The 144,179-nt window shown below is 37.1% G+C and overlaps 6 protein-coding genes, 2 long non-coding RNA genes and 1 pseudogene across 10 annotated transcripts; 6 read left to right on the top strand and 3 right to left on the bottom strand.

Moving 5' to 3' along the window:
- Nucleotides 1-4,234: 4,234 nt before the first annotated feature.
- On the bottom strand, nt 4,235-7,671 carry LOC115952721 (annotated as a pseudogene).
- A 24,100-nt stretch (nt 7,672-31,771) lies between these two features.
- LOC115951679 lies at nt 31,772-32,287 on the top strand. The gene is made up of 2 exons (XM_031068840.1): nt 31,772-31,994; nt 32,151-32,287. Exons 1-2 carry the CDS (start codon nt 31,772-31,774, stop codon nt 32,285-32,287), a joined length of 360 nt encoding a protein of 119 aa, XP_030924700.1.
- Nucleotides 32,288-54,449: 22,162 nt separating this feature from the next.
- On the top strand, nt 54,450-56,215 carry LOC115951678. The gene is made up of 3 exons (XM_031068839.1): nt 54,450-54,840; nt 54,955-55,166; nt 55,979-56,215. The coding sequence occupies exons 1-3, from the start codon at nt 54,450-54,452 to the stop codon at nt 56,213-56,215; spliced, it is 840 nt and encodes a 279-aa protein (XP_030924699.1).
- Nucleotides 56,216-65,152: 8,937 nt separating this feature from the next.
- Nucleotides 65,153-66,791, bottom strand: LOC115953500. The gene is made up of 2 exons (XR_004083741.1): nt 66,465-66,791; nt 65,153-66,356 (listed from the first exon to the last, which is right to left on the bottom strand). It is a non-coding gene; the product is annotated as an uncharacterized LOC115953500 (long non-coding RNA).
- Nucleotides 66,792-76,761: 9,970 nt separating this feature from the next.
- On the top strand, nt 76,762-78,226 carry LOC115951677. Its single transcript, XM_031068838.1, has 2 exons — nt 76,762-77,432; nt 77,563-78,226. The coding sequence occupies exons 1-2, from the start codon at nt 76,762-76,764 to the stop codon at nt 78,224-78,226; spliced, it is 1,335 nt and encodes a 444-aa protein (XP_030924698.1).
- A 7,462-nt stretch (nt 78,227-85,688) lies between these two features.
- On the top strand, nt 85,689-91,188 carry LOC115952865 (zinc finger protein VAR3, chloroplastic). The gene is made up of 5 exons (XM_031070197.1): nt 85,689-86,256; nt 86,335-86,440; nt 88,711-88,994; nt 89,168-89,266; nt 89,354-91,188. Exons 1-5 carry the CDS (start codon nt 85,853-85,855, stop codon nt 91,050-91,052), a joined length of 2,592 nt encoding a protein of 863 aa, XP_030926057.1. The 5' UTR covers nt 85,689-85,852; the 3' UTR covers nt 91,053-91,188.
- A 1,479-nt stretch (nt 91,189-92,667) lies between these two features.
- LOC115953604 (probable lysophospholipase BODYGUARD 4) lies at nt 92,668-95,715 on the top strand. Of its 2 annotated transcripts, none has more exons than XM_031071340.1 (4): nt 92,668-93,296; nt 94,251-94,615; nt 94,928-95,121; nt 95,242-95,715. In XM_031071340.1, the coding sequence occupies exons 1-4, from the start codon at nt 92,780-92,782 to the stop codon at nt 95,546-95,548; spliced, it is 1,383 nt and encodes a 460-aa protein (XP_030927200.1). In that variant the 5' UTR covers nt 92,668-92,779; the 3' UTR covers nt 95,549-95,715. The 2 variants fall into 2 exon arrangements, with proteins under 2 accessions (XP_030927200.1, XP_030927201.1); XM_031071341.1 differs by having other exon boundaries at nt 92,672-93,296; nt 94,266-94,615.
- Nucleotides 95,716-110,849: 15,134 nt separating this feature from the next.
- On the top strand, nt 110,850-119,458 carry LOC115953449 (NADH--cytochrome b5 reductase 1). The gene is made up of 9 exons (XM_031071093.1): nt 110,850-111,238; nt 114,376-114,517; nt 114,676-114,766; nt 114,884-114,961; nt 115,089-115,169; nt 115,288-115,377; nt 118,102-118,167; nt 118,833-118,919; nt 119,065-119,458. The coding sequence occupies exons 1-9, from the start codon at nt 111,130-111,132 to the stop codon at nt 119,155-119,157; spliced, it is 837 nt and encodes a 278-aa protein (XP_030926953.1). The 5' UTR covers nt 110,850-111,129; the 3' UTR covers nt 119,158-119,458.
- A 6,115-nt stretch (nt 119,459-125,573) lies between these two features.
- Nucleotides 125,574-130,706, bottom strand: LOC115951344. Of its 2 annotated transcripts, XR_004083269.1 has the most exons (5): nt 130,275-130,706; nt 128,536-128,629; nt 126,852-126,953; nt 126,187-126,365; nt 125,574-125,884 (listed from the first exon to the last, which is right to left on the bottom strand). It is a non-coding gene; the product is annotated as an uncharacterized LOC115951344 (long non-coding RNA). The 2 variants fall into 2 exon arrangements; XR_004083268.1 differs by lacking the exon at nt 126,187-126,365.
- Between the last annotated feature and the right edge of the window lie 13,473 nt (nt 130,707-144,179).

Here is a 144,179-nt window from a genome sequence, read left to right as displayed (position 1 = left end):
CAATGTCGTGGCATACACTTTGCCTTTCGATTTCAAATAATTCGGACATTCTTTCTTAAAGTGTCCATGCCCATTGCATTCAAAACAAGTGACACCTTGTGTAGATTGGGATTCTTTTCCATCTTTCTTTTTGAATTCCCTTTTCTCCCTTCCTAAACTTTGGAATTTCCCTTTATCACCAAATTTTCCATTATTCTTGAATTTTAAGAATTTTCGGAAATTTTTTACAAGGTATGCAACATCATTGTCAACCACATCTTCATCTGATGAGTCATGGACTTCCACCTTCTCATTAATGGTCTTAAAAGCAAGAGATTTGCTCTTCCGTTGATTGGGCAACGACATTTCATAAGTTTGAAGAGAACTAACCAGCTCTTGGACTTTGATGTCATCAAGGTCCTTACTCTCTTCAATCGTTGTCACTTTGGCACGAAAACTTTCTAGCAATGATCGAAAGATCTTCCTTACAATTTTAGAATCCTCTGTGTTCTCTCCTAAATTGAACTTGCTTACAACCACCTCATTCAGCTTGCTATAGAAAGAGTCAAAGGACTCATCCTCACTCATTTTTAGCTCCTCAAACCGAGTGGTCAGCATCTACAACTTGGTATCTTTCACTTTCTTCGTTCCTTCGTAGGTGATCTCCAATATCTCCCATGCTTCTTTGGCAACGGTAATGTGAGAAATCCTATGAAACTCATCTGGAGACACACCACAGAAAATTGCATTAAGTGCTTTACTGTTAGCATTAGATGCAGCGAGTGCTGCCTTATCCCATGTGGATTTGGCTTCCTCAGGCCTGGTCCAACCTATATCAACAGCATCTCAAACAGATTCATCAATAGAGCATAGAAATGCTCTCATGCAAACCTTCCAAAAAGCATAATTACTACCATCAAAGTATGGAGGTGCATTTAGGGATTGAGACCGATCCATCTCAATAGGGAGTCAAGGATCACATTATGGTAATGAAACCACTAAAAGTGTACCCGCTTTGATACCAATTGAAAGTTCAAATAGTGTATAAAACACCCTTGAACGTTTAGACCCCCATTTACAAAACAACCAATTCAAGTTTTATGACAAACAACTAGTGTGCGGAAAATGAACAAAAGCTATGAACAAAATTGGTAAACAATCAAAGTCAATTAAAATCACAACCACAACAAATAATAAAAGGCAAAGATAAAAGGGAAGGAAGATGCAAACACAAGGACAACACATGATATGTTATCAAAGAGGAAACCGAAACCCTCGGCGTAAAACCTCTCCGCCGCCCTCCAAGCGGTAAGTAATCCACTAGAAAATGTAGTTGGGATACATGAACAGTAATAGACCCTCCAAGCCTAATCTACCCAATGTACCTAAGCCCTCTAAGCTTCTTACTCCAACGAGGTTGAGCCGAACCTATTTCTTTTCTAGCCTCCCGGATTCTGCTACTTGACCATAGCATCAACCAATGTAGATTGGTTCCTTCCTAACTGCTTCCCAAAACACCAAACAGCCCCCTCACAGTAATGGATATGGTGAGAAAAGGTTTTGGTAAAAAGACCTCTCAAAGGTTTTAAGGAATTTGAAAAGTTTCTTATGTAAGATTGTGGATGAATCAATCTTGTTTTACTCTAGGGTTTTTCTCTCAAAATTATTTTTAGAAGCTCTCTTTCTTTTGTGGGTATAAAGGGTATTTATACTAGGGTGAGAATGGAATGTGAAGAGTTAGGTTTTTCAAAATAGGGCTAGCTCGCGGCTTGTCCTTGCGGCTTGACTGAGTCGCGAGATCCAGCCGCAAGATAACAGAATGGCCAGTTGTCCTATTTTGTCCTGTAGTGCTCCAGCTAGCATGACACTTCGACTTCTGGCATGCTTGGCACGTGTGCTGCTTCTGGCGGTTTGAAGTCGCGAGTCACCCGTGAGATCCAGTCGCGAGTCTCTGTTTTCTTGCACACTCTTGAGCATTTCAACACTCTATCTCACTTACTATCCTTACAACAATCCCACCTAAATACAGGGTTACTAAATGTTGAAATACAAGCAAATTTGGCATGGAATAAAGACAACAAGATGGTTGATTAAATTCAACCTTACAGCTTGCAATGGAATCCCCTACTAGTCTTGACCTATTTCTAGTTCAAAGGATAGCAATTCCTTTACTTAGTCATCAAAGAATACAATTACATATCAAACATCAAACTTTCCAATTATCAGCTCAGTCCTTTTACCATAGCTTTGGGAATAAATCCCCAAAGTTAGGTGTATCACTTACTGTTTACTGCCTATTCCAACAACATATATTTCACTTACTAAATTTAAATGAGCTATCAAATTACATCCAAATTTCATGCTAATTTATAGAGTTACTCTTTTAGATGTCTGTCACTTGCCCTAATAGTTTCAAAGCCAAAGATTAAAGCCATGATTTAATAAAAATCATACAATCTATCATACTCAAATCTGCCCTAACAGAAATTCGGTCAACACTGAAATTACACCATTAGTTCTATACTAGTGTGTAACTTTGTGCATATGCACAAGTACAATAAAAAATAATCACAATCACACAATTCAAATTATACATTTTTTTTAAGAAGAGCTTCAAATTATACATAGTATTAGCTTACACATTTTTTAAACTATACATTTCTAAAATATGTAATGATTTCTCATTATATATATTCAATTAAATTCTAAATCATATATATATATATATATGATTTAGAATTTAATTGAATTTAGACTTTTCGATTTTTGCACCTAATAATTCACTTGCTACAAAAATTAAAAAATTAGATGGATACGTGGTGCAAAATTGGACTCCAATTGAAATCCAATTTAGAATCTAATTGGATCTGGAATAAAAATAAAAAAATAAAAAAATTTGGACCGTTCATCAGTATTAGCTTTTGTGCTCTAGCTGGCACAACATCTTCTTTTCAAGAAAACAGACAAAGAGCCTAGGATATTCGATTAAGACTTAGGACATTAACACCAAGAAACCCTAGACAGAAATCTCTCAATCTAACCATAGCAAATAAGTGTGGTCACCACAAGCATTGATTCATGTTCCAAGCCCATGAGTTTTCATGGGTGTAAGCTTGGTTCGTGTTTATAGGGCAACAACTCTTCACTACTTCATGGAAGTATGCCGCATGCATGAACTTGGCATGTCATAAATGGCAATGTCAACTTCTGCAAGAGTAGACCAATGCAAAGATTTTTATTGATCAAGCTCCTTAACCACCCATTAAGTTTGGGAAAAATATCCTAATCGGTGTTTAATGTTTTCTTTAAAACCTCAAGTTTAGATTTCATCAATAAAATAGCACATGCTCCAACAGTTATTAGAGCATTCCTATCTGGGCAACCAAAATGTAAATTGGGTCCCACTATTCAGAAAACTCTATTATTTCATTATAAATAAATTTAATATATAATAAGACCATCCATTAATCTTAAAGAGACAAAGAGAACCTTGAAGTTGAGCTTGATGCAAAAACTATTGTAGATTCAATTGAATCCAAAAAGAGCCCTAACGCATCACTCTTCTTTGTTGGTTGATTGCAGGTCATTGCTGGACAGGATTCCTCTTACCAAGGTGAAGCATGTATATCAAGAAGCAAATAGATGTGCTGATGCACTTGCTAGGAAAGGACGTACTTTGCAAGAAGATTTTGTAATTTTTGATGCCCCCTTTGATGATATAACATCCTTGGTGTGTTCAGATGTTATTTTTGCTATTATTCATGGGCCACATTGCACTTTTTGGTACTATTCATAGGCTTTACTGTACTATTTCAACTAACTTTTACCTTTATCTACAGTGCTTTCAAAAATAAGTTTTCAGTTTCAGCAAGTTGAGCTTGATGCAAAAACTATTGTAGATTCAATTGAATCCAGAAAGAGCCCTAACGCATCACTCTTCTTTGTTGGTTGATTGCAGGTCATTGCTGGACAAGATTCCTCTTACCAAGGTGAAGCATGTATATCGAGAAGCATGTATTCCTCTTACCAATTGAAATAAGTTTTCAATTTTAGCGAAATAAGCGATATCCAAACAGATCCTTAGTTTAATGAAGTTTCCTTTTAACCAAAAAAAAATAAATAAATAAATAAATAAATAACTACATTTCTTTGTATATACGTGGAAATACACAAATAGAAAATGAAGATGCAGCTTTGATATGTAGTATCTTTAGAAGATTAATTTAACTTCTCAAAAGGCCCTAATTGGTTTCTTTTAATTGGTTAGACTGAAAACTATGCAGTTCTTTCGAATTTCCCCGGCTTTTCCAACAAGAACTTCAATGCTCCCCAGCTTTACCATAGCTTTTGCAAAATTGTTCTGAAATCTAATCCCATTTGATGCAAAACCAGAAACAATACTAGCGGTTGAATTATCCAGTGCAAGTTCCTGATCAATCTGTAATATACCTCTCTTCAAAAGTATTTGATTATAGAAGTCATTGTCAAAGGAAAAAGAAGTATTTTGATCCAAAAATACAATAGCAGTCACATTCGGTGCACATGTCTTGTTGAGCTTGGCAACCAAAGTAGGATCCATTGAAGGTCAGGAACTCTAGAGCCCCTAAAGTTAGAAAGCCCATTGCTAAGGAAGAAGCAGTGTGCAAATCCAACAGTTTGTGCACCTAAAAGTGTCACCATTTCATTGAGGTCCATCCCTTTGGCATTGAAAAGTTGCAATGCCTCAGACACACAGATTCTTGGTCCTGGCAAGTTCACATTGGCTAGATTCAAAACTAGTCCATCACGCCTTCCGGTTAGCATTGTATAATTAGGCCCTCCGGCTAGAGCAATTGCGTCACGAGTTGCCAAAGTAATAATATCTGCACATGAAACAGTTGAAGGGCATGTATTCTCTAGGCTTTTCTTGGCCTTATCAATAACCTCATATCCTCTTACAGTTTGGTTTGGGCTAGCAATTTTCTCTGAAGAATGAGTCTATTAGTATAGATGCATCACAACCCTGATGCAAAAGAATTTAATGTTATTGCACATGTGAATGGAACAAAAATTGCAGGACTTAGATGTGTAAAAGTAAAACGCTTGTGTGTGTATATATATATATATATATATATATATGTATATATGTATAACAATGCTTATAGTTTTGAGTAAAAATGTTATGAAAAAAATATTGTTTTATACTCTTTGATATACCAAAGCTCTTCCAAGAGACAAGTTACAATACCTCTGAGAAACGTTGGGCGTCACACATCAAAGCATTAAGGGGGATGAATGTTAAAAATTAGGACAAAATTTAGGTACAAACTTGGTTGTAGCCGATGACTACAACTCTACTCATATTATATGTAAATTTTGAGAAATCGACCATTGGATTGCATTTTCTTCTTATATCTTCTATTCTTGCAAAATTTCTAGAATATCAAAGATCAATAGCTAGCTATGTCAGCAATCAAATGTCTAAATTTCAAGTTTTTGTAGTCTAAAATTTTATATAAAAATACGTTTATGGATTGAATAAAAAATTATATCCGATTGGCATGAAATTTGATTTGTATGTTAAGAACATAAAGAACATATAATCCAATTATCCAACCATAAGATTTTCAAAATATATATCCATGTTAATTTTTTTAGTAGAAATTGTAGCCAAATTTTGTCCTAAAAATTAATGCTCTGTTATTTTGTGTATTAATAATAGCTTAATTTTGCATATTTATATCATTATTAGAAAAGCACTATCATACTTATTTTGAGTTAATTCATGCATTTTATAGTTGATTTTAGAATAATGCTAAATAATAAATTTTGTGCTTAATTGAATTTCAATGCGTGAATTTGTCTTTTGTAGGATAACGAAATTAAATAAGTGGATTTGTGCAAAAAAGAAAGCTAATGGATGTTAATTTTACAAGGGCCATGATGAAGTCAAAGAAGGTCAACCCAATTAAATTCAAGTCCAATTAGAGCAAGGAATCAAAGGAAATTTGCACATAATCGAAATCCAATTCAGATTAGGATTCCAGCTTGCACACCAGTTAGTATTTGGAGCATAACTTTTGGTTCAGATATCCAATCGAGATGATTCAAGTTGGGCTGGAAATCTAACTTAAAGGGCTACAATTTTGTAGTTTACCAAAGTTCGAATTCTGAAGTTACATGGGCCAAAAATGTCGATTAAGTGAGAAGCCCATGACTAGAAGCTGAAGAGTCATGCCAGGCTGTCAGTTTCGCGAGTGTCTCACGGGTAAGGTCTTCCCGCGAGGTACTCGCAAAACATCCTACCTAGAGGGTCTTTAAGTGTGACTTTCTTACCCTTCATCCATACTATATATAAAATCATTACCCACAAATGTAAAGAAGGTCATTAAGAGAGAAAAACCCTAGATAGGTTTTCTACAACACACACACCCATCTTTTAGAGAGAGAGCTACTCATCCTTAGTAAGAAATCATTCTAGCCTCTTCTCCTTCCCTCTCCCATTATCATACCTTGAGAAGAGATTTATACTCAAACACAACCCACATTTTTTCAGGGTGTAGAGAGTATTTTGGAGTTTAGGAAGCTTTAAGGATTTGCCAAAAGAAGCCGGTGAGGCTTGGCGGATGCAATCGGGCGTATTGCGGGATCCGAAAAGATAGACAAGACACAATTCCGAGAAGCCTTGTTGGAGTAGGAGCTTGGAAGGCTTAGGTGCATTGGGTAGATTAGGCCTGGAGGGTCTTTTGCTATTCGTGTATCCCAACTTATTGTCTAGTGGATTGATTTACCACTTGGAGGGCAACAGAAAGATTTTTCGCCAAGTTCTTCAGTTTGTTCTTCGATAACACATCAGCGTGTTATCTTATGTTTGCATTTTTCTTCCCTTACTCCTGTGCTTTACTTTTATTGTTTGTTGTTCTTGTTTATGCACTAGAGTAGTTATTGGTTTATTGCGCCTCATTTACTCTTGTTTCGCACTTAGATAAGTTAGAGTAAAAGTGATTTAGCCATAACTTTTAATTGGGGGTCTAAACAAACTCTTGTGTTTTCACACAAATCTGAGCTTTCACGTAGGAAGGCTGCCGTTATGGATGGATCCCTAGAGAATTCATTTTTCACCACTTGTTGGACAATTTATTCTGCTTGTGGACAAGTAGACTTGTAGATTAGGTGCATTGGGTAGATTAGGCCTGGAGGGTCTTTTGCTATTCGTGTATCCTAACTTATTGTCTAGTGGATTGATTTACCGCTTGAAGGGCAACAGAGAGGTTTTTCGCCAAGTTCTTCGATTTGTTCTTCGATAACACATCGGCATGTTATTTTGTGTTTGCATTTTTCTTCCCTTACTCTTGTGCTTTACTTTTATTATTTGTTGTTCTTGTTTATGCACTAGAGTAGTTATTGGTTTATTGCGCCTCATTTACTCTTGTTCCGCACTTAGATAAGTTAGAGTAAAAGTGATTTAGCCATAACTTTTAATTGGGGGTCTAAACAAACTCTTGTGTTTTCACACAAATCTAAGCTTTCACGTAGGAAGGCTGCCGTTATGGATGGATCCCTAGAGAATTCATTTTTCACCACTTGTTCGACAATTGATTCTGCTTGTGGACAAGTAGACTTGTAGAAATCAACCTGCAGGTCGGCCAATACATGGGGAAGAACAAAGAGAAAGAGAAAGAGTAAGAATGACCCAAATTTGATCATTTGCATTTTTCTTATAGGATTAGTATTCTTTTTCCCATGGGGTTGTGGCAATGGTTTTGAGCTTTCAGAGAATTAATGTACGTATATGTTTATATATATAGATAGAGGGAGAGATCAGAATAATTAATAGCAAACAACACAAATTGGCATGATGTGCAAGATCAAAGTAGCTGATGATACCGAAAATCGTCAGTAAGCTGCACAGTCCTCACGTACTCTAGACAAAACCTACACAATACAAAAATAGAAGAAGACCTTACAGAGAGTACTGGTGTGGTACCGGCCAAATACCCTCTAAATGTTAAGTTAGAGAACTTTTTTTCAACTTTAAAGTGTTAGAGATGGGGTAAATTATGGGTACCTTGTTTTCTGAGAGCTTTGGGTTTTTATAGTAGTGTGGAACCAACTGTCGTTTCTTGCTTAGGAAGATGTTTCTTTATGAGGAAGATCCTCATAAACGTGTGTATTTTGCGGATTCTTCCCATGTTGGGATTCCATGGACTAGGGTTAATCGTGGAGTGCAAGATATTTCCATTTTGGATTCTGTGGGATTTACTTAAGCCATGTGGGTGTCACATGGCCTCGGTATCTATCGGTCTCGGGCCCATGTATCTAGAACCCGTCCATATAGGGGGACTATCCGTCTATTATGGGGGTCTATCCATCATGTGATCTCTCCATCCATCACCTCAATCCGTTATCTTATTTTTGACAACCCATTAATTTAGTACCGTCAAATTCATCAGAACAGATCCTTAAACCTTAATTTTTATCTTTTTCAGTAGTAATCAACATTGAACTATAAGGTCCGTGAAAGAAAGTGATTTATAAATTTGCATGCTTTTGATTTTTGATGGGATTGAATTCGTGAATGTTTTGTTTTTTTGATAATGGGTCCAAAACCTCATTGTTGAGGAGTGCCTACATGCATACTAGGTTTTATTATGTTGACATTCTTCAGTACCCAAATCAAATTATTGAGGATTTTTATATTGTTATAGTGGATACAGAGAATTATTCTTGAGCTTATTATAAGTGCTAAGACGGCATTCAAACTTTCTTCCTCTTCTTTTTTATAGGTAAGTAATTTAATGGCAATAAATCCAGAACCAACATGACAAATAATCACAGTGCTGGCCAACACAACAGCACGCCAATTCTATGTGCTGAACATTTCATTGACCCCACGCAAGCAAAAATGTTTGACAATTGGAAAAATTATAACAATGATTATTGTTATGGTCTATTCTTTGCTTCATTATCATATGACAATGAGGGCACCTTATTCGACATTGGGCCCTTGCTGCCCACTATGAGGCCTATATCACAATACAAGAAAATGGGTAAAAGCTTGTGCAAAGTCCAACCCAATAATATTCCCACTTCATCTCTATAAGGGCATGAATTTTTTGCCCAAATTCTTTACATCCAACGGAATGTGAATGGACTTCACGACCTACATTATTTGACTCATATAACAAATAGGCATTGCGACTCACAAAAAAAAATTACCACTACACAAAATGGGATGGCCCATATTATTTTCACTTACATGGGTTGGGCTCACGGCCGAGCTCTATCTCTCTTCAAGGGGGTCAATGGGTCCCATAATCATGATCTCATATTCATAGAACATGGGCAAAATCCTATTAACTCAAGACAGAAAATTTTAATGGGCTTATCTCTCAAGAGAAGGCTCTAGGCCACATTCTCTATGCTTAATGGGTTAATAAGTTGCAAAGCACTTGGAGCCCACATACCTCATAAAAGCGTAATGAGTCTAGTTGTAGAATTAAATCCTTAAGGCCTACTCTACTTACAAGTAGGGGTGACAAATGGGTGGGTTAGGTCATAAATAGATTGGGTGTGTAATTACCCATTTATTCATGGCCTGTTTATATAGGAATTAATTATCCATTACCCACTCAATCCATTTAATTAATAACTCTTCCATTTAACCCAATATGATTCAAATACCTCTAAACTAGTTGAATATCCTATTGACTTCCAAAATTACCAAAATACTCTTAAATACCCAAAATGACCCAAATATCCCCTACACTTTCAAAATTACCAATATACTCTTGGACATCCAAAATACCCCTAGAATGATAAATCTGAGCTATTAGAAAAACCATTGGATTGATGAAATTGCCCATGCCCAGTAAGACACGTGAACCTATTCCTTTCCTTCCCCTTCCCCACAAATCTAATAAAACTATAATTTATCTTCTTGTTGTTGTAAAATAGACTGAAAGACTGAAAGATTTAAACTATAAGCTACCTTTGTAAGTTTGATTAAGCATTTGACAACCAAATCAAAGAACTTTTGAATGACTTAAAGCAAAGGACTCATTTGACTTGAAGCAAGGAACTTCTGATTAAGCCTTGTTGGCAAAAGATGCTCATCCATGTCACTAATGGGCAGCCAAATGTGATGCATTTAAAGATGTAAGGGACCCATAAATCCAAACCATGTTTTCTGAATACGAGGGAGAGAAAAAAAAATTGGCATTATCAAATGTGGCACATCTCCATCTTCAAATGCATATGCATATAGCATAGTTCAACAAGTTGATAAGAGAACTTGACTTTGCATATATTTGGCATACACACAACACATACTATAAGGAAGGGAAACAATTTCTGAGATAAAATAAAATATAGTTTTAGTACAAACAAGGCAAATGGAAGAGAAACTAATAAGCAAAGAACATAATTATAGTTTTAATACAACAAGGCAGATGAAAACAATTTCTGAGATGGGAAATGTTGTATATATGGTGAGGGATAAAATCAAGCTATTCCCTTGAGTTTCCTTGAAATGCCAGCAAAATACTTTCCCTGGTGGAAAGCTAAGTCTTAGAAGGCTATCTTGATCCAAAGATGAAGTCTTGGAAGGCAGATAGTGATAATTGCAGAGTCATCAACAAAATCAATTTTTGTCCAACAAAAATTATAGAGTCATCAGCAGAAACATCAGACTATCAAGAGAAATTCTCATTTTTGCCAAAGACTTGATATAGCTAAAATATTTGTTCCAATTCAACAAATTTCTAAATATCATTCTTCTATTCAGATTAAAGAAAGAATAAGGATGGTTTCAAAACATATCAGAGCACCAATTTTAAGTACTGAGGCTGCAATTATTACAACTAGGACATGTAAAAAATTGCGGAGTCATCAACAAAAACAATTTTTATAATTGCATTCCCTACTGAACCATCTCAACTTTCATGAACCAACAACTGCCTAAAATAAAACTAGGGCTTCCAAGCAATCAAAAACAAAAGACTAAGGCAAGCAGGGATTGACACCATCCTTTACGTCTCATGCTTTCCGAAGTACTTAAGATTTAGCAAATCTGCAAACCAAGGTGAAAAAATTTAGTCTCACCTAACACACTCAAAAAAATCAAAAAAGACATGCGAGCACAAGACAGAACAACAGACCACCTCTCTCCCACTTAGCTGTTTCCATCTTAGGTTCAATTACTTTAAAATTGTTGGCAAAAATTTGACATGGACTTCTACCATATACAAAATTAAAAAGGATTCAAGCATATATGTTGTCTATGATTGAAGGGGATAAAATTTAAGGTAGACGGATCTGTTCAACTAAACCTAATCATAAGAGACGGTACTAAGGAAAGGGACGGTCTAGCGTACTGACAAATGACTGGTAGAATAGATCATATCCTGGACGGAGGGGTAGGAAGACGAACATACCCTCCATAATGGACGGATTCCAACTAAGCAGATGCAAGAGAGACGGGTAATGAAGCCACGTGGCATCCACATGGCCTAAGTGGTCTCCAAGAAACCTCAAATGGAAATGTCTTGAGCCCTACGACTAACCCTAATCAACAAAGTCTCTATATGAAAAGGATCCCACAAAATACGTGCATTTATAAGAATATTCCCCACAAGGAAATGCCTTTTTCGCCAAGAAACAAAGGTTGGTTCCACACTACTATAAAAAACTCAAAGCCCTCAAAAATCAAGGTATGCATAATCTATCTCAGTTTTGGAACTCTAGACTTGTGAAAGTTCTCTAATTTAACCTTCGGAGGGTATTTGGCATGTATCATACTGGTACCCTCTGTGAGGTCTTCTTATTTGTCGCGCAGGTTTTGTCCAGAGCATGCAAGGACTGTGCAGCTTACTGACGATTTTTGGCATCATCAGTTAGCGTCGTTTGTGGGGAAGAAAACAGTAACAACCATATTACTACTTCCCAAACAAAGAATTGTATGGTACTCACTCACTCGATGGCAACCAATAACCATAACGAAGAGGAACCACGCACTACTGTCCTTGAAAGACAAGTACAGACCCTAGCTACAGTTGTGGAGTGCCTTACTAAGCAAAACCATGACCTGGAGGAATAGCTGCGCTAAAGGGATGCTGGGCCCAACAGTCACGGAGAGGAGCAAGAGGGCACCAGCGTCGGAAGGAGGGACTGAAAAGGACCAGAAGGCAGCAATGCTCCGAGCAGGCAAGAGCAACAAGATACCAGCCGTCTATCCATCGTAGAAACGGCACCACTGCACATGGTTTCGGAGATGCAAATGATGAAGGAGCGGATGGACTTCATGATGAACACTCTTAAAGGACAGGTGTTAAGCAACCTCAACGAGTTAGTCCACCGAACGGACTCGCCTTTTATTGCACCCGTCACTTCGTTCCCCCTTCCACCGAAGTTCCGTATGCCGCAGGTAGAAGCCTACGACGAGTCAAAGGATCCCTTAGATCACCTGAAGTCATTCAAAACACTTATGCACTTGCAAGGCATGGCAGACGAGATCATGTCGAGCCTTCCCAACTATGTTGAAAGGTCCTACAAGGATATGGTTCAATAGGTTGATGCCCAACTCCATCAGTACCTTCAAGGAGCTGAACACACAATTTGCCTTGCACTTTATCGAGGGGCATAGATATAAGAAATCCACTACATGCCTGATGAGCATCAAGCAACGAGAGGAAGAGACACTGACATCTCACATAACCCATTTCAACAAGGAAGCCCTTTCGATAGATGAAGCTGATGACAAGATATTGGTTACCGCATTCACCAATGGATTACGGAAGGGGAAGTTTTTGTTCTCTTTATTCAAAAATGACCCAAAGACCATGTTAGATGTGCCGTATTGAGCCACTAAGTACATAAATGTAGAAGACACATTACTAGCTCGAGAGGAGAAACCCAAGAAGAGGAAAAGGCAAGAAGATGCACAACAAGATAGGGAACGGAAGATGACCAGGACCGAGACCGGGACCGGGGATTGACGAGAGGATAGGCACTCCAAACCCCCTATTGGAAGATCATGTCCTAATGCAGATCAAGGATGATGCAGCCTTGACGTAGCCTAGCAAGTTAAAGGAAGATCCCAGTAAGAGGTCTAGAGATAAGTATTGTCGTTTTCACCGGGACCATGGTCCCGACATGTCTGAATGCTATGACTTAAAGCAACAGATTGAAACCCTTATCAGGCAAGGGAAACTACAACGATTCATTAGCAAAGAAAGGGCAGATCCACCGCAGGAGCAGGCTGCAAGAAGGGATAACAAGTGCCCCAGGCCATCAATAGGGGACATAAGGATTATTGTAGGGGGAACCACGACTTCAAGTTCATCTAAGAAGGCCCGTAAGACTTACCTTAGGATGGTTCAGAAAGTCCGGCTAACAAGTTTTGTCCTAAAGATAGCACAAATCAACAACCCTATAATTGGATTCTCAGAAGAAGACGCTCGACATTTCCACCACCCATGCGACGATGCACTCGTTGTAAGTATCCAAGTAGGGGACTACAACACTCACTGAGTTCTAGTTGATAATGGAAGCTCTGCTGATATCCTCTACTACCTGGCGTTCTAACAAATGAAGATCGAGAGAGAGCGACTCGTACCAACCAATGCACCGCTCATTGGGTTCAAAGGAACGAAAGTATACCCCCTCAGTGCGGTCACATTGCCCGTGACGATCGGTGACTACCCTCAGCAAATCACTAAGGATGTTAAATTCCTTGTTATCGACTACTTATCTGCCTACAATGCCATACTGGGCCGACCTACCCTCAACTCATGGAAGGCCGTGACTCCAACCTATCACCTAATGATCAAATTCCCCCATCGAGTATAAAGTAAAAGAGGTACGTAGGGACCAAATGGCAACACGCAAGTGCTATATAGCAATGTTAGAAATGGATGACCATTTGTAGACCATGAGCATAAAAGAACAGAGGGTGGTCATAGAGCCCGTTGAAGGATTAGAGGAGATACTTCTTGACAACTCTAGGCCCGAGAAAACAACTAGGATCATCACCCTCACCGATCCGCCAGTCCATCAAGCGCTCACGCCATTCCTAAAAGAAAACCAAGATGTCTTTGCTTGAAGTCATGAAGACATGCCCGGGATCGACCCTTCAGTCATGGTGCACAGGTTGAATATGTCACCCTCTTTTCCCCTATCCGTCAAAAGAAGCGAGTGTTCACCCAGGAACGAGACTGGGTTATAGCGGAAGAAGTCGCAGACTGTAAGATGCAAAATTCATCAGGGAGGTGTACTACCCCGATTGGCTGGCCAATGTAGTGATGGTCAAAAAAGCCAATGAGAAATAGAGGATGTGTGTAGACTTCATAGACTTAAACAAGGCGTGTCCTAAGGATAGCTACCCCCTCCTGCAGGTTGACATCCTGGTAGACTCGACAGTAAGACACCAATTATTAAGTTTCATGGATGCATTTTCTGGTTACAAGTAGATCAAATTGGATGAAGCTAATCAGGAGAAAACTTCATTTGTCACCAATCAAGGCCTCTTCTGCTATAAGGTGATGTCGTTCAGTCTCAAGAACATGGGTGCAACGTATCAGAGGCTCATGAACAACATGTTTGCATATCAGATTGGAAGAAATGTCCAAGTTTACGTGGACGATGCAAGTGAAAAGCCAAAGGGAGGACAATCATTTAGACGACCTCAAGGAGACCTTTGACACCCTTCGCTCTTACAACATGAACCTCAATCTAAGCAAATGCGCATTTGGGGTGACGGCTGGAAAATTCTTCGGATTCATGGTGTCTTAGAGAGGTATCGAAGTCAACCCAGACAAGATCTGGGCCATAATAAAGATGGCACCACCAAGGAACACAAAAGAAGTGCAATGCCTCAACAGAAAGGTAGCTGCGCTGAACAAGTTCGTTTTGAGGGCGATGGACAAGTGTCTACCTTTCTTTCACACATTGAAGAAGTCCTTCGAGTGGACGGCCAAATGCCAACAAGCTTTTGATGATCTAAAAGCATACCTCTCTTCCCAACCATTGCTAAGTCCATACCAACCAGGGGAAGAGCTATTTCTCTATCTGGCCATCTCCCCAATTGCCGTTAATGCGGCCTTAGTCAGAGAAGAAGATAGGGTGCAAAAGCCCGTGTACTACACTAATTGAGCACTCTGTAGTGCAGAGGAGAGGTACCCACCGATGGAGAAGCTCACCTTCACTTTAGTTATCGCAGCCCTAAGCTCAAGCCATACTTCCAGGCCCACACTGTGGTTGTTTTGATAGACAAGCCTATACGGCGGGCAATGAGTAACCCTGAAGCGATTGGACAAATGGCGCTGTAGGTAATAGAATTAAGCGAGTTTGACATACAATACTGCCCGCATACTACCATAGAGGGAAATGTGGTCGCTAATTTCATTGCGAAATTCACCAACATGGAAGGCCAGGGGATAGAAGAGCATCCTCAATGGAGTATTCACATTAACAGATCATCTAACAAGCAAGCTAGCGGAGCAGGTATAATGCTTCATTCTCTAGAAGGGGAAGAGATCAAGTGTGTAGTTCATCTCGACTTCCCTATGACCAACAATGAAGCAAAGTACAAGGCTTTAGTGGTAAGACTGGATCTCGCCAAAGCCGCAGGGGCCATGAGTGTGGTTGTGTACTACGACTCTCAGGTGGTCATGAGTCAGGTGAATGGTGACTACAAATGCAAAGGTGAAAGAATGAAAAAATACTCGAAGCAAGTAAGGAAATAAGTGGGCAAGTTTCAAGCCAAGTTTGTTCAAATCCCCAAGGAAGAGAAGGAGCAAGCCTACCGTCTTGCCAAAGCCACATCAGCAGAATACATGCTCATCCCCAATAAGGTACTTTCTTTTGTTCAGCTTTCACCTTTAATAAATGGCGTCGGTGTGCAGGAAATAGACTTGGGAAGCAACTAGACCACACCGATAGTTTCTTATTGGAAAGACGAGACACTACCTAATGATAAGATGGCTGCAAGAAAGCTGAAGGTTCAAGCAGAATGATTCGTCCTGATAAAAGATGTCTTGTACAATGGAGGCTTCTTTCGCCCGTACCTAAGATGCTTAAGCCCCAAGGAAGCAGATTATGTCATAAGAGAAGTCCATAAAGGGATCTATGGGAACCATTTAGGGTCACGGTCTCAAGTGCACAAGCTAATCTAGGTTGGATACTATTGGCTTACCATGCAAAAGGATGCCCAAGCCTATGTCAAAGGTTCAGCAACATCATTAGACAACCAATAGAAGAGCTCACTCCAATGATAGCTCCATGACCTTTTACTCAATGGGGGTTAGACATCATGGGCCCATTCCCAATAGCGATAAGACAACAGTGGTCGGCATAGACTACTTTACCAAATGGGTTGAAGCTGAAGCCCTCACCACCATTACAGAGAAAAAAGTATGAAACTTCGTCTGAAGGAACATCATCTGCAGGTACGGGATCCCTAGAGTCTTGGTCTCAAATAATGGAAAGCAGTTCGACAACGACTCGTTTAGAGATTTTTGCTCACAACTAGGAATCAAGAATCACTACTCCTCAAGCCAACGGACAAGTTGAGGTCACAAACTGATCCTTGCTCAAGATCATCAAGACTCAGCTTGAGGGGACAAAGGGTATATGGCCAGAAGAGTTACCAAGCATACTATGGGCGTACAGGACGACAGCCAGGACACCTATATGAGAGACGCCATTTTGACTAGCGTATGGAAGCAAGGCCCTCATCCCAACTGAGGTCGGACTCACAAGCTATAGAGTAGAGAACCATGATGAGAATCGAAATGACAAAGCCATGCGCCTACAGCTTGACCTAATAGACGAAGTAAGAGTAACGGCTGAACAAAGGTTAACGTGGTACCAGGATTTCATGGCCAAGCATTACAACTCTAGAGTCAAACACAGAGATTTCCAAATCGGAGACCTTGTCTTAAGGAAGGTCACGGGCGCCATGAGAAATCCCTCCTAGGGAAAGCTGGGACCTAATTAGGAAGGACCCTACAAAATCACTTTTTGGCAGAGGAAAGGCACCTACCACCTAGAGATACTAGACGAGTAGAAGTTGCACCACCCATGAAACACGGAGCACCTGAAAAGATATTACCAGTAGATGACTGCACGAACAACAACACTCCTCATTTCCAATTTACTTCCTTTAATTTAATTTTTACTATCTACAATACTTTTTAAGCCCAAAAGGCAGCTTTTTATTCTTTCAAGAAAAATTTTTTACTTGTGCACTCATTTATCACAATAAGAGGAGTTATTCAAATATGACTTGTGTATATATATGTCTCTACGAAACTACATCAGTGATTAAGTCCATAAGTGAATGGATTCACGCCAAAGGGTGCCATTAAATTACAAAGTCCATAAGTGGACAGGTCCATCCCAAGGGATGCCTCCAAATTAACAAGTTCTTAAAGAGGACAGGTTCATTATTCAATCCATAAGTGGACGGGTTTGCCCCAAAGGGTGCCATTAAATTACTAAGTCCATAAGTGGACGGACTCATCCCAAGGGGTGATTTGAAATTATTATGTCTTTTAGTGGATAGATTCATCCCACGGGATGATTTGAAATTATTAAGTCCTTTAATGGACGGATTCATCCCAAGGGATGATTTGAAATTATTAGGTCCTTGAGGGGACGGATTCATCCCAAAGGATGATTTGAAATTATTAAGTCTTTGAGGGGACGGGTAAATCCCAAGGGATGTTTTGAAAATATAAAGTCCACAAGTGGACAAGTTCATCCTAAGGGATGCTTTGAAAATTCCAAGTCCCTAAGAAGACGGGCTCATTACTAAATCCTTAGGAGGACAAGATAGTTCCAAGGATACTTTCAAAGCATCGAGTCCAAAATGGACGAGTACACCCAAGTATCCCAAGAATTCAATTGATCCTCAAGGGGACAAGTGCATCGTAACATAAAAACTGGTCCCAAGGTGGATAGGCAAACATATATCTCAAAGATAAGAAACAACCCATAGCAAAAAAACATTTTAAGATATATAAACAAAAATATAAGCAACAAATATAAAGACAATAGATAAAAAGCCCATGAAGGGCGAACATTTACATCCAAAAGCCCAAAAAACAATGGGCGACGGACAGTAGGAATAAATATTGTTCTCCCAAGAATTTTTTTAAAAAAAAAAAAAAAAAAAAAAAAAAAAAAAAAGAAAAAGATAATAGAAACATTCAAATAAATCTACTACTAATCAACAGCGGTTTCTCTGTCCTTCTCTTTAGCCATCTGACCATCCTCAAGAGGACGGGTCTTATCCTCAACGGATTTGACCTTATCATCATGAGGAGCAGTCTCTCTGTCACCATGAGGATCGAGAGTGGTATCATCCACAAATAACTCATCGATAACTTTGAGGTCAGTAGGACAGGCTGGAGTCTAGGCCTGGGCATCAATAGAAATTTGGGATAGGTCTAGATCCGGGAAGGAGGCTTTGACTTGTCGAAGACAGTCATCGAAGCCGTCGGCAAAGGAACCACCTAGCTCGCATAGAAGGGCGTCGGAGTTACAATATTCCTTTATCGCATCCTCCTTGGCCTGACAAAGCTGCTTCTTTAACTTAGAGATCTTATCCTCCTTGTCCTTCAGTATGTTCCCTAACACCTCAGCTTGCTTCTCTAACTCCTCCAGAGACTTCTTCGTCATATCAAACTTCTAGAGTTAGACCTCCCTCTAGGCATGAAGCTCACGAAGCTCCATCTTTGTGGTCTCCGCCTTTTCCCTCAGACGACCTACCACCGTCTCCTAGGACATGTAACGGTCCATTAGACCCTTCATCATAAGCACTCCCTACAAGAATAAAAAAATAAGGCTAGAGTAAAGGGTAACAACAAGACGGAAGGGAGAGAAGGACTGATTTGCATACCGCGTCAAACTAAAAAGACATGTCTCCCCCATGGCCTCGATTGCATGATTGCCCAAGTTCTCGTAATCATTATCCTTAATGATGGACAAGAGTTGCTTGATTGCATATCGCGAGTCTTCATGGAGGAGGACAGGGCGCTTTTCAGTGACGAGACCTTGACCCGTCATCACACCTTTTCCCTTCCTAGGACAGGGCGGAGGAGGTAGCTTGTTTGAATCAGGGATCTCCTCAACGATTGACCCCGTCAACACCTTGGGCTTCTTAGGAGGATGGTCAATCTTATCTGACGGCTTCCTCTTAGTGAATAGGTTAATTGGACCCGTCCCCTTCGAGGGCATGCCCTTCTCCTTTTGCTTCTTCACCCATACAACAGCCTGCTGATGGATGTAGGCCTTCCTCTTACCATCTACCATTTTTGCATCAAGAGGGATGGAAAGAAGAAGTTAGATAAAATACTAGAAATTGAAGGAAAAAGTGTGAGCGACGGACTTACGTTTGCATGCTTGTTTGTCGTAATGACAGGTGGTAGCAGTAGGCTCGAGACCTTCACAGTACCAATGAATGGTATCCAAAGTAACAAGATTTTGCCACGTCCTTTCCGCCAACTTGATCCTAAAGATCTTCTCCAAAAAGCACCACTACTCAAGAGTAACCTCTAGACAGTCCTGAGCTACAATAAGAGACGGTTAGGCCAACGCATGAAACCAGAAATAAAAAATAGAGTTTAAACTAGACGAACACCTACCAAACAAGGGCATTATACTCCAAGTTTTATTAATGGGCATGTTCTCATGATCATCAAGGTGACACATCCAGTTGTCCCCTTGAATGAAGAAGTACCGGCTCTTCTAGTTCTTGTTGGAATCAGGAGTCTCGCACACTAGCCTAAGTGACGACTTCCTCGATAGGAAGTTGTACATGCCCCTAGACTGGATGATTTCAGAAGGACGGTAGTAGTGGAAGAACTCTTCCACCGTCAACTTACGTTCCCCATTGGTCAAGACCCTATACAACACTTCTGCTCCAAGAAAAACTCTTCAAGCGTTAGAGATCTGGGTGACGGCTAACCCTAAGTACTAAAGTAAACGACGGCGAAGAGTGTTTAAAGAGAGCCTAAGTCCCGCCTTAAACATCTGCTCGTACACTCCAATGTCTTTAACATCTCGGTAGTAACATTTTTCAAATTTGAAGGGTAGACAGATGGGGACGTCGGTGGGAATCTGATACCTCTCCCAAAAGGTCTCAAAGTGTGGTCTCTTGACGGTGGAGTTCAAGTCATTAATCGTCCACATGAGGGGAAGAAGAAATATCCTAAGATCGTCAGGACCTATGACGGATCTAATTGGGGATTCAAAATTTCTTACATTCTCTTCATTATTTGAATCCCCACCTGAAGCACTCTTTGATCCGTCCACGTTTGAGTCCTTATCCTCCTCCACGAAAGGTGAGTTGGCAGACGGAACCCTTTCATCAAAATAGGTGTTGGGGTTGTCTTGACCAAATGAATACACCTCATCGTAGCCGCTCCTTCGTGGACACACGATTGCTCACTCGACGCTTCACTAGACATCTATCACCTACATGTGACGGATAAACTCCTAAGACTCTATAGGTCTACATATGTGATGGGCATACAATATTTAAAGTAAACAACAAAAGAAAAATCTTAGTATAAGATGAAGGATACTTACAGTTGAACAATGCAAAGAGGCGACAGAAGCGGCATAGTAGAGGGTCACATTAAACCAATGGATGACAATTTTTGGTAGGAGATGGTAGCATTCTAACACTGGAAATTTGTTGAAAGTAAAAAAATGAAAGGGAGAACCAACCTATATATAAAGGAAACGGCATGGAAGACAAAGAGATGCTTTGGTCCAAGTGATCAACCACTAAAATTGTGCCACGTGCCCCCTACATTAATGACCCTAAGCTAGCCTGTCAATCAAGATGCAACTCCCTAGAATTAAGTTAGATCATCACTCCACGAGTCCGTTTGTGCAACCAAGCGACGAACCCATAGAGTGAGGGGGCAGCTGAAGGTGTAAAATTTAAGGTAGACAAATTCGTTCAACTAAAGCCAATCAAAAGAGATGGTACTAAGGAAAGGGACGGTCTGGCATACTGACAAACGATTGGTAGAACAGATCGTATCCCGAACGGAGGGGTAGGAAGACAAACGAACCCTCCATAATGGATGGATTCCAACTAAACGGACGCAAGGGAGACGGGTAATGAAGCCATGTGGCATCCACGTGGCCTAAGTGGTCTCCAAGAAACCTCAAATGGAAATGTCTTGAGCCCTATGATTAACCCTAATCAACAAAGTCTCTATATGGAAAGGATCCTACAAAATACGTGCATTTATGAGAATCTTCCCCACAAGGAAATGCCTTTTTCGCCAAGAAACAATGGTCAGTTCCACACTACTATTAAAAACCCAAAGCCCTCAGAAACTAAGGTATGCATAATCTATCTCAGCTTTGGCACTCTAGAGTTGTGAAAATTCTCTAATTTAACCTTCGGAGGGTATTTGGCCGGTACCACACCAATACTCTCTGTGAGGTCTTCTTCTTCTTTGTTGTGCAGGTTTTGTCTAGAGCACATGAGGACTGTGCAGCTTACTGACGATTTTTGGTATCATCAATGTCATTAATCCCACTTATCAACTATCTCACTAGTCACAACCCAAATTGGCTTATCTCATGCACGATACTATATTTCAATAGTTTCATGATTTACAGCAAATCCTAACATTTTCCAACAATTTAACAAGTGTAAAAAATGAATAAGAAATTATATATGCGAGAAAAAATCAAAATCCTGCAATTAAGATATTGAAATATACAATTTGACTTATTGCTTAGGAGTTAGGACCAATAAATCAGCTTTATGCATCCTGTACATATTGTAGAAGTTCATTCCCATTTTTCTTTGAACGAAGCTTAAGAGACTAATACTTGTAACATAAACTTTGCATATATATTAATTTTGCTAGATAATTCAACAAAATAATATTTGATACAAACTAATATTCAATTTAGAACAGTTTCTTCAAAATTGTGACACTAGACTTGTAAAACCACTCACCTACTTAGTAAATGTCAAGAACCACAGGTCCACAGCTATCATGGTTTGATAGCTATAACACAGAACTTACAATTAGGGAACCAAAAATACATCATATCATCAGGCATTTAATTAGAAATATATTAAAAACAACAAATAGTCCAGAAAAAAATACTTGGCATTTAATTAGAACTAACTGAGCTAGAATTATTAAAATTACCTAAACTTCATCATTATATGTAATGTGTCTAGAAATGCATAGGTGTTCAAAATCCTCCACAAGGTGCTCGTCATCATGATCAGCTATAACTAGCAAAGTAAAAAACTAGTAAGTAAATATAAAAAGGGAGAATGCATAATTTAATAAAAATTACAAGTATATGAAAAAGATATTTACCCTGCCCACCAAACAACCAGCTGTGGGAACATAACAAAGCCTCTGCATTTTGTGGCAATAGACAACTGCGGTACTCATCAAGAATTCGACCACCAATGCTAAACGCAAACTTTAAGGCAACAGTAGTGATTTTCTATTCATACTGTCATGAGCCATTAGTGAAAGTTCTGGAAAGTGAAAAAAATTTGATTCCCAATATTGAAGAATATCCAAGTCCATATGAGTGTTATGGTCAAACCGGGTCTCTTCCAAATACACATTTAATTGTGACTTACTATCGATTGAACCAAAAATTTGACTCTCACATGTATCAAAACTAGCAATATCAGCATCTCTTACCTTTTCATTAGCACCACTACTATATGCATTTTCAACCATACTGTGTGCTTCATAATTAGTGGCGCGTAATATCCTTTGAGAAGAGAATATAACTTGTCATGAAGATCCATCACCATTTTTGTCCCATTAGTGCCATAAAGTCACCTATAACTGAACTCCACAAGCTGCAACTGATACCAAGGATCTAAAATTACAGCAAATCATAGCACAATGCTGTAAGAATCCTAGTATTTATCAAATTTTTCTTTCATGCTTTTTGTCATGTCACTAATTACTATATCATCATCTTCCATCTCTTCTAAAATACGCAAATGAATTTCCCATACACCGTGAAAGTATAAGTTGGCAGTAGGGTATTGAGTGCTTGAAAAGAGAGTGGTGATGTCATAAAATGGCTTCAAAAACTCTGCTATCTTCTCGACCTTATCCCATTCATCATTTGAGGGACAAGTGCGAAAGCTTCCATCAACAATACTCAAATTGTGAAATGCATCCCGAAAGGCCAGAGCTATCTCAATCATTAAGTATGTCAAGTTCCATCTTGTTGGCACATCTTGTTGCACTTTCTTACTAGTTAAATTAGGGAGTTCTTGAAGACATTCGGCAAATTTTAACTTCCTCATATCATTGCCTCTCACATATTTAACACTTTCACTTATGTTGTGCACAACATGCTCTATAATTTACAATAAGGTTTAAAATATGAGCACCACAACGAACATGAAAGAACTCACCACTATAAGGCAAAGATGATCTAAAAGAAGGGTTTTTCTTCGAACTATTCACCAAGGTATCATTGTAAGAAGCATTGTCTAAAGTGATTGCAGATACTTTTTTCTCAATGCCCCATTCTTTTAAAATGTTAAACAATCTCTCTGCCAAAATCTTACCACTATGAGGAGGTGGCATATGAGAAAAACATAAAACCCTCATTTGCAACTCCCAATTTGCATCAATGTAATGTGCAGTGAGAACCATGTAGTCATCCGTTGTGGACGATTTCCACAAATCTGATGTTAAGCAAATCTTGCCCTAGACTAACTCTAAAGCACGTTTGAGATTTTCTCTTTCTCTCTTATAGATTTTCAAAACATCTAACTTTTCTGTATTCCTACATATTGGCTTAACATCAGGATTTAGAAAGATATGAATCTTTCTATTAACCTCATGCTCCGCAAATGAAAATGAGTAATTATGCCTAATAATTTCCATTACAATCTTTTCACAATGCATATCTTGATCAAGGGGAGGACGGTAAGGCCCACTATCATTTTCTTGATGACATTTCTTAGCATGATGGCGTAAATTACTAGTCCCATTCTCCTTATTTGCCATTAAAATATTAATAAATTTTCTGCACTTGACTTTTTGATGGCCATCTTCGTATAAAGGTAATATTTCAAAATCATTCCACACTTCAGAAGTCCTACTCCTACTTGTTTTGCTACCACTTGAAACTATTTGTTCAAATTCATCCATCCCCTCAGTTAATGACATGGTTCACCTTAAAAGATAAGACAATCAAAATGACAATTTCTACAAATATATATTTCAAATCAACCAAAATCACAAAAGGCAGAAACATAGGTGACAATTTGAACAGAACCCAAAAGGTAAAAGTGGATAGATGCAAATCATCAAACACCCAAAAAAGAAAAAGAGATTAACTCAGAACTCAAAACCCAATTGAAAGAGGGATCTTATCTTACCTTGAAATTCTTAATGGGTCCAAAGCCACCTTCACCGAGCTTGTGAGTTGTAAAAATCTTTAGCAGGAACTAAGGTCTCAAAGGGAAATAGCTTTTATTCTTGTTGAGCTATCTTCTCCAAGTCTTTTTCATTGCTTCCCTCTAATCAAAAAAAAAAAAAAAATCATGGTTAGCAACAATCACAAAACAATAAACAATGTTAGGACATATGTGGAACATGTTAAGAACATATGTCATTTAGTATTGGCTAATCCTTTGGCAAAATGCACTTTACTTGTTATTGGGTAGATCTAGGATGTGTTTAATACTTCAAGGAACAAGAGTTCAAGTCCAAGTATTGAAGCTATGCGAATCTGTCCAAGAATCAAGTGAAGAAGTGCTGTGTTTTTAAGCCTGACAGATAGCTCAATAGATGTATCTATCGAGATTTAAAATGTGAAGATTGATAGATAGGCTCGATAGCTGAATCTATCGAGAATTACGAAAATCAGTTTTTCAGAACTGTTTTTCACGCATATCCAATCTATGTATTTAGGTTTTCTTCTCTCACAACCCTAAACATATATAAGGATTATTTTAAGGGCCTTCATAAGGTAGTTTCACTTGTTGTTGCAAGCATATTGTGACCAAAGACAATTTGCCCTAGTTCATCTTTTTCTTGAAGAAGCTGTTGCGTTTATACGCTGTAGGGTTTTGTAACCAAGAAACTTCTTGATCTTCATAATGTGGATGAACTGAAGAACTTTGTAGCCAACATCCTTCTTAAGTTGGTGTGTTAGTCATGTACTTAGATCCGTGCATCAATTGGTTAGTTACGTACTAAAAGCCGTTTATTGAAAAGGAGAGACTGTCACTACATTACAAGTCCAATCGTGTATTAGGGTAAGGGTTCAACTGTAAGTTGGTATAAGGTATTGGGATTCCTTTACTTGTAACTGCTTGTTTTGACAATAGTGGATTCTCGGCCTTAAATTCAACCGATGGGGTTTTGCCTTGGTGGTTTTCCCCATTCGTAAACAAATCACCCGTGTCAAATTTAATTTATGCTGCATTTAGTTTATTTGGTTATTTTTTTGTGTTACCATGCTTATTGCATGTAATTGAATTTAATTAATTAACTTGATTAATACATTCTTGGCCTATCAAGTGGTATCAGAGCAAGCACGCTTTAATTAGGGTTAGTCTTTGTTGTGTGATCCATTGACCCCTGTTGTCATGGGTAGAGGACAATATTTAATTATATCTCCTTTATTTGATGGCACTAACTATGCATACTGGAAAGTACGCATGAGAGCTTTTTTATAGTCATTAGATGAAAAAGGGTGGCAAGCTGTGGAGATAGGCTAGACCAAGCCAAAGGAAGTGCCGGGTGATTGGGATGATGCTAAGATCAAAGCGGCAAACTTTAACAGCAGGACATTGAATACTTTTTTCAGTGTAGTCACAAATGAGGAATTCAAGAAGATATCCTCCACTAAAACTGCAAAGGAAGCATGGACCATCCTTCCAACAACCTATGAAGAAACCAAGGCTATCAAGGATTCAAAGCTTCAGAGGATGATGAGTCGTTCGATGAGTTCCATGCCAAGCTCAATGACATGGTAAACTCTGCCTTTAATCTTGGGGAAACTATTCCTGAAACCAAGATTATTAGAAAGGTGCTCAAATCTCTTCCGGAAAGATTCCATGCCAAAATCACCTCCATTGAAGAATCAAAGGACATTGATCAAATTCTTTTGACAGAGCTGTTTGGCAACTTGCAGACCTATGAATTAGGTTTCACTAGAATTAGGAAATCGAGCAAGAGCAAGAGCATGGCACTGAAGGCCAAAAGCAGTGACACCGATGAGTCTTCTGATGATAAAGATTTTAAGATGAAATCCTATATCACAAGGCAGTTCAAAATGTTCATGAAGAATGCCAATGTGAAAGGATTCGACAAAGACCGTAACCAATCCAGTTCTTCATAATTCAAGAGCCAAGATAGAGGGAAGAAGGATGCTAGGGATTGCGGTCAGTATACTGTTCCCTTCGGACCAAAGTACTTCGGATGTCAAGATTTCGGACATATGAAACAAGAATGTCCAACCTATCTCAAGACCATTGGGAAAAGTAAGGCCCTTGTTGCTACCTTGAGTGACACTGAGCCTAAGGATGATTTAGATGATAATGATAACAAGGGAATCTTGAATGCCTTCACTGCTACAATTGATCCTACTGATGGGGGTTCAAAAATAGTAGATGATGAAGAGGACTTGGTGGATTCTAAGTTTGAGAAAATGGATGATCAAGATGATATCCATACAGCCTATGACAAATTGTACAAGGTTTCTGAGAAGCATAAGAAACTATATAGGCTGGCCACCAAAAAGCTAAGTGACGTGGGACTTGATCAAGAAGAACTTTTCACAAAGTTTGATGAAGCTAATCAAACTATTGGAGCACTACGGTTTGAGAACAATTTCTTGGCTGAAAAGACCAAGAAGCTTGAAGTGGAGCTGTTTCAAGTTAGAGCTCAATTAGAGAGAACTTCCAATGCAAAGTTGATGAGATGTTTAGCTTTTAGAAATCTATTTCTAATACAACTGGTCTGGAGTATGATTTCTCTTCCTCTAATATTGCTTCTTCTAGTACTACTGTGTTTGTTTCACCTGCTAATAATGTTGAATCTGAGAATAATGATGTGAAAACTGTTTTAGCTAGTGAGAACATAGACAAGGGTAAATCTCTTTTTATCAAGCTTAGGAGCACCCCCTAAGCTTGATAAGAAAGAGACTAAAAACCCTAGGGCTAAGAAGAGCAATAATCGAAAGTCTAAAAAGAAGAAGTAACATCTCTATCATCACTGTGGAGCTATTGGACGTACTTGACCTAATTGTTATAAGTGGTTAGTCATTTAACAGAGCAACAATATGATCTCATCCAAAAACCAAAATCAGTTTCCATCTTCTTTTGCTCCTTTTGGAGATCTTCTCAAAACCCTCATGTTCCTTTCAAACTTGAACTGTTTCAATTCTTCCCCCTCACTACCGGATCTAGTCACTTTTTCTCTCTCCCTCTAATTTTTGTTTGCATTAATTGTGTGTTTTGCTTTCTTGTTTTTGAGTTAGTCTAGTTTTATGCTTTGCTTTGTTTAACATGTTTTTGTTTGTTTGTATTTTTTTTTTTTTTTCATTTTCTCTTTATTTTTGTTTTTCATAAAATTAAAAAAAAAATTGAAAAATCAGAAAAATACAAAAACAATGTGTTTATGTATATTAGTACTTGTGTACCTTGGATGGCCATTGAAACAAAGTTTTCTAAACTTTGTATCTCTTGTAGCTTAGATGAGCATTTTTATACACAACTAAGCAAGTGAGCATTGTGGCTTGTGTTTGTGATGAGTACGATTAAGTATTCTCTTGTACTTAACACTCATATCATTATTTTTTACAAGGACTAAAAAAATCCTAAGAGAAAGGTATAAATAACCATCTCACCACTGTTGTCCGCCAATCATGAAATGACATCTGTATACTTCGACATAGCAAAAGTGCAATGTCAAATGTTTAACATAATTAGGTATTTCCTTTCTCTCTCTTATATGCTCACGCATGATATGCTCAAAAAAATATGCAAAAAATATAAAAGCAAATGGAATCAAAATGCTTTTAAATATGGTTGCAAGCATGTTTCTAGGAGATGTGAGAGTTATAGGATGTACCTTAAAGGTGATAGTCCCCATCAAGCAATTATGATTGTGTGTGAGTTAAATTGATTTTTTCATATCTCAAATCGTCAAAACATGTAGGCACTTATGCAATCTTGCGATGTTTTCACACACAATATGCAAAATTCTTTACTACTTTTGATCAAGTGTAGGTACAATGTGATTTGTCCATCACAAGAAATACATGTGTTAATGTATGCTCATTAAATTGTCTTAACTTATTTTTGAAATATAAAATTGGTTAGACTTGTTTTGTGTGTGTGTGTTTTGAATCTAAATGCTTGACATTTTTTTTTGTTGAGAGATGTTTTTAAGAGCTTAAAATGTTGTTTGGATCTTTTATTGAGTAGCTTGCTTGATTGCATTCATTTATGTGTTTTTCTCTTCTTTGAAAAACTGTTTTGCACTTCTCGACAACTTCTCGACAGCTCTTGGCAGCTAGCTATCCATCGAGACCTTTGATCTTCCTTTCTTGAAAGAAGTTAACGCAATCTCGATCCATCGAAGCTTTCTTGAATTTGGCTTGATAACTTCTCGACAGATTCTCGATACATCAAGATAGTTTCTGTTTGCTCGATAGATGCTCGATAGCTGTTCAATCCATTGAGGTTCTTTTGGCCATCGACAGCACCTCGATAGATTTATCTGTCGAGAATTAGTGCTGGACAGATTCTCGATAGCTCTCGATCCATCGAGCTTCGTGTTTCTATATATAGATTCAGTGCGAATTTCATTTCATTTCTCTCCGATTTCTCTGAATAGAAAATCTCTTTTCTCTCTCCCAAACACTTCTCACTCAACCCCTTCACCTTCCCCGCTTGATCTTCGGCCCAAAGGTTGTTTTCTTCCTCTAGTATGATCCTCTTTCTCTCATTCATCATGCATTTCATTCTTTTTTACCTAAATTTTTGGGGTTTTTCAAAATTGTTGAGGTTTTTGTAAAATTTTTGGGGTGGGTTTTGTTTAAATGATCCTATTTGCTCATGCATTGCATCACATTTGCAATTTCACAATGTTTCATGCACTTTAGATGTATGTTTTATATGTTGAAATCCTGTGTGCTGATAGGTTTGGATTAGGCTAAGTCCATGATGTTATTTTGTTACATGTCACATGTTCATGCATTTTTCATGCATACATACCTTTCTTTTCTTTCTTTTATTATTTGTTATTGATTGGTACTCTTCTGCGTCTCTCTCTCTCTCTCTCTCTCTCTCTCTCTCTCTCTCTCTCTCTCTCTCTCTCTCTCTCTCTCAGAGAAAGTCTACGCATGGCACCTAAGCACAAAACTACTCCGGCCCAGAACCCTCTTCATTTCGGGGCATCTTCTTCTTCTTCTAATTCTACTCCTCTTCATGACAGGTTTTGTGATGATAAAGCTCGTTAGGACTTTTCGGAGAACTTTTCTTGACGTGACATTCATTCGGAACACTAGGTCATTCTTTCTGATTTTTCCGATACTAATCTACCCACTATCATTCACAATAGGGGTTACGAATCCCTTTGTGATATCCTAGTCAGTTGTCCTTCCATGATCATACAAGAGTTTTACTCTAATATGCATGGATTCGATTCCTCCATACCTCATTTTCTCACTTCCGTTTGAGGTATATGTATAGTAGTCACTCCGGAGCTTATCTCCTTTGTGCTACATGTCTCGAGGGTATCACATCTTGATTACCCCGGCTGTCCTCGTCTGCGAACTGTGTCCAAAGACAAACTCATGTCTCTCTTCTATAAGACACCTTTCTCTTGGGGTGACCTTCAAAACACCCCTTGCTTGGGCTTTGCAAAAGGTCTAAGGTTTCTGAATATGGTGATGACATTTGTTTTACATCCCCTGTCTCACTACAATTCGATTACTGAGCCTCGTGCTCGATTTTTGTTATCCCTTCTTGAGGGGCTTACCATTGACTTTCCCTCTCATTTCATACTCTCCCTTATAGATGTCTATAAGGATACAGAGACTTGTAATAAGCTTATTTTCCCTTCTGCTATCACGAGGATCATTCACCATACGTTTGTCTCCTATCCTGAGTCTGCTCACTTCTCTATCGTGGGTGCCATCAGTGGTGCGTCCGTTAGACGAAGTGAGGCCCAGCTTCGACCGAAGCGGCCACAGACCGAGATGGTGACTCCTCCAGCCTCTTCCACTCCATCTACATCCTCTCTTTCTTCTTTTGTGGGTGGTGTGACCCTCGAGGTGGTCATAGCGCAGCTTCAGTGCATGGATGCTCACCTTGACACTCTCAGTGATGAGTTATGTCAAGTGAACACCCGTGTCGGTTGTATTGCACAACGACAAGCCCGCCTTGATGGATTCGTAGAGTCTCCTTCTCCTTCTCTCGAGGCATCTGAGGACGAGGATGATGATGGTGACTCCGATTATGATGATGACAATAAGGATGAGGATGCTAGCTCTTCCGGTGACGATGAGATGACTGCTTCTCAGTAACTTTTCCTTTGTCATTCGTGACAAAAAGGGGGAGTAGTTTTAGGTATGAGAGTAGTCATGTACTTAGGGAGAGAGTTAGTATAGGAGATTTTTGTTAGGGGGAGATTTTTTTTTTTTTTTTATGAGGGATGTAATGAGGACTTCTTATATCTTTTCTTTTCTTTCTCTTTTATATACATTATTTTTGTACATTGGTCTTCTGACCACTTAGTGATGGCAAACCTTATATTTTTTTTATATATATATTTGAGCATGAATGGAATGTTCTTGCTCTACTCAGCTTTGTATTATATGGGGAAAAGAGGTCACTCTTATACAATAAGGGTGCTCTTCCTTAAAGAGAGACCTTATTTTTTACCTTTCTATCTTATCAACTTTCTACTCTCTTCTCCAAATATCTACTTGGGTTCTTGCCCTAAATTACAACTACATGTTGCTTTCATAATTTGAGGAATATGGTTGAGTACAAGGATAGGTTTCAAGTCATCATTTCCTTATTTTGGACCTTTTCATAGCTGTGATATTATCTGCTGACTAAAAAATAGAGATTGCGCCAACGTGGCACTAGGGCCCGTGGGTAGGTGACTTTGCTACTGTTTGGAAAATAGGCCCTAGACATTGAGAGGGACATCTAGAGTATTTTGAATGATACATGTGTCTCTCAAGTGGTCCAAAGTGCATTCAACCAATAAGGGGTGTCCTCATAGCTACTAACCTTAGAAAGTCACTATCTTCCTTTTTGTGTGTGCTTGAGTATCATGTCAAATGCATATCTTACTTCATTCTCAAGCCAGTCACACCTTTAGCATGGACCAAGAATAGGATCTTCTAACCAATGCTTCCTCTTCCTTTGCTCACAACTATTCCATGTGTGGGGTCTAAATCCGACCACATATGCATTCTCCCATGCCTTAGTTGTGTGATGTACATTAGCCCCGTGACTTCCAATGGCGTTTAATGGAAAAGGCCTTTGACATTCACATTGGTTCAGGCATTAACACTCTAGTAATCATGCCTTGTGACATTTAAGCATGGACACGCGGCTCGTAGGAGTGCTCTTAGCCATTTTGGCGTCTCTTCGTTTCTTGCATTTTGCCAAACAGACATTACTCCTCATAAATTCCATGTCTCTTCACTTAACTGCAGTTGAAGATTTAAATAAGGAATGTTTCTTCTTCATTCTTCATTCCCTCCGTATCTTCAAATTCTCTCAAAAACCTTAACCCCCACGAAAATGTCAAACCTTCCTTCCGCCTATTCTAACTCCCCAAAACACACCCCAACTCTTATGAGAGCACTCCAAGCACTCCAGACAACAACATTCCCTCCCCACCACCAGGTCCTATGCATCCCCCTCTACCTTTCCCCATATTCCCTCTACCTCCCCAAGGCTTCGTCTCTGAAGAGGTTGCTCCCTTCAACTAAAGCGACGAAGAAGAAGAACACTTCAGCTAAGGGTTGAAAAGGACGCCGAAGATGTAGCGCTTGCTACCTTCACGAGGGCCCCTTCTAGGCATAGGAGAAGACGTAGGCCCTCTTAATCAGGCTCAGAGTCTAGCGCTTCAAACATTTCTGACTTAAAGGAGTCAACTCCTCTTATGGCTCTGACTCAGGGAAGGATAAAGGCAAAGAAGAGGAGGAGGAAGAAGATGATGATGAGGATGAGCAAGAGATGAAGTATCTGGCTCTAGACTATTCCCAAGAGGACTTTGGGGATGACTCAGATACCTATGCTTCGTGGTCTCCTTAATCTGCTCGCCATCAAACCAATAGCTTCTTTTCTCTTTTTTTTTTTTTTTTTAATGTTTTGTTTAAAGTTTTTTCTTTTGTTTTTATCATTTAGTGGCTTCCCCCCTTATCCCTCACCCTACTCTTTCATTTTCACTCTAACTGCCCCGGTTTGGGGGATTAATTGATTGGATACCCGAGAACCATAATCTTTCCTAGGAATAGCTTCTACGACGATAGATAGGGGTCAGGTTTGTTTGGCATCTATGCCCCCTGCCCTCCAAACAATATGGGAGCCTTTCAGCTCGTATTGCTCACATTCCTAGATCTTTATGGCACCTCCTCCACCACAGTGTGAGATGGGAGCAGCTCTGAAAAGCTAGGCCTACTTCAAAATTCACTTTCAACAATGTCAACAACACCATGAAAAAAGTAAACTATGGTTGCCCACTGATCTGATCATAGGTGAAATCCAATCCCTTCGTTTCGTGCCAGGCTTGGAAAGCGTAAGTAAGATAGGCTCCCTTCACCTGTGCCTTTACACTTTGTCTGTGAAGGCGATTTCCTTGCTTTGCTGACACGTGTCAAATTTGAAAAGATGTTCCGTTTTTTGAATAAACTTCTTTTTGGAGGGAAAATAGTAACTCCTCAAAGTATAAAAGGAAAAGAAGTATTTCTCTTCCTTATTTCTCTCCTTTTTTCCTTTATCTTCTTCTTCTTTAACCCGAAACCTAGAATTCTTCTTAAATACCAAATCATGGGTGTGAAACGTGGCTTAAGATCCAGTTCTGCAAAATTTTCAGAACCTTCGCCTTCAAAGAGCAACAAACCCCTTCTAGGGGGAGATAAAAATCCTTCCATAGAGGAATAGTGGATTATCCCTCCCTTCTTCGAAGACTCTCTGTTTGATAAAAGTCTTGATTGGGATTCAATCCCTTGTTCTAAAGACCCTCCTTACACAGCATGTGTAGAAGCTGATGATCTTCTGACAATGGATCTAGATTTAAAACACATTCCTAGGCTCGGTACCTGCAGAGGGGACTTTGCTCCCATTTTAGATGTGGTCTTCAAATCCCACACTTTTGTTTCTAGAAGTTGGAGAAGTTGGTGTTGAAGAGTGTTGGCTCATCCTCCTTTCATGGATATTTTACAGAGAGTGAAACTTGTGGACACCATTCTTGTGTTCTCTAGTTTGGAGATCAACAAGGACAGTGAAAGTCTACTCTCCCTTCTGCATCGGTGGAATCCCACTACTTATACCTTCTTCACAGGGTATCAATAAATCTCTCCATCTCTAGAAGACGTCTATGAGATATTGAGACTTCCCCTGTTTGGAGATGGTGAAGTAGTCAACGTCTCTTTGTCTCCTGATAAGTCTAAAGCCGTGAAATTCCTTGAAGATTCAGTGAAGAAAACTCTAAAGAAACCAGTCCTTAAGGCAGCAAGAAAAGGGAAATCCCCCAGCAAAGAAGTACCAAAAGATACTGGTGTTGGCTGAGACAAAGGTTCCAGGGCCAATTTCTAGGGATGGATCAAGTACTTCTGGAGGGAATATGCTAAAGATGTAGATGAGGAAGCTAATAGAGACTCCCTGAAGGAAGGCACCAACTTTGTTGTAGAAGAAGATAACTCTGGCCCTCATGAATTTAAAGCCTTTATTGCTTTCTTTTTATCTCGCCATTTGTTTGAGGGATATCCTCATGAGAAGATTCTAAGCAGACATTTCCCTCTAGCTGTTAAACTAGCCAAAGGACATTCCTTTCTCCTTCCTCCTTATTTTCTAGGAATTTTGTACTATCACCTAGATCAATTCACTCCTGACTTGCAATGCTCATAGGGTAGATTTCAAGTAGAAATCTTTGTACCCGTTGCCTTTTTTCAAATATGGATGTGGGAACACTTTAGGAATTATGCCCCTATCCCTAAGGTGTTAAGCTCTTATAAGACCAGTCTGCCATCACCGCAAGGACTACAATGCTCCTAGCATTGGAACGAGGTGATAGTGTCTTCCAATAGTTTCCTTAACAAAGTATTAGATGACCCCACTGATTGGACAACCAAACCTTATTCTACCTTAGAAGGTGGACTTCACCCACTATTCACTTCTTTAGAAAGTACTCCTGATTCTTGTTATAGAGATACCCTCTAGTCTAAGGAAGAACTTTCCTTTGTTGCTTGTGCTTTTCCCTTTCATCTTTAGGAACAATTTCAAGATGAGTATGAAACTCAAGCTTATAATCCCCATAGGTTTGCCCACCAATTTGTTTTTGACCAAGGCATACTGGGACACTTCTCTAATTTAGTTTTACCTGCTGTAATGGCCTACTTAGCCTTTAAAAGAGAGAATCTCATTAAGATATTGGTAACAAGCCCTAAAATCCCCTTTACATCCCCCACCAGAACTGGAATGCCTTCACCCAAGTTCAAGTCATGGTGGTCCGACATTAGGGAACGTATTAGGAATTTTAGGGAAAGTGGTGCCCAGCGAGTGGATGTCCCACCTATTTTCAAAGGTGATTTGACTTTGAAGCTCCTTTCCAAAGCCAAACCTTTAGGCACTAAGAGAAAGAAGAATGCAAAAACCCCTTCTATCAAGAAGCCTAAGGTACATTTTCTTCTTTGTAATGGCTAAACTCTTGTAATGTCTTCTCTTAATCAATGGAGCAAGTTACTTTTCTTCCTTTCTCCCTTTTTGACCTTTGACAGGTTACAGGATTTGTTTCTCAAGCTCAATCCAAAGCAAAAGTCACTTCTTCAACCCAAGAGGTTTCTGTACAGGAAATGACTTCTGATGAGGAAATAGAATCTAATGCCAAAAGGGAGGATTCAAATCGGGTGTATGCTGAAAATCCTTAAGAAAAAGAAGATTTAGCAGAAGCTACTTCCAAAGATCAAGAGAGTGAAAGCACTCAGACAAAATCTAATCCATTACTCTCATTGATTTCTCCTGATTTGAGAGCAACCTGTTCTCAATTGCTCTCTAAAAATCCCGAAACCATGAAGGATACCAGCAAATGGACTTTGTCACTTAAGGGTTTTCTCTTATAGTAAATTGGGTCTATCATATCCAAACTACAGTCAAAGGGTAAAGAGGATTGCCTAGCTCTTCCCCTTGATGATTTCATTTCCACACTAAGTGAGGCGGAGGGCCTAAGTGTCAATGTCAGCTGGTTAAAGAGCCATGTCACTGCATTGAAGGACTTAAAGAAGGCAGAACCCTCTATTCATACTTCCTTGTCCTCACTTCGTAAGTTAAGAGTTAAAGAAAACATTTATATCGACAAAGAAAAGGAAAAAAAAAAAAATCAACTTTAAAGTACATAGCACTTCAATCACTCATCTCCAGGAATTTATCAACAAACTTTAAGTGAAATTAACATCCCAGCAAGAAGCGAGTTCTGCCCTTCAGACTCAATTAAAAGGTGTCACAACAGAATGTTACTCTTTAAGGAAAGAGATCGAAAAGCTAGAAGGCGAGCTAGAAGCTCTGAGTGATCCAGACTTCTCTCTTGAAAACATTAGTTCTCTCACAAACATTATTTGATTTTCAAGTTGTAATATTTTATTGTCTTGAAGGGCCATGTGGTTGTATTATAAACTTTACTATGTTTTATTCAGTTAGGCTATCTAGACTTTGCATGCATATCATGAACAATAGAATATGACCTAGCTAAATAGAAGACTTTGTTTATAATAGTATAAGTATCGTGGAACATAACATCAATTTGACATTAAGGCAACAAAATATTTTTACAAGATTAAGCATGATATTTCTTAAGGTGAGCTCCGCTAATTGGGCTATACGCCTTTGTACCTGCCTGATCTTTTAGTCAATAGTGTCTTGTTGGATGTGTTTCTTCCACTATATAGGGTCCTTCACATTTTGGAGAAAACTTGTGCTTAATAGCTCTAGCCACTCCTCGTACATAAGGGGTAGTTTTCCAAACAAGTTCCCCCACTTGAAACTTTCTTTCTTAACTTGGCCTTCATGCCTAGCCTTCATATTAACCTGGTAAAGATGATTATGAGAGGCAACATTATCGTGTTTTTCTTCAATAATTTCCAAAGTAGCTTCTCTGGGTATCCCTAAAATCTCTGCTAGCTTCACTGTTGGCCTTACCAAATCTATTGGGATGACAACCTTCGTGCCATAGACTAGAGAAAAGGGTGAAGCTCCTATAACTTGTGATTTGGCTGTTCTATGAGCCCATAGAGCTGTAGGAAGCTCTCTCTCTATCCATTTCCATTCTCCTTAGTCATTTTTCCCAATATTATCATTAATCTTTTATTAGAGGCCTCAACTTGACCATTTCCTTTGGGATAATAAGGTGTCGATGTCGTGTGAGAAATGGAGTACCATTCTGTTAAACAACACACATCCTTGTTCAAGAATGGTGTGCCATTGTCAGAAATAATTTTGCTAGGTACCCCAAAATGATATATTATACAAGAAATTAGCCACTGAGCTACCTATTGCCTTCTTCATAGCCACAGCTTCTACCCACTTGGTAAATAGCTCAGTGGCTACCAATATTCATGTACATCATTCAGAAGGGGGATTTATAGGTCTTATAAAATCCAGGCCCCAACTGTGAAAAGGATATGGAGCCACAATTGGATGAAGACTTTGATGGCTGGTGTGTATTTCATCCCCTTACCTTTGGCATTCTTGACATTTCTTGACAAAGTCTTGAGCATCCCTTTGCATTGTTGGCCAGTAATATCCCTAGTGTAAATCCATTTGCCATGGCTTTCTCCCACTCGGGTGTCCTGCTGGCTCTCCTTCACGCAGGTCTAAGAGAAGGCCATTAACTTCTTTAATGGGAATACATACCATCTACCTTCCTTGAAAGCTTCTCTTAAATAACTTCCCTTCCACTACCTTGAACCTTGTCAAGTATTTTTTTAATTTCTCTCTTTTTCCCGATCGGCAAGTAGTACACCTTGTAAAAGGTATCTCAAGTATGGATCCTTCCAATCTTCTTCCAACAATTCGCCATTATGCACTTTTGCTTGGTCTAGGGGGATGATGGAACAAGTCTTACAACTCCTTTGCTCTTCCTTAGCATCATTGGTCATTTCTGGCCAAAAGACCCCTAGCCTGTGTAGTCTTCTATACAGACCGACATCAAGGTTTACACCACAAATATCATAGTGCAACCTATGTAACAATGTCAGTCTTTCCTGCCTCAAGACACACTTTATCAGCAAACCCTTTGCTCCTCTGAAAAATAAATCCCCATTGATCCTAAGGAAATCTTTCATATTTGCTGATAATTCTAACCCAATGTACTTTCCTTGGGCCATTGCCTTTAACAAGGGTTCTTGCCAATCTTGAGGGAGACACAATTCATTCTAGACCAAACTAGGTTGTTTCTCCACTCGAAGTGTTATCTTTTCCTTCTTCAATACAGACTTGGCGGCTAAGGTAGCTAGCGAGTCAGCAAGATTGTTCTCATTCCTGCTAACCACTTTGTATTTTATGGAAGTAAAGTGTTTCATAATCTTCTGAATTGCAACTCTATAAGTAGCCAGGCTAGGATTCTTTACTCCATAAGTTCCTCTAACTTGCTCTATCACCAGCTCAGAATCACTAAATACCTTTAACCTTTTTATGCCCAACCTCTTGACAGCCTTCAGCCCCACCAATAAGGCTTCATATTCTGCTTCATTATTAAAGCAGGGGAAACGCAGCTTGTACACAAACGTGTGTTCCTCCCCTCGTGACTTTAATACCACTCCTATCCCTTCTCCCTGAAATGTAGATAAGTCATTAAAATACATTGACCATTCCTACTCCTTTGTCACCAAGACTTCCTGTTGGGGAGGTGAGAAATCACTTGTCCTAGGGAAGTTAGCCAGCAGATCAGCTACAACTTGGCCTTTAATGGCAACTAGTCTTATGCATTTGATATCAAGGCACAACATCAGGATGGCCCACTACGCTATTCTCCCCGACAATTGAGGGCGGGTTAAAAAGTATTTCACAGGATTGCTCTTGGTCACCAATTGTACATGATGCCCTAAAAAGTAATGATTGAACTTTGACACAGCAAAGGCTAAAGACAAACATACCTTCTCAGAGGTTGAATATCTTAACTCTGGTCTCTTCATAAGTCTACTGATATAATACACCGGCTTTTCTACCCCTTCTTGATCTTGGGCTAACAACGCTTCCAATGACTGCTCTGTGTTGGCTATGTACAACAAAAGGGGTTTGCCAAGTAAAAGGGCCACCATTGTCTAAGGGTTGGCCAATATCATCTGGATTTTCTTGAATGCCTTTTGGCATTGATCACACCATATAAAAGTCACTCCCTTCTTGGTCTGCTCTATAAGAGGCTTCAGGATCTTAGCTAGACCTGGAACAAACCTTCTTAGATAAGAAACTTTTCCCACAAAGTTTCTCAACTCCTTCAAAGTTATGGGGGACTGAGGTTAGTTATTGTTTTGGCCTTTGTAGAGTCCAAATCAATCCCTCTGTTATGAACAAGAAACCTCAAGAACTTCCTTGAAAACACCCCAAAAGCACACTTAGAAGGGTTCATCCTCAAGTTATGCTCCCTGCATCTTTCAAGGACTTGCCTCAAATGCAATAAGTGCTTAAAGGGATTCTTTAGCTTCACTACAAGATCATCAACATAATCTTCTACCTACTTATGAAGCATATCACCAAAGATCCAAGTCATAGTACTTTGGTAGGTAGCACTTGAATTTTTTAACCTAAAAGGCATCACCTTATAGAAGTAGTTCCCAAAAGGTGTTCTGAAGGCAGTTTTTGGGGCATCTGCTGGCTCCATAAAGATCTAATTATACCCACTGTAGCCATCCATAAAGGAAAAACGTTCTGACCAGCTACTGTATCCACCAAAATATCAACATTGGGAAATGGGAATTCATCCTTAGGACAAGCTTTATTGAGATCCTAGAAATCCACACAAATTCTCATCTGACTGCCATTCTTCTTTACTGGCACTATGTTGGCTAACCAACTTGGACATTCAATCTCTTCAATGAAACCTGCTTTTAAAAGCTTATCCACTTCAGCTTTTATCTTTTCCTCTATACCTAAACAATATTTCCTTGGTGGCTACTTCACAGGCTTAACATTAGGATCCACCTTTAACTTGTGCGTTACCAGGCTCGAATTCAGACTTGGCATTTCTTGGTAACTCCAAGCAAAAACATCCTTGTATTCCCTTAAAAAGGCTATCAACTTCCTTCTTTCTTCTTTAGACAGACTCTTGCTAATTTTCACCAGTCTTTCACCTTCTTCCCCATCGTTTAAATTAATCTCAACAATTTCTTCTTGCACATTCTTAACAACATCATTCATGTACTCCGAAGCTTCTTTCACAAGTTCCTTAGTTACATGACCCTCTTCTGGCTATTGCATCAGATTGGGGTGATCAGGCTCGCTATCCTCCTCATCCCCTTCCCTTAACCGTCAGAATTCATATACCACTTTGCCATTAGGCCTGGTGGTTCTCCTTATCTTGGAGGGCCTTTCTGGTTCTACAACTTCGCCATCATCTTCTTCCTCTCTTTGCAAAGCAATGGAGTTAAAATGAAGAATTATGTTCTCACCCTCAGGCTCATACTCTTGATATAAGGCTACCTCAACAAATAGAGCTCTGCCTTATCAAAAGGCATCTTAGTGGCTTCAATAACCACTTGCCTATTCCTCCAAACGACCTTCACACATTGATGATATATGGAAGCCATAGCCTTATATGCCTTCAACCATGGACGACCTAAAATGATGTGATAAGATGTATTTCCCTCCATTACATGCATGAGAGTGGGTGCTCAAATTCACCCAACCCTAAGATCCAAGACATATACCCTAGGGTTCACTGCCATAGGGACCCTATTCCTGCTACTTGAAGTAACTCTGAGATGATCCTTTCTCTCAGAATGCCTAAGGCATCAAATGTTGGGAGATGCAAGATATTGGTAGATGCATATGTATCTACCAAGGCCCTTTTGATTCGAGATGCTCCCAAACAGGCAATAAGATATAAAGGTTTGTCATCATCAACAACTCGGTTTGCTAGATCTTTACTAGAAAAAGTGACTGAATCCTTTGCTTCTTGATATGCCACATGCATCAAACTCCCCTCAACAGCTTCCACTTTATGATTCCTTTCCATCACCTTGGTCAGAGCTTAGGCTGCTTCTCTCCTAGCCAATGGCCTAAGACCTATTCCTTCAAGAAAGGAATGTATCTTATCTTCTTGCTGAGTTCTCGTTACCATTTCTTCATCTAACAAGGGTGAAGGTGCTGAGCTATTGCTAGCCATGTTCTCCTCTTCTTCCTCCATAGGATCCTCACAACCCATGAAGAAAGTCATTGCTACCTCTGGTCTATGCATTCTTGGGTCAAACCTCTTCCCAGCCTTGATAACCTAATCTCCCTTGGCTACCCTATCATGGAAGATGTTCCTCAAAGCATAACAATCCATGGTATGGTGGTCACATCTCCTGTGGTATCTACTGTAAAGTGGACTTCGTTTTTCTTCCTTTGTGGGTTTACGTTTGCATTTAGGCAACACCACTACACCATCTTTCAGCCAAGCTTCTAGGATGTTGTATAACTCCTCAGTGAAAACAGTAAAAGGAGGGAGAATACCACCTCTCTCCCTCTTCTTATTCTTGGCTACTTTCTTAGGCTCCTCTGCTACAGCAACTTCTACCTTCTTGCCTTCTCTCCTCCAAGGCTGTCTAGGTGTACTCACAGCCTGTGAAGTCAAGCCCATTGAAGGTTTCCTCACAAACATACTTGTTCTTCTCGAAGCCTCTACGAGCCTTGTAAAGCGGGAAATCAGCAGATTCTCTAGATAAAGCCAATATTCATACAGCATACCTGTAATACAAACATCCACCAACTTTTCCTCCTTTACAAGGTCATAGCACAACAAAGAAAGGTCTCTAAACCTGCGAATGTACTTGAACAACCCTTTAGCCATCCTTTGCTTTTCGTGTTGCAGATTTGACAACGTGAGCTTTTCTACCAAAGCAAAGAACTTTTTCATGAACTGTGTTGCCAAGTCATTCCAACTCAAGATCGACCCTAGTGCAAGACTAGTGTACCAAGTAAAAGCATAGCCTTCTAACGACTAAGAGAACTCCCTAAGCCTCAACTCTTAGTCATGGGAGTGAGTTGCCAGTGTATCTACAGACCGACTGATGTGCTCTTTAGCATTCCCTGTCATGCCATCATACTTGGAAAAGATAAGAGGAGTGTAATTAATAAGATAGGGCTTTCCAGCTACCTCCTCAAGATAAGGAGCTCTAATGTCAACATAAACGGTACTATCCATCTTCTTGGCTTCGAACAAAATAACAGAAATATCTTCCTTGGTCAAGTAAAGAGATCCCTGAGGACCTTGACCACCCTAGGGGCTTGCAATATAGTTGTCTCATGAAGTAGAGACTGGAACTCTACCCATATAGCAGCCAGAGAACGCTGAAGGTCTTCAATGGCAGACATGATATTCCTGTTCTCGGGATGATCAGCCTCACCAGAGGAGTTTGTGCCTTTAAAGTGCATAGATATGTGATTTGCACTTGGTTCTGACTGATGGTTTTCACCCACACCAATTAGTACCCCCCGTAGCTTTCTACCTAAAAGGCATGGAGAAAGTAACAGTAAAATAGAGGTATACAACCCAACAAAAACACACTTAAAAGGGAAATAACCAGAGATTCCCCAGCGAAGTCGCCAAAAATGTATGTGCAAGTTAGATTTGAGTTTATATAAAGGAATAAAATAAGTTATCTAATAGTATATCTACATGAAAAAGATGCTAGCTTTGACATGACACATGATAGAGAAGAAGAAAGTGATATCAAGAATGTAATAAGGGACATAAGATGTACGTGAAAAACCTTGAAAAAGGGATGAAAAACCAAGGTTTGAGCAAGAATGGAATGTTCTTGTTCAGCTTAGCTTTGTATTATGTGGCGAAAAGAGGTCACTCTTATACAATAAGGGTGTTCTTCCTTAAAGAGAGACCTTGTTTTCTACCTTCCTATCTTATCAACTTTCTACTATCTTCTCCAAATATCTACTTGGGTTCTTGCCCTAAATTACAACAGCATGTTCCTCTTATAATCTAAGGAATATGGCTGAGTACAAAGACAAGTGTCAAGTCATCATTTCCTTATTTTGGACTTTTTCATGGTTGTGATATAATCTGCTGACTAGAGGATAGAGATTGCGCCAACGAGGCACTAGGGCCCGTGGATAAGTGACTTTGCCACTGCTTAGGAAACAGGCCCTAAACATTGAGAGGGACATCAAGAGTACTGTGAATGATACACATGCCTCTCAAGTGGTCCAACATGCATTCAACCAATAAGGGGTGTCCTCATAGCTGCTGGCCTTAAAAAGTCACTATCTCCCTTTTTATGAGTGCTTGAGTACCATGTCAGGTGTATATCTTACTTCCTTCTCAAGGCTGTCACACCTTTAACACAGACCAAGAATAGGATCTTCTAGCCAATGCTTCCTCTTCCTTTGCTCACAACCATTCCACGTGTAGGGACTAGATCCAACCGCATATGCATTCTCTCATGCCTTAGTGGTGTAATGTACAGTGGTTATCTTGGAGAAATTATTAGCCACAACAGAGGACCACGTGGATGTGCTGATGTGGTCCTCCCAGCCAATAGTGATCTACCACTTGGACAATTAGCTAATGTCAGCTTTAACCACACAATAAATACAAACTTAACTCTAGTTTGGATTAGTCTAACTAGCTTACCTCTTAAAACCAAAACCAAAGTTAAGCCACCAACCACTTTAACCGAAACCACCAAAGCAAACCAAACCCACACATTTCCATTATAATAGAATAGTTTCATTCCCTCCTTTATTTGGGTTTTTTGCCAATAACAATTCTCTCTTTTGAATCCAAGTTATCTTTTCAAAAAGCATGAAAATTTTCTATCTTCTTACAATACAAATCCTTCTCAATGTCAACTTTTTTTAATTTTGATAGTTATGAACTAAGTTTCATAAATCTAATTCATCTTCATCAAATATCATCTCCCTACTTTTGCATTGCCGGATTGTTTGAGGTGGTTGTCCAAACTCCACCATTGTAGCTAATCATGATTGATCAAGGTACTTAACAAAAACTCATTTCACTCTTCAATGTTTATTTTTCTTGCTCTATTTTCATTCTATCTAGTTTATTAATTGGTGCCTTCTATGTGTTTGATAAAAGTCCAATATGAGTATACTAAATATGTGTGTGTGTGTGTGTGTTGTTTTCTTTCTATCAAGTTTATAGATGTAAAGAGGATAATTTTTTGTAAGTTTATGATGTGTCTTGTGTTAAAACGCATTCCCTCTGCCTTGTGTGTGTGCGAGTGTGTGTGTTTATGGTGTTTCCTTTAACTATTTAATAAAATTCAAAAATTTGAATAGTAAAAAATTGAACTATTTCTTATGGGTTAATAGTTTGTACACAAACCACTCTCATCACTCTTGTTTTTTAATATGCTTTTGATTTGAGTTCCCATATAAACATATTTTGTGGTGTTTTATAATCACAGTGGTGTTTATTAATCATAGATATTAGAGTCAATGATAAAGACCTTAAAGATATTGAAAATTTGCTTGGAATGGTGGTACACAATGAGAATGAAGCATATAAATTGTACAATGATTATGCCATACAAATTGGGTTTAGTATTTGAAAAGAAAAACTCAGATATTCAAAAGATGCTATAAGACAACGAGAGTATGTGTGTTCAAAAGAAGGATTCCCCCAAGATAGTGACCATTTGGATTATAAGAAGTTCAAAAAATTACAAACTAAGGCTGGTTATGAAGCAAGTATCTAATTTACAGTGACAGGTGGTGAGTGGAAGGTTACTCACTTTAATTCTAATCATAATCATGAACTTGCAAAACTAGAAGAAAGACCGTTTCTAAGGTCAAATCGAAAAATAACTGATGCTCAGTTAGGTGTAAAAAAAAACTTTCAAGGAAGTGGGTATAAGAACAATAGGTGCATATACCTATTTAGCTGAGGAAATTGGAGGGTTTGAAAATGTTGGATTTATAAAACAAGATTGTTATAATGTGGTGAACAAGCAAAAGTTAATCAATGTTGAGCCTGGAGATGCTCAAAGTTTAGTAAATCATTTTAAATAGAAGCAAGCAAAAGATCCTATGTTTTTTATGCAATTCAAGTTATGATGAAAATAGAATGACAATTTTTTTTTGGAGAGATGGTAGATCAAGGATTGATTATAACTCTTTTGGAGATGTAATATGTTTTGACAATACATATTGAACTAACAAGTATAATATGATATGTGCTCCATTTGTAGGTGTCAACCATCATTAGAAGAACATGCATTTTGGTTGTGCTTTTTTATTGGATGAAACAACTGTTTCCTTTACTTGGTTGTTTGAAATATTCTTGGAATCAATGGGAAATAAAAAATCAAAGACAATTTTACTAAACAATGTCAAGCAATGAAAAATGCCATAAGAACTGTGCTTCCTGATACATGTCATCGCCTATGCTTATGGCAGATCTCAAAAAATGCTAAAGAAAATTTTCCAAGGCATTATGGGATTCCTTAATTTAAGAGTAGATTTAATAAAATTCTTTATAATTGTGAGATAGAAACAAAGTTTGAGTCTTGTTGGGAGGCCTTGCTTAGAGATTACAATTTGGTGGGCAAAAAGTGGCTTAATTCTTTATATGAAAATCATGAAAGATGGTATTCAGTTTTTGGTCATAACATTTTCTCTGCCAGAATAAAAGCTTCATCAAGGAGTGAGAGTTTTAATAATTTCTTTCAACATATGGCATGCAAAACAATGAGCCTAAAAGAATTTGTGCACGAATATGAGAAAACTTCAAAAAATATGTGCATGGAAGAGTTAGAAGAAGATTTTTGTTCTAAACAAGGTACGATTTCACAAATAGTTAAGAATTGTGTAATTTTGCAACATGCATTATCTGTTTATACACGTACAATATTCAAAAGATTTGAGTTAGAATTTACTTCTACCTTAGGGGTCACACACCAAGAAGTTAATTCTAATTGTCGAAGGGTTCATGTTGTCCATTTTAACTCCTCAAATAATGTTGTAAAATGCAACTATAAAATGTTTGAAACATTGAGGTTACTATGTCGACATGCTTTGAGAATACTAAATTGATAGGCCACAAACTGAATGACCCCTTGTGATAGAAATTAATTAATTAATTAGCCAAGTTATTAATTAATCAATTTATCATGCAAACACGTTGTAGCACAAACAAATCACCAATAAACTAAATATGCAGCGGAAAATAAAAGACACGGTGATTTGTTTACGAATGGGGAAAACCTAACGGTAAAAACCCCATCGGGTGATTTTCAGGTCACCACTCCTAAAACTCCACTATTATCACAACAAGCGGTTACAAGTAAAGGAATCCAAGTACCTTACCAACCTACAGTTGAACCCTTACCCCAATACCCAATTGGACTTATTTTGTAGTGACAATTCCCCTTTCAAATGCACGACTCCCAATATGTGACTAACCAATTGCGCGGATCCTAGTACGCGACTTCAATCACCAACTAAGAAGGTTGTTGGTTGCAAAGCTCTTCAGTTCATCCACACAATGAAGATCAAGAAGATGCTTGGTCACAAAACCCTACAGTGCACATACACAGCAACTTCTTCAAGAGAAGGAGATGAACTAGGGCAAGAACTTTGTCTCCGGTCATAATTTGCTTGAATAGAGTTTGCTTAAAACTTGTGCAACTTGTGAACACTTGACGGCCTTTAAACTGATCCTTTTATATGTCTAGGGTTAGGAGAAAAGAAAGCCTAAAGACACATTCACGGATCCCAAGAAAATCATATTTGAAATTCTGAAAATCTTAAACCTCGACAGATAGCAGGTGTCGAGCAACTGTCGAGAAGGTGTCGAGCACACTAAATGTAGAACAGCTTCCTTAAGCTCGATAGATGCAGCTGTCGAGCCAGCTGTCGAGCTTTAATGATTTTGCACTCTGAACTTGTTTTTTTGAACAGACTTGAAGACTTCAATATTTGATCTTGAAAAAAGGTTTCTTGAAGTATTTAAAGACATCCTAAATATACCCAAATATAAGTAAAGTACGTTTTGTCAAAGGATAAGCCAATTACATAAAATCATGACATATGTTCTTAACATGTGAAATACATATGTCCTAACATAAATGTGAAAAGTGTAATAGAGCTACCTGTTCAGTATATTTTAAAATGATGGACAAAAGATGCAAAAAAAGATAGTTTTATATGTGATCATGACAAATCAGTTAATGCAAAAGATGAGTTATCAGTGACTTCACGCTGTAATGAATTGACGTGCATAGTTTATGAAATTTTCACAAAAAGTGCAGCGACAACTCGACATACTGAAATTTGCAAAAGAAAAGTTAGGGAGATGATTGATTTAGTTGAAAAGGATATGGTGGTGGCAAGAGATGGTGATGAGAAAGAAAATAGTTTTGTTGCTAATAATGCCATTGAAGATGCTAAGAATACAAATTGCTCACTCAATAATTTGCCAATATTAGATCCCCCATGTGTGCGACCAAAAGGAATAACAAATATAAGAATGAAAAGCAATATGGAGAAGCATAAAATGAAGGCATTAAAAGATATTACAAGATCAAGTAAATATTCTTCTTTTTAAATTTTAAATAGAAGAAAATGCTAGTGGTATGATCTAAATATTTATTTGTTATGAACTATGCCTATTATTTCTTCTCTTTTTTCTTTTTTTCCTTTTTTAGAACAATTGTCCACAGGAGGACTTTCAGCAATCTTAGGCCATGCACCTACTGGTATTAGTTCTTTTCTAAATGTACTATAACTAGCACAAAATAACAATATTACTCTAGCACTATTTGTATTATCAATTCAATATTAATCCCAAGGATTCTTTTTCAAAACAATTGATAGATAGAAGACATCCACAAAGCTCAAACTAGGCACTACAGAGTACAAGTCATTGTCAACCAATGCAACCATTTAGTGTACCCATGGATGAAAACTATGATAATCAAGTATGATCTATGTCCCTTGCATCTTTTTTTTTTTTCTTTTAAAAAAATTGATCTGACATTTTAATCTCTTATAATTATTTGACAGGAATTCTTTTCTTTGGGCATGCCAATAGCCAATAGTTCAAATCATTCAACTATCTAATCAGGTACAAGTAAAATATATAATTTGATTTGTGTAATTGTATTTTTTTTTTTTTTTTTTATAAAGATATCAACAATTTGAGATTGAGCTAATATGAACACAAAATCCTTTTTCCTATTAGACTGGTGCTTCTCCAAATGTTAGCTTTATAAGCATGCTTCAAAGTAATGATTACTTGAATCATTTAAGTCGGGTAAATATACTTGCTATTTCATTTTTTTATTTTCAATTTTTGTTCCTAACTATGTATGCTTATTTATTTGTATCAATGATTATCACTTTGTCAATAATAATTGAAAATGTCCATCTCTAATTGTGTATAATTCCTTTTTATTGGGAAATTTAGACTCCGGTTGATAGAATTAATAAGTTTTAAACCCAAGTTGTTAATTAGATCTATTATGAATAATATTTGTTCAAACCAATGAAACAAACTAATTTCACTGTAAAAAAACCTAAGGGAAACCTTCCCAAAAAACAATCCATTATAATAAAGAGAAGTTTCAGATCTAGTACAAAACATTTGTCCCTAAACTCTACAATCTCAGTAGATGATCTTACAATAGAAACCTTCTACCACTTCAGAACTTCTAAACTCTTCAATATATGAACACCCCACCCACAATCATAATTGGAACCTCCAACTAACTTCAAGAACCTCTTGAAGGTTTTCCTCACAATAGCAAGTCTGTGGTGGTTGCTATTGTTAGTTTTTAGACTCCTTAAACAATTGATTAAACCTAGGTAATTAGCCAAGTTGTTACTTAGTCTAATTAAACAAGTCTAGGTTATCACAATATAAAAGATCAAATCATGCAAAGCAGCAGAAAATAAAAGACACAAGATATGATCACCCAAGAAACCAAACCAGTAAAAACCTGGGGAGGATTTGACCTAGCTATCCTCAAGGTAAACTTGAATCCACTATCTTGAAAGAATCGAAGTTCATACAATAAGACTTACAAGCCTCCACGCTCGACTTCTTATTGCTACCAACCAGTAGAACTTACTGACACGACCACGTGCAAGCTCCGAATTCACGGACTCCTTCTTTCTTGGATTCACCACCAGCTACAACCACACCCGCTTGTGTTTTCTTTAAGCTTCAATGGCTACAACTGAATTGATCATCAAGGCGTAGATAAATCTTCTCCTTGAAAACCCTAAATTTGTTCAAAGGAAAGCTCCTCTAGATCTCACAAGAGATTTACACAAACCGCAAATATGAGCAACACTAAAACGTGGCTAGGGTTTGCCTTTTATACTTAGGACAAATAAGAAACCCTAAAAATGTTTTAAAACAACTAGGGCTGAGTTGGACGAATCTGCAGAAAAGCATTCTGCCCGAGCTTCGATCGATCGAGCCTGTCTTTCGATCGATCGAGCCAGGCCAAAAGGCACAATGTTTCCTGCTTTAACTCGATTCCAACTTTACATAAAATCACAACTTTGAGCTAGACTTAAACACTTCTAAACACATTATTTTGATCATGGTTTGCCAACAATACACATTAGAGTTCTAAATACATAAAATTCTAAACTTTAGAACCTAACAGCTATGACTTCAACTTCTTCACCAATGGAATCTTTAGATCTACTTTGAAACTCTTTGGTTTGGTGAAATAGAGAAAACTTGGTTACAAAACCCTAGCCACATAAACAGAGTGTTTCTCTCTCTCTCTTAAAAGCCATATAAAGGATGGCTTATGATGTCCTTTAAATACCGGTTCAAACAGATCTCAATTCGGGCTTCAAACGAATAAGTTATGGGCTTTTTTGCGTTACTGATTTTTGCTAATCCGCATAACTTGATAGATCGAGCTACTATCGAGCTTATGTCGAGAACAAAATCTCAATAGATCGAGCTTGTGTTGAGGAGGTAGTAAGTTTCTAGCTTCTATCGAGAGGTATCGAGTTGCTATCAAGGTACATGCTGAAAAAGTACTGAAAATGTGTTTTTCTTGATCTATTCTTAAGCAAACTTTGTGTCTTCAACTTGGTCTTCAATTACAACTTTAAGACACATTAAAACTCAATAAAAGACACATAATTTAGTATGGTTTGACAATACCAAAACACATGACCCTAACAATCTCCTCATTTGTCAATCCATGACAAAACCTCAAGTACAAGAGTAAGTCCAATACAATAATAACTTGAATACAATGAATGAACCCATATTCAAATAAACTAGCCCATCTAAAAACAACCAGTCTTAAGAAACTATAACACAAACTAGGATTGACTATTTTGATTGGCTCCATACCTGTCTTTCTTAAAAGCACTTAATAAACATGATATCCGCATCATGTAGAAAACAATGAAAGATAATAAACAAGTAAATCATGTGTTATCATAGGATATGCCAATTACATACAAATGTGAACCTAACACTTTTCAAATGGTTTCGGACAACTCAATCCTAGACCGAAGTGAGTTTGACTTGGAAGATTTATGACGAGTATTCAATTGGAAGATTTATCAAGTTTGGACTAATGATTGGATGAGTGAAATTACCGAGAATTTTTTTTTGTATGTTGAAGACATTGAAAATAGGCCTAAAAGTTACAATGGATGTTTTTGTATTTTTAAGGCAATGAAGATAGGCCTATTATAAGAAATGCTAACTTTAATACAAATCCTGAAATAACAGGCATCCATGGGTTGATCCGAACTCTAATTCTCATGAACCTTATGTTATGAGGGATCCTATCCTCCCAGTCAATCCTCTCAAAAACTAGGTTGCACCGACACGCCCTTTTTGGCGTCGTGTCGATGTCTGACACGTATCAGACACTGGAACTGGTATGATTCGCGGGACTCCGGTGTCCGAGCAATGTCTCTTTTTTTTTTTTTTTTTTTTTTTTGCTTCTCCGACACGCCGCCGACACGGCTCCGACACACCAGCGGTGACAAAAAAAAAAAAGGAAAATTACAGATTTTGATAGATGGACTTACCAATACCATTGATTTTGTGATATATCCTAAAACAACAAGTCTGAGAAGTCATTAGATCGAAACCCACATCTCATTCTCAAGTTCTCACTTCTCAACCCACCCTCCCTCTGACCTCTACCCGCTGCCGCTACCCTCTGTCCCTCACCGGAGCTAGATCCAGCCGATCGGCAAGCTCCATAGACGTCAATGCCCTCTGTCCCTTCCGATCTCTCTCTCTCAGCATGGACAACAGGTCAGGTCTCCGACCTCTTTGCTGTTAAGCTTCTCTCTGTTTTTTTTTTTTTTTTTTTTTTTTTAAGATATTAGGCATTTGGGTGAATGCTGAATGGGTTACTTATACCCACTTATTATAACGCATTTTGTTTTTTTTTTTTTTTTTAATCCCACTCTCACTATTATAGTGTGAGAGTGGGATATAATATAATGTTTTTTTAATCTCATATATAATGTTGTTACTTGTTACTGCCATATTAAGTTATACCTTATAACTTTTTTTTTTTTTTTTTGGTGTCCTGCTATAATTTTATTTATTTATTAAAGTTAAATATTGTAGGTGATTTTACTAAAATGAATATTGAACATTTTATGTGTATTATTGTACTACTTTAGGTGTTAGTTTACTTATTTGTAGTTCTTACATAATTTAAATTCTAAACAAAAATGTATTTTATGTCTAAAAATTATGCATAAATATAAAATTTAATTAATTATTTAATTGCCATGTCCACGCCATATCATGTCCTCGTTTTTCAAAAATTGTCGTATCGCCATGTCCGTGTCCGTGTATCATAACTCAAAAGTACCCATTAGTTGACCCATCCTCTCAGCCAACTCCGGATATTGGTACTCTAGAGACAGCCCATGCAGTTGAACCCAAATAGAAACGAAATTCAATTGAAGTCTATCAAGAACTAAATTTGGCCTCCATTTTTCTAATACAAATAACGCACCATCCACTGACCAAGGGCCTTCAGAGCATATATGATTCAGATCATCAATGTATTCAAAATGTATAATATGAAAGTAGGACTCCCTTCCCACAACCCTCACAGTACCTCTAATCCGCCATGCATGATTGATAAGTTGTTGGAGATGGTTCACTGAAAACTCCCTGCAGTCAAGAATGAACCCGATTGCACACAGACTCCAAAATTCCCTTTGGATTGCAACTTCTTCAGAATCTGCTTCTAAAACAGGGCCATGATGTGCGAATGGGACTTCATCCTCATCATAAGATTGAAAATCTGACTCGATCTCCTCTGAAATCTCCGCACTACCGTCCAATTCACTACTATCCGTCCAGCCGTATTCCCTAGAATTAAAGGAATCATCCATGATGATCAACAAAAGGGGAGAATCAAGCGTTGCATGCAAGAAAAACCCCAGAGAAAGACCACGAAACACAACCAGTAGCTGGATGACAAGAAAAGATAAAGAACAAAAGGAAGGTCAACCCAGAAGAAAACAAAGAAAACGCGGAGAAAGAGAGAAGGTTAAAAAAAAAAAAAGGAGACGTGAAAAAACACACACACAAGAAGTGGGAGAAGGTAGAAAAGGGTAAAGGTGACCGACTAAGAACAAAAAAGACAAAGAAGTGGAGAGAATAAAGAAGTCAGTGGAAGGAAGAAAAGAAAGGTATAGAAGGAAGGAGATTGGACAGCTATCAGATGGACAGAACGCCGGCACAAAGCCTTGAAGACTAAAGCTCTCTAAGAGAGAGAAGAGAGAAATAGGAAGAGCTGTGTTTATTTAAAAATCTGGATTCAGTGTAAATATGAGAGAGTGTATAAGTTATGCAACAGGTGTGGCTTGATTGGGCATGTATGAAGTCAATGTTCACAAAGTATGGATGAGGTAGAAATGATGCTCTTTAGGCAACGGCGTGGTATTCAGAATCTTCACTAGGTAAGGTTCAACTATGATACACTTGAACCCCAATTTGGTAATTTCCTAAGGGCTTTCTACAATCGGGGTAGGAGGTGGACCTCCCAAATCCGTTATAACCACATGCAACCCCATCCCCAGCCACCAAATCCCAATCCACCTATACCTGAACCGTTACTCCATCTTCATCATCCCAAACACATGCTAGTAGTCTTCGTAGTTACCCGGACCCAGTTACTCCTATATTGGATAGCTCTGTTCCACCTGTACCATTACAGAGTCATCCTATCTCTCATGTAGATGTAGCTGTCCCTCAGCCCCTGAACCACCAGGACAATGTACAGGCCTCACTCAACTCTGCAATTAACTCTCTGAATCTTGGTAATGGTCCAAACCCCAGCATTCCTTTTAACTCACCAGTTTCTTCACCTGGTTACCAAAATCCTGTGGAAGTTATTCAAAATCAATCACCCCAGGTGGCAAACCAACACCATAACCCAAACATGAACCACCCTGCTAGAGATACGTTTGTCTTATGCCCCTCGTGGTTCCCGTCAAAATCTTCTGCTCTAAAATGATCTTGGATTGGAGGTGAGGGTCCATTTCTCACAACTGGTACTTTAAAAGATAATCAAGGTTTGGAATCTGAGACTGATAGTGATTCTAGTACAGCTATACTTTTCAATCTTGACTCTTTGAATAGAGAACGGCCTGAGGTGTTGCCTGCGAATCAATGGAATAGGGATCAAATTCCTATAGCCTGTTTGGAAGTTTAGAAAGGAAGGAGAGTAGAGGGGAGTAGTGGGGATGAAAGTAGAGGGGAATGGTTCCCCTCCACCTTATTTGGATATTTTTAAAATTAGTAAAGGGGAAGGAAGTAATTAGTGATTCTCTTTGTTTAGATGTTTTAAAAATTAAGATGGAGAGGAGAGGAAATAATTAAAATAGAAAAATTTACCCCTATTTAAAAAGGGACTTGCAACATTGGTTTATTATTAATTTAGTAAGGGTAAATTGAGAAATTTATCTAGTCAATAATTTATCTACTCTACTCTCCTTCCAAATCTCTCCAATTTGGGAGAATTAAAAATGAGGGGTTAGAGGTGGTTGAAACCCCTTCAAACCCCTCCAAACTCCTCTCCCTCCTTCTTTAAAAAACTTCCAAATAAGGTAATTGAATTAGTCTCACTCCCTCTACTCTACTCTCCCTCCTTCCTTAAAAAGCTTCCAAATAAAGTAATTGAATTACTCCCACTCCCTCTACTCTACTCTCCCTCCTTTTTTAAACTTCCAAACAAGCCATCAGTCTCCGAATTCGAATTCTCTGGTCCATCGTATGAATAGGGAGAGGCTGCATTTTGAGAAAGGTGAGTCAAGTAGGGGCCCACAGCTAAATTAGGGCCAGGCCCAATCCTATAACCCAGACCGTGGGCAACCTTCTTGGGCCCAACATACTTGTTCACCACTTAAACCTCTGAGCCTAGATACATCAACTTTTAGCTGCCCGAATCCAATCCTAACTGACCCAGGTCCACCAACACCAAATTCTACAACCTCTGACCCTCACCCTTTATCAGAGCTTCAGTGTGATGAATGTTTTGATACTCCATTTGATAGGAAGATTAATAATTTGGGTTCAAGGAAAAGATTCCGCAAAGAGATAGGGAAAATAGGGAGGAATATCAGACAGAAAATCCTTTGTGGTTTACTTACGGGTTGTCAAGCTCTAGAAAAACAGAAAGACGGTTTGTGTTCAGAAGATAATGGTGATCAGGGTACTGCAAAGTCTGTTGAAAACCAAGGAAATTCAGTTAATCCTTGTGCTGAAGAACGAGATGGGTTCAGGGAAGCTAACCCTATTCAGCTTCCCAAGCAGCCATGAGAGTTTTGAGTTGGAACTGTAGGGTTTTGGGCAAATCCTCTGCAGTTCTACAATGTCAGAATATTGCCCAGGAGTATAGGCCAGATGTTCTTTTTCTTATGGAAACTAGACTTGCTAAGGATAAAGGAGAAGTAATTTGGAGTAGATGTGGTTTTTTTGATGGCTAGGAGCTTCCGAGGGAAGGTCTAAGTGGTGGTATTTTGCTTGCCTAGATGCCTAATCAAAGACTCCATATCAGACATGCATCTAAGAATCTTGTGCATGGACAACAAAGGTACACCTCTTTCCATCACTTTTGTTTATGGCCACCCTGTTTTAGCTAAAAGTGAGGATGTCTGGAATAAGCTTAAGGACTTAAAAATGTTAACACACCCTAATTGGTTTTGTATTGGGGATTTTAATCAAGTCCTCAGCGATAATGATAAATTTTCTTTCAATCAAGGTGCTCTTTTAGGGGCTGACTCTCTTCATAATGTTATTTATGAATTATCTCTTTGTGAGTTAGCTGCTTCTGGTCAAAGATTTACCTGGATGAATAAAAGGGAGGAGGGTGATTTTGTAATGGAGAGACTAGATAGGGCTTTTGCAAGTGTAGATTGGATAAACACATATCCTAATTATGCACTAAAAAGTTTGCCTATTATTCATTCTAACCATGGTCCCATAATATTAGATTTTGATTTTAAGTTGCGCTATCGTAGAAGGCCTTTTCGTTTTGAACAGATGTGGTTATCACATTCTTCAGGTAAAAATGTAGTGAAGGAAGCTTGGAGTGTTAGAACCACAGGGTCTAGAGCTTATCAGTTTAGGACTAAACTTTCAAATGTGGGGAGGGCTTTCTATACTTGGAATAAGGAAGTTTTTGGGAGATTAGAACATGATATTGCTCACAAACAAGCTCAACTCCAAACTATGCAGAATTCCATCATTTCTATTGATGATGTGAGGAAGGAAAAGGTGTTTAAAGAGGAGTTAGAAACCTTGTTGCATGGGGAGGAAATGATGTGGGCCCAAAAAGCAAGATGCAACTGGATAATTTTGGGTGATAGGAATACTAAATATTTCCAAAGTTCTTCTAGGAAGTTAGGGAAAGAGAGAGAAAATAAATAGGAGTGGGTGTGAACACAGAGGGGAGGAGAGAAAAAAGAAAGCAGAAAAAGCTAGAAGTCAAGTCTAGGTGGAAGAGGGTGTTAGGTTGAGAACTGTAGGGATGCTCAATTGTTGGGCTGTCAAGGCTATGCTTGAAGCACAATCTGTAAGGCTATGAGGAAAACCACCAACAAATAAATTGGGAACCCTAAGGCAAAAAGAATATTTCTAGCTGAATTAAATCGAAGCACCAAATATCAGTATAGCACCTCCACTCCCCATAAGAATGGAGAATGTGTTTGTGGGTTAAAGGCCCGCTAGGTGTGTGTTATTCTACTGAGAATCAGAGGGTCTGAGTGATTCTTAGCTCAGAATGCTCTGTTTTTGTGACAAAAAGCAGAGTGATTCTTAGCTCGGAAAATCAGAGGGTTTGAGGCCTGGCTACCTCGAATTAGCCATAGATTTTTTCTTTGTTCTCCTATCTTCTTTTGTGTTTTTTTTTTTTTTTCGCTTTCTCTGTTGTTTTCTTTTTCAATATGGGAGGCTCTGTGTTCTTCTTCGTTGAATCAAAAACCTTTGAGTTTTCAATTGAGGAAGGTGGTATGTTTTACCAGCTTCGTATTTATGAGAGAGGTAGAGATTCTTTAAAATCAATTTTTATGGGAAAATGATGTGCAAAGAGATTGTTGTTCATTGTGGAAGAACTAATCGCTGGACAATCTCATGGTCAGTTTGCAAAATCCTTTCGTGAGGGTGACAAATGTTTTATTCTTCAGTTGGGTTCCAACTCTTACGGCTTCTTCTTTGTAATTTCTGAACTCATTCATGTTCACCGTAAGGGTTCTATTGTGGTGCCAGAAGGGAAGTCGGGGGAGTGGCTGGAGAGGTTTTTCTCTTCACCTGAGAAAGGCGATTGACTCAGAGTCTCTAGCTCCCAAGCAAGCAATCTCAGGTCTTTCCAATAGAGATTCCTCAAAATCCTTTGCGTTGGTGGTGGCGGGGAATCGGAAATACAGCGGTGGCGGAGGAGATGTAGGAAAAAATAAATCTATCTTAATTCAAAATTCAAAACCAAGAGATTTCAACCTCAAAAACTGTGATACCTGCCTCAAATACCGTGATACCTGCAAGGATAGGCTTTTGTCAAATCGCAACCATAATAACCGTGATACCTGCAAGGATTGTACCCCGGGATAGAGGGAACAACCAGAGGCGATGATTTTGTCAACTATAAATGGTATTGAAAGCAACAATGTAACATCTGAGTTGACTTTGGATATTTTTATGCGTTTAGAGCATAGGCAAAATGGGAGATGGGATTTGTGTGGTCTGAGGTTAATGAAAAGGGCCCAAAAGACCGTGGGCTTAAAGGATTTGTGTGGTCCAAGGCTTTTGAGGAGGAACTTGGCCAAGTTCCAAGCCCACCCCCAAAGCCCAACAACATCCCAATCATAAAACTCTTTTTAAGTGGCAACCCAAACCTTTCCAACCCACTATTCCTCTCAACAATTATAATCTGACCCACCCACATTCTAAGCATTCCTCGCAAGTTCCTCCCTCTCACCCAACCACTTCGGCATCTACAAGTGCTTCTTTGGTGAGTAGCAATAAGTCCGAGGTTGAATTAACTTCGACACACATGGTTTCGACATGCACCGAGAAGCTTCTCTCAGTGGTCAACGTCCCTGATGCTTCCGCGGCTGGGTCTCTGTGCTCCGATGCTTCCATAGATGAGTCTCTTTGTTCTGAAGGTGATGTGGCCTTGCAACGTGACATCCAACGGATCATCCATGAGCATTCGGACAATGTCATCAAGAAATGGGGGAATTCTGAGCAATGGGTTCTTGAGCTACAGGACGGGAGGAGGGTGGAAGTCCCATTTCAAATCTCTTTGCCACTAGGAGAGGTAGTTGGCGGAGTGGATGTTTCGAATCAGTTGGCAATGGTACCGGGGGTGTCATTGGAATCTAAGGAGATAATATCAGAATAGGAAAAAGGGGATGATGTGGCTGTGGAGGATTGGGTTTCAAATATCTACTCCAAGGATGCTTTTCAGTGTACTGTTCCTTTGCTTCCTTTAACTATTGAACCACTGGCTTACTCTTTGCCTATGGATAATGGTGATGGGTCAGCGACTCCAATTGTGAAGAATTTGCTAGGTAAGGAAAATTACTCAGAATGGTTTCAGGAAAAATTCAGTGGGTTTGATGACTTTCATGGGACATCCCTCAAAGGTTTGGAAGAGCCAACAACCAATTTTTTGTTGGCTGTTGAAGCTAAGTTACAGCAAAGGGCTTTTAAGGAAAAAACTGAACAAACCGTAAAGAGCTCAAGGAGGAAAGGAATAAGGGAATTGAGGGGTTTATTTAGCTTTGTCAATTATGGTTCAACTTCAACAAGGCACATTGGTAATGGTAAGGAAATGGTTCTTATTATTTCCCAATGAATTTGAAGATTTTATCTTGGAATATTTGAGGATTGAATGAGAGGGAAAACGACTCAAGATTCGTAATTTATTACGTACCTGGAGGGCTGATATTGTTTGTTTGCAAGAGACAAAATTGGAATGGGTTACAAGAGGACTTGTTAGAAGTATATGGAGTTGTCCTTATATAGATTGGTTATATTTGGGTTCAGAGGGTGCTTCTGGTGGAATTCTGCTCATGTGGGACAGAAGGGTGGTTGAAAAGATAGAGGAAGCAGTAGGGCATTTTTCGATTTCTTATAGGTTCAAAAACGTCATTGACCAATTTGAGTGGGCTTTCACAAGTATCTATGGTCCAAATTTGAACAGAAAGCGTCAATTTATGTGGGAGGAATTGGCAAGCTTGAACAGTTGGTGGAATTTGCCTTGGAGTTTGGGAGGTGATTTTAATGTTATCCGCTTCCCTTCGGAGAGGTTAGGGGCAGGGAGATTTACTCGCTGCATGTATGATTTTTCAGATTTTATTTCTCTTCATGGGCTAATGGATAATCCTTTGGAGGGAGGTCTTTACACATGGTCTAACTCTACCTCAGCTTCTAGATTAGATCAGTTTCTCTCCTCTTCGGTATTGGCAGAATATTTCACACATTTCTCCCAAAAAAGGCTTCCTAGAGTGTTATCTGATCACTTTCCAATTCTTTTGGAGAGTGGGAGTCATCGAAGAGGGCAAATTCCTTTTCGTTTTGAGAATATGTGGTTGAAGGCGGAGGGGTTTTTAAACAAGGTGAAGTCCTAGTGGGAGAATTACCACTTTCAAGGGACCCCTAGTTTCATTCTTGCCAAGAAGTTGACTGCTCTAAAATCGGATCTAAAGCAGTGGAACGAATTTGATTTTGGCAACATCTCAGCCAGGAAGCAGCATTTATGGAGTAAGTTGAATGCTTTGGATGTTAAAGAGGACAATCAACCTCTTTCAGAGGAGGAAAAACTGGAAAAAGCATCCCTTCGTGCTGATCTTGAGAAGACAGCCTTGTTAGAGGAGATTAACTGGAGGCAAAAGTCCAGAGTGTTGTTCTTAAAGGATGGAGACTCCAATATGAGGTTTTTTCATAGGATGGCCAATTCTAATAGAAGAAATAATTCTATTGAAAATCTTATGATTGATGGGGCTTTGTCTTCCAACCAAGATAGGATTGCTGACCATATTGAACAATTCTACATGAATTTATACTTGGAGCAGCAAGAGCAGCGGCCTTTCCTAGATGTGTTGGATTTCCCAAGGATTTCCAGGGATAATGTGAATTGGTTAGAGAGACCTTTTGAGGAAGCTGAGATTTATGAAGTCATCAAGAAGTTTAATGGGGATAAATCTCTTGGCCCAGATGGTTTCCCAATGGCTTTCTTTCAAGCTTGCTGGGGGATTCTCAAATCAGATATCATGGCTGTGTTCCACCATTTCTATGTTATAGGTTAGTTTGAAAAAAGCTTGAATGCAAATTTCATTGCTCTCATCCCTAAAAAAGCCGCTTCAGTGGAAGTAAAGGACTTTCGGCCTATCAGCCTTGTTGGGGGGGGGGGGGGTTTATAAAATTCTTGCTAAAGTTTTGGCTATTCGACTTTGAATGGTTTTAGGAGACATCATTTCAACTCCTCAGAATGCCTTTGTTCTAAATAGGCAAATTCTTGATTCCATCCTTATTGCTAATGAATGTCTTGATAGTAGATTGAAATCTGGTCAACTAGGGTTGTTATGTAAATTGGACATAGAGAAAGCCTTTGATCATGTGAATTGGGGATTTCTTTCCCACTTGCTTAAGCATTGTGGCTTTTTGGATAAGTGGAGGCGATGGATTTCATTTTGTTTATCAACGGTTCGTTATTCTATCCTTATTAATGGTTCTCCCCATGGGTTTTTTGGGAGTTCAAGGGGGTTGTAGCAAGGTGATCCTTTGTCCCCTTTGTTATTTGTGTTGGTTATGGAAGCCATTTGTAGAATGTTGGATAAGGCTGTCCATGAAGGTCGTTTGTTAGGTTTTCATGTAGGTGATTCTACAGGAAGATCTTTGGTGATTTCCCATCTCCTTTTCACTAATGATACTCTAGTTTTTTGTGATGCTAATATTGATCAACTACTGATTCTCTGTATGGTGCTCATTTGGTTTGAGGCTGTGTCCGGTTTGAAGGTAAATTTGGGTAAGTCTGAACCGGTGGCTGTAGGGGCAGTTCAAAACTTTGATCTTTTGGTGGTTGTCTTAGGCTGTAAGCAAGGGTCTCTTCCAATGAAATATTTGGGTCTTCCTTTGGGGGCAAAATACAAGGACAAAACAATTTGGAATCCAATTCTTGAGAAGATGGAAAGAAAATTAGCAAGTTGGAAAAAGTTATATTTATCCAAGAGAGGTAGAGTTACTTTAATTAAAAGCACTCTCTCTAACCTTCCTACTTATTTTCTTTCTTTATTCCCTATTCCTGCTTCAGTGGCCAATCGAATTGCAAGACTTCAGAGGGACTTTCTATGGGAAGGCCTAGGAGATGAGCCCAAATTTCATCTTGTTAATTGGTCTATGGTTTGTACTCCTCTCTCCTCAGGTGGTTTGGGGATTAGGAACCTGAGAACCTTCAATGAAGCTTTATTAGGGAAGTGATTATGGAGATTTGGGTAAGAAAGTGATGCTCTATGGCGTCAAGTGATAGAGACGAAGTATGGTTGTGATTGGGGTGGTTGGTGTTCTAGCCCTTTCTTTGGTCCTCATGGAGTTAGTTTGTGGAAAAATATTAGAAGAGGGTGGCCCTCTTTATCTCGGTTTTTTCTGTATGAAATTGGAGATGGATCAAAAGTGCGATTTTGGCTAGATAGATGGTGTGGATCATCTCCTCTTGCTAACTGCTATCCTTATTTATATAGGATTTTTTGAAACAAAGAATCGAGTGTGGCTGATCTAATGAGGTACTCCTATGGAGTCCTTCATTAGGAGATACATTTTTGTAGGGATGTTCATAATCGGGAATTGGAAGCCTTCTGGAGCTTCATTATTACCATTTATAGCACTCCTGTAAAGGGAACTGGGGAGGACAAGGGATGTTGGCTTCCTTGTAAGAGTAAGGGGTTTACGGTTAGTGCATATTACCATCTTCTAGTTGGCCACAGTGATCAGTTTTTCCCTTGGAAAAGCATTTGGAAGCAGAAGATTCCCTCTAGAGTGGCTTTCTTTGTTTGGACCGCTGCCATGGGGAAATGTCTAACAATTGACAATTTAAGGAAAAGAAAGGTTTGCATTTTGGATTGGTGTTATATGTGCAAGTGTAACAATGAAACCGTTGACCATCTATTCCTTCATTGTCTGGTTGCTCTGGAGTTGTGGGATATGGTTTTTGATTTATTTGGAGTTTGTTGGGTTATGCCAATGTCTGTTGTTGAGCTTTTTGCTTGCTGGCAAGGTCGATTTGGTCGCCATCGCAATGGAGATATATGGATGGTTGTCCCTCATTGTTTGATGTGGTGTATTTGGAAGGAAAGAAATAGTAGGTGTTTTGAAGACAATGAGCGTTCTATGCCTAATCTCAAGCTTCTTTTTTTCAGAACCTTACTGGACTGGTTCTCAGTATGGAGAAACCATCATTTTTCTTCTTTTTTGGATTTTCTTGATTTATGTAATTTCTGTATTTGATTTGTACACCCATGTATACTTCCTGTGTACTTGGGTGTCTCTCTCTTTTAGTTATCAATAAATCCTTATTACTTATCAAAAAAAAAAAAAACTAAATATTTCCAAACTGTTGTGAAACAGAGAAGGGCTAGGAATAGGATTTTGCAGCTTAGAACTGAGGATGGTAGTGTCATAGAGGATCAAAAAGGGATTGAGAACTTATTGGTGAATCATTTTCAAAAATCATATGATGGTTTTGTCTTTGCTTTTGAAAACATTTTGAATGAAATCCAAATTCTTCCTATTCCCCTTGTATCAAGCCAACAGAGTTGTGCTCTTGATTGTCCTGTCTCTTATTCTGAAATTGAGTCTACTATTTTCCAGTTAGGATCTCACAAAGCACCTGGGCCAAATGGTATTCTAGCATTTCTTTTATCAGGAATAGTGGGATGCTGTGAAATTTGATGTTTTTAGCACTGTTCAAGCCTTTTTTCATTCAGGTTCCTTACTCAAATCTTTTAATCATACTTTCATTACCCTTATTCCAAAAAAATCCTTCCCTGATAATGTCAATCAGTTTAGGCCTATAAGTCTTTGTAATGTTATTTACAAAGTCATCTCTAAGATCCTTGCCAATTGGCTTAAACCTTTGATGGATCAATTGGTCACTCCTTACCAAAATGCTTTTATCAAAGGAAGGAATATTTCAGATAACATCCTCATTGCCCATGAAATTTTTGATATTCTCGGTAAGAAAAAGGGAAGGAAGCATTGTTATGGGGTTTTAAAAATTGATATGAGTAAGGCGTATGATAGGATAGATTGGAAATTTCTGAGGGCCATTCTGGTGGCCATGAATTTTAACCCAAGATGGATAGGTTAGGTCATGGAGTGTGTTTCAACTGTTCAGTTTACTCTCCTTGTTAATGGCAGTATAACTCAGACTTTTAAACCTTCAAAAGGGCTAAGACAGGGGGATCCTATATCTCCCTATCTATTTTTGTTATGTGCTAATGTGCTGTCTCTTGCTCTTTTGAAAGCTAAACATAACAAGGCTATTCAGGAGATTAAGGTAGGTAGAAATGGGTGTACCTTTACACACCTGTTCTTTGCTGATGACTCTTTACTTTTCTTCAAAAAAGACAACAAATCCCTCCAAAATATTCATAATATTTTGCAGTGGTATTGTAACTTGTCAGGGCAGAACATCAATCTGGCCAAATCTGACCTATTTTGTTCTTCCAATATGCCTGAAGTTGAGCAACTTTCCTTAGCCAATTCTCTCCAGGTTAATCTGGTCAAAAATCGTAGTAAATACCTTGGCCTTGACTTCAAATTGAAAGGTAAGAGGGTTTCTGATTTCCAGTTTTTGTTAGACAAATTAAAATCCAAGCTTCAAAGTTGGAAAGCTAGATTGTTATCCCAAGTTGGTAGAGGTACGCTCATTACTTCCGTTCTTCAAACCTTACCCCTCTATACCTTTTCCTGTTTCAAAGTTCCTGAAACCATATGCAAGAAATTGGATGCTGTCATTAGAAACTTTTGGTGGGGGCATAAGCAGGGTGTTAAGAAGCTTCATATGATACATTGGGATAAATTGTGCTGAAACAGAAACGAGGGTGGCTTAGGTTTCAAAAAATTCAACCTCATGAATCAAGCAATGCTTGCAAAGCAATTTTGGAGGATAAGCCATAACCCTCAATCCCTTTTAGCCAAAACCTTCAAAGCCAAGTATTTTCCACATTGTTCTATTCATGAATGTGTGCCTAAACCTCACCACTCTTGGTTTTGGAGGAACTTAATCAAGCATGATAACCCAAAATTGAGGGAAGGTAGATGGTGGATAGGGAATGGTAGAGACATACCTTTAAAACACTCAGATTGGTTTAATTGTCCTAGCCATAATCTGCAAAATCCCAATTTGATCACTGGCAAAGTGGCTGACCTCATTAATCACAATTTTGATAAGATTCTTTGGAAACACTCAGCTACAGGTCAGTATGATGTTAGGACAGCCTACAAGATTCTTCATAAGGATGAGGTCTCAAAATTTCCTTTTCAAGATAACCCTTATCATATTCAAACAGAGGTATGGCAGATAATTTGGAAGGTGAGAACTCCCCACAAAGTGAATCTCTTTGTGTGGAAACTCATGCAAGACTGCCTTCTGACCTTCCTTGCTCTTAAGAACAGAGGCATTTGTCATCACAGCACATGCCCTTTCTGCAATGAAGAGGAAGAGTCTACTTCCCATCTGTTTCTTCATTGTACTTTCACTAGAGCTTGCTGGCATGGTTCTACTCTTGCCATTCACACTTCAGACATTAATAATATTAGTGTTCAAGCTTGGTTGAAAAATATTATCCTAAGACTCAGACAGCTAGACCAAGAGAGGATGGAGTATCTTAGCTCCATTTTCACCTTCCTTTGGACAATTTGGAAACATAGGAATATGGTGACTCATGATGGCAAAACCCCTAATCCCACTGAAGTTATTCTAACTGCTCAATCTTTGATTTGCAGGTTCAAGGAAGCTTTTGAAACAAAGATAAACCATGACAGACCCAACAAAGGAATTCAGCCTAATCACCAGAATATTGGAGGATGCTGGGATCTTATTATCAAAATTGCAGGAGCCAGGAAAGCTAGACCAAAGAGGACTTCTTTTGCTTATGAAGCTTCAAATCTGCAAGGAAGAACCATGTTCTCAGGATGTGCCAGCAGTGGAGCTTCTACAATTACTGCAGCAACTCAAGAAGCTTTAGTAGTGTCTGCTGTTAAAGCAAAAAGTTTGGGTTTTTGCAAAATTTTGATGATGTGTTGAAGTAAAAGTTTAGTTAGTGTATGTAATTTGCAATGTAGTCCTAACTGGCAGCAAAAAACGTTGCTCTCTGACTTAGTATATTTGCAGCAACAAGGCTTGTGCTATAAGACCCTTTTTGTTCCCCGGGTCATCTTAGGTTCAGTTTATAACACAGCCAAGTTTGCTCTTAAGGTCCCTGGTCCTTGTTGCTGGGTGCATCCAGCACTTGTATAGTTGTTTTCCTTCAATTCTGGTATCAAAAAAAAAAAAAAAAAAAAACTTACATTCCTTTTTCTACATTTTCTTTTGTAATTGAGAAATTGAATACTTCAACATTGTTGAGTTGTTATTCGATTGTATATAACCAATACTAATAAATATTATTTTTACTTCAAATGTTGTTTATAAGTTTTTTTTCCCCTAAACTTGTGTTGTGGACAATTGGATTATTAACCTTGATGTACCAATGCTCAAACTATGAAAGAGTAATGATTTAGTGGTTATTCATGCTAGATTATTAGGTTACTAGATAGATGTATTAGATTATATGGTCTTAGAGTGTTTGAGATACTATAGAATTTGCTAGATCTATTACACACCATCAATTTCTTCTAGCTACCAATTAGAAAGCTGCTACTGGTATTGCCACTGTCCTCCTAATATTGCATTGCCTCGGCAAGTTGTAACAAGGAGGATCTTAGAAATTCTATTTCCATAAATCTGACAAACTACGAATTTTTAGCCCTTGCTAACTTGTCTCAATCTATTTGAAAATCTTTTTATGTTATAATCTCTATAGCTTTATGTATTCATGGTGGTTTTCACTCTCCTATAGTAACTTGCTGTTTTTGTTCATGCCCTTCCCTATATTGTGCTGAACATTTTCAGATTTAGATTATTTATGAAATCTGGTCTTTCTCTTGTTAATTTATCACATATACAAGTTGACACTAATTGTAGACTTCAAGAATGATTTGAGATATAAATTTTTGTTTTCTATTGCAAACAGTAGATTTGTTTTATTGAGAAATACAATTTGTACAATGGGTAATTAAAAGAAAGATCATTCCTCTAATTCCCTACTCAAGCTCCTCCTTTGGATAAGAAAATTTTATAAGCGCATGAGTTACATAGTTACAAGTTTTTCACAATACATGAAAGGAAATATCATCCTAAACTAATCCTGCCTCAGCGGAGTAATTTTCCCCATCTGCGAAGCATTCACTAATCCAGCATCTTCATATTCCACATCTAAATGTCTGAAACCAACATTTCTACTCCATCAAACAATGCAGAGCAGCCCAAAAACCTGTAGACTTTGTTCTAGCCTGTTAAGGACAAGATTACCTCGCCATTCAAAGTTCAAATAGTAAGATTACACAGTTAGAGGATAACAGCCAATATTACAACAACTCAGCTCATAGATAACATTTTAGTTTTTGTATATTTGAATTCAAACTCTTCATGTACATATGTCAAAACACAAACTCTGTAAATGATTAGTTTATATATACAAAGAGCCTTCATCGTATTTGGTAAGGCAGCACAATATCAATTTGCTATTTGACTTCACATGGTATCAGAGCTTTTTGTGACTAATGTCAATCCCTATGGCCAGCTCTTCTTCCTCTGCCTCTGCCAACACCATTGCCACAACCAATCTATCCTCTCACAACCTCATCAACCTTCACCACAATACTACAATCAAATTAACCCGGGACAACTATCTTCTTTGGAAAGCTCAGATTGTTCTTTACATTAAAGGTCTTCATCTCTTTGGCTTTCTTGATGGAACTAAACCTGCACCCCCACAATCTATCACTAGTCAATCTTCAAATGGTGCAGCCACTGTCACTACAAATCCTGAATTTCTTCAGTGGCACATTGGCCCACTCTCTCAGACAAAGCAGCAAACACCTCTCCTACTCTCTTGAACTTGGTACACCAGCACCACCATTTCCATAATTGAGGCTAAGAATAGCAACACACATTTTGAGCAAATTCACAACATGCGGATTCCATTTCAGTGTTAAAAATTCACAACATATGGGTTCTATTTCAATGATACCCATCAACCTATTTCAGATTGAACTCATGTTTTCAATCTTCAAAGAAAGCTATTTGAACAGCAATTGTACCAATAAGTCCAATTTCATACTTCACATTTTTCAGCTTCTAGAAATCTAAAGAAAAAAAAAAATCCAATCAAAGCCAACATTAAAATAATCCTTAAAAAAAAGGTAAGGAAAAAAATAATCTTGACAATAAAAAAGAAAATTTTCGCATTTTACCTTCGTCTCATTGTGGCAATCATTGTTAAGATAAAAGTGGGCATGGGTGCTGTCTCAGACTCTCTCAGAAGTTCGGCAAAGAACCGGAAGCCCATCTCTCCTCTAAAATCCTCACTACCAAAACCAATCGACAGATCGGTTTCACCGAATGATACCTCACAGGCAGTGAAGGTTGCGGCTTTCTTCGCTCCAATGTTCCACAGCCATACTTCTTGGGTTTCAATCTATGAGAGAGAGAGAGAGAGGATGTAAATTTGTGTTTTGGGAGATGAACAGAGGAAACAGAGAGGGAGAGAGAAAGTCAATTTTGAATTGAGCCAAATTATAGTTTTGAAATTTATTAGTTAGTTTAATCCAAACTAGAGTTAAGTTTGTATTTTGCGTGGTTAAAACTGACATCAACTAGTTGTCCAAATGGCAGACCACCATTGGCTGGGAGGACCACATCAGTACATCCACCTAGTCCTCCGTTGTGGCTAATAATTTCTCGTTATTCTGGAACTTTTAGCAGCTAGACGTGCTACACAGTTTGTTCAGGAACCAATTTATCTTTGAAGGCGACTCTGAAATAGCTGTAAACTTCCTCAAGCATGGTGATAACTTGCAATCTGCTTATGATTATTTGATCAAAGATATTTTTTCTTAGGTAGGTAATGCAGTAATACATGTCTTTAGTTAGGAGAGTAAAATTTTCTTTACCTTTATTAGTTTGGATGGAGGTTATTTCCATCCAACTTGTTTCCACTTATTATGGCTGATTCATGGGCGGCTCTAGATACAGCCCAAGGGGTTCAAATAAACCCCGGCCCAAAAAAAAAAATTGTATATAATTTTTTTTAATTTGAGCCTCCAAAAATAAATTTTGAACCCCCCTAGACCTAAATTTTTTTTAAGCCTAACTTAAATGAATTTGAATATGGTCATCTTGACAATATCTTGGTCTTTTTAAACACTTAAAAAAAAAAAAAAAAAAAACCAATAGCAAACCAATATGATTTAAAATATGGGGGAAAAAATAGTAAGCCTAACAACAAAAGTATAAATTTTTTCATCTTAAATCTAAAAAAAGAATCATTTACATCTTAACAAATTTGAAATAAACCAATACATAAAAGTTTATTGTATTTAAAGCTCACTTGGAGCTCACTTAATAACAATAATTCATATGTTGATTGTATTTAAAAACAACAGGTGATTTCTAAGATTTAATCTTAGCAAGAATAATTATTATCTTCATTATATTAATAAACAATATGCAATGAACTTATAGTTTATCTTATATGAGGAACGTTGTGTTCATAATACACTCATAATAAAGCCTAATTGGCAAATTATTACTAGTTGTTACCAATGAGAAAAAGAAAAAAAAAAAAAGTAATTTCATTAGTGAGTTTAAATTAAAACTAATACCAACTTATAACCTAAAATTTGTTAGAAAAGTCCTGTGAAAATGTTTTAGATGTAGCACTTCTTATCTTTGATTCTCTTGCTAATATGCATTATGAAAAATTTTGAAATAAAGAAATCATATAGACCGCAAGATTCACTTTTTTTTTTTTTAATACCCAAAATACATTTTCTTACTGACCCCCTAAAAATATATCCTAAAGCAGCCACTAGGCTGATTTACCAACTAGTTAAATAAAATCTATGCTAATCTTTTTCTCAAAAAAAAAAAAAAAAAAAATGTAGGCCAAAGACATGCCACTTATTTTTATAGTTATTGCACTTAATAATAGGCAACATTGTATAGTCATCCGGTAACTAATGGGTTACAATCCAAAGGTCTACTCTCAAGTGCATGAGTAATTACATTATTGTGTAATTGAAAAATTATAATATACTATTAGATGCTAATAAATACTTTTCATAATGGGATATTCGATCTCATCTAATTGGTGGTAATCATAATAAGTAAGAATGCAAATAACAATGAGAATGAATAGAAAAGTTTTAACATGTGTCATTGTTTTATTTTTATTTTTTTACAAAAGGACATATGTCATCACTGTAAACATCTACTAGTTGCAATGATCCAACTTTTATAATATATATAATTAGATGCCCACAAAATAAAATTTAAAAGGTATTTTTTATGGGGGGTTTAAACATAAGTGGTTTTTTTTTTTTTTAATAATAATTATCAAATCGTCAAATGTGAATAGTTAGCACACAAAAAATGTAAATAAAATATACATTCATCTTCACCTTTTCTTCCTAAAAAAAAAAAAAACCTAAATACAAAATATTTGTTGTAAGGACGCGATTCGTGATGGACCGTAACAGTGTCGGGTTCGCACGTGAAAAGGCCCCTAACAATATCATTTGTAGAGCGTGGGTTTGGAAGGCTAGGCCTTGGTTGATAGGCGGTGGGTTTTTCACGGTGTTCGTACCAGTTTCAGTTTTCCTACACCCCTGGAGTCTTTTTCCTAGAGGTGGGCTGGGAGGCTCTGGTTTCTGGCCATTTTTCCCAACCCCCCTTTTAGGTTACTTCTTTTTCCTTTTATATTCGCCTGCGTTCATTGTCCTTCGTCCACGTATAGGGTCAATCTTTCCAAAATTGATACTTGTCCCATCAGCCTATCCCCCAAAGTCGTTGGGGATGGTTGTAAAAGCCAAAGAATGCGGCTCTGTCAGGTTCAGAGCATTAAATGGCAATAACAGCAGCTTTCCCTGGATATTTTAGATCTTTTGTCCTGGTTTCGGTCCTATACCGTTTCTGCCCTCCTTTCAGGGGGGAACTTTGGGTCTGCCGAGGACTGAGCCGTCCTCGGCGATGTCCATAGGCTATTTGGTCGAGTTTGGGCCATAGCCCTCCTCGGCTTGGGCCTTTGGATTTTCCCCAGGTAAATGGGCCCGGCCCGTAAATCGTTTGGGCCCCACAATAGCCCCTCAAAACCCGGCTGTCCAACCTCTTGGTTGGAAAGGGGGGTTTTGGTGATGCCAAACCTCTCCTGTGGCCCAATCTATTCGGCCTATTAAACATGCTGGCGGTTCCTCATATGCCCAAGAGATTCACCGGTCTACGAGATAGTTTTTAATTTCGCGCTTGAGGCGTTCTTATCGCTTGGGGTATCCAAAACGCGCTTTGAATAATCACTATTTACGAGACTACTTTAATTCGACGGTTTATTTTGATGGGATGGAGAAGCGGAACCGGCGTGTTTGGGTTTGCTGATTCCTTTGGAGATCTGAACCTATTAAATGCCCCCCGCTCCGCCCTCTGTATAAGTAGGACAGGAGGAGGTGATTGTTTTTACCAAAAATCCCTTTTCATCCTCCTGCGACTCTGGAATACTTAGCCTCCCTTAAGATTCGGTTTACTCGCTGGTTTATACACTTAATCGTAAAATACTTTACCATAACAACAAGGGATGCAAAAGCCCCACCCCTCCCAAAAACGCCACGTTCCGATAAAGCTTATCATGGCTCGATCGGGACAAGGATGGCGAAGACTCAAAATCAACCTCATCCTTCTTTCAGTCAAAATCCGAAGCAGGGACTCGTCACGTCAAACTTTCGACGTGACTGAGTCGAGAACACCCAAGATCGTTACCATCCGGCTCCTCACGAGCGTACCTAATATGGCACCGGCGTGTTAGGAGTCAGGGCGGAGGCAGGGGCTAAGTGCTTCTGCTTCTCCCTCTTTTGCTCCTTGGTGCCCTCCCCCTCCCTCTTCTTATTGTCTTCCCAGCACCAGTTCCGCCCTGATGCTGTTTCTTTTCTATCTTTTGCTCCTCTCTTTGTCTCTTCATCCCTCTCTCTTCTTCTCCTCCTTTTTTACTCATGTCCTCCATTTTCTTTATTCATCCCCTTCGTCTTCGTCATTGATTTCTTCCTTACTATTTCCTTCTTCTTCATTCATTTTCTTTTTTAAAGTGAGTCCCTCTCTTAGTATGAGCAGCAATGAGGCAGAGATTGGAGGAACTTTGAAGACGAGTTTAAAAGACGCTTGACAGTTTACCTTTCTGTACTACAGATGTAATGGTTGCTTAGGCAGTTTACATTTTGTATAGGCTCGTTTGAGCCCCTTTTTGTATGTTGTAGCAATTTTTCATATCAATAAAGATTGTTGTCTACCTTGTTTCGCATATTATGTCTTTATGTTTTCATAAACTTGCAAGCACTGCTCGGCACAATAATATAGCATCTAACTCAATGACGACTAAGACCAAAATATTTGATAATAAAATGATGTCGTCATAGCTTTGACAGAAGTGCTTGGCACAATAAGGCCGACCCGTAAAAAATAGTACTTACCCGGAACTAGCCGAGGAGAGAACCGAAGGCTTGACGCCGTGTGAGAAATAACCGTCCGAGGACATATCCCCTGCCAAATGAACAGCCCTCTTATACGACTAAATGCTGGGGCGTTCCACCACCTTCCTTACCCCCTTATTGGCCTTAACCTTCTATGGTGTTTAAGCCGTAGACGAAGTGACTTGACGTTTTTATCAAGTAGCCCATCTTACGAAATTCAAACCTTTACTTACCCAAGTATTTGGTTTCCCCATAGGCTTGAGTCCGAGGACCATGCAAGACATAGGTTCTGTCCAACACTTGTAATTTTCATCTTTCGTACTTGGTTTCCCATAGGCTTGAGTCCGAGGACCATTCAAGACCTAGGTTCTGTCCCCGGGCCCTTGTGCTAAATCGGGCCTGGGCCGTGAGTTGACTGGGCCCAAAATTAGGGGGTATTTCCGTATTCTCAGGCCACGCGATATTTTCTGGGCGTCCCAGTATTCGAGGTGCGCCTTCTCGAGACTCCTCTAACTTCAGGGTTGCAGATGACGTTGGAAATCGAGCCAGAGACATTTTGTCTGTAGCGTTCCTTGGGACACTGCGTGAATTAAATGCCACTATCTTATCTTTTGATATAAATAGGAGAGAAAGTTACTTTTCCTACGCACAAATCCTTCAGCTTCCTCCTTTAGGAAATCATGTTTGAGGCGAGGGTTAGGGAAAAAGAATTTTTTCCACCGCGGAGGCGCCGTGTCCTCCTGAGACTCGAAGGAGTGATGCACGGGCCAAGAAAGCATAAATTTAAAGAGAAATTTACACTTCTACGGAGGGGGGAGGGTGTCTCCCCTCCTTTCAGTCAAAATCCGAAACAGGTTCTGGTCATGCCAGATTTTTGGTATGTCCGAGGAAGGAATTTCCACCATCAGCACTGTCTACCTTGTAACCGGCAAATTCTTGCGGGGGCTTCCCAACTTCCGGCTCCCTGCGCCTTTTCTGTAGACGGTGTTAGCCTGAGGTCAGGTTCTTTTGCTGCCTGAGTTATGGGCATGCAGAAGTGTCGAGGAATAGTTTCCTTAGACAATAACTTGGCGCAGTAGCCAACCTCTCCTCTGAGCTGTCCCCACGGCCTTATCTCTACTCGCTTGTATTTTCCTTTACTTATGTAATCAGCTTTAGTGTAAGCTTGTTTCAGCTTTTCATTGTACACTGTACTGTTCCTTTGTCTTAATAAAATATGTGTCTATTTCTCCATACATATCTTCCTTCTCCGTAACAACTACTTTATGCATGAATATTAAATGCAAGCTTGCCCTTAAGGATATTCCAGGCAGAAAAAATGCTTTTACACAGGTTCCTACTAATTTAAACTCACAAATATTATCAAGTACAACAATGGTAACTTTCAATAAGTTAAATTCTTGGAACTAACCGGGATAAGCGCTGAGTACTACGCGATGCATGCTAGACCAATGTCCGAGAACGATAATCTCTAAATAATTCGTCTGAAAGGGTAGCTAAGTAGCGAGGGACTTTGGTTGTGCTTTTGGGGTAATATGTTGCGCCGTATCGCATCAACCCTTTTGATACTGGGGATCCGAGGGTAGACCGAGGAATCCGCGCCATCAAGGTATTAACCCGTCTGCTAACGCGGAGTTCTCTTCGGAGGGATTTCGAGGTTTACGGGCCATAGTTTTTTCTTTAAATAGTTGGTTCCTCATCCAAGTAGTTGGTTTCCCCACAGGCTTGAGTCCGAGGACTTTGCAATGCCTTGGTTCTGTCCAAAACCTAGTTTTCCACATCCAGGTAGTTGGTTTCCCCTGAGGCTTGGGTCCGAGGACCATGCAATGCCTTGGTTCTGTCCAAAACCTAGTTTTCCACATCCAGGTAGTTGGTTTTGGGTCCAGGACCATGCCTTGGTTCTGTCCAAAAAACTAGTTTTCCACATCCAGGTAGTTGGTTTCCCCTGAGGCTTGGGTCCGAGGACCATGCAATGCCTGGTTCTGTCCAAAACCTAGTTTCCACATCCAGGTAGTTGGTTTCCCTGAGGCTTGGGTCAGACCATGCAATGCCTTGGTTCTGTCCAAAACCTAGTTTTCCACATCCAGGTAGTTGGTTTCCCCTGAGGCTTGGGTCCGGTGGACCATGCAATGCCTTGGTTCTGTCCAAAACCTAGTTTTCTCATTGTGTGGGATCTTGGCTTTAGGGGAGTTAGCTCCTCGGCCAAGCCCCTAGAGTTTATCCATACGGTTAACGTTACAAGGTACCTAGTTTACTCTTTACAGGGGACCTTGGCTTTAAGGGAGTTGGCTCCCCAACCAAGCCCCTAATCAAGAAACATAGTTCCTAACAGAACTTTATGCTAGAACTCTATAACCGACGGTTAGATATAACGAAGAAACTCTATCGACCCACTTCCCATACCAACACACAAGCCTTTCCCACAGACGGCGCCAATTGTAAGGACGCGATTCGTGGCGGACCGTAACAGTGTCGGGTTCGCACGTGAAAAGGCCCCTAACAATATCATTTGTAGAGCGTGGGTTTGGAAGGCTAGGCCTTGGTTGATAGGCGGTGGGTTTTTCACGGTGTTCGTACCAGTTTCAGTTTTCCTACACCCCTGGAGTCTTTTTCCTAGAGGTGGGCTGGGAGGCTCTGGTTTCTGGCCATTTTTCCCAACCCCCCTTTTAGGTTACTTCTTTTTCCTTTTATATTCGCCTGCGTTCATTGTCCTTCGTCCACGTATAGGGTCAATCTTTCCAAAATTGATACTTGTCCCATCAGCCTATCCCCCAAAGTCGTTGGGGATGGTTGTAAAAGCCAAAGAATGCGGCTCTGTCAGGTTCAGAGCATTAAATGGCAATAACAGCAGCTTTCCCTGGATATTTTAGATCTTTTGTCCTGGTTTCGGTCCTATACCGTTTCTGCCCTCCTTTCAGGGGGGGAACTTTGGGTCTGCCGAGAACTGAGCCGTCCTCGGCGATGTCCATAGGCTATTTGGTCGAGTTTGGGCCATAGCCCTCCTCGGCTTGGGCCTTCGGATTTTCCCCAGGTAGATGGGCCCGGCCCGTAAATCGTTTGGGCCCCACATTTGTAATGTACCATTAATTTATTCTATAATTAAATGTATTGGCACATATCAAATGTGTTATGTAATGGAAAAATTGCAACTTGTCATGTGGCATTATTTGTCTACATCATTCAAAATAGATAGGTTATGCCACTTGTCATAGTTTTGTGTATCCCACTAATTGTAGGATTATATATATATATATATATTATAATACATACAAACATTTGTATAACGCTGTCTGGAACTGATTGGCAATTGACAAATTAACGGAATCGATCGGGCCTAATCCAAAACTCAACTAATTCGCTCAATGCAGCGATCAATTATAGTACTATCCTTTGAAACTAGACAAATTCTGGGTCAAGTGACGAGTCATTGATATATTTAACACATACATGTGTGTAACGCTGTCCAAAACTGATCGGCAATTGACAAATTGATGGAATCAACCAGGCTTGATCCAAAACTCGACTGATTCGCTCGATGCAGCAATCAATTGTGGTCCTATCCTTTGAAACTAGACAGCTCCTGGGTCGAGTGACGAGTCATTGATATATATAACACATACATGTGTGTAATGTTGTCCAGAACTGATCGGTAACTAACAAATTGATGGAATTGACCGGGCCTAATCCAAAACTCAACTGATTTGCTCGATACAGCAATCAATTGTGGTCCTATCCTTTAAAACTAGACAGCTTCTAGGTCGAGTGACGAGTCATTGCAAGCAAAATTGATTCAAACCGATTTGACTGATCTCTACTATTAAACTTCGTCATTCTTCGCCAATATAAGGGTTTCTTTGCAGTCTTCCACGAAATCCCAGTCAAATTTCATCATTGCCACCATTCTGATCAGATTTGAGGGTTTCTCGAATAGGTTGGACAAGATCTTCACAGATCCGACGAAATTTACTCTCTTTGCCTTTTAGCCAACTCTAATTGACATCCGACTGCCACCTAACAAGACACGAGCAGTTTGAACCGACATCCCTTCATGGATCGGTGTTGTGTTCCAGTCCCATGGACAAACCTACATGTGTGTAATAATTTATCTAGACTAATATAATTGTATCAAAATTTGAACACCCCACCCCCCCTCCCCAAACAAAAATCCTAGCTACTCCCCTATTTGGCATATAAAACACCATATTAGTGCCACCAATCTAACCATAAAATTGATATTGTTTTCATCCCCATTTCAAAATTGTCTTACAATTTGGTTTACGCTTTTTGTCATCTTAGCATTTCTTTAATTAAATATCCAAATATAAATATAAATATAAAGTATTAAATATGAAACACAAAAAATTGCAAATTTCACTTGGTCATTTCTCTATTTCTTTCTAGCCTGAAGTTCTTAATCAAGTTCTTATTGTCACTTCTTCTCCACCATAAACCTAAAGGAAAAAAAAAAATACTTACCTCCCTTGAGATTTGAAAAAAAAAAAGTGACAACCCCCTTACATAAGTGATAAATTTAGAATAACAATGCAAGGTTTATAAAGCACCAAAAGACTTGCAATGACAAATCTCTCCACAACCCATTGAAAACAGGGAAAAAAAATCATACTGAATTTTAAAATACTCTTTAATTAAAACAAATGGTTTTAGAATTGGAAAGCAAGAAATAAAGAAAAATTAATTCTTCTTTCTATGTGGGAGTTCTTCTAAGACAACAAGTCCTATATTTGATGGCCTTATTTATCATCATTAGTAATGGTAGTATGGTACATAATGGGAAAAATGAACCTTCTTGCCCAGATGATAATATAAGTCGCATTCGTCCGTCCTGCCACGTCATGGACGAAGTAAGACAAGCCATGCAATGAAGGATTTAATGCCCCAGGCAGTTACAAGACAGGCTATCATACTGTTGGAAGCTCATCAAAACCTACATCATTGAGCCTGGAGGCGTTACAAAAGAGGTACTAAAGCCACAATAAAGGCCACAACGGCTAAGAGCAATGAAGCCATATATAAGCACCCCCCAAGACCAAAAAAGGTACACATTCTGATATTCCAATATGCTATTGCTCTAATATTTTCTGAAAAAACCTTCACACGCTGACTTTATCATCGGAGACTCTATGGCAGGCACCACACTGGTGACCACCTAAGGAAGGTCCTTAACGACGATTGCAAGCACAGCTGACGAGGTTGCTGACTCATCTGGACAAGTCTACTTGACTAACGATTTTTGCATCATTAGTTTAGCGCCATTTGTAGGGACGATATTTTCGTACTTGTGTTCAAGAATGTAGTTCCATTCAACTCACAAGTCTAGATAGAGCCCAACACTCCCCAAGATTCTACAGCTTTATCTCTGCAAATCCAGACACTCACAGCCAGCGTGGAAGAACTTACCCGACAAAACCAAGAAATGAGATTGAGGCTACAGTAAGAGGAGAACCGATCCAGGACCAACCAGGATGACAATGGGGATAGCCAAAGAAGGGACGAACACTGACGACCTGCCACTCCACAAGAACCGAGCTCGGACCTTCTTAGGGAAATGAGAAAGGAGATGGACAAGCTAAGGAGTGCAATCAAGGAAAAAACAAACCGTATGGTTAGAAGGACAGATTCACCCTTCACCACGATAGTCCTGGAGTGCTCAGTGCCCTTAAAGTTTAGCCTACTACAGCTTGAACCATTTGATGGGTTGAAGGATCCTTTGCATCACCTTAACACCTTCAAGACAACTCTTGGTCTTCGGTAGCCCCCTGACAAGATATTATGCTGCTCCTTCCCAACTACCCTCAAAGGAGCTGCAAGGGAGTGGTTCACGAAGTTACCAACTTCATCCATCGATAACTTCAAGCAACTAAGCAGCTCCTTCTTACGCCACTTTATCTGAGGACAACACCCAAAAAGGCCCGTAGACCACCTGCTTACAATTAAACAAGGAGAAAAGGAGACCCTAAGGTTGTACATGAAGCGTTTCACCTGAGAAACTTTAGAGGTGGACGAAGCAAATGACAAAATGCAGCTAACGGCCTTTAAAGCCGGGTTGAAGTTCAAGGAGTTCATGGTCTCACTTGTGAAGAATCCCCCACGGACAATGGCAGAAATGCTCCTGAAGGTGCAGAAGTACATGAATGCTGAGGATGCCCTAGCAGAAATCGAAGAGATAGAAAAGCCTAATGAAAGGGAAAGAAAGGGAGACAATCGGAGAGGACAAAAAAGGGAGCGAACAGATCGTCAAAATGTTGACAGGAATAAAAGGAAAGATGATAAAACTCTTCGAATGGTAAGATTCACTCCTTTAATTATGCCTGTTGATAAAATTCTGGCACAGATTAAAGATAAGCACTACCGCAAGTGGCCAAGGCCACTACACTCGTCACCCAATGTTCGTGACAAGAGGAAATACTACTTTTTCCATAAAGATCACAGTCATTACACAGAAGACTGCAGAGACCTGAAGGAGCAAATAAAGGAACTCATACGAAGAGGAAAGTTTCAAAATTTTGTAAAGAATGGAGATTCCAACAGGCCCAAGGACAATAGCAGGGACAAGCCCGAAGCCTCTCCAAGAGACAAAGACCACAAGCCACATTGTCAGCAGAGTGCAATAGGAGAAATAAAGACGATCACAGGAGGACCATCCACAGGGGATTTTTTAGATCCCTCGAGAAGTCATACTAGAGGCAGGTGAACAGCATCCATAAGATACCAACCCTGAAGCAAAAAAGGACGAATAGGGATATCTTGTTCTTAGAAGAAGATGCTAGAGGAGTGAAGTAGCTGCATGACGATCCCCTAGTTATCATGTTTATGATAGAAGGGTTCAATACCAAGAGAATCCTTATAGACAAAAGCATCTCCGCAGATATCATCTACTTTTCCGCTTTTCAACAGTTGAAGGTGGCCCCCGAAAGGCTGCGTCCCTTGACTCCCTACTCGTCAGCTTCAATGGAGACAGAGTGTATCCCAAAAGCATAGTGACACTAACGGTCACAGTAGGGGCTTACTTGAAACAATTGACTCGTCAACTAGACTTCCTGTTGGTAAATTGTCCCTCCTCTTACAATGTGATCGTTGGGAGGCCCACGCTCAATCGTTGGAAGGCAGCCATGTCCACCTATTGCCTGAAGGTAAAATTCCCAACAGAAAATGGTGTAGGCGAGGTAAAAAGAGGTCAAGTGCTGGCCAGAGAATGCTACCAAGAGGTGTTAGTTGCAAAGGAAAACCATATGTGGATAATCGAGGAGAAAGAAGAAGAGAAGATGGAAGCCCTGGAGATTGTGGAGTTAGTAGATGGAGAACTAACAAAGATGACTAGGATAGGGATGACCCTGAATTCTGAGATGAGGACGAGACTAGTCCAATTCCTCAAAGAGAACCTGGATGTCTTCGCATGGAGCCACGAGGACATGTCGGGCATATCCACAAAGGTCATCCAACATAGGCTGAATGTGGACCTCGAGAAAATGCCCGTCCAATAGAGACGACAAGTCTTTGCTCCAAAACGAAACCAAGCTATCATAGATGAGGTCAACAAGCTGTTAGCAACTGACTTTATTCAGGAGGTCTACTACGCAGATTGGCTCGCCAATGTCGTCCTGGTAAAGAAAGCAAATGGGAAATAGAGGATGTGCGTAGACTTCATGGACTTAAACAAAGCCTGCCCGAAAGACAGTTTTCCTCTGCCAAGAATAGATCAATTGGTGGATTCCACAGCAGGACATAAGCTACTGACGTTTATAGATGCATCTCGGGATACAATCAAATAAAAATGGTAGAAGAGGACTAGGAGAAAACTGCCTTCATCACGAGCCAAGGGCTCTACTGCTCCAAGGTAATGCCCTTCGGACTAAAGAACGCAGGAGCAACCTACCAAAGGTTAGTAAACAAAATGTTCAGCAAGAAAATCGACAGGAACATGGAAGTATATGTGAATGACATGCTCGTCAAGAGTAAGGAAGAGTCTGCTCACCTAGACGATCTCCAAGAGACATTCACCATACTCAGGCAGTATCAAATGAAGTTAAACCCTAGTAAGTGCGCCTTTGGGGTAACGTCAGGGAAGTTCTTAGGGTTCATGGTATCCCAAAGAGGGATAGAAGCACACCTAGTGAAGGTGCAAACCATATTTGGCATAACGTTGCCTAAGACCGTGAAGGAAGTCCAGAAGCTCACAGGAAGGATGGCAGCACTCAACATGTTCATCTCTAAAGTAACGGACAAATGCTTACCCTTCTTTAAGACACTAAAACAGGCCTTCGCCTGGACCAACGAATGTGAGAAAGCTTTCCAAGAACTCAAGCATTACCTGAGCAATCCACCCTTCTTAAGTCCGTCCAAGGAGGGAGAAAACCTGTATTTATATTTGGTAGTGTCAGTTACAGCTATGAGAGTAGCCTTGATTCGAGAAAAATACAAGATGCAACTCTCAGTTTACTACGTCAGTCAAGCCTTCCAAGGGGCAGAAGCCAAGTACCCACAGATTGAGAAGATTGCATTCGCATTAATTGTAGCCTCACGCAAGTTGCAACCCTACTTCTAGGCAAACCCTATCTTGGTGATGATAGACCAACCCATTAAGAAGTTCATGAACAAGCCTGAGGCGGTAGGAAGGATGGTCCAGTGGGCAATCGAGCTTAGCCAGTTCGACATTGAGTACCACCCTAGGACAGTTATTAAGGCGCAAGCATTAGCAGACTTCATGGACGGTTTAAACGGACGGTTTGTCAGCTCGAAAAAGAGGTGGAGTAGGGGTCATCATCATCACCCTAGAAGGAGAGACGCTTAAATATGGAGTTCAGCTAAAGTTCCCAACCACCAACAATGAAGCTGAGTATAAAGGAATACTGACGGGGCTGAGGGTCGGGAAGGCACTAGGAGCAAAAAACTTGCTCCTCCAAAATGTTTTAAAACTGGTAGTGGGGCGGATAAAAAAGGAATATAAAGCAAAGGAGGAGAGAATACAAAAATACCTCAGGCTGATGAAGCATTTAGTACAGGAATTTGATCGAATGGAATTCGCATAGATCCCTAGAAGTCAAAATATAGTGGCAGACAAGATCGCAAAGCATGTGTCGTTAGAAGCGGAACCAACGAGTATGTACTTGAAGATGGAAGTCCAAAAACGCCCCAGCATTGAAGAAGTCTCCACCTTCACAATCTAAAGTGTAAGCAGCTGGATGACCCCAATCCTGTCCTTCCTTTAGGATGGATGACTTTCACAGGACGTCAAGGAGGCCAGGAAAGTCAAGAAAAGAGCAGCTAGATTCACGATCTTGAATGACACCTTGTACAAGAAAGGTTTCTCCATGCCCTACCTGAAATGCATCGACGAGGAGGAAGCCAAATACATTCTGAAAAGAGATCCATGAAGGGATTTGCGGTGACCATGCAGGCCCAAGATCCTTGGTAGGCAAAGTGATCAAAACAAGTTACTTCTGGCCTACTTTGCAAATGGATGCAAGGGAGTTCATCAAGAAATGTGATAAATGCTAAAGGTTTGGGAATGTTCAACGCCTCTTAGCAAAGAGACTATCGCCGATAGCCTCCCCATGGCCATTTGCATGATGGGGAATTGACATCACCAGCCCATTACCCCAAGGTAAGAGATAGGTAAAATTTTTACTGGTTGTTATTGACTATTTCACAAAATGGGTTAAAGCAAAAGCATGATCAACCATCACAGAGGCAAAGATCCATAACTTCGTATGGAAGAACATAACTTGCAGATTTGGGATACCACGGACAATCGTATCGGACAACGGGCGGCAATTTGACAGTCAAGGCTTTAGGGACTTTTGTTTAAGTCTAGGGATCAAAAACCAATTCTCATCCCTAGGACACCTATAAGTGAACGAACAGACGGAAGTGACAAACCAGACATTGCTCAAGATCATCAAAGCTCGATTGGACGATGCTAAGGGCGCTTGGTTGGAGGAATTACCCAATGTCTTATGGGTGTACAGGACTATAGCAAGAACGACAGGAGAAACCCCCTTCAAACTCACCTATGGCACCAAGGTAGTAATCCCAGTCGAAGTAGGAATCACCAGCATCAAACGAGAGGTCTTCCACGAAGAAAACAATGACGATTAGCTGAAGATCAATCTGGATTGCTTAGACAAAGTTAGAGAATGAGCTTCTCACAGGATGGCAAAGTATCAGCAAAAGATGGCCAAGTACTACAACAAGAGAGTGAAGCTCGGACGACTTGACATAGGGGACCTTATCCTACGCAAAGTCACCCCGGCAACCAAAGATCCGGTCCAAGGGAAACTTGGCCCAACCTGGGAAGGGCCCTACAGGGTCACCCATTACTCTAGACAAGACAGCTATCACCTAGAGACCTTAGACGGGAAGAAGCTGCCATGACCATGGAACATTGAGCATTTGAAGAAGTACCATCAATAGATGTAATAGACAATTATACTCGTATTTGAAAGCAATAAAAGAACTATTCAGCCAATGGTCCAATATAATGCAAACAAATCTAGAAGCCTAAAACCCAAAAATTGGCTAAGTAACAAGATTTTTCCTAGACGAATGTAAGTTATTGATGAAGCCAAAATGACAAGATTCCTTATATGGGTGTAAGTCAACCAAAAATTGGCTAAGTAACAAGATTCTGCCTAAACGGATATAAGTTACTAATGAAGCTAAAATGACAAGATCCCTTAAATGGATGTAAGTCAACCAAAAATTGGCTAAGTAACAAGATTCTGCCTAGACGGATGTAAGTTACTAACAAAGCCAAAATGACAAGATCCCTTAAATGGGTGTAAGTAAACCAAAAATTGGCTAAGTAACAAGTTTTCGCCTAGACAGATGTAAGTTACTGACAAATCCAAATGACAAAATCCCTTAAATAAGTGTAAGTCAACCGAAAATTGGCTAAGTAATAAGGTTCTGCCTAGACGGATGTAAGTTACTAATGAATCTAAATGACAAGATCCCTTAAATGGGTGTATGTCACCAAAAATTGGCTAAGTAACCAAACTCCGCCTAGACGGATATAAATTACTGACGATAGATATAAACTACTGACGAATGCAAGTCATTTCCTAGTCAGCCAAGACCCCAAGCTAAGGGTAAACAAGCAATGAGGCAGACAGAAATCATATACAGACAAAAAATATCAGGCACAACAACACAGGAAAGTAAAACAGGTAAAACATAAAGTAGTCAATAGAATTAAAAGCCCAAAAACACCGAGCAACCGATATTGTTCCAACATTAGAATTAAAGACCCAGGAACACTGGACAAAAGATATTGTTCTAGCAATGAAATAAAAGGCCCAAAAACACAATGGGCACCCAAAAAATAATAATAAAAGAAAGAAAAACATAAGTGTTTGCAGGGCTAAACACTAGCCTTTCCACCGTCAATCGCAATAGGCTCTGGAGTACTTTCCTTGGGAGCAACGACTATAGCTTGGGCAACTTGAGACGCTTGGGTAGCCTCGTCTACAGCCATCTCTTTATCCACAGCTTCGAAGTCCAAGTTCTCCAGGTCCACGTCGGCAGGGTGCTTGACGAGGTAGCACCGCAAGAGTTCAAAGCCTTTGTAGTACCAGCTGAAAAGCATGGTATTGTACTCATCAGTCTATTGGAAGGCCTCGACGGACTTGACAGCGATCGTCTTCACCCTTTCCTTCGCAACCTGGAGCTGCTCGTCCTTCTTCAGGGTTAGCTGCCTCTCTACCCTTAAGTCATCAGAAAAAACCTTTGCCTTTTCTTTAGCAGAATTGGCATCGTCCATGGCCACAATTCCTTCCTCAACTTCGAAAGCTCCACCTCCAGACCCTTAGCCTTGGACTCTACGGACGAAGCCCTAGCCTCCTAGCTCAAGTACTCCAAAGTTATGTGAATAGTTTCCCCCAGAACCTGGAAGGAAGATCCAACTTTCAAAAAAAAGAAAAAAGGAAAAGAAAACAAAGGGCAAGTTGGACGAGCATGTTACCTGAACGAGTTTGTGGACATGACGACCCACTATCTCCTTAGGTGGCACCCCAGAAAAGGCCTTGAGCTCGTCATTCGTAAAAACTTCATGTACCCTCATCTATGCAAGATCAACGTCATCCTAAACACTGGACGATCATGAAGAGGCCTTCTCTTTCCCTTTGTCCGCCATGCGTGGCGTGATTTCTTCCACTGAAGTAGCCGGAAAAGCTACCCTCGTTGGTCCAGTGACGATGGTGGCAGGAATAGCTGGACTCCCGTGATCCATAACACGAACCATCCTTTTCCTAAGGGCAAAAAGAGGCTTGTTCTTCTTTGCCCTCATTTTGGCGTACATGTCTTGGTTAAATTTGGTCGTCATCTCTGCAGAAAAGAAGAAAAGCACGTTAAAAATAAAATAAAAAAGAAGAAGGGAAGGACCACAAAGTATCATAGCACTTACACTCTTCTCTTCAATTGCTATGGCCCAAAGAAAAAAGGCGGAAGGTTGTAGACCAAGACAGTGACGAGCCAAAGTTCACGGGTCAACCAGGTCGTCAAAGTCGTCTATAGTTTTCGCATACTTCACAGCTGCCTCCACGCGACCCTTATACCTGCTTTTGAGCCTTAGATGCTTTATAACTGCACACAACGAATAGGAAAGTTAGTGACGATGAAAAAGAAAGAAAAACACAGAAGAGGGAGCATATAAAAGACAACAAAGGGACTTGCAGAGAAATGATGCACCTAGACTCGAGGCTCTCCACTGACGAAGTAACCTAGGGACATCGCCTTAAACTTTATCAAGAAGGGTCTCCCAATTATCCCCAGACACAAAGAAAAACCAGGACTTTCAGTATCTAAAGGACGAGGGTAGGTCAATGACGATCTTAGCCTTCCTGTCCTAGGGCACAAGCTCGCAATACCCGTATTCCTTGGACTCCTTCAGATGGTACAAATAGGTAAATTCGTCCACTTAATCATATCCCCCTATGTGGACGCCAACCAAATCTCCATACAGCTAACTACGATCCTCCACGAATTGGGCATAAGTTGCCCGAAAGCAATATTGAAGTGATTCAGGAGCTCCATGATAAAGGGGTGGACGGGAAATCTAAGCCTACTCTGGAAAGCGGCCTCATAAAAACACACCTCTTTGGGCGAAAAGTGGCAAGCTCGTTCCTCTTTGCGAGGAAGACGAATCCTAACCCTCTCAAGAAACTGAAATCGATCCCTAAATCTGGAAAGGGATTTAGCGTCCAGGCCACACTCCTCCTCTAGAGTAGAAAAAGCCCTAACCACTCTCGGAGTAGAGACCGCAGTATCTTCCTCCACAGGGTCGTCACTAGATGACAATCCCGTCTCTAACTCACTAGACCTTACCTCCAACATAGCTCTCTGATCACCCACTAGGTCCTCAAACCAATCAACAGATTAACGAAGTAAAGGGAAGAAATCGGTTAACACTAAACTTAAGCTATTTCCCCCACACACAAAATCCTCAACTAAAGGGCAGAAATTGCGAGAAATTCTCAGAGAAGCCCCTAAATGCGCAAAAAGGAAAGAAACAGAGGGATAGAGTGCCCTAACCTTAGAACTACTAAGCATGGAACTCAAAAGGCAAAAGAAGAGGGGCAAGATCCTAAGAAAACCCAAAACACAAAAAAAAAAAAAAAAAAAAAAAAAAAAAAGGGGGATCAGAAACCTTTGCAAAATTACTACGGTAGAAAGAACAAAAAGAGAAAGAAGAAACTGTACCTCAGAAACGCAACCCCAAAAAAAGGACCAAATGCAGACAATTGCAAGGAAAGTAGCTTGGAGAAGAAAGAAATCGCAGAGCAGCAACAGCGTAGGAAAGATGAAAAAGTGAAGAAGAAAGAGAAAAGGAAGGGAGTTTAAAAACTAAGCACAGAAAATTGAAAAAACAGCAAGAAACCTGAGAGGCACCAGAAGTGGAGCACTAAAATCCACCACTCAGAACACACCATGTGGCCACAACTTATGCAGCACCACCACTACGCATTAAATGTGGAACGAAACCCTAAGAGCCACGCCTGAGCAAGAAACCTTTCACCTTCTGGTGATCGTCATGACACGTAAGGTCGACCACAGAACCTGGGGGGGGAGGGGGGGCAACTGATGGGACCAACAAACCTTCTTGCCTAGACGATAATATAAGTCGCCTTCGTCCGTCCTGCCACGTCATGATGAAGTAAGACAAGCCATTCAATGAAGAATTTAATGTCTCGGGCAGTTACAAGACAGGTTGTCATACCGTTGGAAGCTCATCAAAACCTACATCATTGAGCCTGGAGGCGTTACAAAGAGGCACTAAAGCCACAATAAAGGCCACAACGGCTAAGAGCAATGAAGCCATCTATAAGCACCCCCCAAGACCAAAAATGGTACACGTTCTAATATTCCAATACACTATTGCTCTAATATTTTCTGAAAAAGCCTTCACACCTTGACTTTATCATCGAAAACTCTGTGACAGGCACCACATCGGTGACCACCTAAGGAAGGTCATTAACAATGATTGCAGGCACAGCTGACGAGGTTGCTGACTCATCTGGACAAGTCTACTTGACGGACGATTTCTGCATCATCAGTACCATTAATTCTTAGTATTTTAGGTATTTCAAGTGAAATAGAAGAGCATGTGTGTACTGGTTTTAGACATTTTGACTTTAACCAGGAGTGTAATCTTAGAAAACCACCCTTACTCGTACACAATATTTTAAACATCAATTTAACAAGTATTTTTTTTTAAAATATGGTAGAATTTAAATCTATATCATCCACTATATGGCAAATGCTCTTGTCATGCTTAAAACTCTAATTAATTTTTGGTGTAATAAATTTTTTAATTGAGTTAATTGAAATTTACTGAATGGTTGTGAAAAATATATGTTCCTTTCAAATTTAACTTTAGGGCGTAGTGTAATTTTCCCACTTGGCAAGGAAGGAGCCCTGTATTTGGCTGAAATAGAAGTTAGAAGTGACTTGGGCAGATATCCACCACTCTTGTAAATACTGACACACACACACCACGAAAACAAAACCCTGCCCCCCAAGCCAAAATAATCCCACCCTCTGGCTCCGCTGCAGCGCTCACGCATACATTTCCGGCCTTAAAAACAAAACACATACGGTAGTTGCAGTAAAAAATGAGTGGCGGCGCCACCCGGTTTCTCACTCTTCTCAACACTACAAATTCCTTTCCTTTACTCCTCCACCACCACCACCACCGCCTTCTCCTCCTCCGCCACCAACACAAACTCCTCTCTCACTTCCACTACCACCCACTCACCCTCTCTCCCTCTTCCCCAATCAAACAACAACAACAACTCCACACCCGCTCCGCCGCCCTCAAAACCGATCGCTCTCCTCCTAACTCTCACCCTTGGCCCGAATGGTCCACCCTTCTCCATCATCTCTCACTCTCTCACTCTACTGGATATGGGTTTTCCGCCGAAGATGAATTCGTGCCGCCCGGTGGTTTGCCCGATGACTTTGTGCGCGCCGCCACTGCTTGCTTGGCTTTTGCTCGTCAAAATCCAAACATCTTGGGGTCTGTTCTTCTAATTTATTCTCATCCTCGTTTTCTTTAATTTTTTATTTATATTTTGCTTTGCTTTGGCTTGTTCAGTTTGCTTTCCAGAAGAGATATTGCGGTGGTGGTTGAAAATGGGTCGCCATTTCTGTTCAAGAATGGTGAGGAGTCAGTGAGGAGGATGAGATCGTTTTTGGGCAATGTGAGTATTGGAAATTTCATTTGTTTAAACTTTGGGTAGTGTTTTGAGCTCAGCTGGTAAAATCTCTTGTTGTTTATTAAAATAAATTTATTTTCTGTGCGGTTCTTGAATATTGATTGTCCAATTCTGACATTGGCTGTGTACATACTGATAGGCTTGTAGCTCAACTCGCACCTACCAGTGTTCAAATTTTGCCTGCCCTATTGTTGTAACTAATGAATTATTAAAAATAAAATAAAATTGTGATTAGTGCAACGTCACTTTTTAGTGGGATTACTGTTGACATGACTTTTATTGCACATCAATCACAACCTGCCACCTCAATATTTGTGAAATTTGTTGTGCTTTAATACTTACTAATAATGTAACTGCAAAAGTTGTTATGCCTTAGGAAATCAAAGACTAGTGCTGTAGCGTCGGATTATGATCCTATATAATGCAAGTGAGCTATAGATTCAATGCATATCAACACTTTGTGCGTCTAAAGAACATCAATAGGAAAAGAAAAAAAAAAGATTTGATTCTCTCTTATAGGCTATAAACACTAGTTTTACCTGAATTAGGAAAAGCACCACCAGTTTTGTCTAGTTTGATGATTTTGAAAGATAATGCTTTCATTGAGGGTATTTTTAGTAGGATTGAACTATATTTTTAAATAAGCTACTGTTCATTTCCTCAAATTTGGGAACATAAGCCTATTGATGACCATTTAACAAAATACAAATGGTCTTCGTTTTTCTTGGGAAACCTGGGAAATCTTTTTTGAATATCATGTTAACTATCATTTTTTTTACTTATTAAAATATGTCAGCCTGTCGGAGGTGAATCAGAGCTGTCTAACAACCTCTCTACCCCACATATGAAACATACTTCCCCATTTTATGTGCTTGTTTTGGATTCAATCTACTATTCCAGGAGCTCTGTTATCACTACATATTCCATTGCCCATGAAAACTTTATAAATTTTCCTGCTTGCTATTTCTTCGAAGAGCAGCTGGTTCTGCTTCATCAAACACTAAGTGAACCTTAACTTTTCCAAAATGGAGACCAATTAACTAAAAGAGAAATGGATTGCTGCATCTTTTGAATCTGAAAGTTAATATAATGCAAGCTAAGTAGCACATTATTTAACTGTGTTAGGTAATAACTTAGCAATATAATTTTGCTGATAACTGTAAACTGGGCACAAGAAAAACTTGGACTACTATTTTCTTCCTTTTTTTACATTTTATTCTTGCCGCCTCTTCTGATTCTTAAATGGTCAGTTCTCAACAGCCAAATATGCCTCCTAGTTCTTCTGTCTTTGCCTCTAAATACAGTGTCAATAAATAATTTACCACTTATTTTTGGATAATACGATTTATCACTAATGAAAAAGAATGTGCAGCAAGAACTCATTGACAAATTTGAATAATAATCCAAAGTAACCAATGAGCTCTAACTCAAATGACTCTTCCTTCCCTTGTAATAGTAGGATGGACGAGGACGTCATGGGTTCAAGCCCCATAGTGTGTGTAACTTGCCAACCAATGTATGGTTTGGCTCAAATAACACCTGGTGTTACACCCCAAGTTTTACACCTTTTTTGCACCTTTGATTTCCATTGCATCCAATGGTGGTAAAGCCCAAAATTCCCTACTTTCCTCTGTGCTCTCTCTCTCTCTCTCTCATATCCTTGTAAATGGCAAATGCTTTTCCAGTTTAGTGAGAACAGTCATTGAGCTTTTCTTTTCCTTTGATTTCTCTCTCTCTCTCTCTCTTTTCTTCTAATTATGAGAAGCAATAGCAGCATAGAACTTTCACAGGGTTAAATGACACAAAGCAATGACTTTATTGCAGTTGGATGCAATGAAATCAACAATGCAAAAAAAAAAAAAAGGTGTAAAACTTGGGGTGTTACACCAGTTGTAACTTGAACCTGAATTTCTAAAAAGTAATCAAATAAAATAAATTTTGGGGATAAAAATATAATAAAAATGTGGGTGTTCTACAATTGTCCCTCTTCAAACCTATACTTTGGTGCATTTATGACGTTGAGTCTAGATTATATGGAAAATATGTGGATATTATGTGTTATACATGCATTGTGATTATTCTTACATCTCATGTTTAAAAAATCACAAATTATAAGATTTTCCACTCTTTTAATTATCTTCTAATTTTTGGTTTTGGACACTAATACTTAAAAGTTCAGTTCTCTTAAGTATTTGAAAGTTGCAGTCACTAAAGTAATTTTTTTCCTTGCTCTTCAATTGTCTGTCAATTTATAGGTATTGGATACAGATATAGCGCATACTGTTGATTTGATGAAATTTATATTGAGTTATGCCAGCAATCCATCTGTTACTTCCGAGAGAAGCAATTTTGACAATGGTGAACTTGTTGAATCATCTGTCCGGACTCTATTGAGTGAATTCGCTAAGTTTAGCTATAGCAATTCAGAATCAAACTCTTTTGCATCCTTACAAAATCAGTCTTCTGACAGATTTGGACAAACATCAAGGCCTGTAGGGCAAAAGATTGAAATGAAAAGAGGTGATTGGATTTGCCAGAGGTAGAGTCCTTTTAATGGCCTAAAGTTTTTTGATTTAAGGAAGGTTGTTTTCTAGCTAATTTACTGGAATTTTTGTTAATTGATATGAAAATGTGTATATACTGAGTAGTTTTAATTATCATATGCCATCTTCTTTGATAAGTGACACTTATTCTATTATCTCTACCAAGCAGGTGTAGTTTCATGAACTTTGCAAGAAACATGAAATGCCTTGAATGTGAGGAGACACGACCAAAGAGAGAGTTGACTGGTGGAGAGTGGGAGTGTCCTCAGTGAGTATCACCCCTTTACTTTGTTTCTCCTCTGCCTCTGTTGTGATGGCAAATGATGAACTTTAATTTTTACTTATCCCTTTTCAGATGTGATTTCTTTAATTACGGGAGGAACATGGTATGCTTAAGGTGCGACTGTAAGCGGCCTGGAGAAGTCTCTCTTGGTAACACCAACACCACTTCAGGAGTAGGATTTAGAAATGGGAATAAGGTTGACATTGATAGCAGGTTGGCTGCTAATGAAGAGAAGGCACAGCGGTGGTTCAGCAAGGTTTCCCAGCTGGATGGTACTTCTGACATGAGCAGTGCCATAACAGACGAAGATTTTCCTGAAATAATGCCATTGAGAAAAGGGGTTAACAGATTTGTTGTGAGCACAAGGAAGACACCTTTGGAAAGGCGGCTGGCCAATGCTCAGTACCGAAGAAACTTGGGTAATGATGGCACTCCTGAGGGTAATGATTCCCAAGGTGCAGGTGCGAACATGACAATCAATCGCAGTTTAGATGCAATTCTTGGCCGTACATCTGCTGTTTCTGAATCTAATAATAAGAGTACACCTGCTGGAGAATATACTGGATCAGATAGTCCCCAGCCTATCTCTGGTTCAGCTTCTAGACAGTATGGACTCCCCAGAGGAAGCAATTCCAATTTTGTTCCATTTGTACCATTGCCTTCAGATATGTTTGCCAAGAAGCCTGAAAATTCGAAAACAGAGGGGATTGATCAGGCAGCCAGAGACAAGCAGAAATCTGTTGCTTCAAACGCTATTGAGTGGACAGGCAATGCTTCTGGGAGCAGTGTGCCTGATAAATCGGGAGGCAGTTCACAGCACTCTGAGAACCTAGTGAGTCAGAATGAGAGAAATGATACGGAGAAAGAACAAGCTGAAAAATCTGAAAGGTGGTTCAAGAAGGTAGCAGAGCTGCATAATGTTACAGATCTAGCTAGTGCAATTTCAGATGAGGACTTCCCTGAGATCATGCCAATGCGTAAAGGAGAGAACCGATTTGTAGTCAGCAAAAAGAAAGACCGTTCTTTAACTTCTCCAGCTTACAAGAGACGTATGGCCATGGAGCAAGGTAACAGTACTGATTTTGTCCCCTTTGTACCCTTCCCACCTGACTACTTTGCTAAAAAGGACAAACCAGAGCCGGATGGGGCAGATTTGGCCAATAAAGCTGCTGAGGAAACTTCTTCAGTTTCTGCCATGGCAGAGAATGATAGTGTTCAACAGATAGGAAATCCTCAGATCAGTTTGGAGAACTGGAATGCAAAAGCTTCTGGAGAGAACTTGAATGAGAGTAAAACAAGTGCTGTTTACAGGGACCCAACCACTGGAAATTCAACAGAGACTTATGTCAATGCAAAGTCTAATAGCAAGGACAATGTGAACAGTTGGTATCCTGAGAAGGAGAATACTGGTGATACACCAATTTTGACAAGTTCACCTCAACCATCTGAAAATCAGAATGCTAGAGAGAGCTGGACTGGAAAGAGCTTGGAGGGGTCATTGGTGAAGGAACCAAACCCTCTCGACCTGTCAGAGGAGGCCAAGGCAGAAAGGTGGTTTCGGCGTGTTGCTCAGATTAAGGATATCTCAGAGCTGAGTCAGATACCTGATGAGGATTTTCCATCAATAATGCCGATGCGGAAGGGTGTGAACAGGTTTGTCGTCAGTAAGAGGAAAACGCCATTGGAGAGGAGGTTGACATCTCCTCAGTACAGAAGAAATCTACCAACAGTGAGCTCTGATCCCGTGAAGAAGGAAACTGATGGTAGCTGAAACGCATGGAAATTTTGTATGGTTTTGTTCTTGCAAGTGAGACAATTACCTGCCAAATTTTGTTCCCCAAAATTATATTGGAAAACCTTCTAAACATTTTATTACAATGTGAATAATAATTTTGATGTTTGTGATATCTACTTTTGATCAAGTGTCTAGGTAAACTTAGACTATTGTATAGTTGTGGGCTAACTCATTGTACCATAAATAATTTCTCATCCTTCTCTTTACTAAAACCCACAAATTATCATAGTGAGAGCACTAAAAGGGTCTTCGGAAATTGGCTTGAAAGATGGTATCCAAGAGCCAGAAATAGTATCTTTCAAATTTTTTTTTTTATGGGAATTATTTTTCAAATTAAAATGAGCCAGAAATTTATAATTAAAAAAAAAAAAAAAAAGTCTCCTGTTAATTCTATAGGTCTGTTTGGATAGAACTTATTTTGCTGAAATTGAAAACTGAAAACACTGTAACAAAATAATTTTTAAATGTGTGAATAGTACCGTGGGACCCATTTTTAATGAAAAAGTTGCTGAAAAGTGTAATTTGTCGGTCCGTAAACAGTGCACGTATACATTGTTCACTGTGGAAATTCAACATTTGTGGTTACTGTTCAATGAACAGTAACCGCATTACTCCAAAACGCGTGAAAAAAAAAAAAAAAAAAGGAACAAAAACGCAGCTTCAGATGTTCAATGAACAGTAACCGCATTACTCCAAACGCGTGAAAAAAAAAAAAAAAAAAAAAAAAAAAAAAGGAACAAAAACGCAGCTTCAGAAACGCAACGCAGCAGACGTGGAACCCAAACACACACTAAGTGTTGGAGAATGGAGAATTCAGATAAAATTCAAAAGTTGGTCATTTAGCCCCGAATTCTTCAAATAGAACTTTGATTTGAAGCGATAATTCATATGGGGCCAAAGAGGGTGACCCCTGTAATATAATCAAATAAGTCACTAACGAGGTTTAATACTCTAAATTTATTTAGATTAAATTACAAAAATCTCTCTCGGGGTTTAGGAAAATGACACTCGTTCCTAAAAACATAAGAGAAATAATACTTTCCATTTATTGAGTATTGGAGAAAATCCACAGTCAACACTTTTTTTTTTTTAATGAAACAGGAAAATTAAGATTTAGTCTATCTATTAATAACACTAATAGAAAATTACAAATTTTAAAAAACTCTATTGACCAAGCCCTAACCATAGTAAAAACTTTTGGTAACAACTTCCATAAAACTAGCAAAAGAGCACTCTTGGTAACCACAAGAATTCTCTCTTACCCTAACACTACTACACACACTTCACTTAGCTCCACTGGTATTGTCCCAATTGGTATCTTAGGCTAGATGATAATCGATAAAGAGCAATTATCAAATTGTCAAACTCATAAACTTCTTTTGTAATTTACCCATTTATTTATTAAATTCCGACGACTCGCGCGCAAGACATATCCAAATAATCACAAAATTCTTCTCAAAAAAAAAAAAAATAATAATCACAAAATTAATATCAAACGTATGGCTATGAAGTCTTAGCGTAGCGAGTTGAGCCGATCGAAATATGGATTTATTCGAGAAGACAGACAAGGGTGTACGTAGCTTCTGTTTCCATACCGAACATGACAATTTCCTTGCCGACCTCATCTCGGATTCTCATTCTACTCGACGTGGCTCAACATTTGTCACAGCTTTCCTTTTCACCCATTACAAAATGACCATTCCATGCTTTCTTCTTCTCTCTCTCTCTCTCTATATATATATAACCAGCTCATCTCTGCTGTCTCTCGGGGCTTCCACTTTCTCTTTCCCATTCCCATCCCCATCCCCATTATGACTACTCCACCAGTTTTCTCAGCGAAATGGCTAATGAAATCTTCTGGAAAACTCATCACAGTCATCGTTTTCCTCATCCTTGATTTTCTTGACAATTTTTTTTGCATAATATTTAGGATTCTTGATGAGTGCTTTGAAGGGAAGGCCTCTCCATGTTACTGTGAAAAGAAAGGAGAACTGGTTGGTGATGTGTCAGAAACTTTGTATGGGAGGAAAAACGTTTTCAGGGAAATGGGGTTTCTTGGGTTCGCAAGAATATGGGAGAATTCCAAGAAAAGAGGAGGTGTTGTTGGTGGAGAAGTGGTGGTCAATAGGTGGTCTGATTGTGGGTGTGAATCCTGTGTTTCTTGGATGAAGAATGGTGATCATCAAAAGCTTCATGTTGTTGTGAGGGAGCCTTCAAAAGGTAATTTGAGAATTCCCCCCATTGGTCAATTTCCCTTTAATTAATTAAAATATTTGTTGAATTCAAATTTGTGGTAATTTTGTTGGTTGACGAGGAAGAACTTTTATTACTAAGTTCACGTTTGGTTTCGTTGCACTGTAAGAAGAATGACTAGTTCAATACCATTTGTTTTAGGACCGCAATGCGGTAGATTATGTGGATTTGTCTATCACTTAATTTTTTTTTGTTATCACTTAATGCTTATCACATCAGAGAAATTGAAATAAAGTAGTTGTCCTTGAATTTCTCACCAGGTATTTGATAGACCAATGCTACAAACACAATAAATTTTTTTTGGGGCTAAACAAACACAATAATTTTAACAATAGTTATGTTGGGAAATTTTTATTGATTTTCATTTGAACCTAATACTGATATCATTTTTTAACATACCATTACAAACTTGCCAACTAAGCAGGTGTGATATTATTTGTGTACATAGACTAATAGTTGAAATGGGTGGTGTTTATTACACACTATTACACATTCAAACTGAAGTCACGATTTATGTGCAATTATTTGAGTGTGTACCTAAGACTGTATAATAGGGTGTGTGGACCTTCTTCTTTTTTTTTTTTTTTACCTTCACTGAGAACCAAATGGAGCATCATTATGGTTTTTACCAGATTATTGAAGAACCTAAACGAAACACTACAAAGCAATTGGGTTGCCCTGACTCCGGCTATTAAATTATTGGATAAACAATTAAATTTACTATTTATTAACAGCTTAAACAGTAAAACTTTTAGGATATTCGATAATTTATCACTTATTCCTTCTTCCATATCTGTAGATGGTTGAATTAGGAAGGGGCAAAGGAGTCCACACTTATACATAATTTTGGGTTGATTGTTGAGTATGAATGGTATATGTTTCTGTCAAATGTAACATAAGATTTTACTAATGTGTTTATAGCTTTATGTTTGACAGCGAGCATTGACGATTGCAGGGTAAAGCCAACTGAGAATGTGATATTCTTGCATGGATTCCTTTGCTCCTCCTCATTTTGGACAGAAACAGTGTTTCCATATATTTCTGAACCCAAAAACCGCAATTATAGGCTGTTTGCTGTTGACCTTCTGGGATTTGGAAGAAGCCCAAAGCCAAGGGATTGTTCATACACTTTGAAAGATCATATCGAAATGATTGAAAAATCTGTGATCTATCCATTTGCATTGGATTCATTTCATTTAGTTGGCCACTCCATGGGATGTATAATTGCGCTAGCCTTAGCTGCAAAGCACTCAAACTCAGTAAAATCGATCACCCTTGTAGCACCTGTAAGTGCATAATATTACATGGTAGATATGTGTGCTACTAAATTAAACTTCTATAATTTTCTGGAATCACTTAACAGTTTCTTCTGCAACATTGTGATGTCCAACATCATTAACTAAGTTTTGTCTGCTCTAGTGTTCAGTCAGCAAACGTCAAATATGCATTGAGTGTGAAAATCTAGTCTAGCTTTCTAAACATATTTGGATATATTCTTTGTTCTGTGTCTCATATTTGTCAATATATCTTACTAGCTAGGTGAAAAGAGAAACAATTTTATATCTTGCTTAGATCTTTCTGTGGTTTTTTATTGTTAGCCTTTCTTTCCTACTAAAGATGGAGGAAGTTCAATTGCGCTTAATAAACTTGCCGAAAAGAGTTTGTGGCCGCCATTGTTGTTTGGTTCATCGGTTATGACATGGTATGAGCACTTGGGTCGATGTGTTTGTTTTCTGATTTGCCGAAACCACAGGACATGGGAGAAAATGTTGAAGCTAATTACTGGGAAAAGGTAACTACCGCATTTATCATGATTAGAAAGGGATTTAGCCACAATCAATCAGCATTGTTTTAGTTACTTGCATTAGTTAGGACCAATTATTTTGAACTTGTCTTTCTTTTCCTCCCCCAGGGATCTCCATTTCTCTGCGATGGATTTGACCAGACACACCCATCATTCAGGTTGGCATACCATGCATAATGTGATATGTGGTGGAGCAACAGTCTTGGATAGCTACCTCACAGTTTTGGTCAAGGCCGGCACGAAAATTTGTATTATTCATGGTGATAGGGACCAGGTTGTCCCAATAGAATGCACCAACAACATCAAGATGAAAGCTCCTCATTCAGAGGTTAATATCCTTAAAAATGCTGACCATAGCTCTGTAATCTTTGGTAGAGAGAAGGAATTTGCTCGATATCTAGAGCATATATGGTAATATATGAAAGCTTTTAGTCCCTCTTATGCAATCTTTATTTTCCGAAGGATTTTTTGTTAGTAGGAGTTGAAATTAGGGAAAATAAATTTATGTTTTCTGATTGGAGAATGTACTTGTAACAAATAATATCACATTTTAATTTAAAATAACACATGTAGTATTTGTTACGTGTGACCTTACTTCATGACGAAGTCCTACTTACATAATAATGTTCTTTAATTTACACTTGGCATTATGTACAAGTTATTCAGGATTTTCGAGTTCACAAAAATGAAAGAAGAATGTACCGGGCCTTGTGCCTGAGTGATACCCGAGCCTTAGTGCCTTGTCAAGCTCGGGGGTTCGATCCCCCTATAAACCAATTACCCAACTAAAAAAAAAAAAAAAAAAAAAAAAAAAAAAAAAAAAAAAAAAAGAAAGAAGAATGTCCTAGTTTTTCCCACTTAGCTCAAGTTGCGAGTTCCATTGCTTAATAACTCTTCCAAATTCCAACTAGACCAAATTTCGATTGACCATCCAGCCAAAATAGAATATCAGACAAGATCTCAACCTATTTTCGTTGTATTTAGGAAAATATTACTTCTATTGTGTTGAAGAGGTGAATGTGGACGCAATTTTTTCTGGTACTAAAAGGAAAAATCACTCCACTCCAGAGTATGTATAATAAACAAACTACAAATTTCTTTATAATCAACAAGTCAAGTCTGACGGAGCTCGCTATTACAGATAACTCTCTCCCTCTCTTGTAGAAGGGGGAGGAGTATTTATACTAACTCTTCTCCTCGTTATGGGGGAACCGACTGGACAAAAAGGGCTTTTTGTCTCATCGTAGGTCTCTTCCTTCTCTTTTCCCAGGACTGAGTGTGTTGTTGTTTGTGAGACTTCCATTGTTTCAAGCGAGTCATTCAATATTTAATGCTAGGCTATGCTAGGTTCGTTGAAGCAATTAATGCAGAGGTGATAGTTGTGTCCTAACACTTTCCTATGGTAGTAGGCTTCTCAGCTAGTTCCTGAGGATGTGTGGATCCTCGGGAGATGTCTATTGTTAAAGTCTAACTATCGACCTTCCTCATTATATCCGAGCTATAGGTTGGTCTTTCTTTATCAGGAACATCCTATTGGGCTTGGGTTTTGTTGTTCTTGATATGGTTTCCTTATATTCGGATCGGACTTGCTCCTTTGGGCCCATGAACCGATATGGTTACAAAACCCAATGATATACAAATGCAGTAGCTTCACGTAGAGAAAATAAGTCTCTTGGTCTTTATATCCATGTGTGACGGCCTTTAAAATAAACCTTATATGTGTCTAGGGTTGTGAGAAAAGAAATCCTAAACAAATACACAAGACTAGGTTGAATTTTAGATTTGGAAATTCTGAAATCGTAATTTTCGATAGATCTCGATAGATCAAGTTGTTGTCGAGTTATCTATCGAGTTTCACATTAAGTCTTGATAGCAGGCATTTATCGAACTATCTGTCAAGACTTAATGAACAACTTTTCTTTACTTGTTTTTTGAACCAATCTTCATGTCTTTAATACTTTACTTGGACAACATGTTTTTTAAAGTACTAAACCCATCTTAGATCTACCCAATTACAAGTAAAATGTATTTTGTCAAAGAATTAGCCAATTACAATAAAATATGACCTTAACAATCTCCTCCTTTGGCAATCCGTGACAAAACCACAAAAAGCAATTATGAGAGAAGTCTAACATAACTATCTCATAATATACAAAAGTACATAAGTCTAACCCTAACATAAACTCTTGAAAAACTTTACAAGAAAAGAGATCATGTCATGGTAGGCTTGCAACCTGTCTTAACTAAAACACTTGAACAAGATTCATCGAGGCATCAAGTGTGAAATATAGACAAGTTGTATACAAGAAGAAACATGTGTATAAAGATAGAGAAGAAACAACACATGTGAGACAAAGGTGAAGAAATCATACATTATCTCATATATTGTAATGAGAAATACAAAAAAACCTCACTACATCCCTCAAAAACAATCTCCCCCTATTCTGGTGTTCATCTGACACATCTCCTTGGATAGATGGTCCAAATGACCACCAAAATTAGCACGCATATGTTGAAACTACTCCATGATGTCAACAACATAGACAGTGGCTCGGGATGAGGAAGAAGGGGCAGAGGAGGAAGAGGGTCGAGAGGAAGGAGTTGCAAGATCTGCATCTGTAGGCTCCACATGTGGCCGTTTTACAGCAAGTTGTGCTACACTCCGCCAAATAGACTCCTTACTAATAGCACTCATGACATAAAAGTGAGGAGAGGGAGGAATAGAGACTTACATGTGGGTGAGGATACGCATGATAGCTGAAGGAAAGATGAGCTTATCACGTGTAGCTATGTTACGATAGCAATCTATAATAGATTCTATCATGTGTGATGGAAAGTCAATAGAAAGACCTTCCAAAAAGGAAAGAAGGAAATGAGCACGAGACTTGGTGATAGTGTTATAGTGAGACCATGGAGTAAGTACAAAGGTCATCACCATATTAAGGAACCGTGGTCCCTTAGTGAACATGGTTGTAGAGAAATTAAGGGTACCTCCCCACAACATGACCTTTTCACAGAAAAGTGAGGCCAACTTGTTTCTAGAGATGGAAGAGAGACGAGGATGACTAGGGTAATTTGGACGATCCACCCTAGGGACACACAGTACCTCGGAAATGAAGTCCGGGGTAACTATGATACGTATACCATAGAATACCGTAGTAAACTGAGGCACAGAGGTATCGATGGCGTGCATATGAACACGTCAGGACACCTCAAAGGTTTCTCACAAAGAGAAGCCCATCCTCGAGAGCTAATAACACTAGGTAGAGGAGTGTCTGGGAAATCAGACAGAATAACCTAGCGTTCCGAATGAATCCCGATCAGAAAAGTTATCAAAGAAGTTATTACATATCTTCCCATCAAAGAACCAAATAGAATTAGGGGAAAAAAGAAGAAGAGGAAGAACCACAACAAATCAGATTTTTAGAAGGAACAAACTTTTTGGGTGCCATGATGAGAGAGAGAGAGAGAGAGAGAGAGAGAAGAGAAGAGAAGAGAGAAATAGAGTCACAACAGAAGGCAAGGCATAGGAAAGAAATGAAATAAAACATACAACGCATGAAATGCATGAACATGTTATGTGTAAAAATAAATTGCATCATGGGTAGAAACTTGATCCAACCTAACAACACTCATAGTGTTTAATCAGTCACACAATCCTAGAATGCATGAAAAATTGTTTAAATGCACATAGAATGCAATGCATGAGCATGTGATATCATTTCAACAAAACCCAACCCAAAAATTTTGACAAAATCACAAAAACCCCAAAAATTTCCCAAACCTAAAACCTAGGTCACAAAAATGCTTGAAATGCATGAAGAAATGAGAAAAAGAAAGATTAAGAGCACTTACCAATGAAATTGATCTTGGATTAGGCTGAAAATGAAGGAGGAAGAAGGATTTTGGAGAGAAAAGGGTTTTTGGGTTGAGAGAAAAGAAAGAGAGATCGAGCTATTTGATTTTGCACAAAACCGGGTCAGACCTTAAAGAATATGTAGAAAATGCAGCACGATAGATCGATGAGGTATTGAGCTTCTATCGAGAACAAAAACTCGATAGATCAAGAGGTATCGAGGAGATGTCGACGGCAAAAGCTCTCGATAGATTAAGGAAGGTATTGAGGAGCTATCGAGTAGACAGAGACTCCAAAGAATTTGGCTTGATGGATCGGGTTATTTATTGAGGGGTATCGAGCAGAAACCTAGAAATCTTGATAGAAGAGCTTGTATCAAGGAGGTGTCGAGGTATCTATCGAGAGCCTTGAAGAAGAGATTTTGAGGAGGAGAAACAACACAAGATGAATACAAACAAGATAACCATCAAAGCAAGCATTCAAAGAGCATGTTAAACATAAAAAACACATCCTTAACTCTAGATGCAAAGCATTCATAAATCAAAACACACTAAACATGTCTAACCAAATTTTATTTCAAAACAAGCTTGGACAGTTTAGAGAGCATATACTACCACACGTATTCCTTGTGATGGCCAAATCACATTATACCTATACAATAGTATCAAAGGTAGCAAAGAATATGCGTGTTGTGTGTGAAACTTTTGCAAGAGAGCATAAGTACATTATTATATGAAAAGTAATGATATAGGAGGATCAAATACATTCACACACAATCATAACTGTTTGATGGGGACTATCACCTTCAAGTTATATCATATAACTCCCACATCTCCTAGAAATACGCTTGCAACCATATTAAAAGTATTTTGATTCTTTTTGTTTTTCATGTTCTTTGCATATTTTTCTTTTAAGCATATCATGTATGGGCATATAAGAGAGAAAAGAAAGTACCCAATTATGTAAATTTGAACATTCTAATTTTGCTATGCAAGTGCTACACCTTACTGAGCACGGTTTTTATGAATTGCACATAGATGTTTTATGATTGATGAGTTTTTATAGTAAGATGGTTATTTATGTCTTTTTTTTAGGATTTTCTAATCATTCCCGTCAAAAAGAGTGATTTAAGATATGAAAGATAAGAGATTAACCAAATCATACAAATCACATAAAAGAGCCACAAAGCTCACATTGCTTAGTTGTGCATGAAAATGTTCATCTAAGCTACAAGTGATACAAAGTTGAGAAACCTTGTTTCAATAGCCATTTAAGGTACACAAGTACTAGTATACACAAACACACACTGTTTTTGTATTTTTTTTCCCTTTTTTTTATTTTTTAAAAAAAAAACTTAAAACAAAGCAAAAACAAATAAACAAACAAAACATCAAAACTAGACTAACTCAAACCACACCACGAACCATGCAAGAGATCAGAAAATATGAGAAATCACTTAGAATCTTTTTCCTTCTAGACGGGAGACCTGGATGGAGATCTTTTCTTTTGCATGAACTTCTGTCCAGATTGAAAAGGAGAAGAATTGAAACCATTAAAGTTTGAAAGTAGCATGACCGCCTGTAAACACAAAATTTCTCAATAGTAGAAAATCAAACAAATTGAAAAATGTGTTCCACAAATATAATTTTGTATTAATCAAGTAGTGAGCACAATCTCTGTTTTGACTCTTTTACAAAAAGTGCTCCTCTGATTCTATCTTCTTTATGGTTTTGACTCGAACGCAAAATTTTCTTCAATTTGGCTGGAAGATGAATCAAATGATCTTCACAACGAATCTCTTGCTTTGAGCTTGCTAGAGATTTGTTGTTCTTCAAGTTCTTCAAGTCCTTTGAATATTTTTCAAGTTCTTCAAAGATTCTTAAGACAAAATTTCTCCAAAGCTTGGACTTCAAGAAAACTTAGTCCTCAAAATGAGAGGAGATGTCCTTAATTTGTAGTGGCTTCAGAGGATAAGCTCCGCTTTGAATTGATATGCTTGAAAATATGTAGTAGACTCTTGATTGGCACAAATTTTTCTTATAGATAATTATCTTTTTTTATTTTTTTTATTTATCTATTTTGATAAATATCATATTTTGATAAAGATAATAATCAACAAAAGATAAATAATTATCTCTATTTTATTTATTTGTTTTAATAAAGATAATTATCCATAGATTTTGAATATGAATTTTATCTTTATTTTATTTACTTGTTTTTAATAAAGATAATTATCAATAAATTTTTAATAGATAATTTATCTTTATCTTTATCTTGTGAATTTATCTTTATCTTGTGGGCCAAATGACACGTGGCAAATTTTAATAAACCAATGTGATGTCAATTTGGATGACACATGTCATCATTCGACTTAATTAATTTAATGACATATTAATTTGGAATTTGTCACTAAATTTTTGATGTGGCATTTTGTAATTGGCTTGACAAACTTTTGCCTCCTGCACTACCTTAAGAAGTTCTCCAAGAGGGGCTAAAGAGAGTTGGAGTTGGTTTTGGTTCCCTAGAGATGACACATTATTGCTTTGTTAAGTGGCTAATCACTTATAGCAATTTGGATGAGTATGCCCAGATGCCCCACAATAGTGACAAAAATGAGGCTTCTTTGGTGGAGACTTCTTGTTGGTGGAGAGATGATTTTTCTGCTCAGTCTCTTTGTTTCCAACCTTATGGGGTGCTTCTAAAATAGATTTTCCCTTATCACTCCTATCCTCACTCACATTTTCAGTTTTAATCTCAGTTACATTAGTATTGTCAAAGTTATCATTATTAGTAAGAGGAACAAAAATAACTCTTTTTAAAACATTAGAAGAGCTACTACAAGAGGAGAGAGTGATCATACCTGAGACCTGTTCTGTCAGATGCAGACTTTTGAATATTCAACATTTCATCCAATTTGGCACTTGAAGTCCTTTCTAGTTGTGCTCTAACTTGAAATAGTTTAGCATCCAGCTTTTTGGCCTTTTCAACAAGAGAGTTGTTCTCAAATCTCAGTGCTCTAATGGTCTGATTAGCTTCATCAACCTTAGTGAAGAGTCCCTCACGTTCTAACTCCACTTCACTGAGCTTTCTCGTGGCTAACTTGTAGAGCTTCTCATGCTTCTTAGAGGCCTTGTACAACATAGCATAGGTGGTGTGGATGTCATCTTGATCATCTATCTTCTCAAACTTTGATTCCATCAGCTTTTCTTCATCATCAATTACGTCTACTACTTCTTCAGTCGACTCAACAGTGGCTGTAAAAGCACTTACTATCCATTCTTGGTCACTTTCATCAGAATTTGCTTCTGGTTCTGAGTCACTTAAGGTGGCAGCTAAGGCTTTACTTTTGCTAATGTATTTGAGATATGTGGGACACTCTTTCTTCATGTGTCCAAATCCATGACACCCATAGCACTTTGGTCCAGTAGGAACGCCGTTACCTTGACCAGCATATTTGAATTCTCTCTTACCCTTGTCTTGGGACTTATATTGAGAGAAAGCAATCTGTTTGCGATCCTTATCACCAGTTTTGACATTGGCATTTTTAATGAACTTCTTGGATTGTCTGGTGATAAATGACTTTAACTTGATATCCTCATCATCAGATGACTCATCATTATCATCATTCTTAGTCTTCAAGGCCATGTTCTTGCCTTTGCCACTTTTGCCAACCCTTGCTAACCCTAGTTCATAGGTTTGCAAGTTCCCAATCAGTTCAGTCAAAGGAATAGAGTCAAGGTCCTTTGATTCTTCAATGGCAGTAATTTTGGCATGGAATCTCTCTGGAAGAGATCGAGAATCTTCCTAACAATCTTAGGCTTCGAAATCTGTTCTCCAAGATTAATTGCTGAATTTACTATGTCCTTGAGTTTGGTATAGAATTCATCAAACGATTTATCCTCATCCATCCTAATTTCCCCAAAGCTAGTAGTGAGCCTTTGAAACTTAGAGTTCTTAACGGCTTTAGTGCCCTCATATGTATTCTGAAGAATAGTCAAAGCTTCCTTGGCATTGTCAGTGGAAGAAATCTTTTTGAATTATTCATTTGTTATAGTATTAAACAACGCATTCAGTGTCCTACTGTTAAATTTGGCAGCCTTGATCTTGGTATCATCCCATGTTGCAGGTGGCTCTTCAGGCTTTTTCCAACCTACTTCAACTACCAACCAGATTTTCTCATCTAAGGACTGCAAAAAAGCTTCTATGCGTACTTTCCAGTATGCATAGTTAGTACCATCAAATAAAGGAGGAATAATCAATGATTGTCCACAATCCATAACAACATGGGTCAATGGATCACACAACAAAGATTAAAACATAATCAGAGTGTGTCCGCTCTGATATCACTTATTGGGTTAAGATAGCTTGATCTCAGTGAATTAATTTAATTACCCAAGTTAATTAATTAAGTTCAATTGCATGCAAATCGTGGAGGTACCAACAAATCACCAAAAATACTAAATGCAGCTAAAAATAAATCAGACACGGTGATTTGTTGACAAATGGGAAAAATTTCACAAGGCAAAAACTCCACCTGATGATTTTAAGGTCATCACTCCCAAGAATCCACTAATCAGCAATCAAGTGGTTACAAGTATAAGAAATCTTACCAACTATCCTAGCCTATCCCGAAATACCAACCTACAGTTGAACCTTTGCTCTAATACCCAATTGAACTTGATCTTGTAGTAGCCTTCTTTTCTTTGATGCACAAACCTCTAATTTGTGACTAGCCCTTTGCACGAATCCCAAGTATGTAACTAACTTCAGCAACTTGAACAGATGTTGTTGGCTGTAAAGTTCTTCACTTTATCAACAATGAAGATTTGGAAGCACTCGGTTACAAAACCTAGTGGCGTACAAACGCAGTAGTTTCACGAAGAGAAAATAAGTCTCTTGGTTTTTGTATCCATGTGTGACGGCCTTTAAAATAAGCCTTATATATTTTTAGGGTTGTGAGAAAAAAAAAATCTAAACAAATACATAAGACTAGGCCGAATTTCAGATCTAGAAATTCTAAAATTGTAATTCTCAATAGATCGAGCTACTGTCGAGCTATCTATTGAGTTTTACATTAAGTTTCAATAGTAGACATTTGTCGAGGTTTAATGAACAACTTTTCTTCACTTGTTTCTTGAACCAATCTTCATATCTTTAATACTTGACTTGAACAACATGTTTCTTGAAGTACTAAACCCATCTTAGATCTACCTAATTACAAGTAAAGTGCATTTTGTCAAAGAATTAGCCAATTACAACAAAATATGACCCTAACAGGTGTGTTTTGCACTTTAGCATAACAACAACAACAACAACAACAACAATAGAAATATTTAAGTACTACAACTATTTATACACTATCTGCTATTACCAACTAATTTTGAGTCTGTTCTTATTGAATTGCACATTGGTAAAAAAGGTTTACTGTTACTGCCATGACATAATGCTTGTGTGCATTTAGTTTGGATTAGCCTTTTTCTATTAAGTTACTAGATTATTTATTTTTAAATACCTCTTTTTTTTTCGAGCAAAAAAAAAGTTTCCGCTTCCACCAATCATAATTATGTAAGAGGCAAAAAGAATGAATTCATTCATATTTGTTTTTTATTTGCTTTATATTAAGATTAAACGACTATATAAGTAATTAGGAAAAATATTTTCTTAGACTATGATATTAAAATGATTGATTTATGCTTACTTCCCATTACTTTTATTCCTCCTGTTCACGGAATGGAATATACATTATTCGTTTGACAGAGATAAATGGGTAAGATTTGTAGGCTCAAACATAGAACAGTTCTACTAATTATTAATTAATTTGAAGTACCATAACTAAGCCATAGTAGGAAAAAGAAATTGTGGCCTACTCACCTATTTTGCTCCACCAATCTTCTTACACATTGCAAAAGTAAAATACGAGCAAACTCATAAAATAGTGAGAAGTCAAAACCTGTGAGATTGTCATCTTTTGCTACTAATTTAGAACAAGACTAGGCAATTTGTAATTATGTTCAGCTACAGAAAAGACACAAGATGCCAAGAAATCCAACTCAAGAACCTTAACATTCTTTCTCAGTGCAGATTCAATACAAGCACTGATTTCTTCCGCCAACTTTTTTTCCTAAGCATGGCACATTACTTATTAACTTCAAATTTTCAAATCTGAAAATAAATTACTTTATAAAAAGCAAAAAAAAAAAAAAAAACAAAACAAAACAAAAAGGAAATATCAATTACCAATAACTATTTCCCTTGATTCTAATTAACATATATATATATATATATATATATATATAATTTTTTTTCCCTCTACCCAAAAATCTAACAAACCCTGCTCTAATATCATACCCAATTAAAAATAAAATAAAAATATTGGGGAAAACATGAAAAAAAAAAAAATAGTGGCCTGTTAGTTTGTTACTGTAAGACTATCACCTGGAAAGACCATCACCACTACTACCATCAACCCTAATGACCTCAACACTCCTCTAGTTTTCATATAGCATATGTGCACCGAATGTGAAAATTTTGTCTACCTTTCTAAACATATATGGATCTTTTCTTTATTTTGTGTCTCGAGGAAGGCTTAGGTTTAGTGCGTTCTGTGCGCTAAACTTGATGGGGGTCACATGGCAATTCTTGGACACATGGTAGCGTCCTATCGGGTCCAATGTTCTTGTGTCTCAACTTTAGAAATATATCTCACTAGGTCAAAAGAAAAATATTTTTTTTTTTCTACTTTACGTATTTGTCTTTTTCTTCTATTCTCATTCCTTTTTTTTTTTTGGGGGGGGGGGGGGGGGGTTACTCATCTGTTTTGGGTTATTATGCTCATCTTCTTCTATTTAAAATGAAGTGCACGTCGATACATAATTTTTTTAATATAAAAAAATAAGGACAAAATTTTGCTCCGAATATTTTTGGAGCTTTGGGCTCTGACCAGTAATAGGAAGATGACATGTGTTCAGTTATGTGCGATGGTTGTAACTCACTTGGTTGGTTGGGTTAAGTAAATCATCTTCCTATTAGGTTGGAGCCAAATATTTTCCAAAATATAATGTGTTACTTTTTGTTTTATTTAATAGGGATATGATAGTAAATTTATATAAATTACATATTCTATCATTTCATTTTTCTTTTCAACCAAACAAATGAGTTTTCCATCCCAATACTTTTCCATTCTCCCAAACAAACACACATGAAGAAAAAGAAAATATTTTCTATTCCCTGATCAATGCTTGACATAGCCTTTTTCTCAATGGGACTAAAGTAATTTAAGGGCCCTTTTAAAAAATTCATTAAGAAGGATACTACTCCTTATTATTATTATTGTTATACTTCTCTCCCATGAGATTTGAGGAAATGACACTCCATCTCAAACTTGAAGGGACAAAACACTTTCCCCCTTGACATCTGATTGACTAAATTTTGTTAAATTAATATTTAAAATGTTGTGTACTAACATGTCCTTTACTTAAGGGCAAAATTTTAAAACTATCTTATTTCATAGTTAAAATTCATTGTTTTAAAATTTTACCTAAGTTAAAATATTAAGTGTGAATTTTACACTTTTTTTTTTCTTTTTTCAATGGATTACAAAGAAATTTGTCATTACAAGTGTTTTGGCTCTTGATAGATTTTGCATTTTATGCTAAACTTATCAGCTTTTTTTTTTTTTTTACTAACTATGGTTAAACTTTTGTAAAGAGATTTTTATAAAAAAAATTAGAATATTTCATTAATAATATAAACAAAAGGGAGAGAGTGTTAGGGTATATTTGGTAACTGTTTTTTCCCCTTATTTTCTGTTTCCAAAAACAATTTTCTATATTTGAGACTAAAAAACTTGTTTGGCAACCCAAAATGGACAGAAAATTTGTTCTCAAAATTCAATTTGTGAAAGAAACTGAAAACATGCATTTAATGAAAATACGCATTTAATTTAATGAATCTGTCTCATTTAATGAGTTAGTATTAGAGTTCAAATCTTAGTAACGACATATTTTAGTATTTTTTATTTTTTTTCGAAAAACTATATTTTTAATTTTAACTAACCAAACATATTTTTGATTTCAAAAATACAAGAAATTTTTTTTTCATTATATTCCCAAAAACAAGTTTTTTAAAATAGAAAACAAAAACTATTACCAAACGTAACCTTAATTTCTTCAAACCTCAAGGGAAGGGTTTTTTTTTTTTTTTTTTTCCTTTAAGGTCCGTTTGGTTGGAGGAGTGGAAAAATGGGAGGGTAGAAAATGGTGGGAGGATGGAAAAGTGAGCGGATAGAAAAGATTTTAATTTCCCTCATTTTTGTTTGGTTGGGAGTGAAACAGTGGAGGGTTGGAAAAAGTGAGTTCGTATAAATTTACTCATGTACCCTTTTTAAAAATGATGTGCAATTAAGATAAAAAAAAAGTGACAAAAAAAAAACAAAAAAGAAAGCAAAAGAAAAGAAAAGAAAATAATAATATGAGCAATGTACACTTAAATCAAAAGAAAAAAGAAAAAAAAAAGGAAGGAAGAGGCAACGAGGGAAGAATAAAAAAATAAAAAATAAAAAAGGAGAAGAGGAGGCAACGTCTAGGAGGAAGGAAAAAAAAAAAAAAAAGGAAGCAAAGTCCAAGAGGAAATTAAAAAAAAAAAAAAAAAAAGGTGAAGAAGAGCCATGTCCGGACAAAGCCTATGTGCAAGTGCACAAAAACATTTTTGTCCATTAAATAGCTCTATTTTTTCCCTTCAATTTTCTCTCCATTTTGGGATAAAACTTTTTGGAGGGTCTAGGGAGAAAACACCTAGGTCTTACCATTTATTTTCCTTTATCCCCATCTAACCAAACACACTCAAAAAAAATTTTCTTTTCCATTTTCTCTCCAAAGTTTTCCATCCACCTTATTTCACCTCCAAACAAACACACCCTTAGGTTTGGAAAAGAATGTCATTCCTCCAAATATCAAGGGAAATGAGTATAATTACCCCTTATTATTATAATAGATATGATATAATTTCAACTTATGACATATGCTCTATTATAAATACTTCTTATTATCAGACCAAAACATTAATTAGTTTTTGGTGTAGACATGAGTTTGACCTTCACATTTTTTGTTTGACAACCGAAAAATTTGACAATTGAATTAACTATAATTCACCAAAGTCTTTATTTTTCAAAACCAAATTAACAATGTCTACAGAAAAATTTTAATGCATTTATTTTTATGAACAAAGTTTAACTACAAAATTAGTTGTAGTCTAAGGTTATAATCTTACTTAATATCATTAACATTACTACATATTTTGAAAATATAATCATTGAATTGCATATTCTTTACGCTCTTAATACATATGTCAAATTTTGTGACATATTTACTATATGATCTATAAGATTATACTTTATGCATAATTTTAAATTGCAAAAACTTACAATTTAAACAATTTATTGATGACATAACCATTGATCTTTATTTTTCAAGAAATTTTGCAAGTATGAAGGATGTAAGAAGAAGATGTAATCTAAAGGCAAATTTGTCAAAATTCACATCCAATAAAAAAATATTGAGTAAGGTTGTAGTCTTAAATTACAACCAGTTTTATAACTAAACTTTATCCCATTTTTATTGAAGGAGTGCTTGTTTTAGGATTGAGATCCGGTGTAATAGCAATATACTATTGCAACGTGTAGCTAACTATTGGGTGTGTTTTTCTATATATATATATATATATATATATATATATATAACTATTAGATGCGGGAGAGAAATTAAAAAATAAAGTGTAAAAGTAAAATAGTATAAAATTGAAAATTATATAATATTTTTATTCAAGAATCAAGATAAAAGTAACTTTTGAAAGTTTTAATCTTAGGTGGCGTTTGGATATTGATGAAACCAGATACGTTTGTGTCTGCGTTTCCTTTTTTTTTTTTTTTTTTTTTTTGGAGCGTTGAGAAGCGCATTTTAGCTGGAAAGTGGTCTGTCAGTGGGTTTCGTACACTGTTCACGAGACTCACAAATTTATTCAAAAACCAAGATAAAAGTAACTTTTGAAAGTTTTAATCTTAGGTGGCGTTTGGGTACTGATAAAACCAGATGCGTTTGCGTCTGCGTTTCCCTTCTTTTTTTTTTTTTTGAGCGTTGAGAAGCGCGTTTCAACTGGAAAGCGGTCTGTCAGTGGGTTCCGTACACTATTCACGAGACCTACAAACCTCTTTATTCAGCAACTTTTCATTAAAAATGAGTCTCATGATACTATTTACACATTTAAAAATTATTTTGCTACAGTATTTTCAATTTTTAACAAAATAAATGGTATCTAAACATACCCTTAGCCTTTAATTTTCTATTGGACGGTGTAATAAACCTAGTTAACCTCATCTCAATCCCCTGTTTTATACAAACCAAGTGCACTTGATGCAAAACTGTTGGCTACACTGTTTTATGAACCTGGGCAGTTGGGTCAAATTATTTGAAATTACTCAACTGTCCTTCGGCAACAATTCTTTTTGTAATCTTACACCCATTGAGAAAAATAATATTATATTTTTCGACCCTCCTAATTGCAAGCCATGCTATTAATTACTGGGGAACATATTGCAGTTGTAAAATTAACATTGAAAATAAAATTAAAAAGTAGAATAACAGAATTAATTTTGAAAAATATATCAAATGAGTGCCAATTGCAGCTATTTTTTTATGTTTAAATTTTATTGCATTAATTGTGATCATAAAATTCAAATAATCTTACTAAGAATGTCAACATTTTTTTTTAATTAACATGAATTTTCAATTGATGAGAATTTTAAATCTTGAAAGTTATAGATTCTTGAGTGTTTAAAATAAGAAATTTTTTTTTGGAAAGTTGTATTTATGTAGATAATTTTTATATTTATAATTATATAAGACAACAATAAATGTAAAAAATAATTTTTTAAGACATTATGTAAACTCAGTTAGAAGTAAAGAATTAATAAATTTGACCATTATTAATGAAAAAAATACCCTTGGACAATGGCTATCATCTTATTTTGATGAAAAATGGACAATTTATTTTCTGTATTTAGCTTTATAAAGTTAGTTTTAAGGGAAAAAAATGTGAGCAGCTAAAATTAATTGTCATAATTTGTTTAATTTTCTAAAACATTATAATTCAATTTTTTTTTTAGAATACATTATAATTCAATTGATACAACTAAGAAAGGGAATTCAAATATTAATTTTTTTTCTCATAAAGAAGACGATAAAATATACAACCAAGCAACAACACAAAGCTCTTAATAAGAAATTATAAGATAATCACTAACAAAAATTAAAAGGTTTTTTTTTTTCCTTCACTTTTTTATAGGGTTCTAGTCCTTTTTGTTTTTAATTTTGCAGCCTTTGCGATGACTTCATGATTTTAATATGGGTAAACCATATTTCAATATGATCCTTAACTTTTTAATTGTGTCAATTTGGTTCCTAACCTTTTAGTATCGTGTCAATTTAGTCTCTACAGTTATCTTTTGGATGAAAATTGATGACGTATCTAATAGGCAAAACAAAAAATTAGCTTTTGTTGATGTGAAAATAAACTAAAATTTTATTTTAGTCGTTTGTTATGTAAGTAATTTTCATCTAATATATAATGGCAGAGACTAAATTGACATGATACTAAAAAGTTAGGGACCAAATTAACACAATTGAAAGGTTAAGGACCAAATAAAAATATATTGCAAAGATTAGAAACTAAGTTTACACTTTTAATATTCTAAATAAATATTCATGACATTTAGTTACAAACAAAGCTCTTAATAATATTATTATTATTATTAAAAAAAAAAAAACATTGTTATGACTTATGACATGAAAAAAAAAACATAAAAAAAACCAATAGAGATTAGAGAGAGAGGGTGGTGTGGGTAGTGGCAGGGGTAGGGGTAGGTGCACCAGAAGCATAAGAAGCAGATCCCCTTTTCTACAATCCAAACACATTTTCTCACCTACCGCTACCGCTACCGCTACCAAATTTCTCTGTTGTTTTCTTCACTGTCGTGTTGTTTTCACCACCAAATAAGTCTGTTTTTGATAAAAGAAAACAAACACAGTGTCTGTGTCTGTGACATATATCTCTTTGCTCTTTCTCTCGAGGATCATCATATTCATATCATGGATTTCTTAGAGACAGTAGATACTCAGATTCTTGTGGGTGCAGCAGTGGCTCTTGTAGCCATTGTTGCTGCTGCTTTCTATATCTTTTCCTCCAACAAACCCAAAGGTTTGACCTGCTTCTGCTTGCTTTTACATTACTTTTAATTCTTCTTAGCCTACCTGATTCATTGTTTCACAGAATCTTCAATTTTTGACTTCTGGGTCTTTTAAATCCTTTTATTCTATGCAGTTTAAGGTAGTTATTTCTATTGGGTCAATAAGGACTTTTGAGATGAAATATATCCTGGATGTTAAATTTTGCTTGTTTTGTACCTTACAAAGATTGTGAAGTCAAAATGAATATCTTGCACGTTTTCACTTGCTAACTTTTTAAGTAAAGACCGTATCTTTTGTTTTATGTTTCTTGTTTGGAGGAACTAAGAATCATTCATTTTTCCGACATATTGACATTCTAATCAGGTTGCCAATGTCCAGTTGTAGAAAAGGCTAACAAGATGAAATTACGCTTTTGAAAAAAGGATATATATATATATATATATATTGTCAAATGGCTGTTTGTTCCTAGAGTGTGCTTATATAAACCCTTTTTTTTTTTTTTTTATGTCTAGACAATGGTATGCAGCATATGTATTATAGTATAAAAAACGTTTGAATGTATTACAACAACAGTCTTGTCTGTATTTGATATATTTGGTATTTGGATCAACAAATTGATTGCATTCTTCTTTCCATTTAAATTATTTTTAATTTTCTGTTCATTTGAATTTTTAATTAGCATTTTTGTCTACTCTATCCGCTAGCTACATCTTTATGTCTTTGCAATGCTTAATTCTTGCCTTCTAAGAAGTTGATCATTTAGATCTTGATTCTTGAAAGATTGAAAAATATATGATTTTAAGAAATTTAACTCTAGTGCTTTCCATTAAAAGTAAATTGTATTCTCATTTTGGTGATTTGGAAATTTCACTTGGATTTAGCAATTTAAAATGCAGGAGTCTGAAGAATAATTACTACCATAAATTGTTTGATTTGAATTTTAATAGCACATGATGGATTTGAGTTTTGAGAATTTTGCCCCAACAAAAGCAGTTGTGATGTTATTATATATCTGAAATAATATTTTCACTTAATCATTTCAAATCCACATATCAATAAAGCTTATATCCGTCCATCAATAAATTTGTCTTTCATATTTTATTCAAGTCATTTAAATTAAAAGCTAAGATCCAAATCCTTCTTTTCACATACTTCTATATAAATGAACCATTATGGTGATGCTAACCCCGATCGGTTGGTGCCCATGCCTCATGAAGTGGATGTCACTATTTCGAATCTCCTGTTCACTCTCCCTTTGGAGCCAAAACTTAATTATATATAGTGATCTTTTATATTTGAAATCCTATGAATATCTAATTACTTGGAGAGAAATAACTTCTACCCTATTAAAGCCTCAGTTTCCAAAAGAAACTGAATTGTGGACTGACTCATACATGATATTGTCGTGGATGTCTTGAAAGATGACTAACTTATCAAAAACAAAAGAAATCTTGAGAGATGACTAAACAAGTAAGCTGCATGTGAGCAACCTGTTTTTGGCTTGTTAAGAGGCTCTTACTGTCCTACTGGTCCTTTTGTCAATAATACAAGCTGGGATTAAGCTTAAGGCTTGATTGTTGCCCAATTCTACCTTGAGCGCTTTTAAATTTCTTTAGGTTATGCTTTTGATTGTTCATGGTGGTGGTCTGCAGAAATATATGTCTTGATAGAGTGCAATACACTCACACATTCACACACAATTACACACACACATACATACACACCTAGTGGAAATACTTTTTTTTTTGGTACGTAATAAGCAGTTTCATTAATGAAGAAAATGAACAAGGAGTAGCACCTTAGTTTTTTTTTTAATTTTTTTTTTTTAAACTTTAATTTTATTTTTCTTAAATAACAATAATGTGAACAGGGTTATGGTAACAGGAAGCTAATGAGATATCACAAAACCTGCAAGTAAATTTTTATATGCCCTAGTACACATGATGTATACTAGATTAAACTCAATATTACAAAAACTAAAGAGTTAAATTCTAAAATTTAGCATCTCTAAAAAATCAAGAAAACTAAAGGGGAAAGAAAGATTCATTGCCTTGTTCCATTTGTGAAGAGTGCTTAAGAATGTATTCTTCAGTCTCCCTACTGAAGTCTCCCATCCCTCCAATGTTTACTCATTCCTTTCTATCCAAATCCACCACATTATGTGTAGGGGAATGTTCTTCCAAATCAAATCTTTTTTGTTTACCGAATCTTCCTTTCTATCACTCCAAGAGACCAATTACCCTTTGCAGCATCACCCAGACAAACCCCAAACAAGCAGAACACCAAGTTCCATAAATCATGAGCAAAGTTATAGTGTAGAAGTAAATGATTCACCCATCCACTTTACACATACTACACCAATCCATTATCGTTATACCCCACCTAAATAAATTGTATGTTGTAAGGATATTATCCATTGCTGCTGTCCAAACAAAAAAAAAAAAAAAAAATGCCATGCTTGATGTAACTTTTACCCTTGTTGAAATACTTAAAAGTGATATATAAAAAAGAAAGGAATGAACTTTGTAGCAATCACCTATATGTGATGGCAGAGAGATATGTGTTTGATGTTGAGATCTGCTCAAGCTCAAGCTTGAGTTAAGTCTTAATCTCAGCCCAGTTTCAGTCAATCCAGCTAGATCTGCTCAATCCTTGCCTTGGCAGGCTATTTATCTTAATAAGAAAGGAAAAAAGAAGAGAACAGAAAGAATTGGCTTGGCTGACTTTGTTATATCCCTAGTTTCCTGTATCCACTACCTTTCATTGATCTTATGTTTTTATTATCTTGTCTTTCTAAAATCACTAATAGGGCAGTTAACCATTTGATGATCTATATCTGGTTAATTACCTTCATAAATGTATAAAGCATTCTCCATGCTGTAAACGCTAAGCATAGCCAACATTCCTCACATTCTTTAAAAACCATATTTTGCAAGCTATATGATACTTGGATCACTTGGGTGCTACTTATGTATGCATGGATCTTTTTATTCATATACAATCTTTGTTGTACCCTTCTTTCTTTCTTCTCTTTTGGAAATACTAATTTGGCCCTGCTTCTATGTGAGGTGAATCATTTTGTTGTGTGGTAATTATATTTATTTGTGTTCTTTGCCAACTGTCTAATGTCATGGTATGCACTTACAGGCTGCTTAGATCCTGAGAATTTCAAGCAGTTTAAACTTGTAAAGCGCACACAATTGAGCCATAATGTGGCTAAGTTCAGATTTGAACTTCGTACACCAACTTCAGTTTTGGGTCTTCCAATCGGACAACATATAAGTTGCAGGTTTGGTTTTGTAGCCCTGTAGACATAATAAATTAAAGGGTTACTTGTTTTAGCAAATAGTTGTCGATGATATCGATCAATAGGATGGAAATTTTCTTCATTTTTACCATCCTCTATCAATGTTTTTGGCTATTTTTACTAGCTGCTTTCTAGAACAGGGGCAAGGATAGCCAAGGTGAAGAAGTGATCAAACCATATACTCCAACAACATTGGATTCTGATGTTGGACATTTTGAACTAGTTATAAAGGTTATATTTCAAATTTTTTATTGGTGGATTTGACTTTATTCAGTTAAATTATGCTAAATAGTTATTAATTTTGACCCTTTTGAACTGGTCTTCCGCTTTGATTTTTACTGGAATTAGATGTATCCACAAGGAAAGATGTCACACCATTTTCGTGAGATGCGGGTTGGAGATTATCTTGCCGTAAAGGGACCCAAGGTACGCTTTCCTTGTGGTGTTAATGAACAAAATGCCTTTGGCTGAATCTTTTCGTTCATCCTCTCGGGGAGGTGGGTTTCTTGTTTCTAAATCTGAAAATTGGTTTGCAAAATGATACTGCTACCAGGGCCGTTTCAAGTACCAACCTGGCCAAGTTAGAGCATTTGGCATGATTGCTGGAGGCTCTGGAATTACTCCCATGTTCCAAGTATGTATAGAAATAAATTTTTGTTGCATATTTGGTAATTTTATGGTATCGTACTATTGTTTTTCTGAAGGTTTTGTTGTTAATAACATATGTTGCTTTGTTCTTGCCCATGCTTCAGGTTGCTAGAGCCATATTAGAAAACCCCAAAGACAAGACAAAGGTGCACCTTATTTATGCCAATGTTACATATGAGGACATTCTTTTGAAGGTAATTTTTGTTACTCTGTGGATCCTTGTGTCTTTTACTTTATTATGAAGTATTTGAGCTTTTAACACTTAAATAAATTCCACTTGGGCCAAATAATGATGTCCCATAATATATGTTTGTTATGGTAGGCATGCTTGGTCCATCAGTGGATTTTCCAATTAATGGATGCTGGTGAATTAGCACATAATGCTTATTTTATAGAGGAATGCAAAGTTTAGTGAATTAATCTTTCCTAAATCATGTAGATGACATTGACTATTCATTTTGGGACTGGGAGTAGGAAAGACTAAATATATGTGTATATACCCACACGCACACACACATAAGCATTATGAATTTGAGGATGACAAAAAATTGACATCAATTATGCATGTGGAAATGGCAAGGAGGTGAGTTCTAGGTGTTGGTATTAAGTTTCTTTAGGATAGAAAATTGCTAGTTCAGTATTAATTAAGTTTTATTAAATTCGGGGTAATAGTAATTTCTAGGTTTTCTAGAATTGGCTTTTATCAGAGGCCCGTAAGTCTTCTTTTATGATTTGAGTCCTTTTTTCTATTTCGTTTTAGTAGTTTCATGATTTACTTTTTGTTATCTATGAGTGCTAGGGTAGGAATATCATCATTCAGATCTTTTCTATTTTGCTGCCTGTTTTATTATGACAGTAGAGTAAATAAACACCATTATAGCAATGTTCTACTAAGAAGCACAGACATGGGTACTGGTACAACATGGCGACATGGCAATTTTTGAAAAAAATAGGATACGGGTACGGGTATGGCGGGACCTGTTTATTAAATAATTATAAAATATATTTTACCTATCAAAAACAAATTATTAAACATGTTTTTATTTTTATTTTCTATATATTATTAAGCATTTTTTTTTCATATGATGTTAAATGTATTTCAAATTAAGAGTAATAATGGATAATAAAGCAAATCCATGACTATTAAAGGATGTTTAGAAATTAGAATACAACCCAAGAATAAAGATATTTATTAATTTTCAAATGCACTATTACTTTTCAAATCATGAATGCTCTTTGTTTTGTGAAAGGGTATTTGATTCCTCTTGTTCTTGTGTCTTGCATTTTTTTTTCTTTCTAAAAAGGACACGGTCGGGACATGCATGCAAAAGTGTCCTAGGCATATCAAGTGTTTGACATGGGTACTGCACCCCAAATGAAGTGTTCATGCTTTCTAGATGTTCAATTTATCATTTTAATAGTGCTATGCCATTTTAGTTTGTGGACACTGATATTAAAGAATTGTAAATTTGTGTCATGCTCCCCTCCCCAAATATGCTCTATCTCAACTAGCACCTTCTCCCCTTGTAATTTTATGTGGGTTCCAAACCTAGCACCAGTGGCCAATAAAAAAGAAAAAGAAAAGGAACAAAAAAAATCTTTTCTCAGAGTAAAGAAAAGCTCTCCCTTTAAAATAATATGGATACCTCCTGGTAAACTCTTAAGATTCAGGTGTCTAGATGGTGGAATGAACATTATGAACATGCACACATACTCATCTCACACAATATAGTGTGTTTTATGTCTGCCATATAATTACTCTAAAGTTTCACCATTCTCGGGAGTCCTTTAAGTTGCATCCTAAGCACTCCCTCTTTTCATATTTTAAGTAACCATCCTTTAATGCACTGTATTTCTCATATATATATATATATATATATATATATATATATATTTATGCATATGTCTTCAAAACTACCCTCTTTAATATGAACTAAACTATTGTAAAAGGTGATTTATTTTTTATTGACTTTTCAAAGAGGGTCATATTTTTGAACATCTTAAAATAGAATAGAGGATCAACAATATAGATGGAGGGAGTAAATGTTGTCTTATTCATCTCCCAAAGAGTGCCTTCTGTCAGTTCATGGGATCAAGTTTTGATTTTGTTTTAGCTGAGCTTTATGAATGCTCCTGAACAATTGCAGGCTGGTGGTTCAGTTGACATTTATCTAAGTTACTTATCAGAAAAAAAAAAAAAAAAAAAGTGGTCTATTTGACATATCTACGTTAACTCTTTTCTCTTTCAATAATTTCATTGGTTTTTTATTATAGATATGACTTTTCTTTCTCCTTGAGGAGAGAATCAGTGTCAGTTTTCTTGTTATATGCTATAGTAGTGATATATTTTCTCTTGATCAAAGTTTAGCTACAAAATTGGTTGTAGCCTAAGATTACAACTTTACTCAATAAAATAAACATTATTACATATTTTGAAATCTAACCATTGAATTGCATGTTCTTTATGCACTTAATACACGTCAAATTTTGTGTTAATCGGATATTATTTACTATATGATCTATAAGCATATATTTTATGTATAATTTTAAACTACAAAAACTTGCAATTTAAACAATTTATTGATGACATAGCTATTGATCTTTAATTTTCTAGAAATTTTGTAAGCATGGAGGATATAAGAAAAAGATGTAATCCAATGGTGGATTTGTTAAAATTCACCACCAATAAAAAGATATTGAGTAATGTTGTAGTCTAAAGCTATAATCAATTTTGTAGCTAAACTTTGTCATTTTCTCTTTAATGTATATCTGATTTTGCATACAATTACGGGTCTGAATTTCTGAGGTTGAAGTTTATGTTGACAATTAGACTAGATAGATCTAAGAAATGCAAGATCTCTGTTTGTCTAATTTGCCATATATGCAAATCCAATTAATCCTATCTTAAATACATGCAGGAAGAACTGGATGGTCTTGCTAGTAACTATCCTGATCACTTCGAAGTCTACTATGTCTTGAATCAGGTTAGTTTTTTCATTATACAGCTTGTCTCTAAATTATTTATCTTTCCCCTCTTGGTTAAAATTGAATTTACAAGAGTGGTTTTGAAAAGCTTTAAATTAATCTTTTAAGTATTTTTTTTTAATCTTGTGTGATAGCCACTAATACATAAACTTTGCCATACAATGAACTTGTGATGCATAATACTTTATGCTCTTCCCTCCCACTATCACAATTGGTCTTTAAAACAGAGATGGTGTCTTGACATAAAAAGGCTCCTTGTCCAGCATATCTTCCAAAATCCTTTTTACTTTCTTTCTTTTATTTTGGGTGCTCAATGCTGTATCTCACGTGTCACTTATACTGCTTGAGATTGTCCAATTGACATTTTCTTTATTCACAATGGTCTGCCTGATGGACTAATGTCATAATTTATATATTTTGCTTTTGATTTTTCATGTTCTGCAAAAAAAGTAATCCTAACGTGTGGGTAAGCTTGCTCATGCGTTAGAGTGGCAACAGCACAACATGTTTGGTAGGTCCAAGTCCTGTACAATTCTGCTGTAATGCATGTGCACTCTCATAACTCAAGCAGGCCAGCTGCTGTCTATCTTGATATATGTCATGACTTGATGACTTATTTTTTTCTCCATTGGATCTAACTGCGTGGATAATGTTACTTCCTCAGCCTCCTGAAGAGTGGCGTGGTGGTCATGGCTTTGTATCAAAGGAGATGATTCAAACTCACTGCCCTGCACCGGCCCCTGATATTCGGGTAAAAAACTTGACTATTTACATTTGTTTCTATCTGTAATCTATTTAGCATATTATATATCTGGGCAGTTACATTTGTGATGGAAAAGAAGGTACCAGATTATGTAACTGTGGATAATAAGTTATTTTGATACTTTAATATGCAGATTCTGAGGTGTGGTCCACCTCCCATGAACAAGGCCATGGCTGCACACCTCGAGGCCCTTGAGTATACATCTGAGATGCAGTTCCAATTCTGAATTTCTTTTGCAAGGTCTTTAGCCTTGATGATTGCCCTTGAATATACATATGATATGCAATTCCACTTCTGAATCTCTTTTGCAAGGTCTTTAAAGTTTAACCTTGATTTGGACTGGCTTTTATTACTTTCAAGTATTGAAGAACAGACAATATATCCTAGGAATTTAATGTCTTGTTCTAAAGTCTAAATGGTATTGTTAAGCATAATTAGAGGGACTTGTAACTTTCTTGCTTTTAACTTAAGAGAGATATTCAATGATAATTTTTGAAGTGGAAAAGTGCATACATGGGTTCTACTTACTAGTTACCTCAGGATACTTTGTTTATAGGGGCCTGTGATTTGTGTTAGTGGGTTATGTTCATTTTGTGTCAAGGCAAAGGGTATTCAATCCTAACCTAACTCATTTAATAATCTTGTCAAAATCTCTCAACTCTAACACAACTTCTTTTATTAAGTTGGTGACATGACAACACATTTCAACCCATTTATTACATAAGCAAAGGGTTATGGTTTTAGGGTTTCAATGTATAATTTATTAGTATAACTATTAAAATTCTTTTAATTACTTAGTTATATTTAGAATTCAAATTTATATTAGATAAAAAATACCTTTATCTATATGTATCATGTCATTTAAGGTTGTTGCGGGTTAAACATGGAGCTGACTCATTTATTAATCATGTTAAAGCATGTCGATTCACTTTGACACGAATTTATTTACACCAAACACTAGCAAAAATTGTGATGTGTTTGTGAGTCATGCAAACATTGTCACACATACCTATTTTATTTTATTTTTTATAAGAAAAGACAATTTTCATTTGATGGTAGGCGTATTCTTAGGTCAACTATACCGCAAACTGTCCGTTTTATACTAGGGATGGTAAAAATGTTCCACGCCACTTAACTTGCCCGGTCCGTTTTGCCTCCTCATGCCGATTTTTCCCATCCCATCTCGAAGAGGTGATGGGGCAGGAAAGATTAGGATTTTGCTCGTCCCTAACCGTCTTGTCTCACTTGTTCTAAATGTACGAATGTGTGTGTATATATATTATTTAAAAAAATATTTAAATTATGTTGTAGGAGGCAAAATTTTAAGCCAATTATAAATTGTCAAATCAAAATTTAGTGACAAAATTTACATTAATATGTCATTAAATTAGATAAATCAAGTGTTGACATGTGTCACTTAAGATGATATTTATTCTAATTAAATAGAGATAAATATCTTGATGATAATTATTCTAATTAAATAGAGATAAATATCTCAATTAAATTGGACTGATAATAGTTAGTCATTATCTCTATTAAAATAAATAAATAAAAATAGAGATATTTATCTACAAGGAAGTCAATCCAAGTGGGACTTATCCTTTGAAACCACTATAAATAGAGGACATACCTCCTCTCATTTAGAAGATTTTTCGAAGATGTTGAAGCTCTGTTGAAATTCTACCTCAAAGAGAATTTTTGAAGACGTCGAAGTTCTGGAGAAATTCTACCTCAAGAACACACAAAGAACATTCAAATAAGTTCTTTGAAGTTCTATTGGAATTAAGCTGAAAAAGTCTCCATAAACTTCAACAAACCTCAAATCCTTGAAGCTCAACGGATCAAGCCTCTAAAGCCCCGAAAAACTTCAACCTAAAAGCCTTCACATTCAAAGACTTGAAGAACAATAAATCTCTAATAAGTTCAAAACTAGAGATTTGTTATGGAGACTATTCAATCCATCTTCCAACTAAAGTCAAGGAGATTCCTTGTTCGAGTCAATTTTAATGAAGATAGAATCAGAGGGTATTCTTTTGTAAAAGAATTGGAATAGAGATTGTACTCATTATTCATCAACACAAATTATTATTTGCAAACCATATTTCTTTTCAATTGTTTAATTTTCTACAATTGGAAAAATTTGTGTTTACATATGTATACATATAATTTAATCTTTTTTATGTTATCTTGTGTTTAAAAAAAAAAAAAATTATTTATACATATTCTACTACTATTTCCAAATTGCTTGTATCTCATTCTCTCTTAGCACTCTCAGGTCGCTCATCTTGACTTGCCTTTTCCCAAATGTATATATAAATATATTATTTGAATTATTTATTCATAGAATTTAATCATTTCTATGCATTATTTAGTTATAATTTTTTTTTAATACATATTCTATTATGGTTTCCAAAATACTTGTATCTCACTATCTCTTATTAGCTCTCATAATCGCCATTTTCCTTTTTGTTTCATCTTTACCTCATCACTCTTATTAAAATAGTAAAACATCTCTAATCCATCCCAAATCTGATTTGTCTTGTTCTCATTTTAAAGAGGAGATGGGGGTGGAGGTGGGGGTTGGGACAGGACACCCATGACCGGCGATATTGAAAAAATTAGTTGGAGTTCATTTGTTGTTGCATTACTTTGCTTGTGTAGGGGTTTCTGGAAAATCTTATTTCATTTTCTATATGTAATTACGGCTTCATAATGGGATTGGGCATAGATTTCTAGTGCTTCAACCAAGGGAATCTCTTTCAAATATATATTTTTTCACGGCATGGAACCTCATCAAGGCAAGGCGTTTTGCACCGACTCATGTGGAGTAAACCACGGATACATGATCCCACCTGCCATAACTAAGTATCAGGTAATTAAGAGGAACTCCTAGTGCTGATTGAACTCAGGATGTCTAGGTTTGCAGGTCATCTCAAGCCTCTAGCCAATTGCACCCCAACCGGTTAAAATCTTTCTTAATGATTGAAAAGGCTAAAATGTATGTTACGTACTCTTAAGTTTGGGGTTTTAAATTGGTCCTTCAATTTATACCTTCAACTATTACAATTGCAATAATGTCAATGTCTTTTTCGTTGTGGTATGTCATATTTTTGCCTTTAAACCATCTAACAATAATACCGTTTTCTATTTTTTTTTTTTTATAATTATTTAAAACAATGTTTTTGTGAAGGTTTTTTTTTTTTTTTTAGAGAAAAATGTTTTTGTGAAGGTTAATGGTAATATTCTACCCGACATTGTGGAAGGGGCGCATTGATATTTTTGTAATATTTGAGGATGTAAACTACAAGTTTTCATATTTAAGGAATTGATTTAGAAGCAGGGACGTAGCTAGCTTTGTATACACACACGCACACACGTATGTGTGTACTAATTTTAGCAATTTTGTTCTATAAAATTACATTTTTTTTTCCCTTAAACAATATCATTAATTCTTTTAATAATAATACTATATTCACAAACTTTTTTACAACATTTTTATAAACTGTTTTGGTAGCAAATTCGTATTGGTTTGCACATGGACCCACCACTCACATCATTTTCTTACTTACTAGTAACCACTTATTACATCAATAATTTATAAAAAAAAGTTTGTAGCGCTAGTATTTTCCTCATTTTAGTGACTATAAAAAAAAATTATAGATCTAAAATCTAAAACAAAGTATACAAGGCCCCAAAAAATAGCTAAACAACAAAAATTACCAATAGTAAAACTTAAAAAAAAAAAATTAAGCTCAATTAACCAATTATATTTATAATAAACAACCCTGTCATTTAAAAAATTCTAAACAAAAATAATTTTGTTCTTATTGACACAAAAAAATTAAATAAATAGAAAAATAAAAAATCTTAGCAGCTAAGTAGTAGCAAAGTCAAAGGTTAAAACCATTGCACATAACCAACAGTAAAACCGCCCCCCTTAACTCAAAGCTCTGGCTTTGTTCCTATTTAGAAGCAATCTAGATTCTATATCTTAGATGTTGCGTTTGGATACTTGAATTTGGATTTGAGTTTGAATTCGAATTTTAATCACCCAAATCTAAATCCATGTACCTAAAAAATCTTGCCATCCAAACATACGAAGAGGGTATAATAGTGTTTTAAGGATTTTAGCCTAATTAAAATGTCTGGTTAGGTGAAGGATTGATAGTTTATATCTATTGTCTGAGGTCCTCACTTACGTCTAGAGAATGATTAAGGACGTTGGTTATGAGCTCTATATTTCAGATTGGATTGGTATCTCTAAAGCTCTTTGTGGCCGAATTATGGAGGAGCACATACCAGGGGTTAAAAGATTACTTATAGGAAGGTGAATACTGGGTGGTGTTGTTAGAACTTTAAGAACTAATTCAGAAACGGTGATTGGTAAACTTGGCGGACACCTTGTCCAATCAAAACTCAAATAGAGAAATTAGTGAGACTATTAAACAACTTCTTGGCATGTTATCACATGTATGATTTTGGTTCAACTATTTGTTTTTGTTACTCACCTGTTTCAATGCAAAAATGCAACCAAAAAAAAAAAAAAATTTTGATTTGTAAATTTATTAAACTCATTAAATCACATTTTGAAACCGCGGGCCTGATTTTTTTTTTTTTCTTGCTTTCCCTCCCAATTTTGTCAGTATTCATCTATTTCATATTGGGGTTTCTTGGAGTCACTTTTGTTCGCTATTACTAAATAGTTGGGATTAGCCTATTCGTTTTTTACCCACAAAAGGAAAAAGGAAAAAGAAACAGGAAAACTGAAACTGAAACGTATGACATTTTGTTTGAAAGTTGATTTTTGTTTTCCACTGAAGTTCTTTTGAGGAATGTTACAGAACTTCCCATCCATGGTCATGCAGTCATGCTAATGTTTGCTCGAAAGTTTGTGAGATTGTGGATTTCACTTAACTCAACTGGTAAAATTTCTTGTCATTAAATAAAAAATCTAAGGTTCAAATCTTGTCTATACAAAAAAACCGATTAATATCTTAACTTGATGACAATCATCAGATAAATCAATTATAATGGACTGGATGCTATAAGTTACAATTCTATCATATATATATATATATATATATATATAAAAAGAAAGAAAGAAAAGAAAAGAAAGTATGCTGCCAATCCACAATTTAGGATGTGATCAATAAAGTAATATACCCTAATAAAAAGCATTGAGTGACATTTTTTTATGGACAAAGTTTAGCTACAAAATTGGTTGTAGGTTATAACTTTATTCAATATTTTTTTATTGGAAGTGAATTTTGACAAATTCACCATTGGATTATATCTTTTTCTTATATCTTTCGTGCTTGCAAAATTTTTAGAAAATTAAAGATCAATAACTATATCACCAACAAATTGTTTAAATTGCAAGTTTTTGTAATTTAAAGGACAAAATTTAGCTACAAAATTGGTTGTAGCATAAGGTTACAACCTTATTTAATATTTTTTTTACTAAAGGTGAATTTTGACAAATCCACAATTGGATTACATCTTTTTCTTATATCCTTTATGCTTACAAAATTTCTAGAAATTTAAATATCAATAGCTATGTCATCAATAAATTGTTTAAATTGTAAGTTTTTGTAGTTTAAAATTATACATAAAATATAAACTTATAGATCATATAGGAAATAATATCTGATTGACACAAAATTTGACATGTGTATTAAGAGTATAAAGAACATGCAATTCAACGGTTAGGTTTTCAAAATATGTAATAATATTTATTTTATTGAGTAAGGTTATAGCCTAAAGCTACAACTAATTTTGTAACTAAATTTTGTCCTAATTTAAAATTATGCATAAAATATAAGTTTATTAATCATACAGTAAATAATATTCAATTGACATAAAATTTGACATATGTATTAAAAGCATAAATAACATACAATTCAACGATTAGATTTTCAAAAGGCGCAAAAATAAGGGAAATAAGGACTCCATCAGGGCACAACACACACTACAAGAAAACTGGGCTATTACGGCGGGCCAAAACCGCCGCTAAAGCCCAAAAAAGCGCCGCTAAAGATACATTCGACCTATAGCGGCGGGTGCTATTGCGGTGGGCCATCCCGTCAGTGTTGTAGTGCCGCTATAGGTCAATTGCGGCGGTCACAAAAAGCGCCGCTATAAATGTACCTTTTAGCGGCGGGTGAAGGTTTATTGCAGCGGGCATAAAACCGCCGCCATACGCGTTCAGAATTCGTGGCATTGTCTTTTAGCGGCGGGCATGGGTGTCTACCTTTAGCGGCGGGCGAGAAGTGCCGCTATAGGGAATAATTTAAAACAGAAAATGTGCACCTTTAGCGGCGGTTTTTGCCCGCCGCTATAGGTCTTTTTTTTTTTTTTTCTTTTTCTAGTAGGTTTTAAAACCACATTTCTATTACAAATAATCCTATAATAATTTTAGCCCCACTAAAACAATACCACAAATTTAACTAGATAACACCACAATTGTCTCAAAACTAACATTATATTAACATAGAAATATATTATTAAATACATAACAATGTCTATAACCATTATCATAAAATTAACAAAAGAAAAGATGTAGTCATTTGTGCACAGAAGGAGTGCCATCACACATTGCGTGATACAAGGAGTGCCTTCAATCCACAAGCTAGGCGGATTCAATAAAATCATAATTTAAAAAAAGATCCTCATTTTATTCCTTAAGCATTCTTATGGACATCCACAGAACCAAGAGTAATATTTTGATAAATATCATTAAGCAACCAACACATATTTAAGTGTTTGCCAATGATACATGGCACTCAATGCTTGTTATAAAACCACATTAACAACTATGTTGAACTTAGGATACCTCATCAACACGGCACAACAATTCTTGCAGCAAATTAATATTCACATTAAATTGAAGAAACCAGTGATTCTAAACTCACATTTTGCATATAGGCAGTCCATCATTCCCTTCTCAAGTCCAGCTACACAACAATGAAAGAAATTGCATAAGTTAGGATTATAATGCAAAGTTACCAAGTCAAAATACATAAAGTTATTATTTTTATCCATGCTTCTAGAACATATCCTTCAATGCATTAATGGGAAGAAAACAAGCTCTAGAATTGAATAAGGATTTCTATCTCATTCTTAGATTTTTTTCCTTCTCAATTGGTAATTACACACATTCAGTAAGTCATGAACAATAAAAATTTCTCTCAAACTATGCATTTTTATGAACCAAACCCATTTAAAATAAAATGGAATAAAACTACTAATCACTCACTTTATTCTGGATAGAGAAATTGATGAAGTTGGTATCTACCAAAACCCGATAAGGTGGTCCCAACAAGGTGTTGTAATTGAAGAAAAGTGCCAGATTTCGTAGTCCCCACCAAAAACAGTCAAATAACTTCTATGGAAAATCAGTTGACTCCACTACACCAGTTGACTCCTAATGTGAGCCTATTTATGTAAGATTTTTACAAATCAGTGAATTGCAAAGCACAAATAAATATATTACTTTTATAACCAAGTTTGCAACTTTATTCACAAAGCTACAATTTTGTAACATAAAACCAGCTTAGCAATCAAATTTATGGATATAACTAAGAGATCCTTACTTGTGTTTTCTCCTTTGAAGCACTATTCATTGTAATCAGAAATTGTAATTACAGTTTAGGAACTCAAAATTTCAACTTCATTTCCATAAACCTCTCAATTCAATAACAAACACTGAAACACACTCACACACATGTACATGTACAAGCATGCTACGCCAAATAATATATACCTTCATAATGTTTGAACTAACACTGTCAAGTTCATACAGACAGCATATCTCTATAATTTGCATAAAAATATATGCAATTTGAATCAGTCACAAATATCTCCGTCAAATTATAGGACACTAAAATCCAAAAACCTTACATTGAAAGGTGAATCAATTACCTTAAGCAGTACTTGATTATTTTGAACAGGTTGCTTGCTCAATAAAATCTCTAGCAAACCCATTCCCTGCTTTATGCATGATGCCAAATAAATTGGAGCTATCTGAAGACATAGGAGCATCAAACTTTATGAGGATTACTTGAGATGAGCACATACACTACTTCAAATAAAAAAATAAAAAACAAAAAAAAAAGCACCTAAGAAGAGATACTGATAGACATGTTGATTAATAGCCAACCACAAGTCAACTTTTATAGTTGATACACACACATGCGTGCAAAAATTAAAACGATATGATATTTTACAAGGTGCAATCTAGAATATGTTAGTGAGGATTACTTGATATAAGCATATAGGAGCATGAAACTTTATGAGCATTACTTGAGATGAGAAAAACACACATTAGTTCAAATATCAAAAAGTGCCTAAGTAGAGATACTGATAGACCTGTTGATTAATAGCTAGGCACAAGTCAACTTCCAACAGTTCATATGCACACAAAAAGAAAAAGAACTTCATATTTTACAAGGCACAGTCTAAAATAAGAAAGTGACCCTTAGAGATGGCACTAAAAATCTATTGAAACTACTGAACACTGGGTAGCACAAAGGCAATGATGGTTACAAATTATGTTATGATACAATTCAACAGGTAAACTAAGCAATAATACAGTTGAAGTCCATGGGATATATAGAACAGGGATTTAAATATCTAGTGTGTGCCATTTAGTAGCATTCAGTTCCATCACTTTGAGCAATTGGATCAAAAAATAATTAATAAATTATAGATACTAAGCACGTATTCAGATGCATTTGCTCTTGGCAATGGATGAAGCGTGCATTTGGGGTGCTTGACAGTATCAATCACCTTGAAAACATTTTGGTTGACCATCGAAAAGCAATCAAAGAGTCAAGCTAAGTCATCCAAGGAGAAGGGGGGGGGGGGGGGGGGGGGAAGTCCCTCAAAGATGGTCTTGCCTAACCCCCTCTCTATGCCGCCTCACTTTTTTTCCTAGATATCTCTGTCATTTTTTCTTTGGGTTTCTCTTAATATTTTTATTTTGCTATACATTTCTTGATTATTTTTCTTTCTTAAGTAACCAAGATATATTGAGATCTACAAATTCCTTGGTTATGCCTTATGTATGTATCTCTTCTTAAAAATAATTTTTAAGTTGATTTTTTACTTCTTTCATATTGATATTTAAGTAGTGAATAAAAGTTGTTATAATTATATTATCAAATCATTAAAAAAAAAAAAAAGATTTTCCATATGAAGAAAATGCCGGAAAATGTTTCCAAAGTATTACCAAACTCTAGTAGAAAAGAAAATGGCTCTTAATAATTTTTTTGATTATACATAATTATATAATTGCCAAGTTTCCAAAGTATTACCAAACTTTAGTATTTCTTAGAGTTGCAACCAAATAGCGAAAAATAAGCAATTTTCCCTGAAATTTTTTTCAACTGAAAACTTGTTACGCTGAAACAAACAGAGCCTTAAGTAAATTTTTAGGAATCCACTCAATTGAACCAAAAAAATAAGTAATTCTATAATTACCCATACTGCGGTTCAGTCCAGTGACACAAATGGCCATTCCAAAAGAGCTCATTAAGGTCAATTTCCAATAATAAACATCTGTAAGGAAAAAAAAAAAAAAAAAAAAAAGCTCCTTAGGACATACTGTTTGCTGAGCATCTTTAATACCCTCGGCAGCAAAGGAAACTTGATCAAGATTGAATGTCTGATTGTACAGCATGTCCCGTTGTCCTTCATACCTGTGCAAAGGCTTAATAGATTGTATAAATCATGGAGAAAATAATAACATATGGTCCAACCTGTATTGCAAACTCATATACAAATTCCTTTCAACAAACTAAATTAATTTAGATATCACAGAGAAAGAGACTAATCTTCACTTTAACCATCTTATTAAATTGATTATTGACAAACCCATGAAGAACTCTTTAGGGATGACTTTTCTGCATGAATGTCCTTAGCCTACCTCTAGGGAACTATCAATAATGCAAGTCCAGCAAGATGTAGTAAGTTTTAATACTTAAAGGGAACCCATAGTGGCATTAACACTAGTAAAAGACACCAAGGTGTTGACACTACAAAACATAGCAACGTCACATGTTGTATTGATTTATTGACGTCGAAAGATATCATGTAATTGAACCAATGGTATAGATAAATTCCAATAATGTGAAAGTTAAAGTTACGTCACTTCATGGCACTTTGGTTTAGCCAAAGTTATCCATGCACTAACATTGGGAAAAAATCTAGATGCACAGAAGTATAGATTAATCCATTCACTAAAAAAATTAATGTGTATCAATAAGCCAATATCGGGTTTCATGTCATAAAGTAAGAAGCCATCTCTTGTAAACCAAAATCAAGTGTCCAAAAACACATTGGTATTTTTAACCAAAGTGACACTATCGACACCAAATCATATTGAAACCTTAACAAGACAATCATGAATTAAACATCATGCGTTGGTCCAATAAGAGAGGATAACAAAATTTTCCATATCTCACATACTTCTTAATGATTAAAAATGAGTGATCTTGATTTGTGTTACCTTTCAAGTACACAACCAGTGTATTTGGATGTGGTTCTTCTATACCATTAAAAAAATTACTTATAAAAACAATGAATAGGTCAATTTTCAAATTAAAATGATTCTCTTTTATTTATCATGCTCTTCGCGTAAAAGAGTTTCTGCTGGATCACTCTCAGCAGTCAACAACTCTATGGCATGGGCAACCATCCTATTGATAAGTGACATATAACGTTACATTAAAAAATCTCAAAAATAAAGCAGAAGCATGTTGAAGTTTTATTTCGTTTAGCAATCTATAATTCCAAACTTCAAGTTAATTAAAAGGGGAAAAAATAATAGCACCGCCAATCATGGCTTTATATTTAAAAAATTAGAAAGAAAAGATAAAGTCATAACTCACCAAGGGCCAAATTCTCTGGGAGCATTCTGCTAAGACAACCTGATTTTAAGAATTCCAATAGAGTTTATAGAGATTGTATAGTACCATTATCTTATTAACATTACTCACCTCAGTATTTTCTCCTAAAATTCCAATAATTAATCCTAACAACCCATGGGAACCAGTGACCTCTATAATAGTAGTGAGAAAGTTCTCTCTAAGTCTCTAGACCTCTTCAGCTCAATAACCAGTGACCAATTGCAAATTTCTTAAACTATCTAAGCATGACCAACAAAATTTAAAGACAATTACAGCACAAACAGTTCAACTCAAGCTATCCAGGAATCTATATATCTATCTATCCACTTCGCATTCAAACACTGAAGCTAAATTTAAGTTCTTTGATGCTACAGTACAAGAAAAAAATCCAAAAATTCAAAACTAGCAAATTCTAGAATCAAACAAAAGCAATTACCAAAATTGACATTCCTTCCGCCGCTTCACCTATCTTCGGATCTTCAACCACCGGCGCCACCACCACTTCCCCCCTGTTTGGATCAACTCCATCTCTATCCCCGTTCGCCACATCCCTATCCACAACGAGTTCAACCTCATCCCCATTCTGCTCCGCCTCTTCAAATCTCTTCGCCGGTTCTTCTTCTTCTTCTTCAGCTTCAACAACCGCTCCTTCGTTCTCGTTCGCTCCAAACTCAACCGCATCTTCCTCTGGACTCTCATTCTCAAATGCTTCAGCTTTTTCAATATATATATTTACATTGTTGGACTGTTTTTTTATTTGGATCGGCGGCAAGGATGAGGCAATTGGATCTAAGCGTCTGTGTAGAGAAGAAAAGAAAAGAATGAGGGTGAGGGCGTGAGGCGGCTGAAGTGAAATGTAGAGACTAGGGTTTTTTTTTTTTCTTATGTTTCAAGTTGATGTATAAAACGACGTAGTTTTGTAGGAGAGAAAAAAATAAAATATTAAAACGTTTTTAGAAAGGTTCGAACCTGGGCCAGGTATGGTCACACGCGTATCTTACTACTAGACTAGTGGTACACATCCTGTAATATTTTGTACATAATTATATTTAATACATATCAGTTGGTTTGACAGAAATTGAAAAAATGAAAAGAAGAGCTGTTCAGAAGGTTCGAACCTGGGACATGAGATTGAAACAAACGCGCGCTTAACGCTAAGGCGGCACACATTTTATGAATGTGCTTTACCTATAAAAATATATATAGTCTATATAATAAAAATAATAATAATAAATTACTACAATTATGTAACAATATAATTAATTACTAATTAATAACAATATAATTAATACTTCCAATTATGTAAATATATTTTAATACTACAAATTAATGAGTATAATTTAATAATTAATAACAGTTAATATAATACTTCAAATTAATAAAATATAATTTAACACTACAAATTAAATAAATGAAATATATTATTGAATAAAAATATTTTTTAATAATTTAATATGTTCTTAACATGCATGCCAATTTTCATGCCAATTACATATAACTTACCATTTGATTTTTAAACTCATATTTTATGCGTTATTTTAAACTACAAGAACTTGAATTTAAATAATTGATTGATGACATGACTTTTAATCTTTGATCACCTTGAAATTTTGTAAGTATGAAAAATATATGAAGATAATGTAATCTAATGGTAGATTTGTCAAAATTCACATCGAATTAAAAAAATATAGGGTTGGGTTCAAGTTACACGTGATATAACTCTAAAAAATGTTACACCAACCAATAATTTATTTTTGAATTCATATTTTGAAAATCAAACCGTTAGATCACATTTTCTATATGTTCTTAACATGCATGCCAATTTTCATGCCAATCGGATGTAATATACCATTTGATCTTTAAACTCATCTTTTATGCATTATTTTAAACTACAAAAACTTGAATTTAAATAATTGATTGATGACATGGCTATTAATTTTTGATCACCTTAAAATTTTGTAAGCATGAAAAATATATAAAGATAATGTAATCTAACGGTAGATTTGTCAAAATTCACATCGAATTAAGAAATGTGGGGTTAGGTTCAAATTACACTTGATGTAACTCTAAAAACTGTTACACTAACCCATAACTTATTGTTGAATTCATATTTTGAAAATCCAACCGTTGGATCACATTTTCTATATGTTCTTAACATGCATACCAATTTTCATACCAATCGGATGTAATTTACCATTTGATCTTTTAACTCATCTTTTATGCGTTATTTTAAACTACAAGAACTTGAATTTAAACAATTGATTGATGACATGACTACTAATCTTTGATCACCTTGAAATTTTGTAAGCATGAAAAATATATGAAGATAATGTAATCTAACGGTAAATTTGTCAAAATTCACATCGAGTTAAGAAATATAGGGTTGGGTTCAAGTTACACGTGATCTAACTCTAAAAAATGTTACACCAACCAATAACTTATTGTTGAATTCATATTTTGAAAATCCAACCGTTGGATCACATTTTCTATATGTTCTTAACATGCATGCCAATTTTCATGTCAATCGGATGTAATTTACCATTTGATCTTTAAACTCATCTTTTATGCGTTATTTTAAACTACAAGAATTTGAATTCAAATAATTTATTGATGACATGACTTTAATCTTTGATCACCTTGAAATTTTTTAAGCATGAAAAATATATGAAGATAATGTAATCTAACGGTAGATTTGTCAAAATTCACATCGAATTAAGAAATATAGGGTTAGGTTCAAGTTACACTTGATGTAACTTTAGAAAATGTTACACCAACCAATAACTTATTTTTGAATTCATATCTTGAGAATCCAACCGTTGGATCACATTTTCTATATGTACCTAACATGCACGCCAATTTTCATGCCAATCTGATGTAAATTACCATTTGATCTTTAAACTCATCTTTTATGCGTTATTTTAAACTACAAGAACTTGAATTCAAATAATTTATTGATGACATGACTTTTAATATTTGATCACCTTTAAATTTTGTAAGCATGAAAAATATATAAAAATAATGTAATCTAACGGTAGATTTGTCAAAATTCACATCGAATTAAGAAATATAGAGTTGGGTTCAAGTTGCACTTGATGTAACTCTAAAAAATGTCACACCAACCAATAACTTATTGTTGAATTCATATTTTGAAAATCCAACCGTTGGATCACATTTTCTATATGTTCTTAACATGCATGCCAAGTTTCATGTCAATCGGATGTAATTTACCATTTGATCTTTAAACTCATCTTTTATGCGTTATTTTAAACTACAAGAATTTGAATTCAAATAATTTATTGATGACATGACTTTTAATCTTTGATCACCTTTAAATTTTGTAAGCATGAAAAATATATAAAGATAATGTAATCTAACGGTAGATTTGTCAAAATTCACATCGAATTAAGAAATATAGAGTTGGGTTCAAGTTACATTTAATGTAACTCTAAAAAATGTCACACCAACCAATAACTTATTGTTGAATTCATATTTTGAAAATCCAACCGTTGGATCACATTTTCTATATGTTTTTAACATGCATGCTAATTTTCTTGCCAATCGGATGTAATTTACCCTTTGATCTTTAAACTCATCTTTTATGCGTTATTTTAAACTGCAAAAACTTGAATTTAAACAATTGATTGATGACATGGCTATTAATCTTTGATCACCTTGAAATTTTTTAATCATGCAAAATATATGAAGATAATGTAATCTAACGGTAAATTTGTCAAAATTCACAACAAATTAAGAAATATAAAGTTGGGTTCAAGTTACACTTAATGTAACTGTAAAAAATGTTACACCAACCAACAACTTATTGTTGAATTCATATTTTGAAAATCTAACCGTTGGATCACATTTTCTATATGTGCTTAACATGCACGCAAATTTTCATGCCAATCTGATGTAAATTACCATTTGATCTTTAAACTCATATTTTATGCGTTATTTTAAACTACAAGAACTTGAATTCAAATAATTTATTGATGACATGACTTTTAATATTTGATCACCTTTAAATTTTGTAAGCATGAAAAATATATAAAGATAATGTAATCTAACGGTAGATTTGTCAAAATTCACATCGAATTAAGAAATATAGAGTTGGGTTCAAGTTACACTTGATGTAACTCTAAAAAATGTCACACCAACCAATAACTTATTGTTGAATTCATATTTTGAAAATCCAACCGTTGGATCACATTTTCTATATGTTTTTAAATGCATGCTAATTTTCTTGCCAATCGGATGTAATTTACCCTTTGATCTTTAAACTCATCTTTTATGCGTTATTTTAAATTGCAAAAACTTGAATTTAAACAATTGATTGATGACATGGCTATTAATCTTTGATCACCTTGAAATTTTTTAATCATGCAAAATATATGAAAATAATGTAATTTAACGGTAAATTAGTCAAAATTCACATCAAATTAAGAAATATAAAGTTGGGTTTAAGTTACACTTAATGTAACTGTAAAAAATGTTATACCAACTAATAACTTATTGTTGAATTCATATTTTGAAAATCTAACCGTTGGATCACATTTTATATTTTTTCTTAACATGCATGCCAATTTTCATGCCAATCAGGTGTAATTTACCATTTGATCTTTAAACTCATATTTTATGCGTTATTTTAAATTACAAAAACTTAAATTTAAATAATTGATTGATTACATGACTATTAATCTTTGATCACCTTGAAATTTTATATGCTTGAAAAATATATGAAGATAATGTAATCTAACGGTACATTTGTCAAAATTCACATTGAATTAAGAAATATAGGGTTGGGTTCAAGTTACACTTGATATAACTCTAAAAAATGTTACACCAACCAATAACTTATTGTTGAATTCATATTTTGAAAATCCAACCGTTGGATCACATTTTCTATTTGTTTTGAACATGCATGCCAATTTTCATGCCAATCGAGTGTAATTTACCATTTAATCTTTAAACTCATCTTTTATGCGTTATTTTAAATTACAAAAACTTGAATTTAAATAATTGATTGATGACATGGCTATTAATCTTTGGTCGCCTTGAAATTTTGTATGCATGAAAAATATATGAAGATAATGTAATCTAACGGTAAATTTGTCAAAATTCACATCGAATTAAGAAATATATCGTTGGGTTCTAATTACACTTGATGGAACTCTAAAAAATGTTACACCAACCAATAACTTATTGTTGAATTCATATTTTGAAAATCCAACCATTGGATCACATTTTATATTTGTTTTTAACATGCATGCCAATTTTCATGCCAATCGGGTGTAATTTACCATTTGATCTTTTAACTCATCTTTTATGCGTTATTTTAAATTACAAAAACTTGAATTTAAATAATTGATTGATGACATGACTATTAATCTTTGATCACCTTGGAATTTTGTATGCATGAAAAATGTATGAAGATAATGTAATCTAACGGTAAATTTGTCAAAATTCACATCGAATTAAGAAATATATCGTTGGGTTCTAGTTACACTTGATATAATTCTAAAAAATGTTACACCAACCAATAACTTATTGTTGAATTCAAATTTTGAAAATCCAACCGTTGGATCACATTTTCTATATGTTCTTAACCTGCATGCCAATTTTCATGCCAATCGGGTGTAATTTACTATTTGATCTTTAAATGGAAAGACGAAAAAATAGTGGGAAATTTAAATGTCTATTGCGGCGGTTCAACCCGCCGCAAAAAGGAGTACATATTGCGGCGGGTTATTAACCCGCCGCTATATCTAAGCTTAATGCCGCTAAAACAAGTCTATTGCGGCGGTTCATTGGCCCGCCGCTGTAGTACGCCGCAAAATACTTGAGCTATTGCGGCGGGTCATTGACCTGCAGCTTAGATAGACCCGTCGCTATATCTAAGCTGAATGCCGCTAAAACAGGTCTATTGCGGCGGGTCCCGCCGCTGTAGCACGCCGCAAAATACTAGAGCTATTGCGGCGGGCATATAGAACGCTGCAATAGATCTCATGTACAGCGGCGGGCCAAAAATGCGCCGCAATAGGCGACATATAGCGACGGTTTTTGCACCCGCCGCAATAGCTCAGTTTTCTTGTAGTGACAATCCTAGTAATGAAATCCTTTAGCAAGTGCAACGTGTGGTAGATTCTGGTCATTATTAGTAATAGTAAAATCAGAAAATGGAAATGGAAATGGATAGGAAGAGCGTTCAACTTTCAAGATCTATTAGAAACCGTGCCGGCTACCATCGCGCACTGTTGGTGCGGTGATCACTCCATAAGTATAAATGTTTGTGGGGTGTGGGGGTTAAGGGCCAGTGTTCAAGTTTTCAAGAGGAAACTTCACACACACATACACTTAGATTAGGTTAGAGTAAAAATTTTATTTTGTATAAAAAAAAAAAGAAACCATGCTGGCCAAACAATCTTCACCGGATGCTTCTTGCCACTTGTTGAGTGACATTTGTTACATTAGACGTGTAAACAACAACTATATAAATTTATTTGAAGCAAAAAAAAAAAAAAAAAAAAAAAAAAAAAAAAAAAAAAAAAAAAAAAAAAAAAAAAAAAAAACAAAAAAAAAACAAAAAAAAAAGACAAAAACAAAAACAAAAAACAAAACAAAACAAAACAAAAAAATCTACTACAAAAGTTTATTAAAAAAGTTATTTGTTTCTCTTTTATGGGATGAATGATTTAAACTCTCGATACTTTCATTAAAAACACTAAAAAATATCAGTTAAACTACGACTTTTGATTTAAAAAATAAAATTAAAAAAAAAACATAAATTAATTAATAAGACTCATTTGTTTTGATAATAATAATTGTAAGGACACGATTCGTGACGGACCGTAACAGTGTTGGGTTCGCACGTAAAAAGGCCCAAATAACATCATTTGTAGAGCGTGGGTTTGAAAGGCTAGGCTTTGGTCGCCAAACGGTGAGTTTTATGTGATATACATACATGGTTAAGTCGTCTTCACCTTAGGAGTCTTTCTCCTGGAGGCGGGCTGGGAGGCTCTGGTTTTTGGCCATTTTTCCCAGCCCCTTCTTTGGTTTGTTTACTTTTCTTTTTATACTAGCCTGTGTTCCTTATCTTTCGTCCACGTGTAGGATCGACTTTTCCCAGACTGATACTTGTCCCATCAGCCCATACCCAGAGTGATTGGGGGTGGTTGTAAAAGCTGAAGAGTATGGCTCTGTCAGGTGCAGAGTATTGAATGGCAGTAAGAGCAACTTTCCCCGGTCGTTATATTTCCTAGCGTACCCTTTTCTAAATGTCATAGATATTTTAGATTTTTTCCAAAGTTATTTCTATACCATTTTTGCCCTTTCCTCTTGTGAGATCTCGGTTATGCCGAGGACTAAGTCGTCTTCGGCTGTGTCCCTAGGCTACTTCGTATTTGTATTGCCGAGCTTGAGCCATCACCCTCCTCGGCTTTGGCCTTTGGACCCCAACAAGTAAATGGACCTGGCCCACGGATTATTGGGTCCCACAATAATAATAATAATAATAATAATAATAATAATAATAATAATAATAAAACTCATGGTTGTAAATTATAATTTCACATAAACAGAAAATAGTAGCATGAGGTTTGATCCTCCCTTTCCAGGAGAGGTTTTACCTAACAGTACTTATCCCCTCTTATTTAAAAAAAAAATGTCTTATGTAACATATTTATACAATTACAACACTCTTCTATATATATATATATATATATGACTTAATATACTCTTTAGAAATGAAAAAAAAAAAAGAAAAAAAAGGTGGAACGGCAACAAGATTTTCGACGGTGACCAAACATTGAAGAATATCCTTACGACTTGGAAGACAGTGCTAAGAAAGAGAAAACTAAGTTTGGGCCTCACCAACCTAGATGTTGACCAAGGAGGCTTTGACGGTAATGTCAGTAAAACCAATGGGAGAGTGAGAGAAATGAAAATGGAATAGTAACAGTGCTAAGGATTGCATACCTTACTATATTGAATAGAGGAGCCTTTATAGGTGAGTGAGGAGTCGATTAAGACTTGTTAGGTTATTGTCCCCTCAGGTTGGCTGAGGGGACGTGTGTCAAGATAGCAACTCTCAATTTACAAACAAAGGGGACGTTACACAATGACATTAAAATTGTTATGGTCAATTGTGGGGCACAACAAATACTGTTATGAAAGGAGCTCGAGAACACTACTTCCAAGGACGACTGTTATAGTTGACCAATTGGGGAAAGGAATTCGCAGATCTGTGGTTGAGCCGAACAAGATGATTGCATAGCTTGATCTTAGGTGTCAGGCTTAAAGCAACCCCCCACTAGGACTAAAGGAGTGAGATATTGCACACAAAATATCACATTCTCAGGCCATGCCAATAAACAGTAAAAGTGTAACTTTTCTAGGCATGGCTTAGATGTTTCTATCCTAACAATTATGAACCCAAATATGTACATAAGCGATGAGTTTATTGGTATGAAACATGACATAAATTTGAAGGTTTTAGGTTTATTCTATCATATTATCGGTCTAATAAGTTTTCAGGTGCCTTCCCACACACCCATAAAGCTCTTATTCGGGAATCAATGATCCAAGTCCAACCCATGTATGTAGTGTAGACCTAGACTCTTTTAACTTCTCAATAATGCTGCCTAGACTATTCAATTGTATTGCATTGCATTAAAAACAGATCAAATTAATATCCGATATTCAATGGGTTTGGGTTCTCTAGTCAGTTTGGCCTAATGATTAAAGTTTAGTGCCAAGTACACATCTGCATCTCCGAATCGTATCAACTGTTAAACTAGCAATATATAGTTTCCTGTCATTCATTATTATGCATTATAATCTTACAGAAATTTATTCAAGCAATTTTAGGGTATTGCAACTATGCGGCATTGTAGAGCGTAGATAAAAGATGGAATATGCAATGGCATATGTGATGATATGTGGGATTGCGGGCTCACGGAAATCAAAACCAAATCTAATATTGTTTTTGAAGGGTAGCAAACAAGAAGTCAATAAAGAAATGGTATATAGCTAACTAACATTGTGCTTATCCATTTTCGTGAGGGTTAGGGCCTGTCCAGTTATACCATACCTAGTCATATATAATATAACAAGTTTTATTTATTAGCTCATCCTGTGACCAAATTTTGTGTATATGTGATCAGTTTACTTGTATTTTATTTATTTGTAAATTATTAATGTATTGCATTGCAGTTACAATATCTTTGGTTTTTGGATGTGAAATAATAGAAATTGAACTTAGCGTTTGGGCGAGAGAGTTCAGTTCAGTTGATAGCAACGAGAGGACATACATGGGTTCGAGTGAGTGACAGGGACCGGATTGGGCACATTGGGAATGGGATTTTATTTTATAAATTGGGCTAAGTTTTTTTTTTTTTTTTTGAGAATAGATAAATTGGTCTAAGTTGAGACCTTGATTAATATCTTCATGTATTTGGAATGCATTAAACTACACCATTGTGAGTCATTGTTGCATAAACTGCGTACTACCCATGGGATGCTATAATATTTTTTTTCTTGAACAAAATACTAGAAACAAGAAAAGAAAACCATAAGTTGGAAATATATATATATATATATATATATATATAAGTACTCAAGAAATTACAACAACAACCAAAAAAAAAACCCAATCATATCATAATCAAATACATTATACATACATGATACAACAAAACAAAAAGAAAACAAGTTTTACAAAATGCTACAATCTCTCCAAACGTGTTGAGCATTGTAACATTTTTGTAAAAATTTTAATAGAGTTGGAGAGTCAAATGTGAGATTATTCATTATTTATTTATTGTTAATTATTTTTGTGATTCTTGGTTACAATGCTCTTCAATTGAGGTAAGCAAAATGTTTTGAAAAGCCGGATGTTAATGAGCATTCACAACCGATTTTGCAAACTTTAGCCAAATTTTAAAGTAAAACAGGTTATTATATTCTATTATAGCTACCCCTTTTTAGACACATCCAGCATCCCACTCTTCATTTTTTTATACATCCAATATGTATTCAGTATAAATTCTTTTTCAAACTATAGTGAGAAACGATAGAGAGAAAGTTTGAATTAAAAAAAAAAAAAAATAGAGGACAAGGTTTTACAAAACATTATGATAATCTCCAAACTTGTTGAACAGTGTAGCGTTTTGGAAAACCAGCACTAAAGAAAAGAGTTTGATGCTATTCTTTCTTTGTGTGATTTTTTTTTTTTTAATTTTATTTTTATCACGGTACTCTTCAATTTCTCAATAATTATCTAGAACATCGAATATATACATGATACATCCAAAAAAAAAAAAAAATCATCATCAATTGATTAAAAACTGTTTGAGGAACCGGTTGGTGATCCTGCTGATGCTTTATAAACTAATCCTCTTGTCTCGACTCATATATGCTTGACTTTCTAACTTTTGCATTTCCATTCTATTATTTTTGGTTCTCTCTCTCTCTCTCCTTTGCAGTCTGTATTCTTATCAAGGGAAAGGTTAATAGATATCCTAAAAATAGTATTGATTTAGGAAATATTTTTAGAAATATTTTATGACAATAGAAAAAGGCAAATAATATTTTTAACAAATTTTTATATTTCTCATGAAAATGATATCAATTTAAAAAAGAAAATGATTCATCTATATATACTATAAAACCAAAGTCTTTGACTTTTTGTTGACTTCATAGTATATTGATTCACTTTGTTGCTCTCACAATTTTATACATAATTTTTAAAATTTTAACTAAACCCTACAAGCAAGTTTTGAAAACCCGACTACAAAATAAAAAACTCTGCACTTACTGTCACTTGAATATCTATTAGGAGCAAGACATAATTTTGATAGTGGGAAAAAGAGGAATGGTCCCTACTCCCAGAATTTTTTTCATTGAATCTCCAGTTCTAGTGTTGTCGAAAATGGAGGAATACAAATCCCAAGACTCAAACTTGGTAGTCAGGGGTTGGAGATCAGCTTCTCTCTTTCTCACTTCTTCTGTCTCTCCTCTCAATATCATTCACCACATATGTATTTGATGATGCCGAAAAACCACCAGTGAGTTACACGACCCTCACGTGCTTGCAATAGCATTTGCACAACATAAAAAGAGAAAACCTTGCAGAGAGCACCGGTGTGGTGCCGGCCAAATACCTTCCGAAGCTTAAGTTAGAACTTCTCAGTACTCTAGAGTGCTAGAGCGGGTAAATTATGCATACCTTGGCTAGTGAGAGTATTGGAGCTTTTATAGTAGTAGAGGGTTGACATCTTTTTCTTGTTGTAGAAGTCTTTTCCTTATAGGAGTCTCTTTGAGCGTATTTGGTGAAATCCTTTCCTTATAGGAATCCCTTTGAGTAGCACCAAATGTGGAGGGCAAGACTTTTCATTATATATGCAATCGTGGGCAGCAAGCAAACCGCTATCAGAACCGTCAGCTTATTGCGCTCCCTTCAGTTTTATAGGTGTCAGCTTATTGATGCCGTTAGCCATTTGGTACTGTCTGCCGACTCCCTTCACTATCCCTATCAGATCTCTTCTTGCTGTCAACTTGCAATGGATGCTGGCGGTTTTGCCTGCTCACGCCTTAAGAGCTATTTTTGTCCATATCAGCTGCCCTTTACTCCATATCGTCGTCGCTTTTAACTGACAGATTATGGAGTTCAGTTTTTTATTTGTTAATTGTCTTCTGGTCAGGGGGGCGGAAGTCATTTATAGGCGATTCCTCGAGCAGCCATCATTAAATGCTCGAACACGTGTTGCATCCTGGTTGGCTCCGCTTCTGGACGAGGGTGTCGCTTCGTCTTCCGTACGTTTCCCCCTTATATATAACTCTCCTCCTCCCCTCATTTCTCCTTTTTCATCCTTGTTGATTTCTGGAAAGAGAGCCCATCACTTTTACCCCGTTGATTTACTGACTCCGTTGCCTGTGCTGTTGCCATCATTTTCGGAATCATCTCCTGCTCAGAAGACATAATTGTAAGTTCTCTTTCTACTTTGTATTTCATTCCAACTGATTAACTTCCTAGCGAGGTCGTCATCTTAGGTTCTTAGAATTGATCCGTCATTTATAGGTAGTCAAATGTTGAGTGACGAGAAGAGTGAACAGTCGTCAGTCCGCGATGGAGTGGGCTACGATGAAGTCTTTGGTTCAGGTGATGAGTCCGAGGGCTTCTCATGTTCGTCAGAGAGGGAAACGTCAACCCAATCTCCTGACGATGATGTCGAGAGTTATACTAGGGAAAGTGAGGATGTAGTGGATGAAGGAGAGGATGAGGTAGAAGGGGGAGAAAAAGAGAATGGAAGTGACGGGGATGAAGATGAAGGTGACGAGGAATTCTGTGAAGGGACCTCAGGGGGTCCTGGAGATAACCGTCTCTTCATCCTCCCTGAGGATTGGGCCGTTAACAAATTTCTACCTATGATGAGTAGTAGGGTTTTTAAGGAGTTGCGTCCTTGTTACCAGATCCTAGACCATATCCCAATTCGTCTCCCTAGGGAAAATGAAAGGTGCTATTCAGGGAGGACCGCGAACGTGGGCATGTATGATGCCATATTTGCTACGGGGCTTAGATTACCACTGACGGCTTTGCACCATCAGCTGGCTGATTTTTTGGGTTTATCCGTCAGCCAAATTGCTCCGAATGCTTGGAGGATCTTTATAAGTGTTGAGGTTTTATGGGGTCGTCTGAGCGAAGGGAACTGTCAGCTTTCCCTGGACGAGTTCTTTTACTGCTACAGACCTCAGCACATCGTGTCTTCTAAGGAGACGTATCATTTTGCCGTCCGAGAGAGGGACTTGAGACTAGTGTCTGATATGCCAGACTTTAACAGGAACTGGAAAAGTAGATATTTCTTTGTCAAAAGGCCGGATTGGCTGTGCCGTCAGGAAGAATGGGAGACGATGCCCCGTGGTTAATTTGATAACACTTGAGCTTTCATCAAGGATTCAGGTTAAATCTGTCTTCTCCTCTTCCTTTGTTTTGTTTTAATGCTTCTAACACCGTCTATTCCATTGTTTTCAGCTAGTACTCGTCCTCACATAACTGACGAGTAGGAGGAATTCATTCATCGGGTTCTTGATATTCCTTTTGAGCAGCGAAAGTATAGGGACTTAATCACCCTTAACACTCTTTATTTGTACTGTGGGGGCCCGGAGCCGACGCTAGAGGCTCGTAGATTGGACGAACTCAGCCGCCGTTGTGAGTAGATTTTCTATCATTCTCGTCAGTCATTGTTTTTACCGTCTACCTTCATAATGTAGGTCATTTGTCTTTTGCAGAAATGGATGCAGCAAAGCAGAGGGTGAGGGCGACTGCTGCTAGTAAAACAGAAGAAGAGAAAAAGGCTAAGAGAAAAGAGGGGACATCCTCGTCAGTCCTCAAGGCCGTCTTTAAGGGTTCGGCCAAGAGGAAGACTGACGGGGATAATGACTGTCCGCTTAAAAAAGTAGCTGTCACTCCTGGGGATACGTACCCCAAGAAGTCTCCTCCCAAGTCAAGTCCTGGTGCGGGTAAGGGGATGATGACTTCAGTTGGTCCTGTTATTGAGGGACCTCATTGCCTTCTTACTCACAAGGACTGCGCCGTCGAGGAAGTGAAGACGCTTATAAAGTCGACGGATGTGGATTCTTGTGTTGAGCTAGGCATAGAGGAGCTGGGGGAGTCAGCCCTTTTTGACCTTAACCGAGTAAGTCCTCTTCCCTGGTTGATTTTATCATGTCTTTTGTTAGTTAGTTAGTTAGTTTGTTTGTTTGTTTGTTTGTTTTTTTTTTTTTTAAATTTTTTTATATACTGGCGATTATACTTTTCTTCAGGCCTTGGTGCGTGTTAAGGCACTTTAGGACCGTTGTGTCGCCAAGGAAGGGGTCGCCACCCGAGTTAGGAAGCATAATTCAAACTTATTGAATGAGCAGGGGCAATATAAGGATGTTGTCCGTACTCTAAACAACGAGCTGAATGAGACAAAGGGGAAGTTGGAGGAGTCAGGTCGTTAGAAGGAGATGCCACAGAAAGAGCTATCGACTTTGCGCGAGCAGGTGGAGAAGGTTGGGGTCGACGCCATTATGGAATTTAAAGCGTCACAATCATTTATTAACTCCTATGCTGATTATTATGGCACTGGGTTTGATGATTGCCTTAAGCAAGTTGCGTCAGCCTTCTTAGAGTTGGACCTATCTGGGATCACTATGGATGAGTCCATGCCGTCAACATCTGCTGGCGACACCGTCGCTTATGATGGTGACGACCCTAAAGATGACAGCGTCATTTTGGCTCAACCTACTGCAAATCCTCCTGTCCCTTCTTCCAACCCGTCAGTTGTGCTTTTAGACGTAGAAAATC

This window comes from Quercus lobata, chromosome 7, assembly GCF_001633185.2.
Source record: "Quercus lobata isolate SW786 chromosome 7, ValleyOak3.0 Primary Assembly, whole genome shotgun sequence".
Taxonomy (NCBI): domain Eukaryota; kingdom Viridiplantae; phylum Streptophyta; class Magnoliopsida; order Fagales; family Fagaceae; genus Quercus; species Quercus lobata.
The sequence above is the reverse complement of the archived record's forward strand: the minus strand, read 5'-3'. Positions and strand labels throughout refer to the sequence as shown.

What these genes read in the sequence shown, in the direction of transcription:
- LOC115951679 (XM_031068840.1), top strand. Translation starts at nt 31,772, where the DNA reads ATGTCAAACCTTCCTTCCGCCTATTCTAACTCCCCAAAACACACCCCA. An exon ending in GAAGAACACTTCAGCTAAGG is followed by an intron (nt 31,995 to 32,150) that starts GTTGAAAAGGAC and finishes GCTCTGACTCAG; the next exon opens with GGAAGGATAAAGGCAAAGAA.
- LOC115951678 (XM_031068839.1), top strand. Translation starts at nt 54,450, where the DNA reads ATGCATCTAAGAATCTTGTGCATGGACAACAAAGGTACACCTCTTTCC. An exon ending in TCCTAATTATGCACTAAAAA is followed by an intron (nt 54,841 to 54,954) that starts GTTTGCCTATTA and finishes CACATTCTTCAG; the next exon opens with GTAAAAATGTAGTGAAGGAA. An exon ending in ATGATGTGAGGAAGGAAAAG is followed by an intron (nt 55,167 to 55,978) that starts GTGTTTAAAGAG and finishes TGATGTGCAAAG; the next exon opens with AGATTGTTGTTCATTGTGGA.
- LOC115951677 (XM_031068838.1), top strand. Translation starts at nt 76,762, where the DNA reads ATGCAGCTAACGGCCTTTAAAGCCGGGTTGAAGTTCAAGGAGTTCATG. An exon ending in AGAAGTCATACTAGAGGCAG is followed by an intron (nt 77,433 to 77,562) that starts GTGAACAGCATC and finishes TGTTTATGATAG; the next exon opens with AAGGGTTCAATACCAAGAGA.
- LOC115952865 (XM_031070197.1), top strand. Translation starts at nt 85,853, where the DNA reads ATGAGTGGCGGCGCCACCCGGTTTCTCACTCTTCTCAACACTACAAAT. An exon ending in TGAGATCGTTTTTGGGCAAT is followed by an intron (nt 86,441 to 88,710) that starts GTGAGTATTGGA and finishes GTCAATTTATAG; the next exon opens with GTATTGGATACAGATATAGC. An exon ending in GGAGAGTGGGAGTGTCCTCA is followed by an intron (nt 89,267 to 89,353) that starts GTGAGTATCACC and finishes ATCCCTTTTCAG; the next exon opens with ATGTGATTTCTTTAATTACG.
- LOC115953604 (XM_031071340.1), top strand. Translation starts at nt 92,780, where the DNA reads ATGCTTTCTTCTTCTCTCTCTCTCTCTCTATATATATATAACCAGCTC. An exon ending in TGTGAGGGAGCCTTCAAAAG is followed by an intron (nt 93,297 to 94,250) that starts GTAATTTGAGAA and finishes ATGTGTTTATAG; the next exon opens with CTTTATGTTTGACAGCGAGC. An exon ending in CGATCACCCTTGTAGCACCT is followed by an intron (nt 94,616 to 94,927) that starts GTAAGTGCATAA and finishes TTTTATTGTTAG; the next exon opens with CCTTTCTTTCCTACTAAAGA.
- LOC115953449 (XM_031071093.1), top strand. Translation starts at nt 111,130, where the DNA reads ATGGATTTCTTAGAGACAGTAGATACTCAGATTCTTGTGGGTGCAGCA. An exon ending in TTCCTCCAACAAACCCAAAG is followed by an intron (nt 111,239 to 114,375) that starts GTTTGACCTGCT and finishes ATGCACTTACAG; the next exon opens with GCTGCTTAGATCCTGAGAAT. An exon ending in GAATTACTCCCATGTTCCAA is followed by an intron (nt 115,170 to 115,287) that starts GTATGTATAGAA and finishes CCCATGCTTCAG; the next exon opens with GTTGCTAGAGCCATATTAGA.